We start from the raw sequence: 144,179 nt of genomic DNA, 5'->3' as shown, positions 1-144,179 counted from the left end.
CAAGAAACTAACCTAACCCCGTAACAACAAACAATCCTAACCTCCTAACAACAAACAACCTTAAACCCCTAACAACAAACAACCCTAAACCCCTAACAACAAACAATAATAACCCCCTAACAACCAACAACTCTCACCCCCTAACCACAAACAACACTAACACCCTAACCACAAACAACACTAACCCCGTAAGAACAAACAACACTAACCCCCTAACCACAAACAACACTAACACCCTAACAACAAAAACTACTAAACCCCAAAAAGAAACAACCCTAAACCCCTAACAACAAACACTAACCCCCTAACAACAAACAACACTAAACCCCTAACAAGAAACTAACCTAACCCCGTAACAACAAACAACCCTAACCTCCTAACAACAAACAACCTTAAACCCCTAAAAACAAACAACCCTAAACCCCTAACAACAAACAACACTAACACCCTAACAACAAAAAACACTAAACCCCAACAAGAAACAACACTAAACCCCTAACAACAAACACTAACCCCCTAACAACAAACAACACTAAACCGTTAACAAGAAACTAACCTAACCCTGTAACAAAAAACAGCCCTAACCTCCTAACAACAAACAACCTTAACCCCCTAACAACAAACAATCCTAACCCTCTAACAAGCAACAACGCTCACCCCCTAACCACAAACAACACTAACACCCTAACCACAAACAACACTAACCCAGTAAGAACAAACAACACTAACCCCCTAACAACAAACAACACTAACACCCTAACAACAAAAACTACTAAACCCCAACAAGAAACAACCCTAAACCCCTAACAACAAACACTAACCCCCTAACAACAAGCAACACTAAACCCCTAACAAGAAACTAACCTAACCCCGTAACAACAAACAACCCTAACCTCCTAACAGCAAACAACCTTAAACCCCTAACAACAAACAACCCTAAACCCCTAACAACAAACAACACTAACACCCTAACAACAAAAAGCACTAAACCCCAACAAGAAACAACACTAAACCCCTAACAACAAACACTAACCCCCTAACAACAAACAACACTAAACCCCTAACAAGAAACTAACCTAACCCTGTAACAACAAACAGCCCTAATCTCATAACAACAAACCACCTTAACCCCCTAACAACAAACAACCCTAAACCCCTAACAACAAACAATCCTAACCCTCTAACAACCAACAACTCTCACCCCGTAACCACAAACAACACTAACACCCTAACCACAAACAACACTAACCCCGTAAGAACAAACAACACTAACCCCCTAACAACAAGCAAAACTAACACCCTAACAACAAAAACTACTAAACCCCAAAAAGAAACAACCCTAAACCCCTAACAACAAACACTAACCCCCTAACAACAAACAACACTAAACCCCTAACAAGAAACTAACCTAACCCTGTAACAACAAACAACCCTAACCTCCTAACAACAAACCACCTTAACCCCCTAACAACAAACAACCCTAAACCCCTAACAACAAACAATAATAACCCCCTAACAACCAACAACTCTAACCTCCTAACCACAAACATCACTATCACCCTAACCACAAACAACACTAACACCCTAACAACAAAAACTACTAACCCCCAAAAAGAAACAACCCTAAACCCCTAACAACAAACACTAACCCCCTAGCAACAAACCACACTAAACCCCTAAGAAGAAACTAACCTAACCCCGTAACAACAAACAACCCTAACCTCCTAACAACAAACAACCTTAAACCCCTAACAACAAACAACCCTAAACCTCTAACAACAAACAACACTAACACCCTAACAACAAAAAACACTAAACCTCAACAAGAAACAAGACTAAACCCCTAACAACAAACACTAACCCCCTAACAACAAACAACACTAAACCCCTAACAAGAAACTAACCTAACCCTGTAACAACAAACAACCCTAAACCCCTAACAACAAACAACCCTAACCCCCTAACAAACAACAACACTAACCCCCTAACCACAAACAACACTAATACCCTAACAACAAAAACTACTAAACCCCAACAAGAAACAACCCTAAACCCCTAACAACAAACACTAACCCCCTAACAACAAACAACACTAAACCCCTAACAAGAAACTAACCTAACCCCGTAACAACAAACAACCCTAACCTCCTAACAACAAACAACCTTAAACCCCTAACAACAAACAACCCTAAACCCCTAACAACAAACAACACTAACACCCTAACAACAAAAACCACTAAACCCCAACAAGAAACAACACTAAACCCCTAACAACAAACACTAACCCCCTAACAACAAACAACACTAAACCCCTAACAAGAAACTAACCTAACCCTGTAACAACAAACAGCCTTAACCTCCTAACAACAAACCACCTTAACCCCCTGACAACAAACAACCCTAAACCCCTAACAACAAACAATCCTAACCCCCTAACAACCAACAACTCTCACCCCCTAACCACAAACAACACTAACACCCTAACCACAAACAACACTAACCCCGTAAGAACAAACAACACTAACCCCCTAACCACAAACAACACTAACACCCTAACAAAAAAAACTACTAAACCCCAAAAAGAAACAACCCTAAACCCCTAACAACAAACACTAACCCCCTAACAACAAACAACACTAAACCCCTAACAAGAAACTAACCTAACCCCGTAACAACAAACAACCCTAACCTCCTAACAACAAACAACCTTAAACCCCTAACAACAAACAACCCTAAACCCTTAACAACAAACAACACTAACACCCTAACAACAAAAAACACTAAACCCCAACAAGAAACAACACTAAACCCCTAACAACAAACACTAACCCCCTAACAACAAACAACACTAAACCGTTAACAAGAAACTAACCTAACCCTGTAACAAAAAACAGCCCTAACCTCCTAACAACAAACAACCTTAACCCCCTAACAACAAACAATCCTAACCCTCTAACAACCAACAACGCTCACCCCCTAACCACAAACAACACTAACACCCTAACCACAAACAACACTTACCCCGTAAGAACAAACAACACTAACCCCCTAACAACAAACAACACTAACACCCTAACAACAAAAACTTCTAAACCCGAACAAGAAACAACCCTAAACCCCTAACAACAAACACTAACCCCCTAACAACAAGCAACACTAAACCCCTAACAAGAAACTAACCTAACCCCGTAACAACAAACAACCCTAACCTCCTAACAGCAAACAACCTTAAACTCCTAACAAGAAACAACCCTAAACCCCTAACAACAAACAACACTAACACCCTAACAACAAAAAGCACTAAACCCCAACAAGAAACAACACTAAACCCCTAACAACAAACACTAACCCCCTAACAACAAACAACACTAAACCCCTAACAAGAAACTAACCTAACCCTGTAACAACAAACAGCCCTAATCTCATAACAACAAACCACCTTAACCCCCTAACAACAAACAACCCTAAACCCCTAACAACAAACAATCCTAACCCTCTAACAACCAACAACTCTCACCCCCTAACCACAAACAACACTAACACCCTAACCACAAACAACACTAACCCCGTAAGAACAAACAACACTAACCCCCTAACAACAAGCAAAACTAACACCCTAACAACAAAAACTACTAAACCCCAAAAAGAAACAACCCTAAAACCCTAACAACAAACACTAACCCCCTAACAACAAACAACACTAAACCCCTAACAAGAAACTAACCTAACCCTGTAACAACAAACAACCCTAACCTCCTAACAACAAACCACCTTAACCCCCTAACAACAAACAACCCTAAACCCCTAACAACAAACAATAATAACCCCCTAACAACCAACAACTCTAACCTCCTAACCAAAAACAACACTATCACCCTAACCACAAACAACACTAACACCCTAACAACAAAAACTACTAAACCCCAAAAAGAAACAACCCTAAACCCCTAACAACAAACACTAACCCCCTAACAGCAAACAACACTAAACCCCTAACAAGAAACTAACCTAACCCCGTAACAACAAACAACCCTAACCTCCTAACAACAAACAACCTTAAACCCCTAACAACAAACAACCCTAAACCTCTAACAACAAACAACACTAACACCCTAACAACAAAAAACACTAAACCCCAACAAGAAACAAGACTAAACCCCTAACAACAAACACTAACCCCCTAACAACAAACAACACTAAACCCCTAACAAGAAACTAACCTAACCCTGTAACAACAAACAACCCTAACCTCCTAACAACAAACAACCCTAACCCCCTAACAAACAACAACACTAACCCCTTAACCACAAACAACACTAATACCCTAACAACAAAAACTACTAAACCCCAACAAGAAACAACCCTAAACCCCTAACAACAAACACTAACCCCCTAACAACAAACAACACTAAACCCCTAACAAGAAACTAACCTAACCCCGTAACAACAAACAACCCTAACCTCCTAACAACAAACAACCTTAAAACCCTAACAACAAACAACCCTAAACCCCTAACAACAAACAACACTAACACCCTAACAACAAAAACCACTAAACCCCAACAAGAAACAACACTAAACCCCTAACAACAAACACTAACCCCATAACAACAAACAACACTAAACCCCTAACAAGAAACTAACCTAACCCTGTAACAACAAACAACCCTAACCTCCTAACAACAAACCACCTTAACCCCCTAACAACAAACAACCCTAAACCCCTAACAACAAACAATCCTAACCCCCTAACAACCAACAACTCTCACCCCCTAACCACAAACAACACTAACACCCTAACCACAAACAACACTAACACCCTAACAACAAAAACTACTAAACCCCAAAAAGAAACAACCCTAAACCCCTAACAACAAACACTAACCCCCTAGCAACAAACCACACTAAACCCCTAACAAGAAACTAACCTAACCCCGTAACAACAAACAATCCTAACCTCCTAACAACAAACAACCTTAAACCCCTAACAACAAACAACCCTAAACCTCTAACAACAAACAACACTAACACCCTAACAACAAAAAACACTAAACCCCAATAAGAAACAAGACTAAACCCCTAAAAACAAACACTAACCCCCTAACAACAAACAACACTAAACCCCTAACAAGAAACTAACCTAACCCTGTAACAACAAACAACCCTAACCTCCTAACAACAAACAACCCTAACCCCCTAACAAACAACAACACTAACCCCCTAACCACAAACAACACTAATACCCTAACAACAAAAACTACTAAACCCCAACAAGAAACAACCCTAAACCCCTAACAACAAACACTAACCCCCTAACAACGAACAACACTAAACCCCTAACAAGAAAATAACCTAACCCAGTAACAACAAACATCCCTAACCTCCTAACAACAAACAACCTTAAACCCCTAACAACAAACAACCCTAAACCCCTAACAACAAACAATCCTAACCCTCTAACAACCAACAACTCTCACCCCCTAACCACAAACAACACTAACACCCTAACCACAAACAACACTAACCCCGTAAGAACAAACAACACTAACCCCCTAACAACAAGCAACACTAACACCCTAACAACAAAAACTACTAAACCCCAAAAAGAAACAACCCTAAACCCCTAACAACAAACACTAACCCCCTAACAACAAACAACACTAAACCCCTAACAAGAAACTAACCTAACCCTGTAACAACAAACAACCCTAACCTCCTAACAACAAACCACCTTAACCCCCTAACAACAAACAACCCTAAACCCCTAACAACAAACAATAATAACCCCCTAACAACCAACAACTCTAACCTCCTAACCACAAACAACACTATCACCCTAACCACAAACAACACTAACACCCTAACAACAAAAACTACTAAACCCCAAAAAGAAACAACCCTAAACCCCTAACAACAAACACTAACCCCCTAGCAACAAACCACACTAAACACCTAAGAAGAAACTAACCTAACCCCGTAACAACAAACAACCCTAACCTCCTAACAACAAACAACCTTAAACCCCTAACAACAAACAACCCTAAACCTCTAACAACAAACAACACTAACACCCTAACAACAAAAAACACTAAACCCCAACAAGAAACAAGACTAAACCCCTAACAACAAACACTAACCCCCTAACAACAAACAACACTAAACCGTTAACAAGAAACTAACCTAACCCTGTAACAACAAACAACCCTAACCTCCTAACAACAAACAACCCTAACCCCCTAACAAACAACAACACTAACCCCCTAACCACAAACAACACTAATACCCTAACAACAAAAACTACTAAACCCCAACAAGAAACAACCCTAAACCCCTAACAACAAACACTAACCCCCTAACAACAAACAACACTAAACCCCTAACAAGAAACTAACCTAACCCCGTAACAACAAACAACCCTAACCTCCTAACAACAAACAACCTTAAACCCCTAACAACAAACAACCCTAAACCCCTAACAACAAACAACACTAACACCCTAACAACAAAAACCACTAAACCCCAACAAGAAACAACACTAAACCCCTAACAACAAACACTAACCCCCTAACAACAAACAACACTAAACCCCTAACAAGAAACTAACCTAACCCTGTAACAACAAACAACCCTAACCTCCTAACAACAAACCACCTTAACCCCCTAACAACAAACAACCCTAAACCCCTAACAACAAACAATCCTAACCCCCTAACAACCAACAACTCTCACCCCCTAACCACAAACAATACTAACACCCTAACCACAAACAACACTAACACCCTAACAATAAAAACTACTAAACCCCAAAAAGAAACAACCCTAAACCCCTAACAACAAACACTAACCCCCTAGCAACAAACCACACTAAACCCCTAACAAGAAACTAACCTAACCCCGTAACAACAAACAACCCTAACCTCCTAACAACAAACAACCTTAAACCCCTAACAACAAACAACCCTAAACCTCTAACAACAAACAACACTAACACCCTAACAACAAAAAACACTAAACCCCAATAAGAAACAAGACTAAACCCCTAACAACAAACACTAACCCCCTAACAACAAACAACACTAAACCCCTAACAAGAAACTAACCTAACCCTGTAACAACAAACAACCCTAACCTCCTAACAACAAACAACCCTAACCCCCTAACAAACAACAACACTAACCCCCTAACCACAAACAACACTAATACCCTAACAACAAAACTACTAAACCCCAACAAGAAACAACCCTAAACCCCTAACAACAAACACTAACCCCCTAACAACAAACAACATTAAACCCCTAACAAGAAACTAACCTAACCCCGTAACAACATACAACCCTAACCTCCTAACAACAAACAACCTTAAACCCCTAACAACAAACAACCCTAAACCCCTAACAACAAACAACACTAACACCCTAACAACAAAAACCACTAAACCCCAACAAGAAACAACACTAAACCCCTAACAACAAACACTAACCCCCTAACAACAAACAACACTAAACCCCTAACAAGAAAATAACCTAACCCAGTAACAACAAACATCCCTAACCTCCTAACAACAAACAACCTTAAACCCCTAACAACAAACAACCCTAAACCCCTAACAACAAACAATCCTAACCCTCTAACAACCAACAACTCTCACCCCCTAACCACAAACAACACTAACACCCTAACCACAAACAACACTAACCCCGTAAGAACAAACAACACTAACCCCCTAACAACAAGCAACACTAACACCCTAACAACAAAAACTACTAAACCCCAAAAAGAAACAACCCTAAACCCTAACAACAAACACTAACCCCCAACAACAAACAACACTAAACCCCTAACAAGAAACTAACCTAACCCCGTAACAACAAACAACCCTACCCTCCTAACAACAAACAACCTTAAACCCCTAACAACAAACAACCCTAAACCCCTAACAACAAACAACACTAACACCTAACAACAAAAACCACTAAACCCCAACAAGAAACAACCCTAAACCCCTAACAACAAACACGAACCCCCTAACAACAAACAACACTAAACCCCTAACAAGAAACTAACCTAAACCTGTAACAACAAACAACCCTAACCTCCTAACAACAAACAACCTTAACCCCCTAACAACAAACAACCCTAAACCCCTAACAACAAACAATCCTAACCCCCTAACAACCAACAACGCACACCCCCTAACCACAAACAACACTAACACCCTAACCACAAACAACACTAACCCCGTAAGAACAAACAACACTAACCCCCTAACAACAAACAACACTAACACCCTAACAACAAAAACTACTAAACCCCAACAAGAAACAACCCTAAACCCCTAACAACAAACACTAACCCCCTAACAACAAACAACACTAAACCTCTAACAAGAAACTAACCTAACCCCGTAACAACAAAAAACCCTAACCTCCTAGCAACAAACAACCTTAAACCCCTAAAAACAAACAACCCTAAACGCCTAACAACAAACAACACTAACACCCTAACAACAAAAACCACTAAACCCCAACAAGAAACAACACTAAACCCCTAACAACAAACACTAACCCCCTAACAACAAACAACACTAAACCCCTAACAAGAAACTAACCTAACCCTGTAACAACAAAGAACACTAACCTCCTTACGACAAACAATCCTAACCCCCTAACAAACAACAACACTAACCCCCTAAGAACAAACAACACTAACACCCTAACAACAAAAACTACTAAACCCCAACAAGAAACAACCCTAAACCCCTAACAACAAACACTAACCCCCTAACAACAAACAACACTAAACCCCTAACAAGAAACTAACCTAACCCCGTAACAACAAACAACCCTAACCTCCTAACAACAAGCAACCTTAAACCCATAACAACAAACAACCCTAAACCCCTAAAAACAAACAACACTAACACCCTAACAACAAAAACCACTAAACCCCTACAAGAAACAACACTAAACCCCTAACAACAAACACTAACCCCCTAACAACAAACAACACCAAACCCCTAACAAGAAACTAACCTATCCCTGTCAAAACAAACCTCCCTAACCTCCTAACAACAAACAACCTTAACCCCCTAACAACAAACAACCCTAAACCCCTAACAACAAACAACACTAACACCCTAACAACAAAAACCACTAAACCCCAACAAGAAACAACACTAAACCCCTAACAACAAACACTAACCCCCTAACAACAAACAACACCAAACCCCTAACAAGAAACTAACCTAACCCCGTAACAACAAACAATCCTAACGTCCTATCAACAAACAACCTTAAACCCCTAACAACAAACAACCCTAAACCCCTAACAACAAACAATAATAACCCCCTAACAACCAACAACTCTCACCCCCTAACCACAAACAACACTAACACCCTAACCACAAACAACACTAACACCCTAACAACAAAACTACTAAACCCCAACAAGAAACAACTCTAAACCCCTAACAACAAACACTAACCCCCTAACAACAAGCAACACTAAACCCCTAACAAGAAGCTAACCTAACCCCGTAACAACAAACAACCCTAACCTCCTAACAACAAACAACCTTAAACCCCTAACAACAAACAACCCTAAACCTCTAACAACAAACAACACTAACACCCTAACAACAAGAACGACTAAACCCCAACAAGAAACAAGACTAAACCCCTAACAACAAACACTAACCCCCTAACAACAAACAACACTAAACCCCTAACAAGAAACTAACCTAACCCTGTAACAACAAACAACCCTAACCTCCTAACAACAAACAACCCTAACCCCCTAACAAACAACAACACTAACCCCCTAACCACAAACAACACTAATACCCTAACAACAAAAACTACTAAACCCCAACAAGAAACAACCCTAAACCCCTAACAACAAACACTAACCCCCTAACAACAAACAACACTAAACCCCTAACAAGAAACTAACCTAATCCCGTAACAACAAACAACCCTAACCTCCTAACAACAAACAACCTTAAACCCCTAACAACAAACAACCCTAAACCCCTAACAACAAACAATCCTAACCCCCTAACAACCAACAACTCTCACCCCCTAACCACAAACAACACTAACCCTAACCACAAACAACACTAACCCCGTAAGAACAAACAACACTAACCCCCTAACCACAAACAACACTAACACCCTAACAACAAAAACTACTAAACCCCAAAAAGAAACAACCCTAAACCCCTAACAACAAACACTAACCCCCTAACAACAAACAACACTAAACCCCTAACAAGAAACTAACCTAACCCCGTAACAACAAACAACCCTAACCTCCTAACAACAAACAACCTTAAACCCCTAACAACAAACAACCCTAAACCCCTAACAACAAACAACACTAACACCCTAACAACAAAAAACACTAAACCCCAACAAGAAACAACACTAAACCCCTAACAACAAACACTAACCCCCTAACAACAAACAACACTAAACCGTTAACAAGAAACTAACCTAACCCTGTAACAAAAAACAGCCCTAACCTCCTAACAACAAACAACCTTAACCCCCTAACAACAAACAATCCTAACCCTCTAACAACCAACAACGCTCACCCCCTAACCACAAACAACACTAACACCCTAACCACAAACAACACTAACCCAGTAAGAACAAACAACACTAACCCCCTAACAACAAACAACACTAACACCCTAACAACAAAAACTACTAAACCCCAACAAGAAACAACCCTAAACCCCTAACAACAAACACTAACCCCCTAACAACAAGCAACACTAAACCCCTAACAAGAAACTAACCTAACCCCGTAACAACAAACAACCCTAACCTCCTAACAGCAAACAACCTTAAACCCCTAACAACAAACAACCCTAAACCCCTAACAACAAACAACACTAACACCCTAACAACAAAAAGCACAAAACCCCAACAAGAAACAACACTAAACCCCTAACAACAAACACTAACCCCCTAACAACAAACAACACTAAACCCCTAACAAGAAACTAACCTAACCCTGTAACAACAAACAGCAGTAATCTCATAACAACAAACCACCTTAACCCCCTAACAACAAACAACCCTAAACCCCTAACAACAAACAATCCTAACCCTCTAACAACCAACAACTCTCACCCCGTAACCACAAACAACACTAACACCCTAACCACAAACAACACTAACCCCGTAAGAACAAACAACACTAACCCCCTAACAACAAGCAAAACTAACACCCTAACAACAAAAACTACTAAACCCCAAAAAGAAATAACCCTAAACCCCTAACAACAAACACTAACCCCCTAACAACAAACAACACTAAACCCCTAACAAGAAACTAACCTAACCCTGTAACAACAAACAACCCTAACCTCCTAACAACAAACCACCTTAACCCCCTAACAACAAACAACCCTAAACCCCTAACAACAAACAATAATAACCCCCTAACAACCAACAACTCTAACCTCCTAACCACAAACATCACTATCACCCTAACCACAAACAACACTAACACCCTAACAACAAAAACTACTAAACCCCAAGAAGAAACAACCCTAAACCCCTAACAACAAACACTAACCCCCTAGCAACAAACCACACTAAACCCCTAAGAAGAAACTAACCTAACCCCGTAACAACAAACAACCCTAACCTCCTAACAACAAACAACCTTAAACCCCTAACAACAAACAACCCTAAACCTCTAACAACAAACAACACTAACACCCTAACAACAAAAAACACTAAACCTCAACAAGAAACAAGACTAAACCCCTAACAACAAACACTAACCCCCTAACAACAAACAACACTAAACCCCTAACAAGAAACTAACCTAACCCTGTAACAACAAACAACCCTAAACCCCTAACAACAAACAACCCTAACCCCCTAACAAACAACAACACTAACCCCCTAACCACAAACAACACTAATACCCTAACAACAAAAACTACTAAACCCCAACAAGAAACAACCCTAAACCCCTAACAACAAACACTAACCCCCTAACAACAAACAACACTAAACCCCTAACAAGAAACTAACCTAACCCCGTAACAACAAACAACCCTAACCTCCTAACAACAAACAACCTTAAACCCCTAACAACAAACAACCCTAAACCCCTAACAACAAACAACACTAACACCCTAACAACAAAAACCACTAAACCCCAACAAGAAACAACACTAAACCCCTAACAACAAACACTAACCCCCTAACAACAAACAACACTAAACCCCTAACAAGAAACTAACCTAACCCTGTAACAACAAACAGCCTTAACCTCCTAACAACAAACCACCTTAACCCCCTGACAACAAACAACCCTAAACCCCTAACAACAAACAATCCTAACCCCCTAACAACCAACAACTCTCACCCCCTAACCACAAACAACACTAACACCCTAACCACAAACAACACTAACCCCGTAAGAACAAACAACACTAACCCCCTAACCACAAACAACATTAACACCCTAACAAAAAAAACTACTAAACCCCAAAAAGAAACAACCCTAAACCCCTAACAACAAACACTAACCCCCTAACAACAAACAACACTAAACCCCTAACAAGAAACTAACCTAACCCCGTAACAACAAACAACCCTAACCTCCTAACAACAAACAACCTTAAACCCCTAACAACAAACAACCCTAAACCCCTAACAACAAACAACACTAACACCCTAACAACAAAAAACACTAAACCCCAACAAGAAACAACACTAAACCCCTAACAACAAACACTAACCCCCTAACAACAAACAACACTAAACCGTTAACAAGAAACTAACCTAACCCTGTAACAAAAAACAGCCCTAAACTCCTAACAACAAACAACCTTAACCCCCTAACAACAAACAATCCTAACCCTCTAACAACCAACAACGCTCACCCCCTAACCACAAACAACACTAACACCCTAACCACAAACAACACTAACCCCGTAAGAACAAACAACACTAACCCCCTAACAACAAACAACACTAACACCCTAACAACAAAAACTTCTAAACCCGAACAAGAAACAACCCTAAACCCCTAACAACAAACACTAACCCCCTAACAACAAGCAACACTAAACCCCTAACAAGAAACTAACCTAACCCCGTAACAACAAACAACCCTAACCTCCTAACAGCAAACAACCTTAAACCCCTAACAACAAACAACCCTAAACCCCTAACAACAAACAACACTAACACCCTAACAACAAAAAGCACTAAACCCCAACAAGAAACAACACTAAACCCCTAACAACAAACACTAACCCCCTAACAACAAACAACACTAAACCCCTAACAAGAAACTAACCTAACCCTGTAACAACAAACAGCCCTAATCTCATAACAACAAACCACCTTAACCCCCTAACAACAAACAACCCTAAACCCCTAACAACAAACAATCCTAACCCTCTAACAACCAACAACTCTCACCCCCTAACCACAAACAACACTAACACCCTAACCACAAACAACACTAACCCCGTAAGAACAAACAACACTAACCCCCTAACAACAAGCAAAACTAACACCCTAACAACAAAAACTACTAAACCCCAAAAAGAAACAACCCTAAACCCCTAACAACAAACACTAACCCCCTAACAACAAACAACACTAAACCCCTAACAAGAAACTAACCTAACCCTGTAACAACAAACAACCCTAACCTCCTAACAACAAACCACCTTAACCCCCTAACAACAAACAACCCTAAACCCCTAACAACAAACAATAATAACCCCCTAACAACCAACAACTCTAACCTCCTAACCACAAACAACACTATCACCCTAACCACAAACAACACTAACACCCTAACAACAAAAACTACTAAACCCCAAAAAGAAACAACCCTAAACCCCTAACAACAAACACTAACCCCCTAACAGCAAACAACACTAAACCCCTAACAAGAAACTAACCTAACCCCGTAACAACAAACAACCCTAACCTCCTAACAACATACAACCTTAAACCCCTAACAACAAACAACCCTAAACCTCTAACAACAAACAACACTAACACCCTAACAACAAAAAACACTAAACCCCAACAAGAAACAAGACTAAACCCCTAACAACAAACACTAACCCCCTAACAACAAACAACACTAAACCCCTAACAAGAAACTAACCTAACCCTGTAACAACAAACAACCCTAACCTCCTAACAACAAACAACCCTAACCCCCTAACAAACAACAACACTAACCCCCTAACCACAAACAACACTAATACCCTAACAACAAAAACTACTAAACCCCAACAAGAAACAACCCTAAACCCCTAACAACAAACACTAACCCCCTAACAACAAACAACACTAAACCCCTAACAAGAAACTAACCTAACCCCGTAACAACAAACAACCCTAACCTCCTAACAACAAACAACCTTAAAACCCTAACAACAAACAACCCTAAACCCCTAACAACAAACAACACTAACACCCTAACAACAAAAACCACTAAACCCCAACAAGAAACAACACTAAACCCCTAACAACAAACACTAACCCCATAACAACAAACAACACTAAACCCCTAACAAGAAACTAACCTAACCCTGTAACAACAAACAGCCCTAACCTCCTAACAACAAACCACCTTAACCCCCTAACAACAAACAACCCTAAACCCCTAACAACAAACAATCCTAACCCCCTAACAACCAACAACTCTCACCCCCTAACCACAAACAACACTAACACCCTAACCACAAACAACACTAACACCCTAACAACAAAAACTACTAAACCCCAAAAAGAAACAACCCTAAACCCCTAACAACAAACACTAACCCCCTAGCAACAAACCACACTAAACCCCTAACAAGAAACTAACCTAACCCCGTAACAACAAACAACCCTAACCTCCTAACAACAAACAACCTTAAACCCCTAACAACAAACAACCCTAAACCTCTAACAACAAACAACACTAACACCCTAACAACAAAAAACACTAAACCCCAATAAGAAACAAGACTAAACCCCTAACAACAAACACTAACCCCCTAACAACAAACAACACTAAACCCCTAACAAGAAACTAACCTAACCCTGTAACAACAAACAACCCTAACCTCCTAACAACAAACAACCCTAACCCCCTAACAAACAACAACACTAACCCCCTAACCACAAACAACACTAATACCCTAACAACAAAAACTACTAAACCCCAACAAGAAACAACCCTAAACCCCTAACAACAAACACTAACCCCCTAACAACAAACAACACTAAACCCCTAACAAGAAACTAACCTAACCCCGTAACAACAAACAACCCTAACCTCCTAACAACAAACAACCTTAAACCCCTAACAACAAACAACCCTAAACCCCTAACAACAAACAACACTAACACCCTAACAACAAAAACCACTAAACCCCAACAAGAAACAACACTAAACCCCTAACAACAAACACTAACCCCCTAACAACAAACAACACTAAACCCCTAACAAGAAAATAACCTAACCCAGTAACAACAAACATCCCTAACCTCCTAACAACAAACAACCTTAAACCCCTAACAACAAACAACCCTAAACCCCTAACAACAAACAATCCTAACCCCCTAACAACCAACAACTCTCACCCCCTAACCACAAACAACACTAACACCCTAACCACAAACAACACTAACCCCGTAAGAACAAAAAACACTAACCCCCTAACCACAAACAACATTAACACCCTAAAAAAAAAACTACTAAACCCCAAAAAGAAACAACCCTAAACCCCTAACAACAAACACTAACCCCCTAACAACAAACAACCCTAAACCCCTAACAAGAAACTAACCTAACCCCGTAACAACAAACAACCCTAACCTCCTAACAACAAACAACCTTAAACCCCTAACAACAAACAACCCTAAACCCCTAACAACAAACAACACTAACACCCTAACAACAAAAAACACTAAACCCCAACAAGAAACAACACTAAACCCCTAACAACAAACACTAACCCCCTAACAACAAACAACACTAAACCGTTAACAAGAAACTAACCTAACCCTGTAACAAAAAACAGCCCTAAACTCCTAACAACAAACAACCTTAACCCCCTAACAACAAACAATCCTAACCCTCTAACAACCAACAACGCTCACCCCCTAACCACAAACAACACTAACACCCTAACCACAAACAACACTAACCCCGTAAGAACAAACAACACTAACCCCCTAACAACAAACAACACTAACACCCTAACAACAAAAACTTCTAAACCCGAACAAGAAACAACCCTAAACCCCTAACAACAAACACTAACCCCCTAACAACAAGCAACACTAAACCCCTAACAAGAAACTAACCTAACCCCGTAACAACAAACAACCCTAACCTCCTAACAGCAAACAACCTTAAACCCCTAACAACAAACAACCCTAAACCCCTAACAACAAACAACACTAACACCCTAACAACAAAAAGCACTAAACCCCAACAAGAAACAACACTAAACCCCTAACAACAAACACTAACCCCCTAACAACAAACAACACTAAGCCCCTAACAAGAAACTAACCTAACCCTGTAACAACAAACAGCCCTAATCTCATAACAACAAACCACCTTAACCCCCTAACAACAAACAACCCTAAACCCCTAACAACAAACAATCCTAACCCTCTAACAACCAACAACTCTCACCCCCTAACCACAAACAACACTAACACCCTAACCACAAACAACACTAACCCCGTAAGAACAAACAACACTAACCCCCTAACAACAAGCAAAACTAACACCCTAACAACAAAAACTACTAAACCCCAAAAAGAAACAACCCTAAACCCCTAACAACAAACACTAACCCCCTAACAACAAACAACACTAAACCCCTAACAAGAAACTAACCTAACCCTGTAACAACAAACAACCCTAACCTCCTAACAACAAACCACCTTAACCCCCTAACAACAAACAACCCTAAACCCCTAACAACAAACAATAATAACCCCCTAACAACCAACAACTCTAACCTCCTAACCACAAACAACACTATCACCCTAACCACAAACAACACTAACACCCTAACAACAAAAACTACTAAACCCCAAAAAGAAACAACCCTAAACCCCTAACAACAAACACTAACCCCCTAACAGCAAACAACACTAAACCCCTAACAAGAAACTAACCTAACCCCGTAACAACAAACAACCCTAACCTCCTAACAACAAACAACCTTAAACCCCTAACAACAAACAACCCTAAACCTCTAACAACAAACAACACTAACACCCTAACAACAAAAAACACTAAACCCCAACAAGAAACAAGACTAAACCCCTAACAACAAACACTAACCCCCTAACAACAAACAACACTAAACCCCTAACAAGAAACTAACCTAACCCTGTAACAACAAACAACCCTAACCTCCTAACAACAAACAACCCTAACCCCCTAACAAACAACAACACTAACCCCCTAACCACAAACAACACTAATACCCTAACAACAAAAACTACTAAACCCCAACAAGAAACAACCCTAAACCCCTAACAACAAACACTAACCCCCTAACAACAAACAACACTAAACCCCTAACAAGAAACTAACCTAACCCCGTAACAACAAACAACCCTAACCTCCTAACAACAAACAACCTTAAAACCCTAACAACAAACAACCCTAAACCCCTAACAACAAACAACACTAACACCCTAACAACAAAAACCACTAAACCCCAACAAGAAACAACACTAAACCCCTAACAACAAACACTAACCCCATAACAACAAACAACACTAAACCCCTAACAAGAAACTAACCTAACCCTGTAACAACAAACAACCCTAACCTCCTAACAACAAACCACCTTAACCCCCTAACAACAAACAACCCTAAACCCCTAACAACAAACAATCCTAACCCCCTAACAACCAACAACTCTCACCCCCTAACCACAAACAACACTAACACCCTAACCACAAACAACACTAACACCCTAACAACAAAAACTACTAAACCCCAAAAAGAAACAACCCTAAACCCCTAACAACAAACACTAACCCCCTAGCAACAAACCACACTAAACCCCTAACAAGAAACTAACCTAACCCCGTAACAACAAACAACCCTAACCTCCTAACAACAAACAACCTTAAACCCCTAACAACAAACAACCCTAAACCTCTAACAACAAACAACACTAACACCCTAACAACAAAAAACACTAAACCCCAATAAGAAACAAGACTAAACCCCTAACAACAAACACTAACCCCCTAACAACAAACAACACTAAACCCCTAACAAGAAACTAACCTAACCCTGTAACAACAAACAACCCTAACCTCCTAACAACAAACAACCCTAACCCCCTAACAAACAACAACCCTAACACCCTAACCACAAACAACACTAACCCCGTAAGAACAAACAACACTAACCCCCTAACAACAAGCAACACTAATACCCTAACAACAAAAACTACTAAACCCAAAAAAGAAACAACCCTAAACCCTAACAACAAACACTAACCCCCTAACAACAAACAACACTAAACCCCTAACAAGAAACTAACCTAACCCCGTAACAACAAACAACCCTACCCTCCTAACAACAAACAACCTTAAACCCTTAACAACAAACAACCCTAAACCCCTAACAACAAACAACACTAACACCTAACAACAAAAACCACTAAACCCCAACAAGAAACAACCCTAAACCCCTAACAACAAACACTAACCCCCTAACAACAAACAACACTAAACCCCTAACAAGAAACTAACCTAACCCTGTAACAACAAACAACCCTAACCTCCTAACAACAAACAACCTTAACCCCCTAACAACAAACAACCCTAAACCCCTAACAACAAACAATCCTAACCCCCTAACAACCAACAACGCACACCCCCTAACCACAAACAACACTAACACCCTAACCACAAACAACACTAACCCCGTAAGAACAAACAACACTAACCCCCTAACAACAAACAACACTAACACCCTAACAACAAAAACTACTAAACCCCAACAAGAAACAACACTAAACCCCTAACAACAAACACTAACCCCCTAACAACAAACAACACTAAACCCCTAACAAGAAACTAACCTAACCCCGTAACAACAAAAAACCCTAACCTCCTAGCAACAAACAACCTTAAACCCCTAAAAACAAACAACCCTAAACGCCTAACAACAAACAACACTAACACCCTAACAACAAAAACCACTAAACCCCAACAAGAAACAACACTAAACCCCTAACAACAAACACTAACCCCCTAACAACAAACAACACTAAACCCCTAACAAGAAACTAACCTAACCCTGTAACAACAAAGAACACTAACCTCCTTACGACAAACAATAATAACACCCTAACAAACAACAACACTAACCCCCTAAGAACAAACAACACTAACACCCTAACAACAAAAACTACTAAACCCCAACAAGAAACAACCCTAAACCCCTAACAACAAACACTAACCCCCTAACAACAAACAACACTAAACCCCTAACAAGAAACTAACCTAACCCTGTAACAACAAACAACCCTAACCTCCTAACAACAAACAACCTTAAACCCCTAAAAACAAACAACCCTAAACGCCTAACAACAAACAACACTAACACCCTAACAACAAAAACCACTAAACCCCTACAAGAAACAACACTAAACCCCTAACAACAAACACTAACCCCCTAACAACAAACAACACCAAACCCCTAACAAGAAACTAACCTAACCCTGTAACAACAAACCTCCCTAACCTCCTAACAACAACCAACCTTAACCCCCTAACAACAAACAACCCTAAAATCCTAACAACAAACAACACTAACACCCTAACAACAAAAACCACTAAACCCCAACAAGAAACAACACTAAACCCCTAACAACAAACACTAACCCCCTAACAACAAACAACACCAAACCCCTAACAAGAAACTAACCTAACCCCGTAACAACAAACAATCCTAACCTCCTAACAACAAACAACCTTAAACCCCTAACAACAAACAACCCTAAACCCCTAACAACAAACAATAATAACCCCCTAACAACCAACAACTCTCACCCCCTAACCACAAACAACACTAACACCCTAACCACAAACAACACTAACACCCTAACAACAAAACTACTAAACCCCAACAAGAAACAACTCTAAACCCCTAACAACAAACACTAACCCCCTAACAACAAGCAACACTAAACCCCTAACAAGAAACTAACCTAACCCCGTAACAACAAACAACCCTAACCTCCTAACAACAAACAACCTTAAACCCCTAACAACAAACAACCCTAAACCTCTAACAACAAACAACACTAACACCCTAACAACAAAAACGACTAAACCCCAACAAGAAACAAGACTAAACCCCTAACAACAAACACTAACCCCCTAACAACAAACAACACTAAACCCCTAACAAGAAACTAACCTAACCCTGTAACAACAAACAACCCTAACCTCCTAACAACAAACAACCTTAAACCCCTAACAAACAACCCTAAACCCCTAACAACAAACAACACTAACACCCTAACAACAAAAACCACTAAACCCCAACAAGAAACAAGACTAAACCCCTAACAACAAACACTAACCCCCTAACAACAAACAACACTAAACCCCTAACAAGAAACTAACCTAACCCCGTAACAACAAACAACCCTAACCTCCTAACAACAAACAACCTTAAACCCCTAACAAACAACCCTAAACCCCTAACAACAAACAACACTAACACCCTAACAACAAAAACCACTAAACCCCAACAAGAAACAACACTAAACCCCTAACAACAAACACTAACCCCCTAACAACAAACAACACTAAACCCTTAACAAGAAACTAACCTAACCCTGTAACAACAAACAACCCTAACCTCCTAACAACAAACCACCTTAACCCCCTAACAACAAACAACCCTAAACCCCTAACAACAAACAATCCTAACCCCCTAACAACCAACAACTCTCACCCCCTAACCACAAACAACACTAACACCCTAACCACAAACAACACTAACACCCTAACAACAAAAACTACTAAACCCCAAAAAGAAACAACCCTAAACCCCTAACAACAAACACTAACCCCCTAGCAACAAACCACACTAAACCCCTAACAAGAAACTAACCTAACCCCGTAACAACAAACAACCTTAACCTCCTAACAACAAACAACCTTAAACCCCTAACAACAAACAACCCTAAACCTCTAACAACAAACTACACTAACACCCTAACAACAAAAAACACTAAACCCCAATAAGAAACAAGACTAAACCCCTAACAACAAACACTAACCCCCTAACAACAAACAACACTAAACCCCTAACAAGAAACTAACCTAACCCTGTAACAACAAACAACCCTAACCTCCTAACAACAAACAACCCTAACCCCCTAACAAACAACAACACTAACCCCCTAACCACAAACAACACTAATACCCTAACAACAAAAACTACTAAACCCCAACAAGAAACAACCCTAAACCCCTAACAACAAACACTAACCCCCTAACAACAAACAACACTAAACCCCTAACAAGAAACTAACCTAACCCCGTAACAACAAACAACCCTAACCTCCTAACAACAAACAACCTTAAACCCCTAACAACACACAACCCTAAACCCCTAACAACAAACAACACTAACACCCTAACAACAAAAACCACTAAACCCCAACAAGAAACAGCACTAAACCCCTAACAACAAACACTAACCCCCTAACAACAAACAACACTAAACCCCTAACAAGAAAATAACCTAACCCAGTAACAACAAACATCCCTAACCTCCTAACAACAAACAACCTTAAACCCCTAACAACAAACAACCCTAAACCCCTAACAACAAACAATCCTAACCCTCTAACAACCAACAACTCTCACCCCCTAACCACAAACAACACTAACACCCTAACCACAAACAACACTAACCCCCTAACAACAAGCAACACTAACACCCTAACAACAAAAACTACTAAACCCCAAAAAGAAACAACCCTAAACCCCTAACAACAAACACTAACCCCCTAACAACAAACAACACTAAACCCCTAACAAGAAACTAACCTAACCCCGTAACAACAAACAACCCTACCCTCCTAACAACAAACAACCTTAAACCCCTAACAACAAACAACCCTAAACCCCTAACAACAAACAACACTAACACCTAACAACAAAAATCACTAAACACCAACAAGAAACAACCCTAAACCCCTAACAACAAACACTAACCCCCTAACAACAAACAACACTAAACCCCTAACAAGAAACTAACCTAACCCTGTAACAACAAACAACCCTAACCTCCTAGCAACAAACAACCTTAAACCCCTAAAAACAAACAACCCTAAACGCCTAACAACAAACAACACTAACACCCTAACAACAAAAACCACTAAACCCCAACAAGAAACAACACTAAACCCCTAACAACAAACACTAACCCCCTAACAACAAACAACACTAAACCCCTAACAAGAAACTAACCTAACCCTGTAACAACAAAGAACACTAACCTCCTAACGACAAACAATCCTAACCCCTTAACAAACAACAACACTAACCCCCTAAGAACAAACAACACTAACACCCTAACAACAAAAACTACTAAACCCCAACAAGAAACAACCCTAAACCCCTAACAACAAACACTAAGCCCCTAACAACAAACAACACTAAACCCCTAACAAGAAACTAACCTAACCCCGTAACAACAAACAACCCTAACCTCCTAACAACAAGCAACCTTAAACCCCTAACAACAAACAACCCTAAACCCCTAACAACAAACAACACTAACACCCTAACAACAAAAACCACTAAACCCCTACAAGAAACAACACTAAACCCCTAACAACAAACACTAACCCCCTAACAACAAACAACACCAAACCCCTAACAAGAAACTAACCTAACCCTGTAACAACAAACCTCCCTAAACTCCTAACAACAAACAACCTTAACCCCCTAACAACAAACAACCCTAAACCCCTAACAACAAACAACACTAACACCCTAACAACAAAAACCACTAAACCCCAACAAGAAACAACATTAAACCCCTAACAACAAACTCTAACCCCCTAACAACAAACAACACCAAACCCCTAACAAGAAACTAACCTAACCCCGTAACAACAAACAATCCTAACCTCCTAACAACAACCTTAAACCCCTAACAACAAACAACCCTAAACCCCTAACAACAAACAACACTAACACCCTAACAATAAAAACCACTAAACCCCAACAAGAAACAACACTAAACCCCTAACAACAAACACTAACCCCCTAACAACAAACAACACTAAACCCCTAACAAGAAACTAACCTAACCCTGTAAAAACAAACAACCCTAACCTCCTAACAACAAACAACCCTAACCCCCTAACAAACAACAACACTAACCCCCTATCCACAAACAACACTAACACCCTAACAACAAAAACTACTAAACCCGAACAAGAAACAACCCTAAACCCCTAACAACAAACACTAACCCCCTAACAACAAACAACACTAAACCTCTAACAAGAAACTAACCTAACCCTGTAACAACAAACCTCCCTAACCTCCTAACAACAAACAACCTTAACCCCCTAACAACAAACGACCCTAAACCCCTAACAAAAAACAACACTAACACCCTAACAACAAAAACCACTAAACCCCAACAAGAAACAACACTAAACCCCTAACAACAAACACTAACCCCCTAACAACAAACAACACTAAACCCCTAACAAGAAACTAACCTAACCCTGTAACAACAAACAACCCTAACCTCCTAGCAACAAACCACCTTAACCCCCTAACAACAAACAACCCTAAACCCCTAACAACAAACAATAATAACCCCCTAACAACCAACAACTCTCACCCCCTAACCACAAACAACACTAACACCCTAACCACAAACAACACTAACACCCTAACAACAAAACTACTAAACCCCAACAAGAAACAACTCTAAACCCCTAACAACAAACACTAACCCCCTAACAACAAACAACACTAAACCCCTAACAAGAAACTAACCTAACCCCGTAACAACAAACAACCCTAACCTCCTAACAACAAACAACCTTAAACCCCTAACAACAAACAACCCTAAACCCCTAACAACAAACAACACTAACACCCTAACAACAAAAACCACTAAACCCCAACAAGAAACAACACTAAACCCCTAACAACAAACACTAACCCCCTAACAACAAACAACACTAAACCCCTAACAAGAAACTAACCTAACCCAGTAACAACAAACATCCCTAACCTCCTAACAACAAACAACCTTAAACCCCTAACAACAAACAACCCTAAACCCCTAACAACAAACAATCCTAACCCTCTAACAACCAACAACTCTCACCCCCTAACCACAAACAACACTAACACCCTAACCACAAACAACACTAACCACGTAAGAACAAACAACACTAACCCCCTAACAACAAGCAACACTAACACCCTAACAACAAAAACTACTAAACCCCAAAAAGAAACAACCCTAAACCCCTAACAACAAACACTAACCCCCTAACAACAAACAACACTAAACCCCTAAGAAGAAACTAACCTAACCCCGTAACAACAAACAACCCTACCCTCCTAACAACAAACAACCTTAAACCCCTAACAACAAACAACCCTAAACCCCTAACAACAAACAACACTAACACCTAACAACAAAAACCACTAAACCCCAACAAGAAACAACCCTAAACCCCTAACAACAAACACTAACCCCCTAACAACAAACAACACTAAACCCCTAACAAGAAACTAACCTAACCCTGTAACAACAAACAACCCTAACCTCCTAACAACAAACAACCTTAACCCCCTAACAACAAACAACCCTAAACCCCTAACAACAAACAATCCTAACCCCCTAACAACCAACAACGCACACCCCCTAACCACAAACAACACTAACACCCTAAACACAAACAACACTAACCCCGTAAGAACAAACAACACTAACCCCCTAACAACAAACAACACTAACACCCTAACAAGAAAAACTACTAAACCCCAAAAAGAAACAACACTAAACCCCTAACAACAAACACTAACCCCCTAACAACAAACAACACCAAACCCCTAACAAGAAACTAACCTAACCCCATAACAACAAACAAGCCTAACCTCCTAGCAACAAACAACCTTAAACCCCTAAAAACAAACAACCCTAAACGCCTAACAACAAACAACACTAACACCCTAACAACAAAAACCACTAAACCCCAACAAGAAACAACACTAAACCCCTAACAACAAACACTAACCCCCTAACAACAAACAACACTAAACCCCTAACAAGAAACTAACCTAACCCTGTAACAACAAAGAACACTAACCTCCTAACGACAAACAATCCTAACCCCCTAACAAACAACAACACTAACCCCCTAAGAACAAACAACACTAACACCCTAACAACAAAAACTACTAAACCCCAACAAGAAACAACCCTAAACCCCTAACAACAAACACTAACCCCCTAACAACAAACAACACTAAACCCCTAACAAGAAACTAACCTAACCCCGTAACAACAAATACCCCTAACCTCCTAACAACAAGCAACCTTAAACCCCTAACAACAAACAACCCTAAACCCCTAACAACAAACAACACTAACACCCTAACAACCAAAACCAGTAAACCCCTACAAGAAACAACACTAAACCCCTAACAACAAACGCTAACCCCCTAACAACAAACAACACCAAACCCCTAACAAGAAACTAACCTAACCCTGTAACAACAAACCTCCCTAACCTCCTAACAACAAACAACCTTAACCCCCTAACAACAAACAACCCTAAACCCCTAACAACAAACAACACTAACACCCTAACAACAAAAACCACTAAACCCCAACAAGAAACAACACTAAACCCCTAACAACAAACACTAACCCCCTAACAACAAACAACACCAAACCCCTAACAAGAAACTAACCTAACCCCGTAACAACAAACAATCCTAACCTCCTAACAACAAACAACCTTAAACCCCTAACAACAAACAACACTAAACCCCTAACAACAAACAACACTAACACCCTAACAATAAAAACCACTAAACCCCAACAAGAAACAACAGTAAACCCCTAACAACAAACACTAACCCACTAGCAACAAACAACACTAAACCCCTAACAAGAAACTAACCTAACCCTGTAAAAACAAACAACCCTAACCTCCTAACAACAAACAACCCTAACCCCCTAACAAACAACAAAACTAACCCCCTATCCACAAACAACACTAACACCCTAACAACAAAAACTACTAAACCCCAACAAGAAACAACCCTAAACCCCTAACAACAAACACTAACCCCCTAACAACAAACAACACTAACACCCTAACAACAAAAACTACTAAACCCCAACAAGAAAGAACACTAAACCCCTAACAACAAACACTAACCCCCTAACAACAAACAACACTAACACCCTAACAACAAAAACTACTAAACCCCAACAAGAAACAACCCTAAACCCCTAACAACAAACACTGACCCCCTAACAACAAGCAACACTAAACCCCTAACAAGAAACTAACCTAACCCCGTAACAACAAACAACCCTAACCTCCTAACAGCAAACCACCTTAAACCCCTAACAACAAACAACCCTAAACCCCTAACAACAAACAACACTAACACCCTAACAACAAAAAGCACTAAACCCCAACAAGAAACAACACTAAACCCCTAACAACAAACACTAACCCCCTAACAACAAACAACACTAAACCCCTATCAAGAAACTAACGTAACCCTGTAACAACAAACAGCCCTAATCTCATAACAACAAACCACCTTAAGCCCCTAACAACAAACAACCCTAAACCCCTAACAACAAACAATCCTAACCCTCTAACAACCAACAACTCTCACCCCCTAACCACAAACAACACTAACACCCTAACCACAAACAACACTAACCCCGTAAGAACAAACAACACTAACCCCCTAACAACAAGCAAAACTAACACCCTAACAACAAAAACTACTAAACCCCAAAAAGAAACAACCCTAAACCCCTAACAACAAACACTAACCCCCTAACAACAAACAACACTAAACCCCTAACAAGAAACTAACCTAACCCTGTAACAACAAACAACCCTAACCTCCTAACAACAAACCACCTTAACCCCCTAACAACAAACAACCCTAAACCCCTAACAACAAACAATAATAACCCCCTAACAACCAACAACTCTAACCTCCTAACCACAAACAACACTATCACCCTAACCACAAACAACACTAACACCCTAACAACGAAAACTACTAAACCCCAAAAAGAAACAACCCTAAACCCCTAACAACAAACACTAACCCCCTAGCAACAAACAACACTAAACCCCTAACAAGAAACTAACCTAACCCTGTAACAACAAAGAACACTAACCTCCTTACCACAAACAATCCTAACCCCCTAACAAACAACAACACTAACCCCCTAAGAACAAACAACACTAACACCCTAACAAAAAAAACTACTAAACCCCAACAAGAAACAACCCTAAACCCCTAACAACAAACACTAACCCCCTAACAACAAACAACACTAAACCCCTAACAAGAAACTAACCTAACCCCGTAACAACAAACAACCCTAACCTCCTAACAACAAGCAACCTTAAACCCGTAACAACAAACAACCCTAAACCCCTAACAACAAACAACACTAACACCCTAACAACAAAAACCACTGAACCCCTACAAGAAACAACACTAAACCCCTAACAACAAACACTAACCCCCTAACAACAAACAACACCAAACCCCTAACAAGAAACTAACCTAACCCTGTAACAACAAACCTCCCTAACCTCCTAACAACAAACAACCTTAACCCCCTAACAACAAACAACCCTAAACCCCTAACAACAAACAACACTAACACCCTAACAACAAAAACCACTAAACCCCAACAAGAAACAACACTAAACCCCTAACAACAAACACTAACCCCCTAACAACAAACAACACCAAACCCCTAACAAGAAACTAACCTAACTCCGTAACAACAAACAATCCTAACCTCCTAACAACAAACAACCTTAAACCCCTAACAACAAACAACCCTAAACCCCTAACAACAAACAATAATAACCCCCTAACAACCAACAACTCTCACCCCCTAACCACAAACAACACTAACACCCTAACCACAAACAACACTAACACCCTAACAACAAAACTACTAAACCCCAACAAGAAACAACTCTAAACCCCTAACAACAAACACTAACCCCCTAACAACAAACAACATTAAACCCCTAACAAGAAACTAACCTAACCCTGTAACAACAAACAACCCTAACCTCCTAACAACAAACAACCCTAACCCCCTAACAAACAACAACACTAACCCCCTAACCACAAACAACACTAATTCCCTAATAACAAAAACTACTAAACCCCAACAAGAAACAACCCTAAACCCCTAACAACAAACACTAACCCCCTAACAACAAACAACACTAAACCCCTAACAAGAAACTAACCTAACCCCGTAACAACAAACAACCCTAACCTCCTAACAACAAACAACCTTAAACCCCTAACAAACAACCCAAAACCCCTAACAACAAACAACACTAACACCCTAACAACAAAAACCACTAAACCCCAACAAGAAACAACACTAAACCCCTAACAACAAACACTAACCCCCTAACAACAAACAACACTAAACCCCTAACAAGAAACTAACCTAACCCTGTAAAAACAAACAACCCTAACCTCCTAACAACAAACAACCCTAACCCCCTAACAAACAACAAAACTAACCCCCTATCCACAAACAACACTAACACCCTAACAACAAAAACTACTAAACCCCAACAAGAAACAACCCTAAACCCCTAACAACAAACACTAACCCCCTAACAACAAACAACACTAACACCCTAACAACAAAAACTACTAAACCCCAACAAGAAACAACACTAAACCCCTAACAACAAACACTAACCCCCTAACAACAAACAACACTAACACCCTAACAACAAAAACTACTAAACCCCAACAAGAAACAACCCTAAACCCCTAACAACAAACACTGACCCCCTAACAACAAGCAACACTAAACCCCTAACAAGAAACTAACCTAACCCCGTAACAACAAACAACCCTAACCTCCTAACAGCAAACCACCTTAAACCCCTAACAACAAACAACCCTAAACCCCTAACAACAAACAACACTAACACCCTAACAACAAAAACCACTAAACCCCAACAAGAAACAAGACTAAACCCCTAACAACAAACACTAACCCCCTAACAACAAACAACACTAAACCCCTAACAAGAAACTAACCTAACCCTGTAACAACAAAGAACACTAACCTCCTAACGACAAACAATCCTAACCCCTTAACAAACAACAACACTAACCCCCTAAGAACAAACAACACTAACACCCTAACAACAAAAACTACTAAACCCCAACAAGAAACAACCCTAAACCCCTAACAACAAACACTAAGCCCCTAACAACAAACAACACTAAACCCCTAACAAGAAACTAACCTAACCCCGTAACAACAAACAACCCTAACCTCCTAACAACAAGCAACCTTAAACCCCTAACAACAAACAACCCTAAACCCCTAACAACAAACAACACTAACACCCTAACAACAAAAACCACTAAACCCCTACAAGAAACAACACTAAACCCCTAACAACAAACACTAACCCCCTAACAACAAACAACACCAAACCCCTAACAAGAAACTAACCTAACCCTGTAACAACAAACCTCCCTAAACTCCTAACAACAAACAACCTTAACCCCCTAACAACAAACAACCCTAAACCCCTAACAACAAACAACACTAATACCCTAACAACAAAAACCACTAAACCCCAACAAGAAACAACATTAAACCCCTAACAACAAACTCTAACCCCCTAACAACAAACAACACCAAACCCCTAACAAGAAACTAACCTAACCCCGTAACAACAAACAATCCTAACCTCCTAACAACAACCTTAAACCCCTAACAACAAACAACCCTAAACCCCTAACAACAAACAACACTAACACCCTAACAATAAAAACCACTAAACCCCAACAAGAAACAACACTAAACCCCTAACAACAAACACTAACCCCCTAACAACAAACAACACTAAACCCCTAACAAGAAACTAACCTAACCCTGTAAAAACAAACAACCCTAACCTCCTAACAACAAACAACCCTAACCCCCTAACAAACAACAACACTAACCCCCTATCCACAAACAACACTAACACCCTAACAACAAAAACTACTAAACCCGAACAAGAAACAACCCTAAACCCCTAACAACAAACACTAACCCCCTAACAACAAACAACACTAAACCTCTAACAAGAAACTAACCTAACCCTGTAACAACAAACCTCCCTAACCTCCTAACAACAAACAACCTTAACCCCCTAACAACAAACGACCCTAAACCCCTAACAACAAACAACACTAACACCCTAACAACAAAAACCACTAAACCCCAACAAGAAACAACACTAAACCCCTAACAACAAACACTAACCCCCTAACAACAAACAACACTAAACCCCTAACAAGAAACTAACCTAACCCTGTAACAACAAACAACCCTAACCTCCTAGCAACAAACCACCTTGACCCCCTAACAACAAACAACCCTAAACCCCTAACAACAAACAATAATAACTCCGTAACAACCAACAACTCTCACCCCCTAACCACAAACAACACTAACACCCTAACCACAAACAACACTAACACCCTAACAACAAAACTACTAAACCCCAACAAGAAACAACTCTAAACCCCTAACAACAAACACTAACCCCCTAACAACAAGCAACACTAAACCCCTAACAAGAAACTAACCTAACCCCGTAACAACAAACAACCCTAACCTCCTAACAACATACAACCTTAAACCCCTAACAACAAACAACCCTAAACCTCTAACAACAAACAACACTAACACCCTAACAACAAAAACCACTAAACCCCAACAAGAAACAACACTAAACCCCTAACAACAAACACTAACCCCCTAACAACAAACAACACTAAACCCCTAACAAGAAACTAACCTAACCCTGTAACAACAAACAGCCTTAACCTCCTAACAACAAACCACCTTAACCCCCTAACAACAAACAACCCTAAACCCCTAACAACAAACAATCCTAACCCCCTAACAACCAACAACTCTCACCCCCTAACCACAAACAACACTAACACCCTAACCACAAACAACACTAACCCCGGAAGAACAAACAACACTAACACCCTAACCACAAACAACACTAACAGCCTAACCACAAACAACACTAACACCCTAACAACAAAAACTACTAAACCCCAAGAAGAAACAACCCTAAACCCCTAACAACAAACACTAACCCCCTAGCAACAAACCACACTAAACCCCTAACAAGAAACTAACCTAACCCCGTAACAACAAACAACCCTAACCTCCTAACAACAAACAACCTTAAACCCCTAACAACAAACAACCCTAAACCCCTAACAACAAACACTAACCCCCTAACAACAAGCAACACTAAACCCCTAACAAGAAACTAACCTAACCCTGTAACAACAAAGAACACTAACCTCCTAACGACAAACAATCCTAACCCCCTAACAAACAACAACACTAACCCCCTAAGAACAAACAACACTAACACCCTAACAACAAAAACCACTAAACCCCAACAAGAAACAACACTAAACCCCTAACAACAAACACTAACCCCCTAACAACAAACAACACTAAACCCCTAACAAGAAACTAACCTAACCCTGTAACAACAAAGAACACTAACCTCCTAACGACAAACAATCCTAACCCCCTAACAAACAACAACACTAACCCCTAAGAACAAACAACACTAACACCCTAACAAGAAAAACTACTAAACCCCAACAAGAAACAACCCTAAACCCCTAACAACAAACACTAACCCCCTAACAAGAAACAACACTAAACCCCTAACAAGAAACTAACCTAACCCCGTAACAACAAACAACCCTAACCTCCTAACAACAAACAACCTTAAACCCCTAACAACAAACAACCCTAAACCCCTAACAACAAACAACACTAACACCCTAACAACAAAAACCACTAAACCCCAACAAGAAACAACACTAAACCCCTAACAACAAACACTAACCCCCTAACAACAAACAACACTAAACCCTTAACAAGAAACTAACCTAACCCTGTAACAACAAACAACCCTAACCTCCTAACAACAAACCACCTTAACCCCCTAACAACAAACAACCCTAAACCCCTAACAACAAACAATCCTAACCCCCTAACAACCAACAACTCTCACCCCCTAACCACAAACAACACTAACACCCTAACCACAAACAACACTAACACCCTAACAACAAAAACTACTAAACCCCAAAAAGAAACAACCCTAAACCCCTAACAACAAACACTAACCCCCTAGCAACAAACCACACTAAACCCCTAACAAGAAACTAACCTAACCCCGTAACAACAAACAACCCTAACCTCCTAACAACAAACAACCTTAAACCCCTAACAACAAACAACCCTAAACCTCTAACAACAAACAACACTAACACCCTAACAACAAAAAACACTGAACCCCAATAAGAAACAAGACTAAACCCCTAACAACAAACACTAACCCCCTAACAACAAACAACACTAAACCCCTAACAAGAAACTAACCTAACCCTGTAACAACAAACAACCCTAACCTCCTAACAACAAACAACCCTAACCCCCTAACAAACAACAACACTAACCCCCTAACCACAAACAACACTAATACCCTAACAACAAGAACTACTAAACCCCAACAAGAAACAACCCTAAACCCCTAACAACAAACACTAACCCCCTAACAACAAACAACACTAAACCCCTAACAAGAAACTAACCTAACCCCGTAACAACAAACAACCCTAACCTCCTAACAACAAACAACCTTAAACCCCTAACAACAAACAACCCTAAACCCCTAACAACGAACAACACTAACACCCTAACAACAAAAACAACTAAACCCCAACAAGAAACAACACTAAACCCCTAACAACAAACACTAACCCCCTAACAACAAACAACACTAAACCCCTAACAAGAAAATAACCTAACCCAGTAACAACAAACATCCCTAACCTCCTAACAACAAACAACCTTAAACCCCTAACAACAAACAACCCTAAACCCCTAACAACAAACAATCCTAACCCTCTAACAACCAACAACTCTCACCCCCTAACCACAAACAACACTAACACCCTAACCACAAACAACACTAACCCCGTAAGAACAAACAACACTAACCCCCTAACAACAAGCAACACTAACACCCTAACAACAAAAACTACTAAACCCCAAAAAGAAACAACCCTAAACCCCTAACAACAAACACTAACCCCCTAACAACAAACAACACTAAACCCCTAACAAGAAACTAACCTAACCCCGTAACAACAAACAACCCTACCCTCCTAACAACAAACAACCTTAAACCCCTAAGAACAAACAACCCTAAACCCCTAACAACAAACAACACTAACACCTAACAACAAAAACCACTAAACCCCAACAAGAAACAACCCTAAACCCCTAACAACAAACACTAACCCCCTAACAACAAACAACACTAAACCCCTAACAAGAAACTAACCTAACCCTGTAACAACAAACAACCCTAACCTCCTAACAACAAACAACCTTAACCCCCTAACAACAAACAACCCTAAACCCCTAACAACAAACAATCCTAACCCCCTAACAACCAACAACGCACACCCCCTAACCACAAACAACACTAACACCCTAACCACAAACAACACTAACCCCGTAAGAACAAACAACACTAACCCCCTAACAACAAACAACACTAACACCCTAACAACAAAAACTACTAAACCCCAACAAGAAACAACACTAAACCCCTAACAACAAACACTAACCCCCTAACAACAAAAAACACTAAACCGCTAACAAGAAACTAACCTAACCCCGTAACAACAAAAAACCCTAACCTCCTAGCAACAAACAACCTTAAACCCCTAAAAACAAACAACCCTAAACGCCTAACAACAAACAACACTAACACCCTAACAACAAAAACCACTAAACCCCAACAAGAAACAACACTAAACCCCTAAAAACAAACACTAACCCCCTAACAACAAACAACACTAAACCCCTAACAAGAAACTAACCTAACCCTGTAACAACAAAGAACACTAACCTCCTAACGACAAACAATCCTAACCCCTTAACAAACAACAACACTAACCCCCTAAGAACAAACAACACTAACACCCTAACAACAAAAACTACTAAACCCCAACAAGAAACAACCCTAAACCCCTAACAACAAACACTAACCCCCTAACAACAAACAACACTAAACCCCTAACAAGAAACTAACCTAACCCCGTAACAACAAACAACCCTAACCTCCTAACAACAAGCAACCTTAAACCCCTAACAACAAACAACCCTAAACCCCTAACAACAAACAACACTAACACCCTAAGAACAAAAACCACTAAACCCCTACAAGAAACAACACTAAACCCCTAACAACAAACACTAACCCCCTAACAACAAACAACACCAAACCCCTAACAAGAAACTAACCTAACCCTGTAACAACAAACCTCCCTAAACTCCTAACAACAAACAACCTTAACCCCCTAACAACAAACAACCCTAAACCCCTAACAACAAACAACACTAACACCCTAACAACAAAAACCACTAAACCCCAACAAGAAACAACATTAAACCCCTAAGAACAAACACTAACCCCCTAACAACAAACAACACCAAACCCCTAACAAGAAACTTACCTAACCCCGTAACAACAAACAATCCTAACCTCCTAACAACAACCTTAAACTCCTAACAACAAACAACCCTAAACCCCTAACAACAAACAACACTAACACCCTAACAATAAAAACCACTATACCCCAACAAGAAACAACACTAAACCCCTAACAACAAACACTAACCCCCAACAACAAACAACACTAAACCCCTAACAAGAAACTAACCTAACCCTGTAAAAACAAACAACCCTAACCTCCTAACAACAAACAACCCTAAACCCTAACAAACAACAACACTAACCCCCTATCCACAAACAACACTAACACCCTAACAACAAAAACTACTAAACCCCAACAAGAAACAACCCTAAACCCCTAACAACAAACTCTAACCCCCTAACAACAAACAACACTAAACCTCTAACAAGAAACTAACCTAACCCTGTAACAACAAACCTCCCTAACCTCCTAACAACAAACAACCTTAACCCCCTAACAACAAACGACCCTAAACCCCTAACAACAAACAACACTAACACCCTAACAACAAAAACCACTAAACCCTAACAAGAAACAACACTAAACCCCTAACAACAAACACTAACCCCCTAACAACAAACAACACTAAACCCCTAACAAGAAACTAACCTAACCCTGTAACAACAAACAACCCTATCCTCCTAGCAACAAACCACCTTAACCCCCTAACAACAAACAACCCTAAAACCCTAACAACAAACAATAATAACCCCCTAACAACCAACAACTCTCACCCCCTAACCACAAACAACACTAACACCCTAACCACAAACAACACTAACCCCGTAAGAACAAACAACACTAACCCCCTAACAACAAACAACACTAACACCCTAACAACAAAAAACACTAAACCCAACAAGAAACAACCCTAAACACCTAACAACAAACACTAACCCCCTAGCAACAAACAACACTAAACCCCTAACAAGAAACTAACCTAACCCTGTAACAACAAACCACCCTAACCTCCTAACAACAACCCTAACCGCCTAACAAACAACAACACTAACTCCCTAACCACAAACAACACTAACACCCTAGCAACAAAAACTACTAAACCCCCACAAGAAACAACACTAAACCCCTAACTGCAAACACTAACCCCCTAACAACAAACAACACTAAACCCCTAACAAGAAACTAACCTAACCCCGTAACAACAAACAACCCTAACCTCCTAACAACAAACAACCTTAAACCCCTAACAACAAACAACCCTAAACCTCTAACAACAAACAACACTAACACCCTAACAACAAAAACCACTAAACCCCAACAAGAAACAACACTAAACCCCTAACAACAAACACTAACCCCCTAACAACAAACAACACTAAACCCTTAACAAGAAACTAACCTAACCCTGTAACAACAAACAACCCTAACCTCCTAACAACAAACAACCCCAACCACCTAACAAACAAAAACACTAACCCCCTAACCACAAACAACACTAATACCCTAACAACAAAAACTACTAAACCCCAACAAGAAACAACCCTAAACCCCTAACAACAAACACTAACCCCCTAACAACAAACAACACTAAACCCCTAACAAGAAACTAACCTAACCCCGTAACAACAAACAACCCTAACCTCCTAACAACAAACAACCTTAAACCCCTAACAACAAACAACCCTAAACCCCTAACAACAAACAACACTAACACCCTAACAACAAAAACCACTAAACCCCAACAAGAAACAACACTAAACCCCTAACAACAAACACTAACCCCCTAACAACAAACAACACTAAACCCCTAACAAGAAACTAACCTAACCCTGTAACAACAAACAGCCTTAACCTCCTAACAACAAACCACCTTAACCCCCTAACAATAAACAACCCTAAACCCCTAACAACAAACAATCCTAACCCCCTAACAACCAACAACTCTCACCCCCTAACCACAAACAACACTAACACCCTAACCACAAACAACACTAACCCCGTAAGAACAAACAACACTAACACCCTAACCACAAACAACACTAACACCCTAACCACAAACAACACTAACACCCTAACAACAAAAACTACTAAACCCCAAAAAGAAACAACCCTAAACCCCTAACAACAAACACTAACCCCCTAGCAACAAACCACACTAAAACCCTAACAAGAAACTAACCTAACCCCGTAACAACAAACAACCCTAACCTCCTAACAACAAACAACCTTAAACCCCTAACAACAAACAACCCTAAACCTCTAACAACAAACAACACTAACACCCTAACAACAAAAAACACTAAACCCGAATAAGAAACAAGACTAAACCCCTAACAACAAACACTAACCCCCTAACAACAAACAACACTAAACCCCTAACAAGAAACTAACCTAACCCTGTAACAACAAACAACCCTAACCTCCTAACAACAAACAACCCTAACCCCCTAACAAACAACAACACTAACCCCCTAACCACAAACAACACTAATACCCTAACAACAAAAACTACTAAACCCCAAAAAGAAACAACCCTAAACCCCTAACAACAAACACTAACCCCCTAACAACAAACAACACTAAACCCCTAACAAGAAACTAACCTAACCCCGTAACAACAAACAACCCTAACCTCCTAACAACAAACAACCTTAAACCCCTAACAACAAACAACCCTAAACCCCTAACAACAAACAACACTAACACCCTAACAACAAAAACCACTAAACCCCAACAAGAAACAACACTAAACCCCTAACAACAAACACTAACCCCCTAACAACAAACAACACTAAACCCCTAACAAGAAAATAACCTAACCCAGTAACAACAAACATCCCTAACCTCCTAACAACAAACAACCTTAAACCCCTAACAACAAAGAACCCTAAACCCCTAACAACAAACAATCCTAACCCTCTAACAACCAACAACTCTCACCCCCTAACCACAAACAACACTAACACCCTAACCACAAACAACACTAACCCCGTAAGAACAAACAACACTAACCCCCTAACAACAAGCAACACTAACACCCTAAGAACAAAAACTACTAAACCCCAAAAAGAAACAACCCTAAACCCCTAACAACAAACACTAACCCCCTAACAACAAACAACACTAAACCCCTAACAAGAAACTAACCTAACCCCGTAACAACAAACAACCCTACCCTCCTAACAACAAACAACCTTAAACCCCTAACAACAAACAACCCTAAACCCCTAACAACAAACAACACTAACACCTAACAACAAAAACCACTAAACCCAAACAAGAAACAACCCTAAACCCCTAACAACAAACACTAACCCCCTAACAACAAACAACACTAAACCCCTAACAAGAAACTAACCTAACCCTGTAACAACAAACAACCCGAACCTCCTAACAACAAACAACCTTAACCCCCTAACAACAAACAACCCTAAACCCCTAACAACAAACAATCCTAACCCCCTAACAACCAACAACGCACACCCCCTAACCACAAACAACACTAACCCCGTAAGAACAAACAACACTAACCCCCTAACAACAAACAACACTAACACCCTAACAACAAAAACTACTAAACCCCAACAAGAAACAACACTAAACCCCTAACAACAAACACTAACCCCCTAACAACAAACAACACTAAACCCCTAACAAGAAACTAACCTAACCCCGTAACAACAAAAAACCCTAACCTCCTAGAAACAAACAACCTTAAACCCCTAAAAACAAACAACCCTAAACGCCTAACAACAAACAACACTAACACCCTAACAACAAAAACCACTAAACCCCAACAAGAAACAACACTAAACCCCTAACAGCAAACACTAACCCCCTAACAACAAACAACACTAAACCCCTAACAAGAAACTAACCTAACCCTGTAACAACAAAGAACACTAACCTCCTAACGACAAACAATCCTAACCCCTTAACAAACAACAACACTAACCCCCTAAGAACAAAGAACACTAACACCCTAACAACAAAAACTACTAAACCCCAACAAGAAACAACCCTAAACCCCTAACAACAAACACTAACCCCCTCGCAACAAACCACACTAAACCCTTAACAAGAAACTAACCTAACCCTGTAACAACAAACAACCCTAACCTCCTAACAACAAACCACCTTAACCCCCTAACAACAAACAACCCTAAACCCCTAACAACAAACAATCCTAACCCCCTAACAACCAACAACTCTCACCCCCTAACCACAAACAACACTAACACCCTAACCACAAACAACACTAACACCCTAACAACAAAAACTACTAAACCCCAAAAAGAAACAACCCTAAACCCCTAACAACAAACACTAACCCCCTCGCAACAAACCACACTAAACCCCTAACAAGAAACTAACCTAACCCCGTAACAACAAACAACCCTAACCTCCTAACAACAAACAACCTTAAACCCCTAACAACAAACAACCCTAAACCTCTAACAACAAACAACACTAACACCCTAACAACAAAAAACACTAAACCCCAATAAGAAACAAGACTAAACCCCTAACAACAAACACTAACCCCCTAACAACAAACAACACTAAACCCCTAACAAGAAACTAACCTAACCCTGTAACAACAAACAACCCTAACCTCCTAACAACAAACAACCCTAACCCCCTAACAAACAACAACACTAACCCCCTAACCGCAAACAACACTAATACCCTAACAACAAAAACTACTAAACCCCAACAAGAAACAACCCTAAACCCCTAACAACAAACACTAACCCCCTAACAACAAACAATACTAAACCCCTAACAAGAAACTAACCTAACCCCGTAACAACAAACAACCCTAACCTCCTAACAACAAACAACCTTAAACCCCTAACAACAAACAACCCTAAACCCCTAACAACAAACAATCCTAACCCTCTAACAACCAACAACTCTCACCCCCTAACCACAAAAAACACTAACACCCTAACCACAAACAACACTAACCCCGTAAGAACAAACAACACTAACCCCCTAACAACAAGCAACACTAACACCCTAACAACAAAAACTACTAAACCCCAAAAAGAAACAACCCTAAACCCCTAACAACAAACACTAAACCCCTAACAACAAACAACACTAAACCCCTAACAAGAAACTAACCTAACCCCGTAACAACAAACAACCCTACCCTCCTAACAACAAACAACCTTAAACCCCTAACAACAAACAACCCTAAACCCCTAACAACAAACAACACTCACACCTAACAACAAAAACCACTAAACCCCAACAAGAAACAACCCTAAACCCCTAACAACAAACACTAACCCCCTAACAACAAACAACACTAAACCCCTAACAAGAAACTAACCTAACCCTGTAACAACAAACAACCCTAACCTCCTAACAACAAACAACCTTAACCCCCTAACAACAAACAACCCTAAACCCCTAACAACAAACAATCCTAACCCCCTAACAACCAACAACGCACACCCCCTAACCACAAACAACACTAACACCCTAACCACAAACAACACTAACCCCGTAAGAACAAACAACACTAACCCCCTAACAACAAACAACACTAACACCCTAACAACAAAAACTACTAAACCCCAACAAGAAACAACCCTAAACCCCTAACAACAAACACTAACCCCCTAACAACAAACAACACTAAACCCCTAACAAGAAACTAACCTAACCCCGTAACAACAAACAACCCTAACCTCCTAACAACAAGCAACCTTAAACCCCTAACAACAAACAACCCTAAACCTCTAACAACAAACAACACTAACACCCTAACAACAAAAACCACTAAACCCCTACAAGAAACAACACTAAACCCCTAACAACAAACACTAACCCCCTAACAACAAACAACACCAAACCCCTAACAAGAAACTAACCTAACCCTGTAACAACAAACCTCCCTAAACTCCTAACAACAAACAACCTTAACCCCCTAACAACAAACAACCCTAAACCCCTAACAACAAACAATCCTAAACCCCTAACAACCAACAACTCTCACCCCCTAACCACAAACAACACTAACACCCTAACCACAAACAACACTAACCCCGTAAGAACAAACAACACTAACACCCTAACCACAAACAACACTAACACCCTAACCACAAACAACACTAACACCCTAACAACAAACAACCCTAAACCCCTAACAACAAACACTAACCCCCTAACAACAAGCAACACTAAACCCCTAACAAGAAACTAACCTAACCCTGTAACAACAAAGAACACTAACCTCCTAACGACAAACAATCCTAACCCCCTAACAAACAACAACACTAACCCCCTAAGAACAAACAACACTAACACCCTAACAACAAAAACCACTAAACCCCAACAAGAAACAACACTAAACCCCTAACAACAAACACTAACCCCCTAACAACAAACAACACTAAACCCCTAAAAAGAAACTAACCTAACCCTGTAACAACAAAGAACACTAACCTCCTAACGACAAACAATCCTAACCCCCTAACAAACAACAACACTAACCCCCTAAGAACAAACAACACTAACACCCTAACAACAAAAACTACTAAACCCCAACAAAAATCAACCCTAAACCCCTAACAACAAAGACTAACCCCCTAACAACAAACAACACTAAACCCCTAACAAGAAACTAACCTAACCCCGTAACAACAAACAACCCTAACCTCCTAACAACAAACAACCTTAAACCCCTAACAACAAACAACCCTAAACCCCTAACAACAAACAACACTAACACCCTAACAACATAAACCACTAAACCCCAACAAGAAACAACACTAAACCCCTAACAACAAACACTAACCCCCTAACAACAAACAACACTAAACCCTTAACAAGAAACTAACCTAACCATGTAACAACAAACAACCCTAACCTCCTAACAACAAACCACCTTAACCCCCTAACAACAAACAACCCTAAACCCCTAACAACAAACAATCCTAACCCCCTAACAACCAACAACTCTCACCCCCTAACCACAAACAACACTAACACCCTAACCACAAACAACACTAACACCCTAACAACAAAAACTACTAAACCCCAAAAAGAAACAACCCTAAACCCCTAACAACAAACACTAACCCCCTAGCAACAAACCACACTAAACCCCTAACAAGAAACTAACCTAACCCCGTAACAACAAACAACCCTAAGCTCCTAACAACAAACAACCTTAAACCCCTAACAACAAACAACCCTAAACCTCTAACAACAAACAACACTAACACCCTAACAACAAAAAACACTAAACCCCAATAAGAAACAAGACTAAACCCCTAACAACAAACACTAATCCCCTAACAACAAACAACACTAAACCCCTAACAAGAAACTAACCTAACCCCGTAACAACAAACAACCCTAACCTCCTAACAACAAACAACCTTAAACCCCTAACAACAACAAACCCTAAACCCCTAACAACAAACAACACTAACACCCTAACAACAAAAACCACTAAACCCCAACAAGAAACAACACTAAACCCCTAACAACAAACACTAACCCCCTAACAACAAACAACACTAAACCCCTAACAAGAAAATAACCTAACCCAGTAACAACAAACATCCCTAACCTCCTAACAACAAACAACCTTAAACCCCTAACAACAAACAACCCTAAACCCCTAACAACAAACAATCCTAACCCTCTAACAACCAACAACTCTCACCCCCTAACCACAAACAACACTAACACCCTAACCACAAACAACACTAACCCCGTAAGAACAAACAACACTAACCCCCTAACAACAAACAACACTAACACCCTAACAACAAAAACTACTAAACCCCAACAAGAAACAACACTAAAAACCTAACAACAAACACTAACCCCCTAACAACAAACAACACTAAACCCCTAACAAGAAACTAACCTAACCCCGTAACAACAAAAAACCCTAACCTCCTAGCAACAAACAACCTTAAACCCCTAAAAACAAACAACCCTAAACGCCTAACAACAAACAACACTAACACGCTAACAACAAAAACCACTAAACCCCAACAAGAAACAACACTAAACCCCTAACAACAAACACTAACCCCCAACAACAAACAACACTAAACCCCTAACAAGAAACTAACCTAACCCTGTAACAACAAAGAACACTAACCTCCTAACGACAAACAATCCTAACCCCTTAACAAACAACAACACTAACACCCTAACCACAAACAACACTAACACCCTAACAACAAAAACTACTAAACCCCAACAAGAAACAACCCTAAACCCCTAACAACAAACACTAACCCCCTAGCAACAAACCACACTAAACCCCTAACAAGAAACTAACCTAACCCCGTAACAACAAACAACCCTAACCTCCTAACAACAAACAACCTTAAACCCCTAACAACAAACAACCCTAAACCTCTAACAACAAACAACACTAACACCCTAACAACAAAAAACACTAAACCCCAATAAGAAACAAGACTAAACCCCTAATAACAAACACTAACCCCCTAACAACAAACAACACTAAACCCCTAATAAGAAACTAACCTAACCCTGTAACAACAAACATCCCTAACCTCCTAACAACAAACAAACCTAACCCCCTAACAAACAACAACACTAACCCCCTAACCACAAACAACACTAATACCCTAACAACAAAAACTACTAAACCCCAACAAGAAACAACCCTAAACCCCTAACAACAAACACTAAACCCCTAACAACAAACAACACAAAACCCCTAACAAGAAACTAACCTAACCCCGTAACAACAAACAACCCTAACCTCCTAACAACAAACAACCTTAAACCCCTAACAACAAACAACCCTAAACCCCTAACAACAAACAACACTAACACCCTAACAACAAAAAACACTAAACCCCAACAAGAAACAACACTAAACCCCTAACAACAAACACTAACCCCCTAACAACAAACAACACTAAACCCTTAACAAGAAACTAACCTAACCCTGTAACAAAAAACAACCCTAACCTCCTAACAACGAACAACCTTAACCCCCTAACAACAAACAATCCTAACCCTCTAACAACCAACAACGCTCACCCCCTAACCACAAACAACACTAACACCCTAACCACAAACAACACTAACCCCGTAAGAACAAACAACACTAACCCCCTAACAACAAACAACACTAACACCCTAACAACAAAAACTACTAAACCCCAACAAGAAACAACCCTAAACCCCTAACAACAAACACTAACCCCCTAACAACAAGCAACACTAAACCCCTAACAAGAAACTAACCTAACCCTGTAACAACAAAGAACACTAACCTCCTAACGACAAACAATCCTAACCCCCTAACAAACAACAACACTAACCCCCTGACCACAAACAACACTAATACCCTAACAACAAAAACTACTAAACCCCAACAAGAAACAACCCTAAACCCCTAACAACAAACACTAACCCCCTAACAACAAACAACACTAAACCCCTAACAAGAAACTAACCTAACCCCGTAACAACAAACAACCCTAACCTCCTAACAACAAACAACCGTAAACCCCTAACATCACACAACCCTAAACCCCTAACAACAAACAACACTAACACCCTAACAACAAAAAACACTAAACCCCAACAAGAAACAACACTAAACCCCTAACAACAAACACTAACCCCCTAACAACAAACAACACTAAACCCCTAACAACAAACTAACCTAACCCTGTAACAACAAACAGCCTTAACCTCCTAACAACAAACCACCTTAACCCCCTAACAACAAACAACCCTAAACCCCGAACAACATACAATCCTAACCCCCTAACAACCAACAACTCTCACCCCCCAACCACAAACAACACTAACACCCTAACCACAAACAACACTAACCCCGTAAGAACAAACAACACTAACCCCCTAACCACAAACAACACTAACACCCTAACCACAAACAACACTAACACCCTAACAACAAAAACTACTAAACCCCAAGAAGAAACAACCCTAAACCCCTAACAACAAACACTAACCCCCTAACAACAAACAACACTAAACCCCTAACAAGAAACTAACCTAACCCCGTAACAACAAACAACCCTAACCTCCTAACAACAAACAACCTTAAACCCCTAACAACAAACAACCCTAAACCCCTAACAACAAACAACACTAACACCCTAACAACAAAAAACACTAAACCCCCACAAGAAACAACACTAAACCCCTAACAACAAACACTAACCCCCTAACAACAAACAACACTAAACCCTTAACAAGAAACTAACCTAACCCTGTAACAAAAAACAACAATAACCTCCTAACAACAAACAACCTTAACCCCCTAACAACAAACAATCCTAACCCTCTAACAACCAACAACGCTCACCCCCTAACCACAAACAACACTAACACCCTAACCACAAACAACACTAACCCCGTAAGAACAAACAACACTAACCCCCTAACAACAAACAACACTAACACCCTAACAACAAAAACTACTAAACACCAACAAGAAACAACCCTAAACCCCTAACAACAAACACTAACCCCCTAACAACAAGCAACACTAAACCCCTAACAAGAAACTAACCTAACCCTGTAACAACAAAGAACACTAACCTCCTAACGACAAACAATCCTAACCCCCTAACAAACAACAACACTAACCCCCTAAGAACAAACAACACTCACACCCTAACAACAAAAACGACTAATCCCCAACAAGAAACAACACTAAACCCCTAACAACAAACACTAACCCCCTAACAACAAACAACACTAAACCCCTAACAAGAAACTAACCTAACCCTGTAACAACAAAGAACACTAACCTCCTAATGACAAACAATCCTAACCCCCTAACAAACAACAACACTTACCCCCTAAGAACAAACAACACTAACACCCTAACAACAAAAACTACTAAACCCCAACAAGAAACAACCCTAAACCCCTAACAACAAACACTAACCCCCTAACAACAAACAACACTAAACCCCTAACAAGAAACTAACCTAACCCCGTAACAACAAACAACCCTAACCACCTAACAACAAACAACCTTAAACCCCTAACAACAAACAACCCTAAACCCCTAACAACAAACAACACTAACACCCTAACAACAAAAACCACTAAACCCCAACAAGAAACAACACTAAACCCCTAACAACAAACACTAACCCCCTAACAACAAACAACACTAAACCCCTATCAAGAAACTAACCTAACCCTGTAACAATAAACAACCCTAACCTCCTAACAACAAACCACCTTAACCCCCTAACAACAAACAACCCTAAACCCCTAAGAACAAACAATCCTAACACCCTAACAAACAACAACTCTCACCCCCTAACCACAAACAACACTAACACCCTAACCACAAACAACACTAACACCCTAACAACAAACAACACTAACACCCTAACAACAAAAAACACTAAACCCCAACAAGAAACAAGACTAAACCCCTAACAACAAACACTAACCCCCTAACAACAAACAACACTAAACCCCTAACAAGAAACTAACCTAACCCTGTAACAACAAAAAACCCTAACCTCCTAACAACAAACAACCTTAAACCCCTAACAACAAACAACCCTAAACCCCTAACAACAAACAACACTAACACCCTAACAACAAAAACTACTAAACCCCAACAAGAAACAACACTAAACTCCTAACAAAAAACACTAACCCCCTAACAACAAACAACACTAAACCCCTAACAGGAAACTAACCTAACCCAGTAACAACAAACATCCCTAACCTCCTAACAACAAACAACCCTAAACCCCTAACAACAAACAATCCTAACCCTCTAACAACCAACAACTCTCACCCCCTAACCACAAACAACACTAACACCCTAACCACAAACAACACTAACCCGGTAAGAACAAACAACACTAACCCCCTAACAACAAGCAACACTACCCTCCTAACAACAAACAACCTTAAACCCCTAACAACAAACAACCCTAAACCCCTAACAACAAACAACACTAACACCTAACAACAAAAACCACTAAACCCCAACAAGAAACAACCGTAAACCCCTAACAACAAACACTAACCCCCTAACAACAAACAACACTAAACCCCTAACAAGAAACTAACCTAACCCTGTAACAACAAACAACCCTAACCTCCTAACAACAAACAACCTTAACCCCGTAACAACAAACAACCCTAAACCCCTAATAACAATCCTAACCCCCTAACAAGCAACAACGCACACCCCCTAACCACAAAGAACACTAACACCCTAACCACAAACAACACTAACACCCTAACAACAAAAACTACTAAACCCCAAAAAGAAACAACCCTAAACCCCTAACAACAAACACTAACCCGCTAGCAACAAACCACACTAAACCCCTAACAAGAAACTAACCTAACCCCGTAACAACAAACAACCCTAACCTCCTAACAACAAATAACCTTAAACTCCTAACAACAAACAACCCTAAACCTCTAACAACAAACAACACTAACACCCTAACAACAAAAAACACTAAACCCCAACAAGAAACAAGACTAAACCCCTAACAACAAACACTAACCCCCTAACAACAAACAACACTAAACCCCTAACAAGAAACTAACCTAACCCTGTAACAACAAACAACCCTAACCTCCTAACAACAAACAACCCTAACCCCCTAACAAACAACAACACTAACCCCCTAACCACAAACAACACTAATACCCTAACAACAAAAACTACTAAACCCCAACAAGAAACAACCCTAAACCCCTAACAACAAACACTAACCCCCTAACAACAAACAACACTAAACCCCTAACAAGAAACTAACCTAAACCCGTAACAACAAACAACCCTAACCTCCTAACAACAAACAACCTTAAACCCCTAACAACAAACAACCCTAAACCCCTAACAACAAACAACACTAACACCCTAACAACAAAAACCACTAAACCCCAACAAGAAACAACACTAAACCCCTAACAACAAACACTAACCCCCTAACAACAAACAACACTAAACCCTTATCAAGAAACTAACCTAACCCTGTAACAACAAACAACCCTAACCTCCTAACAACAAACCACCTTAACCCCCTAACAAGAAACAACCCTAAACCCCTAACAACAAACAACACTAACACCCTAACAAACAACTCTCACCCCCTAACCACAAACAACACTAACACCCTAACCACAAACAACACTAACACCCTAACAACAAAAACTACTAAACCCCAAAAAGAAACAACCCTAAACCCCTAACAACAAACACTAACCCCCTAGCAACAATCCACACTAAACCCCTAACAAGAAACTAACCTAACCCCGTAACAACAAACAACCCTAACCTCCTAACAACAAACAACCTTAAACCCCTAACAACAAACAACCCTAAACATCTAACAACAAACAACAGTAACACCCTAAAAACAAAAAACACTAAACCCCAACAAGAAACAAGACTAAATCCCTAACAACAAACACTAACCCCCTAACAACAAACAACACTAAACCCCTAACAAGAAACTAACCTAACCCTGTAACAACAAACAACCCTAACATCCTAACAACAAACAACCCTAACCCCCTAACAAACAACAACACTAACCCCCTAACCACAAACAACACTAATACCCTAACAACAAAAACTACTAAACCCCAACAAGAAACAACCCTAAACCCCTAACAACAAACACTAACCCCCTAACAACAAACAACACTAAACCCCTAACAAGAAACTAACCTAACCCCGTAACAACAAACAACCCTAACCTCCTAACAACAAACAACCATAAACCCCTAACAACAAACAACCCTAAACCCCTAACAACAAACAACACTAACACCCTAACAACAAAAACCACTAAACCCCAACAAGAAACAACACTAAACCCCTAACAACAAACACTAACCCCCTAACAACAAACAACACTAAACCCCTAACAAGAAACTAACCTAACCCTGTAACAACAAAGAGCCTTAACCTCCTAACAACAAACCACCTTAACCCTCTAACAACAAACAACCCTAAACCCCTAACAACAAACAATCCTAACCCCCTAACAACCAACAACTCTCACCCCCTAACCACAAACAACACTAACACCCTAATCACAAACAACACTAACACCGTAAGAACAAACAACACTAACCCCCTAACCACAAACAACACTAACACCCTAACCACAAACAACACTAACACCCTAACAACAAAAACTACTAAACCCCAAAAAGAAACAACCCTAAACCCCTAACAACAAACACTAACCCCCTAACAACAAACAACACTAAACCCCTAACAAGAAACTAACCTAACCCCGTAACAACAAACAACCCTAACCTCCTAACAACAAACAACCTTAAACCCCTAACAACAAACAACCCTAAACCCCTAACAACAAACAACACTAACACCCTAACAACAAAAACCACTAAACCCCAACAAGAAACAACACTAAACCCCTAACAAAAAACACTAACCCCCTAACAACAAACAACACTAAACCCCTAACAAGAAACTAACCTAACCCAGTAACAACAAACATCCCTAACCTCCTAACAACAAACAACCCTAAACCCCTAACAACAAACAATCCTAACCCTCTAACAACCAACAACTCTCACCCCCTAACCACAAACAACACTAACACCCTAACCACAAACAACACTAACCCCCTAAAAACAAAAAACACTAACACCCTAACAACAAAAACTACTAAACCCCAAAAAGAAGCAACCCTAAACCCCTAACAACAAACACTAACCCCCTAACAACAAACAACACTAAACCCCTAACAAGAAACTAACCTAACCCCGTAACAACAAACAACCCTACCCTCCTAACAACAAACAACTTTAAATCGCTAACAACAAACAACCCTAAACCCCTAACAACAAACAACACTAACACCTAACAACAAAAACCACTAAACCCCAACAAGAAACAACCCTATACCCCTAACAACAAACACTAACCCCCTAACAACAAACAACACTAAACCCCTAACAAGAAACTAACCTAACCCTGTAACAACAAACAACCCTAACCTCCTAACAACAAACAACCTTAACCCCCTAACAACAAACAACCCTAAACCCCTAACAACAAACAATCCTAACCCCGTAACAACCAACAACGCACACCCCCTAACCACAAACAACACTAACCCCGTAAGAACAAACAACACTAACCCCCTAACAACAAACAACACTAACACCCTAACAACAAAAAACACTAAACCCAACAAAAAACAACCCTAAACACCTAAAAACAAACACTAACCCCCTAGCAACAAACAACACTAAACCCCTAACAAGAAACTACCCTAGCCCTGTAACAACAAACCACCCTAACCTCCTAACAACAACCCTAACCGCCTAACAAACAACAACACTAACTCCCTAACCACAAACAACACTAACACCCTAGCAACAAAAACTACTAAACCCCCACAAGAAACAACACTAAACCCCTAACAGCAAACACTAACCCCCTAACAACAAACAACACTAAACCCCTAAGAAGAAACTAACCTAACCCCGTAACAACAAACAACCCTAACCTCCTAACAACAAACAACCTTAAACCCCTAACAACAAACAACCCTAAACCCCTAACAACAAACAACACTAACACCCTAACAACAAAAAACACTAAACTTCAATAAGAAACAACATTAAACCCCTAACAACAAACACTAACCCCCTAACAACAAACAACACTAAACCCCTAACAAGAAACTAACCTAACCCTGTAACAACAAACAACCCTAACCTCCTAACAACAAACCACCTTAACCCCCTAAAAACAAACAACCCTAAACCCCTAACAACAAACAATCCTAACCCCCTAACAACCAACAACTCTCACCCCCTAACCACAAACAACACTAACACCCTAACCACAAACAACACTAACACCCTAACAACAAAAACTACTAAACCCCAAAAAGAAACAACCCTAATCCCCTAACAACAAACACTAACCCCCTAGCAACAAAACACACTAAATCCCTAACAAGAAACTAACCTAACCCCGTAACAACAAACAACCCTAACCTCCTAACAACAAACAACCTTAAACCCCTAACAACAAACAACCCTAAACCTCTAACAACAAACAACACTAACACCCTAACAACAAAAAACACTAAACCCCAATAAGAAACAAGACTAAACCCCTAACAACAAGCACTAACCCCCTAACAACAAACAACACTAAACCCCTAACAAGAAACTAACCTAACCCTGTAACAACAAACAACCCTAACCTCCTAACAACAAACAACCCTAACCCCCTAACAAACAACAACACTAACCCCCTAACCACAAACAACACTAATACCCTAACCCCAAAAACTACTAAACCCGAACAAGAAACAACCCTAAACCCCTAACAACAAACACTAACCCCCTAACAACAAACAACACTAAACCCCTAACAAGAAACTAACCTAACCCCGTAACAACAAACAACCCTAACCTCCTAACAACAAACAACCTTAAACCCCTAACAACAAACAACCCTAAACCCCTAACAACAAACAACACTAACACCCTAATAACAAAAACCACTAAACCCCAACAAGAAACAACACTAAACCCCTAACAACAAACACTAACCCCCTAACAACAAACAACACTAAACCCCTAACAACAAACAATCCTAACCCTCTAACAACCAACAACTCTCACCCCCTAACCACAAACAACACTAACACCCTAACCACAAACAACACTAACCCCGTAAGAACAAACAACACTAACCCCATAACAACAAGCAACACTAACACCCTAACAACAAAAACTACTAAACCCAAAAAGAAACAACCCTAAACCCCTAACAACAAACACTAACCCCCTAACAACAAACAACACTAAACCCCTAACAAGAAACTAACCTAACCCCGTAACAACAAACAACCCTACCCTCCTAACAACAAACAACCTTAAACCCCTAACAACAAACAACTCTAAACCCCTAACAACAAACAACACTAACACCTAACAACAAAAACCACTAAACCCCAACAAGAAACAACCCTAAACCCCTAACAACAAACACTAACCCCCTAACAAACAACACTAAACCCCTAACAAGAAACTAACCTAACCCTGTAACAACAAACAACCCTAACCTCCTAACAACAAACAACATTAACCCCCTAACAACAAACAACCCTAAACCCCTAACAACAAACAATCCTAACCCCCTAACAACCAACAACGCACACCCCCTAACCACAAACAACACTAACACCCTAACCACAAACAACACTAACCCCGTAAGAACAAACAACACTAACCCCCTAACAACAAACAACACTAACACCCTAACAACAAAAACTACTAAACCCCAAAAAGAAACAACACTAAACCCCTAACAACAAACACTAACCCCCTAACAACAAACAACACCAAACCCCTAACAAGAAACTAACCTAACCCCGTAACAACAAACAACCCTAACCTCCTAACAACAAACAACCTTAAACCCCTAACAACAAACAACCCTAAACCCCTAACAACAAACAACACTAACACCCTAACAATAAAAACCACTAAACCCCAACAAGAAACAACACTAAACCCCTAACAACAAACACTAACCCCCTAACAACAAACAACACTAAACCCCTAACAAGAAACTAACCTAACCCTGTAAAAACAAACAACCCTAACCTCCTAACAACAAACAACCCTAACCCCCTAACAAACAACAACACTAACCCCCTATCCACAAACAACACTAACACCCTAACAACAAAAACTACTAAACCCCAACAAGAAACAACCCTAAACCCATAACAACAAACACTAACCCCCTAACAACAAACAACACTAAACCTCTAACAAGAAACTAACCTAACCCTGTAACAACAAACCTCCCTAACCTCCTAACAACAAACAACCTTAACCCCCTAACAACAAACAACCCTAAACCCCTAACAACAAACAACACTAACACCCTAACCACAAAAAACACTAAACCCCAACAAGAAACAACACTAAACCCCTAACAACAAACACTAACCCCCAACAACAAACAACACTAAAACCCTAACAAGAAACTAACCTAACCCTGTAACAACAAACAACCCTAACCTCCTAACAACAAACCACCTTAACCCCCTAACAACAAACAACCCTAAACCCCTAACAACAAACAATCCTAACCCCCTAACAACCAGCAACTCTCACCCCCTAACCACAAACAACACTAACACCCTAACCACAAACAACACTAACACCCTAACAACAAAAACTACTAAACCCCAAAAAGAAACAACCCTAAACCCCTAACAACAAACACTATCCCCCTAGCAACAAACCACACTAAACCCCTAACAAGAAACTAACCTAACCCCGTAACAACAAACAACCCTAACCTCCTAACAACAGACAACCTTAAACCCCTAACAACAAACAACCCTAAACCCCTAACAACAAACAATCCTAACCTCCTAACAACCAACAACTCTCAACCCCTAACCACAAACTACACTAACACCCTAACCACAAACAACACTAACCCCGTAAGAACAAACAACACTAACCCCCTAACGACAAACAACACAAACACCCTAACAACAAAAACTACTATACCCCAACAAGAAACAACCCTAAACCTCTAACAACAAACTCTAACCCCCTAACAACAAAAAACACTAAACCCCTAACAAGAAACTAACCTAACCCCGTAACAACAAATAACCCTAACCTCCTAAAAAGGAACAACCATAAACCCCTAACAACAAACTACCCTAAACCCCTAACAACAAACAACACTAACACCCTAACAACAAAAACCACTAAACCCAAACAAGAAACAACACTAAACCCCTAACAACAAACACTAACCCCCTAACAACAAACAACACTAACACCCTAACAACAAAAACTACTAAACCCCTAACAAGAAACTAACCTAACCCTGTAACAACAAACAACCCTAACCTCCTAACAACAAACAACCTTAACCCCCTAACAACAAACAAACCTAAACCCCTAACAACAAACAATCCTAACCGCCTAACAACCAACAACGCTCACCCCCTAACCACAAACATCACTAACACCCTAACCACAAACAACACTAACCCCGTAAGAACAAACAACACTAACCCCCTAACAACAAACAACACTAACACCCTAACAACAAAAACTACTAAACCCCAACAAGAAACAACCCTAAACCCCTAACAACAAACACTAACTCCCTAACAACAAACAACACTAAACCCCTAACAAGAAACTAACCTAACTCCGTAACAACAAATAACCGTAACCTCCTAACAACAAACAACCTTAAACCCCTAAAAACAAACAACCCTAAACCCCTAACAACAAACAACACTAACACCCTAAGAACAAAAACCACTAAACCCCAACAAGAAACAACACTAAACCCCTAACAACAAACACTAACCCCCTAACAACAAACAACACTAAACCCCTAACAAGAAACTAACCTAACCCTGTAACAACAAAGAACACTAACCTCCTAACAACAAACAATCCTAACGCCCTAAGAAACAACAACACTAATCCCCTAGGAACAAACAACACTAACACCCTAACAACAAAAACTACTAAACCCCAACAAGAAACAACCCTAAACCCCTAACAACAAACACTAACCCCCTAACAACAAACAACACTAAACCCCTAACAAGAAACTAACCTAACACCGTAACAACAAACAACCCTAACCTCCTAACAACAAACAACCTTAAACCCCTAACAACAAACAACCCTAAACCCCTAACAACAAACAACACTAACACCCTAACAATAAAAACCACTAAACCCCAACAAGAAACAACACTAAACCCCTAACAACAAACACTAACCCCCTAACAACAAACAACACTAAACCCCTAACAAGAAACTAACCTAACCCTGTAAAAACAAACAACCCTAACCTCCTAACAACAAACAACCCTAACCCCCTAACAAACAACACTAACCCCCTATCCACAAACAACACTAACACCCTAACAACAAAAACTACTAAACCCCAACAAGAAACAACCCTAATCCCGTAACAACAAACACTAACCCCCTAACAACAAACAACACTAAACCTCTAACAAGAAACTAACCTAACCCTGTAACAACAAACCTCCCTAATCTCCTAACAACAAACAACCTTAAACCCCTAACAACAAACAACCCTAAACCTCTAACAACAAACAACACTAACACCCTAACAACAACAAACACTAAACCCCAACAAGAAACAAGACTAAACCCCTAACAACAAACACTAACCCCCTAACAACAAACAACACTAAACCCCTAACAAGAAACTAACCTAACCCTGTAACAACAAACAACCCTAAACTCCTAACAACAAACAACCCTAACCCCCTAACAAACAACAACACTAACCCCCTAACCACAAACAACACTAATACCCTAACAACAAAAACTACTAAACCCCAACAAGAAACAACCCTAAACCCCTAACAACAAACACTAACCCCTAACAACAAACAACACTAAACCCCTAACAAGAAAGTAACCTAACCCCGTAACAACAAACAACCCTAACCTCCTAACAACAAACAACCTTAAACCCCTAACAACAAACAACCCTAAACCCCTAACAACAAACAACACTAACACCCTAACAACAAAAACCACTAAACCCCAACAAGAAACAACACTAAACGCCTAACAACAAACAACACTAAACCCCTAACAAGAAACTAACCTAACCCTGTAACAACAAACAGCCCTAACCTCATAACAACAAACAACCTTAAACCCCTAACAACAAACAACCCTAAACCCCTAACAACAAACAACACTAAACCCCTAACAAGAAACTAACCTAACCCTGTAACAACAAACAGCCCTAACCTCCTAACAACAAACCACCTTAACCCCCTAACAACAAACAACCCTAAACCCCTAACAACAAACAATCCTAACCCCCTAACAACCAACAACGCTCACCCCCTAACCACAAACAACACTAACACCCTAACCACAAACAACAGTAACCCCGTAAGAACAAACAACACTAACCCCCTAAAAACACACAACACTAACACCCTAACAACAAAAACTACTAAACCCCAACAAGAAACAACCCTAAACCCCTAACAACAAACACTAACCCCCTAACAACAAGCAACACTAAACCCCTAACAAGAAACTAACCTAACCCCGTAACAACAAACAACCCTAACCTCCTAACAACAAACAACCTTAAACCCCTAACAACAAACAACCCTAAACCCCTAACAACAAACAACACTAACACCCTAACAACAAAAACCACTAAACCCCAACAAGAAACAACACTAAACCCCTAACAACAAACACTAACCAACTAACAACAAACAACACTAAACCCCTAACAAGAAACTAACCTAACCCTGTAACAGCAAACAACCCTAACATCCTAACAACAAACATCCTTAACCCCCTAACAACAAACAACCCTAAACCCCTAACAACAAACAATCCTAACCCCCTAACAACCAACAACGCACACCCCCTAACCACAAACAACACTAACACCCTAACGACAATCAACACCAACCCCGTAAGAACAAACTACACTAACCCCCTAACAACAAACAACACTAACACCCTAACAACAAAAACTACTAAACCCCTAACAAGAAACTAACCTAACCCTGTAACAACAAACAACCCTAACCTCCTAACAACAAACAACCTTAACCCCCTAACAACAAACAACCCTAAACCCCTAACAACAAACAATCCTAACCCCCTAACAACCAACAACGCTCACCCCCTAACCACAAACATCACTAACACCCTAACCACAAACAACACTAACCCCGTAAGAACAAACAACACAAACCCCCTAACAACAAACAACACTAACACCCTAACAACAAAAACTACTAAACCCCAACAAGAAACAACCCTAAACCCCTAACAACAAACACTAACCCCCTAACAACAAACAACACTAAACCCCTAACAAGAAACTAACCTAACCCCGTAACAACAAACAACCCTAACCTCCTAAAAACAAACAACCTTAAACCCCTAACAACAAACAACCCTAAACCCCTTACAACAAACAACACTAACACCCTAACAACAAAAACCACTAAACCCCAACAAGAAACAACACTAAACCCCTAACAACAAACACTAACCCCCTAACAACAAACAACACCAAACCCCTAACAAGAAACTAACCTAACCCCGTAACAACAAACAACCCTAACCTCCTAACAACAACCTTAAACCCCTAACAACAAACAACCCTAAACCACTAACAACAAACAACACTAACACCCTAACAATAAAAACCACTAAACCCCAACAAGAAACAACACTAAACCCCTAACAACAAACACTAACCCCCTAACAACAAACAACACTAAACCCCTAACAAGAAACTAACCTAACCCTGTAAAAACAAACAACCCTAACCTCCTAACAACAAACAACCCTAACCCCCTAACAAACAACAACACTAACCCCCTATCCACAAACAACACTAACACCCTAACAACAAAAACTACTAAACCCCAACAAGAAACAACCCTAAACCCGTAACAACAAACACTAACCCCCTAACAACAAACAACACTAAACCTCTAACAAGAAACTAACCTAACCCTGTAACAACAAACCTCCCTAACGTCCTAACAACAAACAACCTTAACCCCCTAACAACAAACAACCCTAAACCCCTAACAACAAACAACACTAACACCCTAACCACAAAAAACACTAAACCCCAACAAGAAACAACACTAAACCCCTAACAACAAACACTAACCCCCAACAACAAACAACACTAAAACCCTAACAAGAAACTAACCTAACCCTGTAACAACAAACAACCCTAACCTCCTAACAACAAACCACCTTAACCCCCTAACAACAAACAACCCTAAACCCCTAACAACAAACAATCCTAACCCCCTAACAACCTAAAACTCTCACCCCTAACCACAAACAACACTAACACCCTAACCACAAACAACACTAACATCCTAACAACAAAAACTACTAAACCCCAAAAAGAAACAACCCTAAACCCCTAACAACAAACACTAACCCCCTAGCAACAAACCACACTAAACCCCTAACAAGAAACTAACCTAACCCCGTAACAACAAACAACCCTAACCTCCTAACAACAGACAACCTTAAACCCCTAACAACAAACAACCCTAAACCTCTAACAACAAACAACGCTAACACCCTAACAACAAAAAACACTAAACCCCAACAAGAAACAAGACTAAACCCCTAACAACAAACACTAACCCCCTAACAACAAACAACACTAAACCCCTAACAAGAAACTAACCTAACCCTGTAACAACAAACAACCCTAACCTCCTAACAACAAACAACCTTAACCCCCTAACAAACAACAACACTAACCCCCTAACCACAAACAACACTAATACCCTAACAACAAAAACTACTAAACCCCAACAAGAAACAACCCTAAACCCCTAACAACAAACACTAACCCCCTAACAACAAACAAAACTAAACCCCTAACAAGAAACTAACCTAACCCCGTAACAGCAAACAACCCTAACCTCCTAACAACAAACAACCTTAAACCCCTAACAACAAACAACCCTAAACCCCTAACAACAAACAACACTAACACCCTAACAACAAAAACCACTAAACCCCAACAAGAAACAACACTAAACCCCTAACAACAAACACTAACCCCCTAACAACAAACAACACTAAACCCCTAACAAGAAACTAACCTAACCCTGTAACAACAAACAGCCCTAACCTCCTAACAACAAACCACCTTAACCCCCTAACAACAAACAACCCTAAACCCCTAACAATAAACAATCCTAACCCCCTAACAACCAACAACTCTCACCCCCTAACCACAAACAACACTAACACCCTAACCACAAACAACACTAACACCCTAACAACAAAAACTACTAAACCCCAAAAAGAAACAACCCTAAACCCCTAACAACAAACACTAACCCCCTAACAACAAACAACACTAAACCCCTAACAAGAAACTAACCTAACCCCGTAACAACAAACAACCCTAACCTCCTAACAACAAACAACCTTAAACCCCTAACAACAATCAACACTAAACCCCTAACAACAAACAACACTAACACCCTAACAACAAAAAACACTAAACCCCAACAAGAAACAACACTAAACCCCTAACAACAAACACTAACCCCATAACAACAAACAACACTAAACCCTTAACAAGAAACTAACCTGACCCTGTAACAAAAAACAACCCTAACCTCCTAACAACAAACAACCTTAAACCCCTAACAACAAACAACCCTAAACCCCTAACAACAAACAACACTAACACCCTAACAACAAAAACCACTAAACCCCAACAAGAAACAACACTAAACGCCTAACAACAAACAACACTAAACCCCTAACAAGAAACTAACCTAACCCTGTAACAACAAACAGCCCTAACCTCATAACAACAAACAACCTTAAACCCCTAACAACAAACAACCCTAAACCCCTAACAAGAAACAACACTAAACCCCTAACAAGAAACTAACCTAACCCTGTAACAACAAACAGCCCTAACCTCCTAACAACAAACCACCTTAACCCCCTAACAACAAACAACCCTAAACCCCTAACAACAAACAATCCTAACCCCCTAACAACCAACAACGCTCACCCCCTAACCACAAACAACACTAACACCCTAACCACAAACAACAGTAACCCCGTAAGAACAAACAACACTAACCCCCTAAAAACACACAACACTAACACCCTAACAACAAAAACTACTAAACCCCAACAAGAAACAACCCTAAACCCCTAACAACAAACACTAACCCCCTAACAACAAGCAACACTAAACCCCTAACAAGAAACTAACCTAACCCCGTAACAACAAACAACCCTAACCTCCTAACAACAAACAACCTTAAACCCCTAACAACAAACAACCCTAAACCCCTAACAACAAACAACACTAACACCCTAACAACAAAAACCACTAAACCCCAACAAGAAACAACACTAAACCCCTAACAACAAACACTAACCAACTAACAACAAACAACACTAAACCCCTAACAAGAAACTAACCTAACCCTGTAACAACAAACAACCCTAACATCCTAACAACAAACATCCTTAACCCCCTAACAACAAACAACCCTAAACCCCTAACAACAAACAATCCTAACCCCCTAACAACCAACAACGCACACCCCCTAACCACAAACAACACTAACACCCTAACGACAATCAACACCAACCCCGTAAGAACAAACTACACTAACCCCCTAACAACAAACAACACTAACACCCTAACAACAAAAACTACTAAACCCCTAACAAGAAACTAACCTAACCCTGTAACAACAAACAACCCTAACCTCCTAACAACAAACAACCTTAACCCCCTAACAACAAACAACCCTAAACCCCTAACAACAAACAATCCTAACCCCCTAACAACCAACAACGCTCACCCCCTAACCACAAACATCACTAACACCCTAACCACAAACAACACTAACCCCGTAAGAACAAACAACACAAACCCCCTAAAAACAAACAACACTAACACCCTAACAACAAAAACTACTAAACCCCAACAAGAAACAACCCTAAACCCCTAACAACAAACACTAACCCCCTAACAACAAACAACACTAAACCCCTAACAAGAAACTAACCTAACCCCGTAACAACAAACAACCCTAACCTCCTAACAACAAACAACCTTAAACCCCTAACAACAAACAACCCTAAACCCCTTACAACAAACAACACTAACACCCTAACAACAAAAACCACTAAACCCCAACAAGAAACAACACTAAACCCCTAACAACAAACACTAACCCCCTAACAACAAACAACACCAAACCCCTAACAAGAAACTAACCTAACCCCGTAACAACAAACAACCCTAACCTCCTAACAACAACCTTAAACCCCTAACAACAAACAACCCTAAACCCCTAACAACAAACAACACTAACACCCTAACAATAAAAACCACTAAACCCCAACAAGAAACAACACTAAACCCCTAACAACAAACACTAACCCCCTAACAACAAACAACACTAAACCCCTAACAAGAAACTAACCTAACCCTGTAAAAACAAACAACCCTAACCTCCTAACAACAAACAACCCTAACCCCCTAACAAACAACAACACTAACCCCCTATCCACAAACAACACTAACACCCTAACAACAAAAACTACTAAACCCCAACAAGAAACAACCCTAAACCCGTAACAACAAACACTAACCCCCTAACAACAAACAACACTAAACCTCTAACAAGAAACTAACCTAACCCTGTAACAACAAACCTCCCTAACGTCCTAACAACAAACAACGTTAACCCCCTAACAACAAACAACCCTAAACCCCTAACAACAAACAACACTAACACCCTAACCACAAAAAACACTAAACCCCAACAAGAAACAACACTAAACCCCTAACAACAAACACTAACCCCCAACAACAAACAACACTAAAACCCTAACAAGAAACTAACCTAACCCTGTAACAACAAACAACCCTAACCTCCTAACAACAAACCACCTTAACCCCCTAACAACAAACAACCCTAAACCCCTAACAACAAACAATCCTAACCCCCTAACAACCAAAAACTCTCACCCCTAACCACAAACAACACTAACACCCTAACCACAAACAACACTAACATCCTAACAACAAAAACTACTAAACCCCAAAAAGAAACACCCCTAAACCCCTAACAACAAACACTAACCCCCTAGCAACAAACCACACTAAACCCCTAACAAGAAACTAACCTAACCCCGTAACAACAAACAACCCTAACCTCCTAACAACAGACAACCTTAAACCCCTAACAACAAACAACCCTAAACCTCTAACAACAAACAACGCTAACACCCTAACAACAAAAAACACTAAACCCCAACAAGAAACAAGACTAAACCCCTAACAACGAACACTAACCCCCTAACAACAAACAACACTAAACCCCTAACAAGAAACTAACCTAACCCTGTAACAACAAACAACCCTAACCTCCTAACAACAAACAACCTTAACCCCCTAACAAACAACAACACTAACCCCCTAACCACAAACAACACTAATACCCTAACAACAAAAACTACTAAACCCCAACAAGAAACAACCCTAAACCCCTAACAACAAACACTAACCCCCTAACAACAAACAAAACTAAACCCCTAACAAGAAACTAACCTAACCCCGTAACAGCAAACAACCCTAACCTCCTAACAACAAACAACCTTAAACCCCTAACAACAAACAACCCTAAACCCCTAACAACAAACAACACTAACACCCTAACAACAAAAACCACTAAACCCCAACAAGAAACAACACTAAACCCCTAACAACAAACACTAACCCCCTAACAACAAACAACACTAAACCCCTAACAAGAAACTAACCTAACCCTGTAACAACAAACAGCCCTAACCTCCTAACAACAAACCACCTTAACCCCCTAACAACAAACAACCCTAAACCCCTAACAATAAACAATCCTAACCCCCTAACAACCAACAACTCTCACCCCCTAACCACAAACAACACTAACACCCTAACCACAAACAACACTAACACCCTAACAACAAAAACTACTAAACCCCAAAAAGAAACAACCCTAAACCCCTAACAACAAACACTAACCCCCTAACAACAAACAACACTAAACCCCTAACAAGAAACTAACCTAACCCCGTAACAACAAACAACCCTAACCTCCTAACAACAAACAACCTTAAACCCCTAACAACAATCAACAGTAAACCCCTAACAACAAACAACACTAACACCCTAACAACAAAAAACACTAAACCCCAACAAGAAACAACACTAAACCCCTAACAACAAACACTAACCCCATAACAACAAACAACACTAAACCCTTAACAAGAAACTAACCTGACCCTGTAACAACAAACAACCCTAACCTCCTAACAACAAACAACCTTAACCCCCTAACAACAAACAATCCTAACCCTCTAACAACCAACAACGCTCACCCCCTAACCACAAACAACGCTAACACCCTAACCACAAAGAACACTAACCCCGTAAGAACAAACAACACTAACCCCCTAACAACAAACAACACTAACACCCTAACAACAAAAACTACTAAACCCCAACAAGAAACAACCCTAAACCCCTAACAACAAACACTAACCCCCTAACAACAAGCAACACTAAACCCCTAACAAGAAACTAACCTAACCCCGTAACAACAAACAACCCTAACCTCCTAACAGCAAACAACCTTAAACCCCTAACAACAAACAACCCTAAACCCCTAACAACAAACAACACTAACACCCTAACAACAAAAACCACTAAACCCCAACAAGAAACAACACTAAACCCCTAACAACAAACACTAACCCCCTAACAACAAACAACACTAAACCCCTAACAATAAACTAACCTAACCCTGTAAAAACAAACAACCCTAACCTCCTAACAACAAACAACCGTAAGCCCCTAACAAACAACAACACTAACCCCCTAACCACAAACAACACTAACACCCTAACAACAAAAACTACTAAACCCCAACAAGAAACAACCCTAAACCCCTAACAACAAACACTAACCCCCTAACAACAAACAACACTAAACCCCTAACAAGAAACTAACCTAACCCCGTTACAACAAACAACCCTAACCTCCTAACAGCAAACAACCTTAAACCCCTAACAACAAACAACCCTAAACCACTAACAACAAACAACACTAACACCCTAACAACAAAAACCACTAAACCCCAACAAGAAACAACACTAAACCCCTAACAACAAACACTAACCCCCTAACAACAAACAACACTAAACCCCTAACAAGAAACTAACCTAACCCCGTAACAACAAACAACCCTAACCTCCTAACAACAAAGAACCTTAAACCCCTAACAACAAACAACCCTAAACACCTAACAACAAACAACACTAAGACCCTAACAACAAAAACCACTAAACCCCAACAAGAAACAAGACTAAACCCCTAACAACAAACACTAACCCCCTAACAACAAACAACACTAAACCCCTAACAAGAAACTAACCTAACCCTGTAACAACAAACAACCCTAACCTCCTAACAACAAACAACCCTAACCCCCTAACAAACAACAACACTAACCCCCTAACCACAAACAACACTAATACCCTAACCCCAAAAACTACTAAACCCGAACAAGAAACAACCCTAAACCCCTAACAACAAACACAAACCCCCTAACAACAAACAACACTAAACCCCTAACAAGAAACTAACCTAACCCCGTAACAACAAACAACCCTAACCTCCTAACAACAAACAACCTTAAACCCCTAACAACAAACAACCCTAAACCCCTAACAACAAACAACACTAACACCCTAATAACAAAAACCACTAAACCCCAACAAGAAACAACACTAAACCCCTAACAACAAACACTAACCCCCTAACAACAAACAACACTAAACCCCTAACAAGAAACTAACCTAACCCTGTAAAAACAAACAACCCTAACCTCCTAACAACAAACAACCCTAAGCCCCTAACAAACAACAACACTAACCCCCTAACCACAAACAACACTAAACCCCTAACAAGAAACTAACCTAACCCCGTAACAACAAACAACCCTAACCTCCTAACAAGAAACAACCTTAAACCCCTAACAACAAACAACACTAAACCCCTAACAACAAACACTAACCCCCTAACAACAAACAACACTAAACCCCTTACAAGAAACTAACCTAACCCTGTAACAACAAACAGCCTTAACATCCTAACAACAAACCACCTTAACCCCCTAACAACAAACAACCCTAAACCCCTAACAACAAACAATCCTAACCCCCTAACAACCAACAACTCTCACCCCCTAACCACAAACAACACTAACACCCTAACCACAAACAACACTAACCCCGTAAGAACAAACAACACTAACCCCCTAACCACAAACAACACTAACACCCTAACAACAAAAACTACTAAACCCCAAAAAGAAACAACCCTAAACCCCTAACAACAAACACTAACCCCCTAACAACAAACAACACTAAACCCCTAACAAGAAACTAACCTAACCCCGTAACAACAAACAACCGTAACCTCCTAACAACAAACAACCTTAAACCCCTAACAACAAACAACCCTAAACCCCTAACAACAAACAACACTAACACCCTAACAACAAAAAACACTAAACCCCAACAAGAAACAACACTAAACCCCTAACAACAAACACTAACCCCCTAACAATAAACAACACTAAACCCTTAACAAGAAACTAACCTAACCCTGTAACAAAAAACAACCCTAACCTCCTAACAACAAACAACCTTAACCCCCTAACAACAAACAATCCTAACCCTCTAACAACCAACAACGCTCGCCCCCTAACCACAAACAACACTAACACCCTAACCACAAACAACACTAACCCCGTAAGAACAAACAACACTAACCCCCTAACAACAAACAACACTAACACCCTAAGAACAAAAACTACTAAACCCCAACAAGAAACAACCCTAAACCCCTAACAACAAACACTAACCCCCTAACAACAAACAACACTAAACCCCTAACAAGAAACTAACCTAACCCCGTAACAACAAACAACCCTAACCTCCTAACAACAAACAACCTTAAACCCCTAACAACAAACAACCCTAAACCCCTAACAACAAACAACACTAACACCCTAACAACAAAAACCACTAAAACCCAACAAGAAACAACAATAAACCCCTAACAACAAACACTAACCCCCTAACAACAAACAACACTAAACCCCTAACAAGAAACTAACCTAACCCTGTAACAACAAACAACCCTAACCTCCTAACAACAAACCACCTTAACCCCCTAACAACAAACAACCCTAAACCCCTAACAACAAACAATCCTAACCCCCTAACAACCAACAACTCTCACCCCCTAACCACAAACAACACTAACACCCTAACCACAAACAACACTAACACCCTAACAACAAAAACTACTAAACCCCAAAAAGAAACAACCCTAATCCCCTAACAACAAACACTAACCCCCTAGCAACAAACCACACTAAATCCCTAACAAGAAACTAACCTAACCCCGTAACAACAAACAACCCTAACCTCCTAACAACAAACAACCTTAAACCCCTAACAACAAACAACCCTAAACCTCTAACAACAAACAACACTAACACCCTAACAACAAAAAACACTAAACCCCAATAAGAAACAAGACTAAACCCCTAACAACAAACACTAACCCCCTAACAACAAACAACACTAAACCCCTAACAAGAAACTAACCTAACCCTGTAACAACAAACAACCCTAACCTCCTAACAACAAACAACCCTAACCCCCTAACAAACAACAACACTAACCCCCTAACCACAAACAACACTAATACCCTAACCCCAAAAACTACTAAACCCGAACAAGAAACAACCCTAAACCCCTAACAACAAACACTAACCCCCTAACAACAAACAACACTAAACCCCTAACAAGAAACTAACCTAACCCCGTAACAACAAACAACCCTAACCTCCTAACAACAAACAACCTTAAACCCCTAACAACAAACAACCCTAAACCCCTAACAACAAACAACACTAACACCCTAATAACAAAAACCACTAAACCCCAACAAGAAACAACACTAAACCCCTAACAACAAACACTAACCCCCTAACAACAAACAACACTAAACCCCTAACAACAAACAATCCTAACCCTCTAACAACCAACAACTCTCACCCCCTAACCACAAACAACACTAACACCCTAACCACAAACAACACTAACCCCGTAAGAACAAACAACACTAACCCCATAACAACAAGCAACACTAACACCCTAACAACAAAAACTACTAAACCCAAAAAGAAACAACCCTAAACCCCTAACAACAAACACTAACCCCCTAACAACAAACAACACTAAACCCCTAACAAGAAACTAACCTAACCCCGTAACAACAAACAACCCTACCCTCCTAACAACAAACAACCTTAAACCCCTAACAACAAACAACTCTAAACCCCTAACAACAAACAACACTAACACCTAACAACAAAAACCACTAAACCCCAACAAGAAACAACCCTAAACCCCTAACAACAAACACTAACCCCCTAACAACAAACAACACTAAACCCCTAACAAGAAACTAACCTAACCCTGTAACAACAAACAACCCTAACCTCCTAACAACAAACAACATTAACCCCCTAACAACAAACAACCCTAAACCCCTAACAACAAACAATCATAACCCCCTAACAACCAACAACGCACACCCCCTAACCACAAACAACACTAACACCCTAACCACAAACAACACTAACCCCGTAAGAACAAACAACACTAACCCCCTAACAACAAACAACACTAACACCCTAACAACAAAAACTACTAAACCCCAAAAAGAAACAACACTAAACCCCTAACAACAAACACTAACCCCCTAACAACAAACAACACCAAACCCCTAACAAGAAACTAACCTAACCCCGTAACAACAAACAACCCTAACCTCCTAACAACAAACAACCTTAAACCCCTAACAACAAACAACCCTAAACCCCTAACAACAAACAACACTAACACCCTAACAATAAAAACCACTAAACCCCAACAAGAAACAACACTAAACCCCTAACAACAAACACTAACCCCTTAACAACAAACAACACTAAACCCCTAACAAGAAACTAACCTAACCCTGTAAAAACAAACAACCCTAACCTCCTAACAACAAACAACCCTAACCCCCTAACAAACAACAACACTAACACCCTATCCACAAACAACACTAACACCCTAACAACAAAAACTACTAAACCCCAAAAAGAAACAACCCTAAACCCCTAACAACAAACACTAACCCCCTAACAACAAACAACACTAAACCCCTAACAAGAAACTAACCTAACCCCGTAACAACAAACAACCCTAACCTCCTAACAACAAACAACCTTAAACCCCTAACAACAAACAACCCTAAACCCCTAACAACAAACAACACTAACACCCTAACCACAAAAACCACTAAACCCCAACAAGAAACAACACTAAACCCCTAACAACAAACACTAACCCCCTAACAACAAACAACACTAAACCCCTAACAAGAAACTAACCTAACCCTGTAACAACAAACATCCCTAACCTCCTAACAACAAACCACCTTAACCCCCTAACAACAAACAACCCTAAACCCCTAACAACAAACAATCCTAACCCCCTAACAACCAACAACTCTCACCCCCTAACCACAAACAACACTAACACCCTAACCACAAACAACACTAACACCCTAACAACAAAAACTACTAAACCCCAAAAAGAAACAACCCTAAACCCCTAACAACAAACACTAACCCCCTAACAACAAACAACACTAAACCCCTAACAAGAAACTAACCTAACCCCGTAACAACAAACAACCCTAACCTCCTAACAACAAACAACCTTAAACCCCTAACAACAAACAACACTAAACCCCTAACAACAAACAACACTAACACCCTAACAACAAAAAACACTAAACCCCAACAAGAAACAACACTAAACCCCTAACAACAAACACTAACCCCATAACAACAAACAACACTAAACCCTTAACAAGAAACTAACCTGACCCTGTAACAAAAAACAACCCTAACCTCCTAACAACAAACAACCTTAACCCCCTAACAACAAACAATCCTAACCCTCTAACAACCAACAACGCTCACCCCCTAACCACAAACAACACTAACACCCTAACCACAAACAACACTAACCCCGTAAGAACAAACAACACTAACCCCCTAACAACAAACAACACTAACACCCTAAGAACAAAAACTACTAAACCCCAACAAGAAACAACCCTAAACCCCTAACAACAAACACTAACCCCCTAACAACAAGCAACACTAAACCCCTAACAAGAAACTAACCTAACCCCGTAACAACAAACAACCCTAACCTCCTAACAGCAAACAACCTTAAACCCCTAACAACAAACAACCCTAAACCCCTAACAACAAACAACACTAACACCCTAACAACAAAAACCACTAAACCCCAATAAGAAACAACACGAAACCCCTAACAACAAACACTAACCCCCTAACAACAAACAACACTAAACCCCTAACAATAAACTAACCTAACCCTGTAAAAACAAACAACCCTAACCTCCTAACAACAAACAACCCTAAGCCCCTAACAAACAACAACACTAACCCCCTAACCACAAACAACACTAACACCCTAACAACAAAAACTACTAAACCCCAACAAGAAACAACCCTAAACCCCTAACAACAAACACTAACCCCCTAACAACAAACAACACTAAACCCCTAACAAGAAACTAACCTAACCCCGTAACAACAAACAACCCTAACCTCCTAACAGCAAACAACCTTAAACCCCTAACAACAAACAACCCTAAACCCCTAACAACAAACAACACTAACACCCTAACAACAAAAACCACTAAACCCCAACAAGAAACAACACTAAACCCCTAACAACAAACACTAACCCCCTAACAACAAACAACACTAAACCCCTAACAAGAAACTAACCTAACCCCGTAACAACAAACAACCCTAACCTCCTAACAACAAACAACCTTAAACCCCTAACAACAAACAACCCTAAACCCCTAACAACAAACAACACTAAGAGCCTAACAACAAAAACCACTAAACCCCAACAAGAAACAACACTAAACCCCTAACAACAAACACTAACCCCCTAACAACAAACAACACTAAATCCCTAACAAGAAACTAACCTAACCCTGTAACAACAAACAACCCTAACCTCCTAACAACAAACAACCTTAAAAACCTAACAACAAACAACCCTAAACCCCTAACAACAAACAATCCTAACCCCCTAACAACCAACAACTCTCACCCCCTAACCACAAAAAACACTAACACCCTAACCACAAACAACACTAACACCCTAACAACAAAAACTACTAAACCCCTAAAAGAAACAACCCTAAACCCCTAACAACAAACACTAACCCCCTAGCAACAAACAACACTAAACCCCTAACAAGAAACTAACCTAACCCCGTAACAACAAACAACCCTAACCTCCTAACAACAAACAACCTTAAACCCCTAACAACAAACAACCCTAAACATCTAACAACAAACAACACTAACACCCTAACAACAAAAAACACTAAACCCCAACAAGAAACAAGACTAAACCCCTAACAACAAACACTAACCCCCTAACAACAAACAACACTAAACCCCTAACAAGAAACTAACCTAACCCTGTAACAACAAACAACCCTAACCTCCTAACAACAAACAACCCTAACCCCCTAACAAACAACAACACTAACCCCCTAACCACAAACAACACTAATACCGTAACAACAAAAACTACTAAACCCCAACAAGAAACAACCCTAAACCCCTAACAACAAACACTAACCCCCTAACAACAAACAACACTAAACCCCTAACAAGAAACTAACCTAACCCCGTAACAACAAACAACCCTAACCTCCTAACAACAAACAACCTTAAACCCCTAACAACAAAACAAAAAGTACTAAACCCCTAACAAGAAACTAACCTAACCCTGTAACAACAAACAACCCTAACCTCCTAACAACAAACAACCTTAACCCCCTAACAACAAACAACCCTAAACCCCTAACAACAAACAATCCTAACCCCCTAACAACCAACAACGCTCACCCCCTAACCACAAACAACACTAACACCCTAACCTAAAACAACACTAACCCCGTAAGAACAAACAACACTAACCCCCTAAGAACAAACAACACTAACACCCTAACAACAAAACCACTAAAGCCCAACAAGGAGCAACCCTAAACCCCTAAATACAAACAACACTAACCCCCTAACCACAAACAACACTAACACCCTAACAACAAAAACCACTAAACCTCAACAAGAAACAACCCGAAACCCCTAAATAGAAACAACACTAACCACCTAACAACAATCCTAATCCGCTAACAACAAACAACCCTAACCCCCAACAACAAACTACTCTAACCCCCTAACAACAAAAAACACTAACCCCCTAACAACAATCAACACTAAACCCCTAACAAGAAACTAACCTAACTCTGTAACAACAAACAACCCTAATCTCCTAACAACAAACAACCTTAAACCCCTAACAACAAACAACCCTAAGCCCCTAACCACAAAGAACACTAATACCCTAACAACAAAAAACATTACCCCCAACAAGAAACAACAATAAACCCCTAACAACAAACACTAAACCGCTAACAACAAACAACCCTAAACCCCTAACAACAAACAATCCTAACCCCCTAACAACAAACAACCCTAAACCCCTAACAACAAACAACCCTAACCTTCTAACAACAAACAACCCTAACCCCCTAACAAACAACAACACTAACCCCCTAACCACAAACAACACTAACACCCTAACAAAAAAACCACTAAACCCCAACAAGAAACAACACTAAACCCCTCACAACAAACACTAACCCCCTAACAACAAACAACACTAAACCCCTAACAAGAAACTAACCTAACCCTGTAACAACAAACAACCCTAACCTCCTAACAACAAACAACCCTAACCCCCTAACAAACAACAACACTAACCCCCAAACCACAAACAACACTAACACCCTAACAACAAAAACTACTAAACCTCAACAAGAAACAACCCTAAACCCCTAAGAACAAACACTAACCCCCTAACAACAAACAACACTAAACCCCTAACAAGAAACTAATGTAACCCCGTAACAACAAACAACCCTAACCTCCTAACAACACACAACCTTAAACCCCTAACAACAAACAATCCTAACCCCCAACAACCAACAAAGCTCACCCCCTAACCACAAACAACACTAACACCCTAACCACAAACAACACTAACCCCGTAAGAACAAACAACACTAACCCCCTAACCACAAACAACACTAACACCCTAACAACAAAAACTACTAAACCCCAACAAGAAACAACCCTAAACCCCTAACAACAAACACTAACGCCCTAACAACAAACAACACTATACCCCTAACAAGAAACTAACCTAACCCCGTAACAACAAACAACCCTAACCTCCTAACAACAAACAACCTTAAACCCCTAACAACAAACAACCCTAAACCCCTAACAACAAAAATTAACACCCTAACAACAAAAACCAGTAAACCCCAACAAGAAACAACACTAAACCCCTAACAACAAACACTAACCCCTAACAACAAACAACACTAAACCCCTAACAAGAAACTAACCTAACCCTGTAACAACAAACAACCCTAACCTCCTAACAACAAACAACCTTAACCCCCTAACAACAAACAACCCTAAACCCCTAACAACAAACAATCCTAACCCCCTAACAACCAACAACGCACACCCCCTATCCACAAACAACACTAACACCCTAACCACACACAACACTAACCCCGTAAGAACAAACAACACTAAGCCCCTAACCAGAAACAACACTAACACCCTAACAACAAAAACTACTAAACCCCAACAAGAAACAACCCTAAACCCCTAACAACAAACACTAACCCCCTAACAACAAACAACACTAAACCCCTAAAAAGAAACTAACCTAACCCCGTAACAACAAACAACCCTAACCTCCTAACAACAAACAAACTTAAACCCCTATCAACAAACAACCATAAACCCCTAACAACAAACAACACTAACACCCTAACAACAAAAACCACTAAAACCCAACAAGAAACACAATAAACCCCTAACAACAAACACTAAACCCCTAACAACAAACAACACTAAACCCCTAACAAGAAACTAACCTAACCCTGTAACAACAAACAACCCTAACCTCCTAACAACAAACGACCTTTACCCCCTAACAACAAACAACCTTAAAACCCTAACAACAAACAATCCTAACACCCTAACAACCAACAATGCTCACCCCCTAACCACAAACAACAGTAACACCCTAACCACACACAACACTAACCCCGTAAGAACAAACAACACTAAGCCCCTAACCACAAACAACACTAACACCCTAACAACAAAAACTACTAAACCCCAACAAGAAACAACCCTAAACCCCTAACAACAAACACTAACCCCCTAACAACAAACAACACTAAACCCCTAAAAAGAAACTAACCTAACCCCGTAACAACAAACAACCCTAACCTCCTAAGAACAAACAAACTTAAACCCCTGTCAACAAACAACCCTAAACCCCTAACAACAAACAACACTAACACCCTAAGAACAAAAACCACTAAAACCCAACAAGAAACAACACTAAACCCCTAACAACAAACACTAAACCCCTAACAACAAACAACACTAAACCCCTAACAAGAAACTAACCTAACCCTGTAACAACAAACAACCCTAACGTCCTAACAACAAACAAACTTGACCCCCTAACAACAAACAACCTTAAACCCCTAACAACAAACAATCCTAACCCCCTAACAACCAACAACGCTCACCCCCTAACCACAAACAACACTAACCCCGTAAGAACAAACAACACTAACCCCCTAACAACAAACAACACTAACACCCTAAGAACAAAAACTACTAAACCCCAACAAGAAACAACCCTAAACCCCTAACAACAAACACTAACCCCCTAACAACAAACAACACTAAACACCTAACAAGAAACTAACCTAACCCCGTAACAACAAACAACCCTGGCCTCCTAACAACAAACAACCTTAAACCCCTAACAACAAACAACCCTAAACCCCTAACAACAAACAACACTAACACCCTAACAACAAAAACCACTAAACCCCAACAAGAAACAGCACTAAACCCCTAACAACAAACACTAACCCCCTGACAACAAACAACACTAAACCCCTAACAAGAAACTAACCTAACCCTGTAACAACAAACAACCCTAACCTCCTAACAACAAACAACCCTAACCCCCTAACAAACAACAACACTAAGCCCCTAACCACAAACAGCACTAACACCCTAACAACAAAAACAAATAAAACCCAACAAGAAACAACCCTAAACCCCTAACAACAAGCAATACTAAACCCCTAACAAGAAACTAACCTAACCCCGTAACAACAAAAAACAATAACATCCTAACAGCAAACAACCTTAAACCCCTAACAACAAACAGCCCTAAACCCCTAAAAACAAACAACACTAACACCCTAACAACAAAAACCACTAAACCCCAACAAGAAACAACTCTAAACCCCTAACAACAAACACTAACCCCCTAACAACAAACAACACTAAACCCCTAACAAGAAACTAACCTAACCCTGTAACAACAAACAACCCTAACCTCCTAACAACAAACAACCTTAACCCCCTAACAACAAACAACCCTAAACCCCTAACAACAAACAATCCTAACCTCCTAACAACCAACAACGCATACCCCTAACCACAAACAACACTAACACCCTAACCACAAACAACACTAACCCCGTAAGAACAAACAACACTAACCCCCTAATAACAAACAACACTAACACCCTAACAACAAAAACTACTAAACCCCAACAAGAAACAACCCTAAACACCTAACACCAAACACTAACCCCCTAACAACAAACAACACTAAACCCCTAACAAGAAACTAACCTAACCCCGTAACAACAAACAACCCTAACCTCCTAACATCAAACAACCATAAAACCCTAACAACAAACAACCCTAAGCCCCTAACCACAAACAGCACTAACACCCTAACAACAAAAACTACTAAACCCCAACAAGAAACAACCCTAAACCCCTAACAACAAACACTAACCCCCTAACAACAAACAACACTAAACCACTAACAAGAAACTAACCTAACCCCGTAACAACAAACAACCCTAAACCCCTAACAACAAACAATCCTAACCCCCTAATAACCAACAACGCTCACCCCAACCACAAAAAAACTAACACCCTAACCACAAACAACAGTAACCCCGTTAGAACAAACTACACTAACACCTAACAACAAACAACACTAACACCCTAACAACAAAAACTACTAAACCCCAACAAGAAACAACCCTAAACCCCTAACAACAAACACTAACCCCCTAACAACAAACAACACTAAACCCCTAACAAGAAACTAACCTAACCCCGTAACAACAAACAACTCTAACCTCCTAAAAACAAACAACATTAAACCCCTAACAACAAACAACCCTAAACCCCTAACAACAATCAACACTAACACCCTAACAAAAAAAACCACTAAAGCCCAAAAAGAAACAACACTAAACCCCTAACAACAAACACTAACCCCCTAACAACAAAAAGTACTAAACCCCTAACAAGAAACTAACCTAACCCTGTAACAACAAACAACCCTAACCTCCTAACAACAAACAACCTTAACCCCCTAACAACAAACAACCCTAAACCCCTAACAACAAACAATCCTAACCCCCTAACAACCAACAACGCTCACCCCCTAACCACAAACAACACTAACACCCTAACCTAAAACAACACTAACCCCGTAAGAACAAACAACACTAACCCCCTAAGAACAAACAACACTAACACCCTAACAACAAAACCACTAAAGCCCAACAAGGAGCAACCCTAAACCCCTAAATACAAACAACACTAACCCCCTAACCACAAACAACACTAACACCCTAACAACAAAAACCACTAAACCTCAACAAGAAACAACCCGAAACCCCTAAATAGAAACAACACTAACCACCTAACAACAATCCTAATCCGCTAACAACAAACAACCCTAACCCCCAACAACAAACTACTCTAACCCACTAACAACAAACAAGCCTAATCCCCTAACAACAAACAACCCTAACCCCCAACAACAAACTACTCTAACCCCCTAACAACAAAAAACACTAACCCCTTAACAACAAACACCACTAACCCGCTAACAACAATCCTAACAACCTAACAACAAACAACACTAACCCCCTAAAAATAAACTACTCTAAACCCCTAACAACAAACAACCCTAACCCCCTAACAACAAACAACCCTAAACCCCTAACAACAAACAACCCTAACCTTCTAACAACAAACAACCCTAACCCCCTAACAAACAACAACACTAACCCCCTAACCACAAACAACGCTAACACCCTAACAAAAAAACCACTAAACCCCAACAAGAAACAACACTAAACCCCTCACAACAAACACTAACCCCCTAACAACAAACAACACTAAACCCCTAAGAAGAAACTAACCTAACCCTGTAACAACAAACAACCCTAACCTCCTAACAACAAACAAGCTTAAACCCCTAACAACAAACAACCCTAAACCCCTAACAACAAAGAACACTAACACGCTAACAACAAAAAGCACTAAACCCCAACAAGAAACAACACTAAACCCCTAACAACAAACACTAACCCCCTAACAACAAACAACACTAAACTCCTAACAAGAAACTAACCTAACCCTGTAACAACAAACAACCCTAACCTCCTAACAACAATCAACCTTAACCCCTAACAACAAACAACCTTAAATCCCTAACAACAAAGAATCCTAACCCCCTAACAACCAACAACGCTCACCCCCTAACCACAAACAGCACTAACACCCTAACCACAAACAAAACTAACCCCGTAAGAACAAACAACACTAACCCCCTAACCACAAACAACACTAACACCCTAACAAGAAAAACTACTAAACCCCAACAAGAAACAACCCTAAACCCCTAACAACAAACACTAACCCCCTAACAACAAACAACACTAAACCCCTAACAAGAAACTAACCTAACCCCGTAACAACAAACAACCCTAACCTCCTAACAACAAACAACCTTAAACCCCTAACAACAAACAACCCTAAAGCCCTAACAACAATCAACAATAACACCCTAACAACAAAAACCACTAAACCCCAACAAGAAACAACACTAAACCCCTAACAACAAACACTAACCCCCTGACAACAAACAACACTAAACCCCTAACAAGAAACTAACCTAACCCTGTAACAACAAACAACCCTAACCTCCTAACAACAAACAACCTTAACCCCCTAACAAGAAACAACCCTAAACCCCTAACAACAAACAATCCTAACCCCCTAACAACCAACAACGCTCACCCCCTAACCACAAACAACGCTAACACCCTAACCACAAACAACACTAACCCCGTAAGAACAAACAACACTAACCCCCTAATCACAAACAACACTAACACCCTAACAACAAAAACTACTAAACCCCAACAAGAAACAACCCTAAAGCCCTAACAACAAACACTAACCCCCTAACAACAAACAACACTAAACCCCTAACAAGAAACTAACCTAACCCCGTAACAACAAACAACCCTAACCTCCTAACAACAAACAACCTTAAACCCCTAACAACAAACAAACCTAAACCCCTAACAACAAACAACACTAACACCCTAACAACAAAAACCACTAAACCCCAACAAGAAACAACACTAAACCCCTAACAAAAAACACTAACCCCCTAACAACAATCAACACTAAACCCCTAACAAGAAACTAACCTAACTCTGTAACAACAAACAACCCTAATCTCCTAACAACAAACAACCTTAAACCCCTAACAACAAACAACCCTAAGCCCCTAACCACAAAGAACACTAATACCCTAACAACAAAAAACATTACCCCCAACAAGAAACAACAATAAACCCCTAACAACAAACACTAAACCGCTAACAACAAACAAACCTAAACCCCTAACAACAAACAATCCTAACCCCCTAACAACAAACAACCCTAAACCCCTAACAACAAACAACCCTAACCTTCTAACAACAAACAACCCTAACCCCCTAACAAACAACACTAACCCCCAAACCACAAACAACACTAACACCCTAACAACAAAAACTACTAAACCTCAACAAGAAACAACCCTAAACCCCTAAGAACAAACACTAACCCCCTAACAACAAACAACACTAAACCCCTAACAAGAAACTAATGTAACCCCGTAACAACAAACAACCCTAACCTCCTAACAACACACAACCTTAAACCCCTAACAACAAACAATCCTAACCCCCAACAACCAACAAAGCTCACCCCCTAACCACAAACAACACTAACACCCTAACCACAAACAACACTAACCCCGTAAGAACAAACAACACTAACCCCCTAACCACAAACAACACTAACACCCTAACAACAAAAACTACTAAACCCCAACAAGAAACAACCCTAAACCCCTAACAACAAACACTAACGCCCTAACAACAAACAACACTATACCCCTAACAAGAAACTAACCTAACCCCGTAACAACAAACAACCCTAACCTCCTAACAACAAACAACCTTAAACCCCTAACAACAAACAACCCTAAACCCCTAACAACAAAAATTAACACCCTAACAACAAAAACCAGTAAACCCCAACAAGAAACAACACTAAACCCCTAACAACAAACACTAACCCCTAACAACAAACAACACTAAACCCCTAACAAGAAACTAACCTAACCCTGTAACAACAAACAACCCTAACCTCCTAACAACAAACAACCTTAACCCCCTAACAACAAACAACCCTAAACCCCTAACAACAAACAATCCTAACCCCCTAACAACCAACAACGCACACCCCCTATCCACAAACAACACTAACACCCTAACCACACACAACACTAACCCCGTAAGAACAAACAACACTAAGCCCCTAACCAGAAACAACACTAACACCCTAACAACAAAAACTACTAAACCCCAACAAGAAACAACCCTAAACCCCTAACAACAAACACTAACCCCCTAACAACAAACAACACTAAACCCCTAAAAAGAAACTAACCTAACCCCGTAACAACAAACAACCCTAACCTCCTAACAACAAACAAACTTAAACCCCTATCAACAAACAACCATAAACCCCTAACAACAAACAACACTAACACCCTAACAACAAAAACCACTAAAACCCAACAAGAAACAACACTAAACCCCTAACAACAAACACTAAACCCCTAACAACAAACAACACTAAACCCCTAACAAGAAACTAACCTAACCCTGTAACAACAAACAACCCTAACCTCCTAACAACAAACGACCTTTACCCCCTAACAACAAACAACCTTAAAACCCTAACAACAAACAATCCTAACACCCTAACAACCAACAATGCTCACCCCCTAACCACAAACAACAGTAACACCCTAACCACACACAACACTAACCCCGTAAGAACAAACAACACTAAGCCCCTAACCACAAACAACACTAACACCCTAACAACAAAAACTACTAAACCCCAACAAGAAACAACCCTAAACCCCTAACAACAAACACTAACCCCCTAACAACAAACAACACTAAACCCCTAAAAAGAAACTAACCTAACCCCGTAACAACAAACAACCCTAACCTCCTAAGAACAAACAAACTTAAACCCCTGTCAACAAACAACCCTAAACCCCTAACAACAAACAACACTAACACCCTAAGAACAAAAACCACTAAAACCCAACAAGAAACAACACTAAACCCCTAACAACAAACACTAAACCCCTAACAACAAACAACACTAAACCCCTAACAAGAAACTAACCTAACCCTGTAACAACAAACAACCCTAACGTCCTAACAACAAACAAACTTGACCCCCTAACAACAAACAACCTTAAACCCCTAACAACAAACAATCCTAACCCCCTAACAACCAACAACGCTCACCCCCTAACCACAAACAACACTAACCCCGTAAGAACAAACAACACTAACCCCCTAACAACAAACAACACTAACACCCTAAGAACAAAAACTACTAAACCCCAACAAGAAACAACCCTAAACCCCTAACAACAAACACTAACCCCCTAACAACAAACAACACTAAACACCTAACAAGAAACTAACCTAACCCCGTAACAACAAACAACCCTGGCCTCCTAACAACAAACAACCTTAAACCCCTAACAACAAACAACCCTAAACCCCTAACAACAAACAACACTAACACCCTAACAACAAAAACCACTAAACCCCAACAAGAAACAGCACTAAACCCCTAACAACAAAAACTAACCCCCTAACAACAAACAACACTAAACCCCTAACAAGAAACTAACCTAACCCCGTAACAACAAACAACCCTAACCTCCTAACAACAAACAACCTTAAACCCCTAACAACAAACAACCCTAAACCCCTAACAACAAAAATTAACACCCTAGCAACAAAAACCAGTAAACCCCAACAAGAAACAACCCTAAACCCCTAACAACAAACACTAACCCCCTAACAACAAACAACACTAAACCCCTAACAACAAACAATCCTAACCGCCTAACAACCAACAACGCTCACCCGCTAACCACAAACAACACTAACACCATAACCACAAACAACACTAACCCCGTAAGAACAAACAACACTAACCCCCTAACAACAAACAACACTAACACCCTAACAACAAAAACTACTAAACCCCAACAAGAAACAACCCTAAACCCCTAGCAACAAACACTAACCCTCTAACAACAAACAACACTAAACCCCTAACAAGAAACTAACCTAACCCCGTAACAACAAACAACCCTAACCTCCTAACAACAAACAACCTTAAACCCCTAACAACAAACAACCCTAAACCCCTAACAACAAAAATTAACACCCTAGCAACAAAAACCAGTAAACCCCAACAAGAAACAACCCTAAACCCCTAACAACAAACACTAACCCCCTAACAACAAACAACACTAAACCCCTAACAACAAACAATCCTAACCGCCTAACAACCAACAACGCTCACCCGCTAACCACAAACAACACTAACACCATAACCACAAACAACACTAACCCCGTAAGAACAAACAACACTAACCCCCTAACAACAAACAACACTAACACCCTAACAACAAAAACTACTAAACCCCAACAAGAAACAACCCTAAACCCCTAACAACAAACACTAACCCTCTAACAACAAACAACACTAAACCCCTAAGAAGAAACTAACCTAACCCCGTAACAACAAACAACGCACACCCCCTAACTACAAACAACACTAACACCCTAACCACAAACAACACTAACCCCGTAAGAACAAACAACACTAACCCCCTAAGAACAAACAACACTAACACCCTAACAACAAAAACCACTAAAGCCCAACAAGGAGCAACCCTAAACCCCTAAATACAAACAACACTAACCCCCTAACCACAAACAACACTAACACCCTAACAACAAAAACCACTAAACCTCAACAAGAAACAACCCGAAACCCCTAAGTAGAAACAATACTAACCACCTAACAACAATCCTAATCCCCTAACAACAAACAACCCTAACCCCCAACAACAAACTACTCTAACCCACTAACAACAAACAAGCCTAATCCCCTAACAACAAACAACCCTAACCCCCAACAACAAACTACTCTAACCCCCTAACAACAAAAAACACTAACCCCCTAACAACAAACACCACTAACCCCCTAACAACAATCCTAACAACCTAACAACAAACAACACTAACCTCCTAAAAATAAACTACTCTAAACCCCTAACAACAAAAAACCCTAACCCCCTAACAACAAACAACCCTAAACCCCTAACAACAAACAACCCTAACCTTCTAACAACAAACAACCCTAACCCCCTAACAAACAACAACACTAACCCCCTAACCACAAACAACACTAACACCCTAACAAAAAAACCACTAAACCCCAACAAGAAACAACACTAAACCCCTCACAACAAACACTAACCCCCTAACAACAAACAACACTAAACTCCTAACAAGAAACTAACCTAACCCTGTAACAACAAACAACCCTAACCTCCTAACAACAAACAACCTTAAACCCCTAACAACAAACAACCCTAAACCCCTAACAACAAAGAACACTAACACGCTAACAACAAAAAGCACTAAACCCCAACAAGAAACAACACTAAACCCCTAACCACAAACACTAACCCCCTAACAACAAACAACACTAAACTCCTAACAAGAAACTAACCTAACCCTGTAACAACAAACAACTCTAACCTCCTAACAACAATCAACCTTAACCCCTAACAACAAACAACCTTAAACCCCTAACAACAAAGAATCCTAACCCCCTAACAAACAACAACGCTCACCCCCTAACCACAAACAGCACTAACACCCTAACCACAAACAACACTAACCCCGTAAGAACAAACAACACTAACCCCCTAACCACAAACAACACTAACACCCGAAAAACAAAAACCACTAAACCCCAACAAGAAACAACCCTAAACCCCTAACAACAAACAACACTAACCCCCGAACAACACACACCCCTAACCAAACAACAAACAACCCTAACCCACCAACAACAAACAACACTAACCCCCTAACAAGAACCTACCCTAACCCCGTAACAACAAACAACCCTAACCCCTAACAACAAACAACCGTAACCCCCTAACAACAAACAACCCTAAACCCCTAAAATCAAAGAACACTAACACCCTAACAAAAAACACCCCTAACCCCTAACAACAAACAACACTAACCCCCAAACAACAAACAACCCTAACCCCTAAAAACCATAAACACTAACCCACTAACAACAAACAACCCTAACACCCTAACAACAAACAACACTAACCCCCGAACAACAAACAACCCTAACCCCTAACATCAAACAGCACTAACCCCGTAACAGCAAACAACCCTAACCCCCAAGCAACAAACAACCCTAACCCCCTACCAACAAACAATCCTATCCCCCAACAACCAACAACACTAACCCCCTAACCACAAACAACACTAACACCCTAACAACAAAAACCACTAAACCCCTACAAGAAATAACCCTAAACCCCTAACAACAAACAACACTAACCCCCTAACAACACACAACCCTAACCAAACAACAAACAACCCTAATCCACTAACAACAAACAACCCTAACACCCTAACAACAAACAACACTAAACCCCTAACAACAAACAACCCTAAACCCCTAACATCAAACAACACTAACCCCGTAACAAAAAACAACCCTAACCCCCAAACAACAAACAACCCTAACCCCCTAACAACATAGAACCCTAACTCTGTAACAAGAAACAACACTTACGCCAACAACAAAAAACACTAACCCCCTAACAACAAACACCACTAACCCCCTAACAACAATCCTAAAAACCTAACAACAAACAACACTAACCCCCTAAAAATAAACTACACTAAACCCCTAACAACGAACAAACCTAACCCCCTAACAACAAACAACCCTAAACCCCTAAGAACAAACAACCCTAACCTTCCAACAACAAACAACCCTAACCCCCAATCAACCAACAACACTAACCCCCTAACCACAAACAACACTAACACCCTAACAACAAAAACTACTAAACCCCAACAAGAAACAACCCTAAACCCCTAAAAACAAACACTAACTCCCTAACAATAAACAACACTAAACCCCTAACAAGAAACTAACCTAACCCCGTAACAACAAACAACCCTAACCTCCTAACAACAAACAACCTTAAACCCCTAACAACAAACAAACCTAAACCCCTAACAACAAACAACACTAACACCCTAACAACAAAAAACACAAAACCCCAACAAGAAACAACACTAAACCCCTAACACCAAACACTAACCCCCTAACAACAAACAACCCTAACCTTCTAACAACAATCAACCCTGACCCCCTAACAACCAACAACACTAACCCCCTAACCACAAACAACACTAACACCCTAACAAGAGAAACCACTAAACCCCAACAGGAAACAACACTAAACGCCTAAGAAAAAACAACAATAATCCCCTAACAACAAACAACACGAAACCAATAACAAGAAACTACACTAAACCCGTAACAACAAACAACACTAACCCCGTAACAACAAACATCCCTAACCCCCAAACAACAAACAACCCTAACCACCTAACAACAAAGAATCCTTACCCCCTAACAACCAACAACACTAACACCCTAACCAAAAACAACACTAACACCCGAAAAACAAAAACCACTAAACCCCAACAAGAAACAACCCTAAACCCCTAACAAACAACACTAACCCCCTAACAACACACAACCCTAACCAAACAACAAACAACCCTAACCCACTAACAACAAACAACACTAACCCCCTAAAAAGAACCTACCCTAACCCCGTAACAACAAACAACCCTAACCCCTAACAACAAACAACCCTAACCCCCTAACAACAAACAACCCTAAACCGCTAACATCAAAGAACACTAACACCCTACCAAAAAATAACCCTAACCTCCTAACAACAAACAACACTAACCCCCAAACAACAAACACCCTAACCCCTAAAAACCAAAAACACTAACCCACTAACAGCAAACAACTCTATCCAACTAACAACAAACAACCCTAACACCCTAACAACAAACAACACTAACCCTCTAACAACAAACAACTCTAACCCCTAACATCAAACAACACTAACCCCGTAACAACAAACAACCCTAACCCCCTAACAACAAACATTCCTATCCCCCTAACAACCAACAACACTAACCCCATAACCACAAACACCACTAACACCCTAACAACAAAAACCACTCAACTCCAACAAGAAACAACCCTAAAGCCCTAACAACAAACAATACTAACCCCCTAACAACACACATCCCTAACCAAACAACAAACAACCCTATCCCACTAACAACAAACAACCCTAACACCCTAACAACAAACACTAACCCCCTAACAACAAACAACCCTAAACCCCTAACATCAAACAACACTAACCCCGTAACAACAAACAACCCTAACCCCCAAACAACAAAGAGCCCTAACCCCCTAAAAACAAACAATCCTATCCCCCTAACAACCAACAACACTAACCCCCTAACCACAAACAACACTAACACCCTAACAACAAGAACCACTAAACTCGAACAAGAAGCAACCCTAAACCCCTAACAACAAACAACACTAACCCCCTAAAAACACACAACCCTAACCAGACAACAAACAACACTAACCCACTAACAACAAACAACACTAACCCCCTAACAAGTAACTACCCTAACCCCGTAACAACAAACAACCCTAACCCCTAACAACAAAGAACCCTAACCCCCTAACAACCAACAGTACTAACCCCCTAAGCAAAAACACTAACACCCTAACAACAAAAAAAACTAACCCCCTAACAACAAAAAACACTAACCCCCTAACAACAAACACCACTAACCCCCTAACAACAATCCTAACAAACTAACAACAAACAACACTAACCCCCTAAAAATAAACTACACTAAACCCCTAACAACAAACAACCTTAAACCCCTAACAACAAACAACACTAAACCCATAACAACAAACAACCCTATCCTTCTAACAACAAACAACCCTAACCCCCTAACAAACAACAACACTAACCCCCTAACCACAAACAACACTAACACCCTAACAACAAAAACATCTAAACCCCAACAAGAAACAACACTAAACCGCTAACAACAAACAACAATAATACCCTAACAACAAAAACCACTAAACCCCTAACAAGAAACTACCCTAACCCCGTAACAACAAACGAAACTAAACCTGCAACAAGAAACAACCCTAACCCCCAAACAACAAACAACCCAAACCCCTAACATCAAACAACACTAACCCCATAACAACAAACAACCCTAACTCACTAACAACAAACAACCCTCTCCCCCTAACAACCAACAACAATAACCCCCTAACCACAAACAGCACTAACACCCTAACAACAAAAACCACTAAACCCCAACAAGAAACAACCCTAAACCCCTAACAACAAACAACACTAACCCCCTAACAACACACAACCCTATCCAAACAACAAACTACCCAAACCCACCAACAAGAAACAACACTAACCCCCTAACAAGAACCTACCCTAACCCCGTAACAACAAACAACCCTAACCCCTAAAAACAAACAACACTAACCCCCTAACAACAAACAACCCTAACCCCCTAACAACAAACACTAACCCCCAAACAACAATCAACCCTAACCCCTAAAAACCAAAAACACTAACCCACTAACAACAAAGAACCCTAACCCACTAACAACAAACAACCCTAACACCCTAACAACAAACAACACTAACCCCCTAACAACAAACAACCCTAACCCCTATCATCAAACAACACTAACCCCGTAACAACAAACAACCCTAACCCCCAAACAACAAACAACCCTAACCCCCTAAGAACAAACAATCCTATCCCCCTAACAACCAACAACACTAACCCCCTAACCACAAACAACACTAACACCCTAACAACAAAAACCACTAAACCCCAACAAGAAACAACCCTAAACTGCTAACAACAAACAACACTAACCCCCTAACAACACACAACTCTAACCAAACAGCAAACAACCCTAACCCACCAACAACAAACAACACAAACCCCCTAACAAGAACCTACCCTAACCCCGTAACAACAAACAACCCTAACCCCTAACAACAAACAACCCTAACCCCCTAACAACAAACAAACCTAAACCCCTAACATCAAAGAACACTAACACCCTAACAACAAACAACCCTAACACCCTAACAACAAACAACACTAGCCCCCAAACAACAAACAACCCTAACCCCTAAAAACCAAAAACACTAACCCACTAACAGCAAACTAAACTAACCAACTAACAACAAACAAACCTCACACCCTAACAACAAACAACAGTAACCCCCTAACAACAAACAACCCTAACCCCTAACATCAAACAACACTAACCCAGTAACAACAAACAACCCTAACCCCCTAACAACAAACATTCCTATCCCCCTAACAACCAACAACACTAACCCCCTAACCACAAACAACACTAACACCCTAACAACAAAAACCACTAAACCCCAACAAGAAACAACCCTAAACCCCTAACAACAAACAACACTAACCCCCTAACAACACACAACCCTAACCAAACAACAAACAACCCTAACCCACCAACAACAAACAACACTAACCCCCTAACAAGAACCAACCCTAACCCCGTAACAACAAAAAACCCTAACCCCTAACAACAAACAACCCTAACCCCCAACAACAAACAACCCTAAACCCCTAACATCAAAGAACACTAACACCCTAACAACAAACGACCCTAACCCCCTAACAACAAACAACACTAACCCCCAAACAACAAACAACCCTAACCCCTAAAAACCAAAAACACTAACCCACTAACAACAAACAACCCTAACCCACTAACAACAAACAACCCTAACACCCTAACAGCAAACAACACTAACCCCCTTACAACAAAAAACCCTAACCCCTAACATCAAACAACACTAACCCCGTAACAACAAACAACCCTAACCCCCAAACAACAAACACTAACCCCCTAACAACAAACAACACTAAACCCCTAACAAGAAACTAACCTAACCCCGTAACAACAAACAACCCTGACCTCCTAACAACAAACAACCTTAACCCCCTAACAACAAACACCCCTAAACCCCTAACAACAAACAATCCTAACCCCCTGACAACCAACAACACTAACCCCCTAACCACAAACAACACTAACACCCTAACCACAAACAACACTAACCCCGTAAGAACAAACAACACTAACCCCCTAACAACAAACAACACTAACACCCTAACAACAAAAACCACTAAACCCCAACAAGAAACAACCCGAAACCCCTAAATACAAAAAGCACTAACCCCCTAACAACAACCCTAACCCCCTAACAACAAACAACCCTAACCCCCAACAACAAACAACTCTAACCCACTAACTACATACAACCCTAATCCCCTAACAACAAAGAAAACTAACTCTCTAACAAGAAACAACACTAACCCCCTAACAACAAAAAACACTAACCCCCTAACAACAAACACCACTAACACCCTAACAACAATCCTAACAACCTAACAACAAACAACACTAACCCCTTAAAACAAACTACCCTAAACCCCTAACAACAAACAACCCTAACCCCCTAACAACCAACAACAGTAAACCCCTAACCACAAACAACACTAACATCCTAACAACAAAAACCACTAAAGTACAACAAGAAACAACCCTAACCCCCTAACAACAAACAACCCTAACCCCCTATACAACCAACAACACTAACCCCGTAACCACCAACAGCACTAACCCAGTAAAAATAAAAAAAAATACTAACCCCCTAACAACAACCAACACTTATCCCCTAAAAACAAACAACACTAACCCCCAACAAGAAAGAACCCAAATCCTCTAACAACAAACAACTCTAACCCCCTAACAACAAAAAACTCTGAACCCCTAACAACAAACAACACTAACCCACTAACAACAAACAACACTAACCCCCTAACAACAAACAACCCTAAGTCTCTAACAACAAACAACCTTCAACCCCTAAAATCCAACAACCCAAAACCCCTAACAACAAAAGTAACCACCTATCAACAAACAACCCTAACCCCATAACAACCAACAACACTAACCCCCATCCACAAACAACACTAACCCCCTAACAACACACAACACTAACCCTCTTACAAAAAAAAATCCTAACCCCCTAACAACAAACAACACTAACCCCTTAACAACAAACATCCCTAACCCACTAACAACAAACAAAACTAACGCCCTAACAAACATTAACCCCCGACCAGAAACAACACTAACCCCCTAACAAAAATCAACCCTAACTCCCTAACAACAAACAACCCTAACCCACTAACAACAAACAACCCTAACACCCTAACAACAAACAACACTAACCCCCTAACAACAAACAACCCTGAACCCCTAACAACAAACAACACTATACCCTTAACAACAAACAACCTTAACCCCCTAACAACAATCAAACCTAACCCCCAAACAACAAACAACCCTAACCCCCAAACAACGAACAACCCTAACCCCCTCACGAAAACAACCCTAAGCCCCTAACAAGCACAACTCTAAACCCCGAAAATACAATCGTAACCCCGTAACAAACACAACCCTAACCCCCTAACAAAGCCTAACAATAACTTTAAACCTGACCATAAGCATAACCCCAAACCCTAGCACTAACTCTAACTCTAAACCTAACACTAACTTAGCCCTGCCCTTTATCGTAAACCTAGCCTTAACCCTAACCTTACCCCTACCCGAACCCTAACTCCATACCTAACCCGAACACTAAACTTGACCCTACTCTAACTTTAACTCTAACGTGACTATTAACTGAAACATCACCCTAACCCTACGCCTAAATCTAACTCGAGCCCTAACCATAACAATTACCCTAAACCCTCGCCTTAACTGTAAACCTAACCCTAACCCTCACCCTAATCCTTAACCGTATCCCCAACCCTAAACCTGACGCTATCCCCAAACTTATCCCTAACCCTAACCCTAATACGAACAGTAACCCAAATCTAACCCTAACCCTAATATTAAACCTAAACTTAAATCTACCCTAACCATAAACCTAACCCTAACACCCTAAACCTAACGTCTAACACCGTCTATAATCCTAACCCTTATCATAACCCTCACCCTTAACCTAAACTTCACACTAACCCTAAACCTAACCTAACGCTGACCCTAGACATAACGCCTAACCCTAACCGAACCCTAAACCTATCCTTAACACTAACCTGAACACAAACCCAAACCCTAGCCCTCACCATAAAAACAACCCTCACCCTATCCTGAACTTCATCCAAACACTAACCATAACCTTAACCCTAAACCTAGACCTAACCCAAACCCTAACCTCAAACCTAACTCTAAGAATAACGCTAGTCCATCTGTAACCCTAAACTGAACACTTACAATAGCCCTGAACCTAACCCTAAACTTAATCCTAATCCTAAACCTAGACCTAATCCTAACCCTAACCCTAACTCTAACCTTGACCCTAAATAGAACACTAAGTCTAACCCTCAACTTGGACCTAAACCTAAATCTTACCCTACACTTAACCCTAACCCTAAACCTAACCCTCACTCTAACTCTAACCCTAATCATAACACTTACCCTAAACCCTCACCTTAACTGTAAAACTAACCGTAACCCTCACCCTAACCCCTAACCGTATCCCACAACGCTAACCCTAATGCTATCCCTAACCCTAACCCTAACACTAACCTGAAACCCCTGAGCCCTAATGATAAACCTAACCCTAACACAAACCCTAACCCTAACACCAAAGCCTAGCAAAAACCTTAACCCTAACTCTCACCCTAACTCTAACACTAACCCGAAACCTAATCATGAACCTAACCCTAACCCTAAACCAAACCTAACCATGACCAGAAACACAACGTCTAACCGGAACCCTCACCCAAAACCTAATCCTAAACTACACCTCTAACTCTAACACTTTACCATAACCATAATCCAAACCCTACCCAACCCTAACCCTAAACCTAACCCTCACCCCAACCACAACGCCTAACACAACCATAACCCTTACCCTAACCGTAACACTAAACTTAACCCTAACCTTAAATCTAACCCTAACCCTAAAACTAAACACAACCCATGAACTTAACCCTAACCCTGAACATAACCTTAACACTAACCTGAAAACAAGCCCAAACCTTAGCCATAACCCTAACCCTCACCCTGTCTTAAACTTCACCCTATCCCTAACCTAAAACTCACCCTGACTTTAACCCTAACCCTACCCCTAAACCTAACCCTCACCTTAACCTTGGCCCACCTGTAACCCTAAACCTAACCCTTACAATAACTCTGACCCTAATCCTCGCCCTAAACCTAATTCTAATCCTAACCCTGACCCTAACCCTAACCTAACCTTAACCCTATCTTTAAGCCTACCATAATCTTAAACCTAACCCTAACCCTTAACCCTAACTCTAACCCTAACCCTAGCCCTAACCCTAATCTTAACTGTAACACTTTCCCAAAATCCTCATCTTAACTGTAAATGTAACTCTAACTCTTACCCTAACCCTAAACTTAACCCTAATTATAACCCTAACCTAAACCTAACTGAAATGCTAACCCTTAACCGTAACTCTAACGCTAATCCTTAGCCTAAACCTAACCTTAACCCTAAACCTAACCCTAACCACTGACCCTAACTCTAACCCTAAGCCTAAGCCGAACCCGAACCCTTAACCAAAATTTCACCCTAAGCATAACACTAAGCCTACCCTAACTTCATTCAAACCCTAACCCTAAGCAAAACTAACACTAACACTAAACCTAACCCTAACCCTAAACCTAACCCTAACCCTGACTCTAACCTGAACCCAAACCCCTAACCCTAACCCTCTCGCAGAACATAAATTCACTGTAACCCTAAACACTAAATCTCCCCAACCCTGACCCTAACCATAAACATAATCCCAACACTAAACTTAAACCTAACCCTGACTCTAACTCTAACTTTAACCCTAAAACTTACCCTACACACGCAGTTTGAATGGAAACCTAGCACTATCCCTCACCCTAACATCTAAACCTAACCCCAACCCTGAACCCAACCCTATCTCTAACTAAAAACTAGTCCTAAACCTAACTATGACTTAACCCTAACACTTACCCTAACTCTAAACCTGACCTTAACCCTAAACTTAATTCTAACCTTAACCCTAACCCTAACCCCAACACTAACCCTAAGCTCAACACTCACCCTTAACTTAAACTTCACCCTAACCCTAACCCTAAACCAAACACTAACCCTAACCCTAAACCTAACCTTAAACCTGACCCTAACATTAACCCAAACACTTAACGCTAAACCTAACACTAAGCCTAACCCTAAACATAACCCTAACCTTAACGTAAACACCAAAGCCTAATCCTAACCCTCATCCTTAACCTAAACTTCACCCTAAACCTAAGCCTAACCCTAACCCTAAAATTACACCTAACCCTAAACTATCCTCTAACTCTCGCCCTAACCCTAACTCTAACCCTAACCCTGGTAAACCCTGGTAGTAACACCCTAAAACATCAGCTTAACTGTAAATGTAACACTAAGCCTCACACAAACCCCTAACCCTTTCCCTAACCCTATCACTCATCCTAACCCTAACCCTGACCTAAACTTAATCCTTACCCTAACCCTAAACTTAACGCTAACCTTAACTCTACCCTAAACCTAACAATAACTCTAAACCGGACCCTAACCCTAACCCTAAACCCTAGATCTAACTCGAACTCTAAACCTAACCCTAACCCTAACCTGGCCCCACCCTTTACAGTAAAGCTAGCCTTAACCCTAACCTTACCCCTACCCTAACCCTAAACCTAACCCTTACAATATCAATAACCCCTAGCAGGGTCCTGCCTAGTCTCTCCCACCTCATCACTCCTTACAAAGAGCCCTGCTTTGTCTCTCCCACATCCTCACTCCCTAAGCAGGGCTCTGCCTGTCCTCTCCCACCTCCTCACTCTCTATGCAGGACTCTGCCTTGTTCTCCCACCTCTTCACTCCCTACACAGGGCCCTGGCTAGTGTCTCCCATCTTCTCACTCCATACACAGCTTTCTGCCTGTTCTTTCCCACTTCCTCACTTCCTACACGGAGCCCTGCCTGGTCTCTCCCACCTCCTCACTCCCTACACCAGTCCCTGCCTGATCTCTCCTACCTCCTCACTCCCTGCACAGGGCCCTGCCTGGTCTCTCCCACATCCTTACTCCATACAAAGGGACTTGCCTGATCTCTGGCCTCCTCACTCCCTGCACAGAGCCCTGCCTGGTCTCTCCCAACTCCTCACTCCCTATTCAGGTCTCTGAATGTTTCTCCCACCTCTTCACTCCCTACACAGGGCCCTGCCTGCTGTCTTCCATCTTCTCACTCCCTACACAAGTTTCTGCCTATTCTCTCTCACCCCCTCACTTGCTAAACACAGTCCTGCCTGTTCTTTCCCACCTCCTGACTCAGTACACAGGTCTCTGCCTGGTCTCTTCCAACTCCTCACTCCCTAGACAGGGCCCTGCCTGGTCTCTGCCACCTCCTCACTCCCTACACAGGTCTCTGACTGCTCCCTGCCACCTCCTCACTCCCTACACAGGGCCCTGCCTGGTATCTCCCACCTCCTCACTCCCTACACAGGGCTCTGTCTTTTCTCTCCCACCTCCTCAGTCCCTACACAGGTATCTGGGTGGTCTCTCCCACCTCCTCACTCCCTTTACAGGGCCCTGATGATCTCTCCCACCTCCTCACTCCCTAAACAGGACCCTGCCTGGTCTCTCCACCTCCTTACTCCCTGCACAGGGCTCTGGCTAGTCTCTCCTACATCCTCACTCTTTATACAGCATCCTACCTGGTCTCTCTCACCTCCTCACTCCCTATGCAGGTCTCTGCCTGGTCTCTCCCACCTCCTCACTCCCTACACAGGTCCCTGACTGGCCTCTCTCACCTCCTCACTCCCTTTACAGGGCCCTGATGATCTCTCCCACCTCCTCACTCCCTAAACAGGGCCCTGCCTGGCCTCTCCCACATCCTCAATTCACACAGGGCCCTGCCTCCTCTCTCTCACATCCTGACTGCACACACAGGGCCCTAACTGGTCCCTCCCACCTTCTCCATCCCTACACAGGTCTCTGCATGGTTCTCCCACCTCCCCATTCCCTACAAGGGTCTCTGCCTGTTCTCTCCCACCTCTTCAATCCCTAGACAGGGCCCTGCCTCTTCTCTCCCACTTCCTCACTCCCTACTCAGGGCCCTGCCTGGTATTTCTAACCTCCTCAGGCCATACACAGGGCCCTGCCTGGTCTCTCCCAAATCCTCACTCCCTACACAGGACTCTGCCTGGTCTCTCCCAACACCTCACTCCCTACAAAGGGCCCTGCCTGGAATCTCCCACCTCCTCACACCCTACCCAGGGTCCTGCCTAGTCAATCCCACCTCCTCACTCCCTACGCAGGGCTCTGCCTGTCCTCTCTCGCCTTCTCACTCCCTACGCAGGACTCTGCCTGGTTCTCCACCTCTTCGCTCCCTACACAGGGCCTTGCCTGGTCTCTCCTACCTCCTCACTCCCTACACAGTTCTCTGCCTGTTCCCTCCCATTCCTCAATCCCTACACAGGTCTCTGGGTGGTCTTTCCCACCTCCTTACTACATACACAGGTGTTAGCCTGTTTTCTCCCTCCTCCTCACTCCCTACACAGGGCCCTGATGTTCTCTCGCACCTGCTCACTCCCTAAACAAGCCACTGCCTGGTCTCTCCACCTCCTTACTCCCTCCACAGGGCCCTGCCTGGTCTCTCTCATCTCCTCACTCCCTACACAGGGCCATGCCTGGCCTCTCCCACCTCCTCACTCCCTACACAGGGCTCTGCCTGGTCTCTATCACCCCCTCACTCCCTACACAGGGTCCTGCCTTACCTCTCCCACCTCCTCAGTCCCTGCACTGTGTTTCTGGCTGTTATCTCCCTTCTTCTCACTCCCTACACAGGGCTGTGCTTGTTCTCTCCCATCTCCTCACTCCCTATACAGGGCCCTGCCTGGTGTATCCCATCTGCTCACTTCCTGCACAGGGCCCTGATGATCTCTCCTACATCCTCACTCCCTACACAGGGCCCTGCCTGGCATCTCCACCTCCTTACTCCCTACACACAGACCTGCCTGGTCTCTTCCACATCCTCACTCTGTACACAGGGTCCTACCTGGTCTCTCCCACCTCCTCACTCCCTACACAGGGCCCTGCCTGGTCTCTCCTAACACCTCACTTCCTACACAGGGCTCTGCCTGATCTCTCCCACATCCTGACTCCCTACTCAGGTATCTGGGTGGTCTCTCCCAACTCCTCACTGTGTATGCAGGGCCTTACCTGTTCTCTATCACCTCCTCACTCCCTACACAGGGCCCTGATGGTCTCTCCCACCTCCTCACTCCCTACACAGGGTCCTGCCTGGTCTCTCCCACTTCCTCAATCCCTACACAGGTCCCTGACTGGTATCTCCACCACCTTACTTCCTACACACAGCCTTGCCTGTTCTCTTCCACATCCTCACTCTGTACACAGGGTCCTACCTGGTCTCTCCCACCTCCTCACTCCCTACACAGGGCCCTGCCTGGTCTCTCCTAACACCTCACTTCCTACACAGGGCTCTGCCTGATCTCTCCCACATCCTGACTCCCTACTCAGGTATCTGGGTGGTCTCTCCCAACTCCTCACTGTGTATGCAGGGCCTTACCTGTTCTCTATCACCTCCTCACTCCCTACACAGGGCCCTGATGGTCTCTCCCACCTCCTCACTCCCTACACAGGGTCCTGCCTGGTCTCTCCCACTTCCTCAATCCCTACACAGGTCCCTGACTGGTATCTCCACCACCTTACTTCCTACACACAGCCTTGCCTGTTCTCTTCCACATCCTCACTCTGTACACAGGGTCCTACCTGGTCTCTCTCACCTCATCACTCCCTACACAGGGCCCTGCCTGGTCTCTCCTAACACCTCACTCCCTACACAGGGCTCTGCCTGGCCTCTCCCACCTCCTCACTCCCTACACAGGGCCCGGCCTGGTCTCTCCTTCTTCTCAATCCCTACACAGGTCTCTGCCTCTTCTCTCCAAGATACTCACTCCGTACACTGGGCCCTGCCAGGTCTCTCCCACCTCCTCAGTCCCTTCACAGGTCTTTGCCTGGTCTCTCCCACATCTCTGCCTCTTCTCTCCTGCATCCTCACTCCCAACATAGGGCCCTGCCTGGTCTCTCCCACCTTCTCACTCCCTACACAGGACGCTGCCTGGCCTCTCCCACCTCCTCAGGACCTACACAGGTCCCTGCCTGGTCTCTTCCAGCTCCTCACTCCCTACACAGGTGTCTGCCTGGATTCTCCCACCTCCTCACTCCTTACACAGGGCCCTGCCTGGTATGTCCCTCCTCCTCACTCCCTACAGAGGGCCCTGCCTGGTGTCTCCCTTCTGCTTACTCCCTACATATGTCTCTGTCTCTTCTCTGCCACCTCCTCACTCTCTACACAGGGCCCTGCCTGATCTCTGGCACATTCTCACTCCCTACACAGGACCTGTGTGGTCTCTCCCAACACCTCACTCCCTCCACAGGGCCCTGCCTGGATGCTCCCTCCCCCTCACACCCTGCACAGGGTCCTGCTTGGTCTCTCCCACCTCATCACTCCTTACACAGGGCCTGCCTGGTCTCTCCCATCTCCTCACTCCCTATACTTGGCTCTGCCTGGTCTCTCCCATCTCCTCACTCCCTAAGCAGGACTCTGCCTGGGTCTCCCTCTTCTTCACTCCCTACACAGGGCCCTGTCTGGTGTCTCCCATCTTCTCTATGCACAGAGCCCTGCCTGGTCTGTCCCACCTCCTCACTCCCTACACTCTTCTCTGCCTGTTCTCTCCCACCTCCTAACTCCCTGCACAGGGCCCTGCCTGGTCTCTCCCATATCCTTACTCCATACAGGGACATGCCTGATCTCTGGCCAACTCACTCCCTACAGAGGGCCCTTCCTGGTCTCTCCCATCTCCTCACTCCCTATGCAGGTCTCTGAATGGTTCTCCCACCTCTTCACTCCCTACACAGGGCCCTGCCTGCTCTCTACCATCTTCTCAATCCCTACACAGGTTTCTGCCTATTCTCTCCCACCTCCTCACTCCCTACACAGGTCCCTGCTTCGTCTCTCCCACCTCATCACTCCTTACACAGGGCCCTGCCTGGTCTCTCCTACATCCTCACTCTTTACACAGCATCCTACCTGGTCTCTCTCACCTCCTCACTCCCTATGCAGGTCTCTGCCTGGTCTCTCCTAAGGCCTAACTCCCTGCTCAGGTCCCTGCCTGACCTCTCCCACCTCCTCACTCCCTAGACATGGCCGTGCCTGGTTGCTCCCAGCCCCTCACTCCCTACTCAGGGCCCCGCCTTTTCTCTCCCACCTCCTCCATCCCTGTAAAGGTCTCTGCCTGCTCTGTCCCACCTCCTTACTCCCTACAGAGTTCTCTGCCTGTTCTCTTCCACATCCTCACTCCTTACACAGGGCCCTTCCTGGTCCCTCCCACCTCCTCACTTCCTACACCTGTCCCTGCCTGGTCTCTTCCATCTCCTCTCTCCCTACTCAGGGCCCTGCCTGGTCTCACCCACCTCCTCACTCCCTACAAAGGTCTCTGTCTGGTCTCTCAGCTCTTCACTCCCTACACAGGTTTCTGTCTCTTTTGTCCCACCATCTTACTCCCTATACAGTGCCCTGCCTGGTCTCTCACTCTCTATACAGGGCCCTGCATGGTCTCTCCCACCTCCTGACTCCCTTCACAGTGCCCAGCCTAGTCCCTCCCACCTCCTCACTCCCTACACAGGTTAGGGTTTAGGGTTTAGTTTAGTGTTAGGGTTATGGTTCGGGATCGGGTTTAGGGGTTAAGGTTAGGTTTTAGGGTTTAGTGTTCGAGTTTAGGGTCAGGGTCAGTTTTTAGTGTCAGGGTCAGGGTTTATGGTCAGGGTTTAGGGTCAGGGTCAGGGTCAGGGTTAGGGGTTAGGGTCAGGGTTAGGTTTAGGGTTTGTTTTTATGGTTAGGGTTTAGGGTTTAGGATTAGGGTTGGGGTAAGGTTAGGGCTATGTGTTAGGGCTAGGGGTTAGGGTTTAGTGTTTAGTGATAGAGTTTAGGGTCAGGGTCAGAGTCAGTGTTTAGTGTCAGGGTCAGAGTTTAGGGTCAGGGTTAGGGTCACGGTCAGGATTAGGGTCATGGTCAGGGTTTAGGGTCATTGTCACGGTTTAGGGTCAGGGTCTGGGTCAGGGTTAGGGGTTAGAGTCAGGGTTAGGTTTAGGGTTTGGGTTTAGGGTTAGGATTTAGGGTTTAGGGTTAGGGCTAGGGTTAGTTTTAGAGGTTAGAGGTTAGGGTTAGGGTTAGGGCTAGGGCTAGGGCTTGGTGTTAGGGCTAGGTCTAGGGCTAGGGTTTTAGGGCTAGAGTTTAGGGTTAGGGTTAGGGTTTTGGGTTAGGCTGATGGTTAGAGTTTAGGGTTAGGGTTCATGGTTAGTGCTAGGGTTAGTGTTAGGGTTTAGGGTTAGGGTTAGGGTTTAGGGTTAGCAGTTAGTGTTAGGGTTAGTGTTCAGGGTTAGGGTTTGGGTTTAGGGTTAGCGGTTAGTGTTAGGGTTAGTGTTCAGGGTTAGGGTTAATGTTTAGGGTTAGGTTTTAGGGTTCGAGTTAGTGTTAGGGTTAGGGCTAGGGCTAGGGCTAGGACTTGGGCTAGGGCCTAGGGCTAGGGCTAGTGATATGGTTTGTGTTTAGGGTTCGGGTTTGGGTTCACGTTAGGCTTCGGTTTAGGATTTGGGTTAGGGTTTTGGGTAAGGGTTATTGTTAGGTTCAGGGCTATTGTAAGGGTTAGGTTTAGGGTTACAGGTGGACTAGCGTTATGATTAAAGTTTAAGTTTAGGGTTTGGGTTAGGTTTAGATTTAGGGTTAGGGTTTGGATGAAGTTTACGATATGGTGAGTGTTATTTTTAAGGTTAGGTCTAGAGTTTGGGTTCGTGTTCAGGTTAGTGTTAAGGTTAGGTTTAGCGTTTGGATTAGGGTTAGGGGTTATGTTTGGGGGTAGGGTTATGTTTAGATTTAGGGTTAGTGTGAAGTTTAGGTTAAGGGTGAGGGTTACAGTTAGGGTTAGGGTAAGGGTGAGGGTTAGGGTCAGAGTTATTGTAAGGGTTAGGTTTAGGGTACTACAGGTGGGCCAAGGTTAAGTTTAGGGTTTGATTTAGGGGTAGGGTTAGGGTTAAAGTTAGGGTGAGCTTTAGCTTAGGGATAGGGTGAAGTTTAAGATAGGCTGAGGGTTAGTTTTAGGGTTATGGTTAAGGTTTGAGTTTGGTTTCAGGTTAGTGTTAAGGTTATGTTTAGGGTTAGGGTTAAGTTTACGGGTTCTTTTTAGTTTTAGGGTTAGGGTTAAATTTTAGGTTAGGGTTAAGTTTAGTGTTATGGTTAGGATTAGGGTCACGGTTTGTGTTAGTCTTTGTCGTTTGGGTGAGGGTTAGGTTTAGGGTTCGGGTTGGGTAGGGTTAGGATTCTGGTTATGGTAAGGTGTTAAGGGTTAGAGTTTTAGTTTAGGGTTAGGGTTTGGGTGAGGGTTCCGGTTAGTCATTGTGGTTCTGGTCATGGTTAGGTTTGGTTTAGGGTTAGGGTTAGGTTTATTATTAGGTTTCAGGTTAATGTTAGAGTTAGAGTTAGGGTGAGACTTAGGGTTAAGGTTTGGGTTAGGCTTTGGTGTTAGGGGTTAGGGTTTGGGTTAGGGGTTAGGGTTATCGTTAGGGCTTAGGGGTTCAGGTTAGTGTTAGGGTTAGGAATAGCATTAGGGTTAGGGTTGGGGGATACGGTTAGGGGTTAGGGTGAGGGTTGCGGTTAGTTTTACAGTTAAGGTGAGGGTTTAGGGTAAGTGTTATTCTTAGGGTTAGAGTTAGGGTTAGGTTCAGGGTTAGGGTTAGGTGTAGGGTAAGATTTCGGTTTAGGTTCAGGTTTAGAATTAGAGTTAGTGTTCTATTTAGGATCAAGCTTAGAGTTAGGGTTAGGGTTAGGATTAGGGTTAGGTCTAGGGTTAGGTTCAGGGCTAATGTAAGGCTTAGTTTTAGGGTTACAGGTGGAGTAGTGTTATGGTTAGAGTTTGGTTTAAGGTTAGGGTTTGGGTTAGGTTTAGGTTTAGGGTGAAGGTTAGGGTTAGTGTTGGATGAACCTTAGGACGGGGTGAGGGTTATTCTTATGATTAGGGCTGAAGTTTGATTTTGTGTTCAGGTTAGTGTTAAGGTTAGTTTTAGGGTTCGGGTTAGTGTTAGGAGTTACGTTTAGGGTTAGTGTTAGGTTTAGGTTCAGGGTTAGAGTGATGTTTAGGTTCATAGTGAGGGTCAAGGTAAGGGTTAGGATTACGGTGAGGATTATACTTAGTGTTAGAGTTTACGTTTAGGGTGTTAGGGTTAGGTTTATGGTTAGGGTAGGGTTAAGTTTAGGGTTAATGTAACGGTTAGTATTAGATTAGTGTTACTGTTCGTGTTTGGGTTAGGGTTAGGGATAAGTTTAGGGATAGCGGCAGGTTTAGGGTTGGGGATTCGGTTAGGGGTTCGGGTGAGGTTTAGTGTTAGGTTTACAGTTAAGGTGAGGGTTTAGGGTAAGTGTTATGGTTAGGGTTAGAGTTAGAGTTAGGGTTAGGGTTAGGGTGAATTTTCAGTTAATAGTGAGGGTTAGGTAAGGGTTAGGGTTAAGGTTAGAGTTAGGATTAAGATTAGTGTTAGGGTTAGGTTTAGGGTTAGGGATAGGATAGGGGTAAGGTTAGGGTTAAGGCTAGGTTTACGGTCAAGGGTACGTCTAGGTTAGGGTTAGGATTAGGTGTAGAGTTAGAGTTAGTGCTAGGGTTTAGGGGTAGGGTTCGGGTCAGGTTTAGAGTTTTTGTTAGTGTTAGGGTTAGGGTAGAGTTAAGGTTAGGGTTAAGTTTAGGGTTAGGGTAAGGGTTATGTTTAGGTCAGGGTTAGGGTTAGGGTTAGGGATAGGGTTAGGTTTAGGGAAAGGGTTAGGGTTCGTGTGAGGGTTAGTGTTAGATTTACAGTTAAGCTGATGTTTTACAGTGTTACGGTTAGGGTCAGGGTTAGAGTTAGAGTTAGGGTTAGGGCTAGACTGAGGGGATATTTAGGGTTAGGTTTAATTTTAGGGTTCTGCTTATGTATAGGGTGAAAGTTAAGATTAGCGTTAGGGTAAATATTAGAGTTAGGTGTTTGGGTTAAGGTTAGGATCAGGTTAGGGTTAAGTTTAGGGTTAGTGTTAGTGTCAGGGTTAGGTTTTGGTGTTTGGGTTAATGTTAGGGTTAGCTTTAGGGTTAGGGTTTAGTTTAAGGTTAGGGTCAGGGTGCAGTTTAAGTTAAGTGTGAGGGTTGAGCTTAGGGTTAGTGTTAGGGGTTAGGGTTAGGGTTAAGGTTAGGATTAGGATTAGGGTTAAGATTAGTTTTAGGGTTAGGGTAAGTGTTACGGTTAAGTCATGGTTAGGTTTAGGGCTAGGTAAAGGTTAGAGATAAGATTAGGTTAAGGGTAGGGTTTAGGTTTAGATGTTAGTGTGAGGGTTAGTGCTAGGTTTCCATTTAAGCTGAGTGTGTAGGGTAAGTTTTAGAGTTAGGATTAGGGTTAGAGATAGATTTAGGGTCAGGGTTAGGATTATGTTTAAGGTTAGGGTTAGGTATATGGTTAGGATTAGGGTTAGGGTCAGGGTTGGGGAGATTTAGTATTATGTTTAGTTTTAGGGCTAGGGTTAGGGTGAAGTTTATGTTAAGCGTGAGGGTTAGGGTTAGGGTTAGGGGTAAGGGTTCAGGTTAGGGTCAGGGTTAGGGTTTGCGTTAGGTTTAGGGTTAGCTTTAGTTTTGGTTAGGGTTAGGATTTGAATGAAGTTAGGGTAGGTTTAGGGTTATGGGTAGGGTGAAATTTTGGTTAGAGTTATTGTTCGGGGTTAGGGTTAGGTTTGAGTTTATCGTAGGGTTAAAGTTAGGGTTAAGGTTAGGTTAGGGTTATGGTCAGGGTTAAGATTAGGATTAGGTTTAGGGTGAGGGTTCGGGTCCGAGTTATTGTAAGGGTTAGTTTTAGGGTTACAGGTGGGCCAAGGTTAAGGTTAGGGTTAGGTTTAGGGGTAGGGATAGGGATAGGTTTAGAATTAGGTTAACATAAACTTCACCCTAACCCTAGCCCTAAAACTAAACAGAATTAGGGTGAGCTTTAGGTTAGGGATAGGGTGAAGTTTAAGTTAGGGTGAGGGTTAGGGTTAAGGTTATGGCTAAGGTTTGGGTTAGTTTTCAGGTTCGTGTTAAGGTTGTGTTTCGTGTTAGGGTTAAGTTTACGGGTTCTGTTTAGTTTTAGGGTTAGGGTTATGTTTAAGGTTAGGGTTAAGTTTAGTGTTACAGTTAGGGTTAGGGTTACGTTTTGTGTTAGGCGTTGTGGTTGGGGTGAGGTTTAGGTTTAGGGTTAGGGTTGGGTAGGGTTAGGATTATGGTTAAGGTAAGGTGTTAGGTGTTAGAGGTGTAGTTTAGGGTTAGGGTTTGGGTGAGGGTTCCGGTTAGGCATTGTGGTTCTGGTCATGGTTAGGATTGGTTTAGGGTTAGGGTTAGGTTTATGATTAGGTTTCGGGTTAGTGTTAGAGTTAGAGTTAGGGTGAGAGCTACCTTTAAGGTTAGGGTTAGGTTTTGGTGTTATGGGTTAGGTTTGGGGTTAGGGTTAGGGTTATCATTAGGGCTTAGGTGTTCAGGTTAGTGTTAGGGTTAGGGATAGCATTAGGGTAAGGGTTGTGGGATACCGTTAGGGGTTAGAGTGAGTGTTACGGTTAGTTTTACATTTAAGGCGAGGGTTTAGGATAAGTGTCCCGATTATCGTTAGACATAGAGTTAGGGGTAGGTTTACGTTTAGGGTTAGGTGTAGGGTAAGATTTAGCTTTAGTTTCAGGTTTAGGGGTAGAGTTAGTGTTCTATTTAGGGTCAAGGTTAGAGTTCGGGTTAGGGTTAGGATTAGGTCTAGGGTTAGGATTAGGTTTAGGGTTAGGTTGAGGGGTATTTTAAGGGTTAGGTTTAGGGTTACAGGTGGACTAGCATTATGGTTAGAGTTATATTTAATGTTAGGGGTTGGGTTAGGTTTAGGTTTAGGTTTAGGACTAAGGTTAGCGTTAGGGTTTGGATGAAGTTTAGGATAGGGTGAGGGTTATTTTTAGGGTTAGGGCTAGACTTTGGGTTTGTGTTCATGTTAGTGCTAAGGTTAGGTTTAGGGTTCAGGTTAGGGTTAGTGGTTATGTTCAGATTAGGTTTAGGTTTAGGGTTAGTGTGAAGTTTAGGTTAAGGGTGAGGGTTAGGATAAGGGTTTGCATTAGGGTTTGGATTCTAGTTAGGGTTAGAGTTTAGGTTTAGGGTGTTAGGGTTAGGTTTATGGTTAGGGAAGGGTTAAGTTTAGGGTTAACGTTAGGGTTAGCGTTAGATTAGGGTTACTGTTCGTCTTCGGGTTAGGGTTAGGGATAATGTGAGGGATAGATAGCATTAGGTTTAGGGTTGGGGATACGGTTAAGGGTTAGGTTTAGGTTTACATTGAAGGTGAAGGTTTAGGGTAATTGTTATGGTTAGGGTTAGAGTTAGAGTTAGGCTTATGGTTAGGGTGAAGTTTCAGTTAATAGTCAGGGTTAGGGTTAAGGTTAGAGTTATGCTTAAGGTTAGTGTCAGGGTTAGGTTGAAGGTAGGGGTAAGGTTAGGGTTTAGGCTAGGTTTACGGTAAAGGGTAGGGCTAGGTTAGGGTTAGGGTTAGAGTTAGAGTTAGTGCTAGGGTTTAGGCTTAGGGTTAGGGTCAGGTTTAGAGTTATTGTGAGGGTTAGGGTTAAGTTCGAGTTAAGGTTAGTGTTAAGTTTAGGGTTAGGGTAAGGGTTAGGATTAGGTCAAGGTTAAGGTTAGCATTAGGGATAGGGGTAGGATTAGGGAAAGGGTTAGCGATTCATGTGATGGTTAGTGTTAGGTTTACAGTTTAGCTGATGTTTTAGAGTGTTATGGTTAGGGGTATGGTTAGAGTTAGGGTTAGGGTTAGGTTTAGGGTTAGGGCTAGACTGAGGGGATAGTTTAGGGTTAGGTTTAGTTTCAGGTTAGGCTTAGGCTTACGTTTAGGGTGAAGCATACTTTAAGGATGAGGGTTAGGACTAGTGTTAGCGTTACGTGTTTGCGTTAAGGTTAGGGTTAGATTTAGGGTTAGTATTAGGGTCAGGTTTACGTGTTTGGGTTAATGCTAGGGTCAGGTTTAGGCTTAGGTTTAGGGTTAGGGTTAGGGTTCAGTTTAGGGTTAGTGTTAGGGTGCATTTAAAGTTAAGGGCGAGTGTTGAGCTCAGGTTAGCGTTAGGTGTTAGGGTTAGGGTTAAGGTTAGGATTAGGTTTAGGGTTAAGTTTAGGTTTATGCTTAGGTTTAGAGTACATGTTAGGGTTAAGTCATTGTTAGGTTTAGGGCTAGGTTAAGGTTAGAGATAGGGTTAGGTTAAGGGTTGGGGTTAGGTTTAGATGTTAGGGTGAGGGTTAGTTCTAGGTTTCCATTTAAGCTGAGTGTGTAGGGTAAGTTTTAGGGTTAGGATTAGGGTTAGGGTTAGAGTTAGGTTCAGGTTTGGGTTAGGTTTATGGTTAGGATTAGGGTTAGGGTCAGGGTTAGGCGGAGATTTAGTGTTATATTTAGTTTTAGGGTTAGAGTTAGGGTGAAGTTTATGTTAAGCGTGAGGGTTAGGGTTAGGGGTTAGGGTTCAGGTTATGGTCCGGGTTAGGGTTAGGTTTACATTTAGGGTTAGGTTTAAGTTTAGTTTTATTTTTGGTTAAGGTTAGGGTTTGGATGAAGTTAGGGGAGGTTTAGGGTCATGGTTAGGGTGAATTTTGGTTAAGAGTGAGGGTTCAGTTTAGGGTTAGGTTTACGGTTTGTGTTAGGCATTGTGGTTGGTGTGAGGATTAGGTTTAGGATTAGGGTTGGGTAGGGTTAGGATTATGGTTATGGTAAGGTGTTAGGGATTAGAGGAGTAGTTTTGGGTTAGGGCTTGGGTGAGGGTTCCGGTTAGGCATTGTGGTTCTGGTCATGGTTAGGTTTGGTTTAGGGTTAGGGTTAGTTTTATGATTAGGTTTCGGGTTAGTGTTAGAGTTAGGGTTAGGCTTTGGTGCTAGGGGTTAGGTTTTGGGTTAGGGTTAGGGTTATCGTTAGGGCTTAGGTTTTCAGGTGAGTGTTAGGGTTAGGGTTAGGGATAGCATTAGGGTTAGCTTTTGGGGGTACGGTTAGGGGTTAGATGAGGGTTACAGTTAGTATTGCAGTTAAGGTTAGGTTTTAGGACAAGTGTTAGGATTAGGGTTAGAGTTAGAGTTAGGGTTAGGTGCAGGGTTAGGTGCAGGGTAAGTTTTAGGTTTAAGTCCTGGTTTAGGGTTAGAGTTAGTGTTCTCTTTAGGGTCAAGTTTAGAGTTCGGGTTAGGTTTAGGATTAGGTCTATTGTTGGGCTTAGGATTAGGGTTAGGTTCAGAACTATTGTAAGGCTTAGGTTTAGGGTTACAGATGGACTAGCTTTACGGTTAGAGTTAGGTTTAAGGTTAGGGTTTGGGCTAGGTTTACGTTTACGGTTATGGTTAGGGTTAGGATTTGGTTGAAGTTTAGCATAGGCTGAGGGTTACTTTTAGGGTTAGGGCTAGAGTTTGGGTTTGTGTTCAGGTTAGTGTTATGGTTAGATTTAGGGTCCAGTTTAGGGTTAGGGGTTATGTTTAGTGTTAGGGTTAGTTTTAGGTTTAGGGTTAGTGTGAAGTTTAGGTTAAGGGTGAGAGTTAGGGTTAGGGTTAGGGTTAGGATTAGGGTTAGTGTTAGACGTTAGGTTTAGGCTGCTAGTTTTAGGTTTATGGTTAGGGTAGGTTTAAGTTTAGGGTTAATGTTAGGGTTAGTGTTAGATTAGGGTTACTGTTCGTGTTAGGGGTACAGTTAGGGTTAGGGATAGCATTAGGTTTAGGGTTAGGAATATAGTTAGGGGTTAGGGTGAGGGTTGGGGATATGGTGAGGGTTAGGTTTAGGTTTACAGTTAAGGTGAGGGTTTAGGGTAATTGTTATGGTTAGGGTTAGAGTTAGGGTCATGGTGAAGTTTCAGTTAATAGTGGGGTTCAGGGTTAATGTTAGATTTAGGGTTAAGGTTAGTGTTAGGGTTAGGTTTAGGTTAGGGTTAAGGTAGCGGTCAGGTTAGGGTTAAGACTAGGTTTACGGTAAAGTGTAAGGCTAGGTTAGGGTTAGGTTTAGAGTTAGTGCTAGGGTTTAGGGTTAGGGTTAAGGTCAGGTTTAGAGTTATTGTTAGGTTTACGGTTAAGGTTAGGGTAGAGTTCAGGTTAAGTTGAAGGTTAGGGTAAGAGTTAGGTTTATGTCAGGTTTAGGGTTAGGATGAGGGATAGGGTTAGGGTTAGGGAAAGGGTTAGGGTTTCGTGTGAGGATTAGTGTTATGTTTACATTAAGCTGATGTTTTTGGGTGTTACAGTAATGTTTAGGGTTAGAGTTAGGTTAGGTTTAGAGTTAGGGCTAGAGTATGGTGATAGTGCTTTAGGTTTAGGTTTAGGGTGGAATTTAGGTTAAGGATGAGGGTTAGGGTTGGGGTAGGTGTTTGGATTAAGGTTAGGGTCAGGTTTAGGGTTTTTGGTTTAGAGTTCAGGTTAGATTCAGGGTTAGGGTTAGATTTAGGTTTAGGGTTAGGGTTAGGTTTAGTGTTAGTTTAGCTTAGGGTTAGGGTTTGAATGAAGTTAGGGTAGGTTTAGGGTTATGGTTAGGTTGAAATTTTGGTTAAGTGTGAGGGTTTGGTTTCGGGTTAGGATTAGAGTTAGGGTTAGTGGTTAAGGTTAGGTTTAGGGTTAAGGTTAGGTTTAGGCTAAGCATTAGGGTTAGAGTTAGGGTTAGTGGTTAGTGTTTCAGTTAGGTTTAGGATAGGGTTATAATTAGGGTTAAGTTTAGGGTTACGGTAAGAATTAGATTTACGTTTACAGTTAAGGTGAGGGTTTTGCGTAACTGTTACGGTTAGGGTTAGGGCTAGGTTTAGGGTTCGAGTTGGGTTAGGGGTTAGGTTTAGGTTAAGTTTATGGTAGGCTTAAAGTTAGGGTTAAGGTTAGGTTAGGGTTAGGGTCAGGGTTAGGATTAGAATTAGGTTTTGGGCAAGGGTTAGTGTCAGAGTTATTATAAGGGTTAGGTTTAGGGTTACAGATGGGCCAAGGTTAAGGTTAGGGTTAGGTTTAGGGGTTGGATTAGGGTTAAAGTTAGGGTTAGCTTTAGGTTAGGGATAGGGTGAAGTAAAGTAGGGTGAGGGTTAGGGATATGGCTAAGGTTTGGGTTCGTTTTCAGGTTAGTGTTAAGTTTAAGTTTAGGGTTAGGGATATGGCTAAGGTTTGGGTTCGTTTTCAGGTTAGTGTTAAGTTTAAGTTTAGGGTTAGCGTTAAGTTTATGGGTTCTGTTTAGTTTTAGGGTTAGGGTTAGATTTTAGGTTAGGGTTAAGTGTAACAGTTAGGGTAACGATTTGTGTTAGGCATTGTGGTTGGGGTGAGTGTTAGGTTTATGGTTAGGGTTGGGTAGAGTTAGGATTATGGTTATGGTAAGGTGTTAGGGTTTAGAGGTGTAGTTTAGGGTTAGGGTTTGGGTGAGGGTTTCGGTTAGGCATTGTGGTTCTGGTCATGGTTAAGTTTGGTTCAGAGTTAGGGTTAGGTTTATGATTAGGTTTCGGGTTAGTGTTAGAGTTAGGGTGAGGGATAGTGTTAAGGTTTAGGTTAGGTTTTGGTGTTATGGGTTAGGGTTTGCGTTAGGGTTTGCGTTAGAAAGAAAAGAGAATAGCAAGAGGCCTTTTCTCCCCGGCTGCTTTCCCAAGCCCTTCCAGCTAAAACTATGTCGTTGCTCCTCTGGAAGGATCCCTGCACCGCGAAGTAGGTTTTCAGAAGAAGCCCTGCGTTTGCAAGAGCAAAGGAGCAATTCGTTGCAGGAAAGAGGAAGGAAAGAAAGTTTCTCTCCCTCTGCCTGCTTTGCTCAGAGGACTGGATGAAGTCAGGGAGTTCTCCCTTTCACTGAGAAACGTGTAGGCTGCTGTTGCCTGTGCGCTCTCTTCTTTGCAAAAGGGTCTGCAGTTCCACGCTTTGAACCGTGGAAAGGCGCTGGGCTCTGCTAAGACTTCCCCCGGCACTTCGTTTGCAATGGGCCAAAGCGAGCCTTCACAATAGCTGAACGCTAACACTGCATACTCGTTCCACTTCCAGAACAGGACTACCGCGAGGCAGTTCTCCGGGGGAAAACGGCCCTTCGCGAAGGGCAGATCTGCCGAGCTCATTGCGGAAAAGCGAAAGCAAAGGACGCTTTTCTCCCTCTAACCGCCTTCGTCAGAGGAACGGGGGAAGTCACAGTGTTCTTTCTCTCACTGAGATACACACAATCTGACGTTGCCTCTGAGCTCCGTTGCTGGCAAAGAACTGAAACTGACATACATTCCCGGGGAGAAACACAGGGCTTTGCTAGGATTTCTCTAGGCAGTGTGTTTTCACTGGGCCTCACTGTAGCAACACTATCTCGCCAGGGCAACACTGCGTGGGATTTCCTCTGCCAGGAGAGAGCTGCTGCTTTGTAGTTTGTGCTGGGAAACCTTGCTTTGGCAAGTGCCAATTGACCGCATTCAGGCAGAAAGAAAAGAGAATAGCAAGAGGCCTTTTCTCCCCGGCTGCTTTCCCAAGCCCTTCCAGCTAAAACTATGTCGTTGCTCCTCTGGAAGGATCCCTGCACCGCGACGTAGTTTCTCAGAAGAAGCCCTGCGTTTGCAAGAGCAAATGAGGAATTCGTTGCAGGAAAGAGGAAGGAAAGAAAGTTTCTCTCCCTCTGCCTGCTTTGCTCAGAGGACTGGATGAAGTCAGGGAGTTCTCCCTTTCACTGAGAAACGTGCAGGCTGCTGTTGCCTGTGCGCTCTCTTCTTTGCAAAAGGGTCTGCAGTTCCACGCTTTGAACCGTGGAAAGGCCCTGGGTTCTGCTAAGACTTCCCCCAGCGCTTCGTTTGCCCTGGGCCAAAGCGAGCCTTCACAATAGCTGAACGCTAACACTGCATACTCGTTCCACTTCCAGAACAGGGCTACCGCGAGGCAGTTCTCCGGGGAAAAACGGCCCTTCGCGAAGGGCAGATCTGTGGAGCTCATTGCGGGAAAGCGAAAGCAAAGGACGCTTTTCTCCCTCTAACTGCTTTCGTCAGAGGAACGGGGGAAGTCACAGTGTTCTTTCTCTCACTGAGATACACACAATCTGACGTTGCCTCTGAGCTCCGTTGCTGGCAAAGAACTGAAACTGACATACATTTCTGTGGAGAAACACAGGGCTTTGCTAGGATTCCTCTAGGCAGTGTGTTTTCCCTGGGTCTCACTGTATCAACACTATCTCGCAAGGGCAGCACTGCATGGGATTTCCTCTGCCAGGAGAGAGCTGCCGCTTTGTAGTTTGTGCTGGGAGACCTTGCTTTGGCAAGTGCGAATTGACTGCTTTCAGGCAGAAAGAAAAGAAAATAGCAACAGGTTTTTTCTCCCCGGCTGCTCTGCCAAGCCCTTCCACCTAAAACTATGTCGTTGCTCCTCTGGAAGGATCCCTGCACTGCGAAGTAGGTTTACAGAAGAATCCCTGCGTTTGCAAGAGCAAATGAGGAATTCGTTGCAGGAAAGAGGAAGGAAAGAAAGTTTCTCTCCCTCTGCCTGCTTTGCTCAGAGGACTGGATGAAGTAAGGGAGATCTCCCTTTCACTGAGAAACGTGCAGGCTGCTGTTGCCTGTGCGCTCTCTTCTTTGCACAAGAGTCTGCAGTTCCACGCTTTGAACCGTGGAAAGGCGCCGGGCTCTGCTAAGACTTCCCCGGGCCCTTCGTTTGCCCTGGGACAAAGCGAGCCTTCACAATAGCTGAACGCTAACACTGCATACTCGTTCCACTTCCAGAACAGGGCTACCGCGAAGCAGTTCTCCGGGGGAAAACGGCCCTTCGCGAAGGGCAGATCTGTGGAGCTCATTGCGGGAAAGCGAAAGCAAAGGACGCTTTTCTCCCTCTAACTGCTTTCGTCAGAGGAACGGGGGAAGTCACAGTGTTCTTTCTCTCACTGAGATACACACAATCTGACGTTGCTTCTTTGCTCCGTTGCTGGCGAAGAACTGAAACGGACATACATTCCTGTGGCGAAACACAGGGCTTTGCTAGGATTTCTCTAGGCAGTGTGTTTTCCCTGGGCCTCACTGTAGCAACACTATCTCGCAAGGGCAACACTGAATGGGATTTCCTCTTCATGACAGAGCTGCTGCTTTGTAGTTTGTGCTGGGAAACCTTGCCTTGGCAGGTGCCAATTGACCGCATTCGGGCAGAAAGAAAAGAAAATAGCAAGAGGCCTTTTCTCCCCGGCTGCTCAGCCAAGCCCTTCCAGCTAAAACTATGTCGTTGCTCCTCTGGAAGGATCCCTGCACCGTGACGTAGTTTTTCAGAAGAAGCCTTGCGTTTGCAAGAGCAAATGAGAAATTCGTTGCAGGAAAGAGGAAGGAAAGAAAGTTTCTCTCCTTCTGCCTGCTTTGCTCAGAGGACTGGATGAAGTCAGGGAGTTCTCCCTTTCACTGAGAAACGTGCGGGCTGCTGTTGCCTGTGCGCTCTCTTCTTTGCAAAAGAGTCTGCAGTTCCACGCTTTGAACCGTGGAAAGGCGCCGGGCTCTGCTAAGATTTCCCCCGGCGCTTCGTTTGCCCTGGGTCAAAGCGAGCCTTCACATTAGCCGAACGCTAACACTGCATACTCGTTCCACTTCCAGAACAGGGCTACCGCGAAGCAGTTCTCCGGGGGAAAACGGCCCTTCGCGAAGGGCAGATCTGTGGAGCTCATTGCGGGAAAGCGAAAGCAAAGGACGCTTTTCTCCCTCTAACTGCTTTCGTCAGAGGAACGGGGGAAGTCACAGTGTTCTTTCTCTCACTGAGATACACACAATCTGACGTTGCTTCTTTGCTCCGTTGCTGGCGAAGAACTGAAACGGACATACATTCCTGTGGCGAAACACAGGGCTTTGCTAGGATTTCTCTAGGCAGTTTGTTTTCCCTGGGCCTCACTGTATCAACACTATCTCGCAAGGGCAGCACTGCATGGGATTTCCTCTTCATGAGAGAGCTGCTGCTTTGTAGTTTGTGCTGGGAAACCTTGCCTTGGCAGGTGCCAATTGACCGCATTCAGGCAGAAAGAAAAGAGAACAGCAAGCGGCCTTTTCTCCCCGGCTGCTCTGCCAAGCCCTTCCAGCTAAAACTATGTCGTTGCTCCTCTGGAAGGATCTCTGCACCGTGACGTAGTTTTTTAGAAGAAACCTTACGTTTGCAACAGCAAATGAGGAATTCGTTGCAGGAAAGAGGAAGGAAAGAAAGTTTCTCTCCTTCTGCCTGCTTTGCTCAGAGGACTGGATGAAGTCAGGGAGTTCTCCCTTTCACTGAGAAACGTGCGGGCTGCTGTTGCCTGTGCGCTCTCTTCTTTGCAAAAGAGTCTGCAGTTCCACGCTTTGAACCGTGGAAAGGCGCCGGGCTCTGCTAAGATTTCCCCCGGCGCTTCGTTTGCCCTGGGTCAAAGCGAGCCTTCACATTAGCCGAACGCTAACACTGCATACTCGTTCCACTTCCAGAACAGGGCTACCGCGAGGCAGTTCTCCGGGGAAAAACGGCCCTTCGCGAAGGGCAGATCTGTGGAGCTCATTGCGGGAAAGCGAAAGCAAAGGACGCTTTTCTCCCTCTAACTGCTTTCGTCAGAGGAACGGGGGAAGTCACAGTGTTCTTTCTCTCACTGAGATACACACAATCTGACGTTGCCTCTGAGCTCCGTTGCTGGCAAAGAACTGAAACTGACATACATTCCTGTGGGGAAACACAGGGCTTTGCTAGGATTTCTCTAGGCAGTGTGTTTTCCCTGGGCCTCACTGTACCAACACTGTCTCGCCAGGTCAACACTGCATGGGATTTCCTCTGCCAGGAGAGAGCTGCTGCTTTGTAGTTTGTGCTGGGAAACCTCTCTTTGGCAAGTGCGAATTGACTGCATTCAGGCAGAAAGAAAAGAGAATAGCAAGAGGCCTTTTGTCCCCGGCTGCTTTCCCAAGCCCTTCCAGCTAAAACTATGTCGTTGCTCTTCTGGAAGGATCCCTGCACCGCGACGTATGTTTTCAGAAGAAGCCCTGCGTTTGTGAGAGCAAATGAGGAATTCTTTGCAGGAAAGAGGAAGGAAAGAAAGTTTCTCTCCTTCTGCCTGCTTTGCTCAGAGGACTGGATGAAGTCAGGGAGTTCTCCCTTTCACTGAGAAACGTGCGGGCTGCTGTTGCCTGTGCGCTCTCTTCCTTGCAAAAGAGTCTGCAGTTCCACGTTTTGAACCGTGGAAAGGCGCCGGGCTCTGCTAAGATTTCCCCCGGCGCTTCGTTTGCATGGGCCAAAGCGAGCCTTCACATTAGCCGAACGCTAACACTGCATACTCGTTCCACTTCCAGAACAGGGCTACCGCGAGGCAGTTCTCCGGGGAAAAACGGCCCTTCGCGAAGGGCAGATCTGTGGAGCTCACTGCGGGAAAGCGAAAGCAAAGGACGCTTTTCTCCCTCTAACCGCTTTCGTCAGAGGAACGGGGGAAGTCACAGTGTTCTTTCTCTCACTGAGATACACACAATCTGACGTTGCCTCTGAGCTCCGTTGCTGGCAAAGAACTGAAACTGACATACATTTCTGTGGGGAAACACAGGGCTTTGCTATGATTTCTCTAGGCAGTGTGCTTTCCCTGGGTCTCACTCTATCAACACTATCTCACAAGGACAGCACTGCATGGGATTTCCTCTGCCAGGAGAGAGCTGCTGCTTTGTAGCTTGTGCTGGGAAACCTTGCTTTGGCAAGTGCGAATTGACTGCATTCAGGCAGAAAGAAAAGAGAATAGCAAGAGGCCTTTTCTCCCCGGCTGCTTTCCCAAGCCCTTCCAGCTAAAACTATGTCGTTGCTCCTCTGGAGGGATCCCTGCACCGCGACGTAGTTTCTCAGAAGAAGCCCTGCGTTTGAAAGAGCAAATGAGGAATTCGTTGCAGAAAAGAGGAAGGAAAGAAAGTTTCTCTCCCTCTGCCTGCTTTGCTCAGAGGACTGGATGAAGTCAGGGAGTTCTCCCTTTCACTGAGAAATTGCCGGGTGCTGTTGCCTGTGCGCTCTCTTCTTTGCAAAAGAGTCTGCAGTTCCACGCTTTGAACCGTGGAAAGGCGCCGGGCTCTGCTAAGACTTCCCCGGGCCCTTCGTTTGCCCTGGGACAAAGCGAGCCTTCACAATAGCTGAACGCTAACACTGCATACTCGTTCCACTTCCAGAACAGGGCTACCGCGAAGCAGTGCTCCGGGGGAAAACGGCCCTTCGCGAAGGGCAGATCTGTGGAGCTCATTGCGGGAAAGCGAAAGCAAAGGACGCTTTTCTCCCTCTAACTGCTTTCGTCAGAGGAACGGGGGAAGTCACAGTGTTCTTTCTCTCACAGAGATACACACAATCTGACGTTGCTTCTTTGCTCCGTTGCTGGCGAAGAACTGAAACGGACATACATTCCTGTGGCGAAACACAGGGCTTTGCTAGGATTTCTCTAGGCAGTTTGTTTTCCCTGGGCCTCACTGTATCAACACTATCTCGCAAGGGCAGCACTGCATGGGATTTCCTCTTCATGAGAGAGCTGCTGCTTTGTAGTTTGTGCTGGGAAACCTTGCCTTGGCAGGTGCCAATTGACCGCATTCAGGCAGAAAGAAAAGAGAACAGCAAGCGGCCTTTTCTCCCCGGCTGCTCTGCCAAGCCCTTCCAGCTAAAACTATTTCGTTGCTCCTCTGGAAGGATCTCTGCACCGTGACGTAGTTTTTTAGAAGAAACCTTACGTTTGCAACAGCAAATGAGGAATTCGTTGCAGGAAAGAGGAAGGAAAGAAAGTTTCTCTCCTTCTGCCTGCTTTGCTCAGAGGACTGGATGAAGTCAGGGAGTTCTCCCTTTCACTGAGAAACGTGCGGGCTGCTGTTGCCTGTGCGCTCTCTTCTTTGCAAAAGAGTCTGCAGTTCCACGCTTTGAACCGTGGAAAGGCGCCGGGCTCTGCTAAGATTTCCCCCGGCGCTTCGTTTGCCCTGGGTCAAAGCGAGCCTTCACATTAGCCGAACGCTAACACTGCATACTCGTTCCACTTCCAGAACAGGGCTACCGCGAGGCAGTTCTCCGGGGAAAAACGGCCCTTCGCGAAGGGCAGATCTGTGGAGCTCATTGCGGGAAAGCGAAAGCAAAGGACGCTTTTCTCCCTCTAACTGCTTTCGTCAGAGGAACGGGGGAAGTCACAGTGTTCTTTCTCTCACTGAGATACACACAATCTGACGTTGCCTCTGAGCTCCGTTGCTGGCAAAGAACTGAAACTGACATACATTCCTGTGGGGAAACACAGGGCTTTGCTAGGATTTCTCTAGGCAGTGTGTTTTCCCTGGGCCTCACTGTACCAACACTGTCTCGCCAGGGCAACACTGCATGGGATTTCCTCTGCCAGGAGAGAGCTGCTGCTTTGTAGTTTGTGCTGGGAAACCTCTCTTTGGCAAGTGCGAATTGACTGCATTCAGGCAGAAAGAAAAGAGAATAGCAAGAGGCCTTTTGTCCCCGGCTGCTTTCCCAAGCCCTTCCAGCTAAAACTATGTCGTTGCTCTTCTGGAAGGATCCCTGCACCGCGACGTATGTTTTCAGAAGAAGCCCTGCGTTTGCGAGAGCAAATGAGGAATTCTTTGCAGGAAAGAGGAAGGAAAGAAAGTTTCTCTCCCTCTGCCTGCTTTGCTCAGAGGACTGGATGAAGTCAGGGAGTTCTCCCTTTCACTGAGAAATTGCCGGGTGCTGTTGCCTGTGCGCTCTCTTCTTTGCAAAAGAGTCTGCAGTTCCAAGCTTTGAACCGTGGAAAGGCGCCGGTTTCTGCTAAGACTTCCCCGGGCGATTCGTTTGCCGTGGGCAAAAGCTAGCCTTCACAATAGCTGAACGCCAACACTGCATACTCGTTCCACTTCCAGAACAGGGCTACCGCGAGGCAGTTCTCCGGGGGAAAACGGCCCTTCGCGAAGGGCAGATCTGCCGAGCTCACTGCGGGAAAGCGAAAGCAAAGGACGCTTTTCTCCCTCTAACCGCTTTCGTCAGAGGAACGGGGGAAGTCACAGTGTTCTTTCTCTCACTGAGATACACACAATCTGACGTTGCCTCTGAGCTCCGTTGGTGGCAAAGAACTGAAACTGACATACATTCCCGGGGAGAAACACAGGGCTTTTCTAGGATTTCTCTAGGCAGTGTGTTTTCCCTGGGCCTCACTGTAGCAACACTATCTCGCAAGGGCAACACTGAATGGGATTTCCTCTTCATGAGAGAGCTGCTGCTTTGTAGTTTGTGCTGGGAAACCTTGCCTTGGCAGGTGCCAATTGACCGCATTCGGGCAGAAAGAAAAGAAAATAGCAAGAGGCCTTTTCTCCCCGACTTCTCAGCCAAGCCCTTCCAGCTAAAACTATGTCGTTGCTCCTCTGGAAGGATCCCTGCACCGTGACGTAGTTTTTCAGAAGAAGCCTTGCGTTTGCAAGAGCAAAGGAGGAATTCGTTGCAGGAAAGAGGAAGGAAAGAAAGTTTCTCTCCTTCTGCCTGCTTTGCTCAGAGGACTGGATGAAGTCAGGGAGTTCTCCCTTTCACTGAGAAACGTGCGGGCTGCTGTTGCCTGTGCGCTCTCTTCTTTGCAAAAGAGTCTGCAGTTCCACGCTTTGAACCGTGGAAAGGCGCCGGGCTCTGCTAAGATTTCCCCCGGCGCTTCGTTTGCCCTGGGTCAAAGCGAGCCTTCACATTAGCCGAACGCTAACACTGCATACTCGTTCCACTTCCAGAACAGGGCTACCGCGAGGCAGTTCTCCGGGGAAAAACGGCCCTTCGCGAAGGGCAGATCTGTGGAGCTCATTGCGGGAAAGCGAAAGCAAAGGACGCTTTTCTCCCTCTAACCGCTTTCGTCAGAGGAACGGGGGAAGTCACAGTGTTCTTTCTCTCACTGAGATACACACAATCTGACGTTGCCTCTGAGCTCCGTTGCTGGCAAAGAACTGAAACTGACATACATTCCTGTGGGGAAACACAGGGCTTTGCTAGGATTTCTCTAGGCAGTGTGTTTTCACTGGGCCTCACTGTAGCAACACTATCTCGCCAGGGCAACACTGCATGGGATTTCCTCTGCCAGGAGAGAGCTGCTGCTTTGTAGTTTGTGCTGGGAAACCTCTCTTTGGCAAGTGCGAATTGACTGCATTCAGGCAGAAAGAAAAGAGAATAGCAAGAGGCCTTTTGTCCCCGGCTGCTTTCCCAAGCCCTTCCAGCTAAAACTATGTCGTTGCTCTTCTGGAAGGATCCCTGCACCGCGACGTATGTTTTCAGAAGAAGCCCTGCGTTTGCGAGAGCAAATGAGGAATTCTTTGCAGGAAAGAGGAAGGAAAGAAAGTTTCTCTCCTTCTGCCTGCTTTGCTCAGAGGACTGGATGAAGTCAGGGAGTTCTCCCTTTCACTGAGAAACGTGCGGGCTGCTGTTGCCTGTGCGCTCTCTTCCTTGCAAAAGAGTCTGCAGTTCCACGTTTTGAACCGTGGAAAGGCGCCGGGCTCTGCTAAGATTTCCCCCGGCGCTTCGTTTGCATGGGCCAAAGCGAGCCTTCACATTAGCCGAACGCTAACACTGCATACTCGTTCCACTTCCAGAACAGGGCTACCGCGAGGCAGTTCTCCGGGGAAAAACGGCCCTTCGCGAAGGGCAGATCTGTGGAGCTCACTGCGGGAAAGCGAAAGCAAAGGACGCTTTTCTCCCTCTAACCGCCTTCGTCAGAGGAACGGGGGAAGTCACAGTGTTCTTTCTCTCACTGAGATACACACAATCTGACGTTGCCTCTGAGCTCCGTTGCTGGCAAAGAACTGAAACTGACATACATTTCTGTGGGGAAACACAGGGCTTTGCTACGATTTCTCTAGGCAGTGTGCTTTCCCTGGGTCTCACTCTATCAACACTATCTCGCAAGGACAGCACTGCATGGGATTTCCTCTGCCAGGAGAGAGCTGCTGCTTTGTAGCTTGTGCTGGGAAACCTTGCTTTGGCAAGTGCGAATTGACTGCATTCAGGCAGAAAGAAAAGAGAATAGCAAGAGGCCTTTTCTCCCCGGCTGCTTTCCCAAGCCCTTCCAGCTAAAACTATGTCGTTGCTCCTCTGGAGGGATCCCTGCACCGCGACGTAGTTTCTCAGAAGAAACCCTGCGTTTGAAAGAGCAAATGAGGAATTCGTTGCAGAAAAGAGGAAGGAAAGAAAGTTTCTCTCCCTCTGCCTGCTTTGCTCAGAGGACTGGATGAAGTCAGGGAGTTCTCCCTTTCACTGAGAAACGTGCGGGCTGCTGTTGCCTGTGCGCTCTCTTCTTTGCAAAAGAGTCTGCAGTTCCACGCTTTGAACCGTGGAAAGGCGCCGGGCTCTGCTAAGATTTCCCCCGGCGCTTCGTTTGCCCTGGGCCAAAGCGAGCCTTCACATTAGCTGAACGCTAACACTGCATACTCGTTCCACTTCCAGAACAGGGCTACCGCGAGGCAGTTCTCCGGGGAAAAACGGCCCTTCGCGAAGGGCAGATCTGTGGAGCTCATTGCGGGAAAGCGAAAGCAAAGGACGCTTTTCTCCCTCTAACCGCTTTCGTCAGAGGAACGGGGGAAGTCACAGTGTTCTTTCTCTCACTGAGATACACACAATCTGACGTTGCCTCTGAGCTCCGTTGCTGGCAAAGAACTGAAACTGACATACATTTCTGTGGGGAAACACAGGGCTTTGCTACGATTTCTCTAGGCAGTGTGCTTTCCCTGGGTCTCACTCTATCAACACTATCTCGCAAGGACAGCACTGCATGGGATTTCCTCTGCCAGGAGAGAGCTGCTGCTTTGTAGCTTGTGCTGGGAAACCTTGCTTTGGCAAGTGCGAATTGACTGCATTCAGGCAGAAAGAAAAGAGAATAGCAAGAGGCCTTTTCTCCCCGGCTGCTTTCCCAAGCCCTTCCAGCTAAAACTATGTCGTTGCTCCTCTGGAGGGATCCCTGCACCGCGACGTAGTTTCTCAGAAGAAGCCCTGCGTTTGAAAGAGCAAATGAGGAATTCGTTGCAGGAAAGAGGAAGGAAAGAAAGTTTCTCTCCCTCTGCCTGCTTTGCTCAGAGGACTGGATGAAGTCAGGGAGTTCTCCCTTTCACTGAGAAATTGCCGGGTGCTGTTGCCTGTGCGCTCTCTTCTTTGCAAAAGAGTCTGCAGTTCCACGCTTTGAACCGTGGAAAGGCGCCGGGATCTGCTAAGACTTCCCCCGGCGCTTCGTTTGCCCTGGGCCAAAGCGAGCCTTCACATTAGCTGAACGCTAACACTGCATACTCGTTCCACTTCCAGAACAGGGCTACTGCCAGGCAGTTCTCCGGGGGAAAACGGCCCTTCGCGAAGGGCAGATCTGTGGAGCTCATTGCGGGAAAGCGAAAGCAAAGGACGCTTTTCTCCCTCTAACTGCTTTCGTCAGAGGAACGGGGGAAGTCACAGTGTTCTTTCTCTCACTGAGATACACACAATCTGACGTTGCCTCTTTGCTCCGTTGGTGGCGAAGAACTGAAACGGACATACATTCCTGTGGGGAAACACAGGGCTTTGCTAGGATTTCTCTAGGCAGTGTGTTTTCCCTGGGCCTCACTGTACCAACACTATCTCGCCAGGGCAACACTGCATGGGATTTCCTCTGCCAGGAGAGAGCTGCTGCTTTCTAGTTTGTGCTGGGAAACGTTGCTTTGGCAAGTGCCAATTGACCGCATTCGGGCAGAAAGAAAAGAGAACAGCAAGCGGCCTTTTCTCCCCGGCTGCTCTGCCAAGCCCTTCCAGCTAAAACTATTTCGTTGCTCCTCTGGAAGGATCTCTGCACCGTGACGTAGTTTTTTAGGAGAAGCCTTACGTTTGCAAGAGCAAATGAGGAATTCTTTGCAGGAAAGAGGAAGGAAAGAAAGTTTCTCTCCTTCTGCCTGCTTTGCTCAGAGGACTGGATGAAGTCAGGGAGTTCTCCCTTTCACTGAGAAACGTGCGGGCTGCTGTTGCCTGTGCGCTCTCTTCCTTGCAAAAGAGTCTGCAGTTCCACGTTTTGAACCGTGGAAAGGCGCCGGGCTCTGCTAAGATTTCCCCCGGCGCTTCGTTTGCATGGGCCAAAGCGAGCCTTCACATTAGCCGAACGCTAACACTGCATACTCGTTCCACTTCCAGAACAGGGCTACCGCGAGGCAGTTCTCCGGGGAAAAACGGCCCTTCGCGAAGGGCAGATCTGTGGAGAACATTGCGGGAAAGCGAAAGCAAAGGACGCTTTTCTCCCTCTAACTGCTATCGTCAGAGGAATGGGGGAAGTCACAGTGTTCTTTCTCTCACTGAGATACACACAATCTGACGTTGCCTCTGAGCTCCGTTGCTGGCAAAGAACTGAAACGGACATACATTCCTGTGGGGAAACACAGGGCTTTGCTAGGATTTCTCTAGGCAGTGTGTTTTCCCTGGGCCTCACTGTAGCAACACTATCTCGCAAGGGCAACACTGAATGGGATTTCCTCTTCATGAGAGAGCTGCTGCTTTGTAGTTTGTGCTGGGAAACCTTGCCTTGGCAGGTGCCAATTGACCGCATTTGGGCAGAAAGAAAAGAAAATAGCAAGAGGCCTTTTCTCCCCGGCTGCTCAGCCAAGCCCTTCCAGCTAAAACTATGTCGTTGCTCCTCTGGAAGGATCCCTGCCCCGTGACGTAGTTTTTCAGAAGAAGCCTTGCGTTTGCAAGAGCAAATGAGGAATTCGTTGCAGGAAAGAGGAAGGAAAGAAAGTTTCTCTCCTTCTGCCTGCTTTGCTCAGAGGACTGGATGAAGTCAGGGAGTTCTCCCTTTCACTGAGAAACGTGCGGGCTGCTGTTGCCTGTGCGCTCTCTTCTTTGCAAAAGAGTCTGCAGTTCCACGTTTTGAACCGTGGAAAGGCGCCGGGCTCTGCTAAGATTTCCCCCGGCGCTTCGTTTGCATGGGCCAAAGCGAGCCTTCACATTAGCCGAACGCTAACACTGCATACTCGTTCCACTTCCAGAACAGGGCTACCGCGAGGCAGTTCTCCGGGGGAAAACGGCCCTTCGCGAAGGGCAGATCTGTGGAGCTCATTGCGGAAAAGCGAAAGCAAAGGACGCTTTTCTCCCTCTAACTGCTTTCGTCAGAGGAACGGGGGAAGTCACAGTGTTCTTTCTCTCACTGAGATACACACAATCTGACGTTGCCTCTGAGCTCCGTTGCTGGCAAAGAACTGAAACGGACATACATTCCTGTGGGAAAACACAGGGCTTTGCTAGGATTTCTCTAGGCAGTGTGTTTTCCCTGGGCCTCACTGTAGCAACACTATCTTGCCAGGGCAACACTGAATGGGATTTCCTCTTCATGAGAGAGCTGCTGCTTTGTAGTTTGTGCTGGGAAACCTTGCCTTGGCAGGTGCCAATTGACCGCATTCGGGCAGAAAGAAAAGAAAATAGCAAGAGGCCTTTTCTCCCCGGCTTCTGAGCCAAGCCCTTCCAGCTAAAACTATGTCGTTGCTCCTCTGGAAGGATCCCTGCACCTTGACGTAGTTTTTCAGAAGAAGCCTTGCGTTTCCAGAGCAAATGAGAAATTCGTTGCAGGAAAGAGGAAGGAAAGAAAGTTTCTCTCCTTCTGCCTGCTTTGCTCAGAGGACTGGATGAAGTCAGGGAGTTCTCCCTTTCACTGAGAAACGAGCGGGCTGCTGTTGCCTGTGCGCTCTCTTCTTTGCAAAAGAGTCTGCAGTTCCACGCTTTGAACCGTGGAAAGGCGCCGGGCTCTGCTAAGATTTCCCCCGGCGCTTCGTTTGCCCTGGGCCAAAGCGAGCCTTCACATTAGCTGAACGCTAACACTGCATACTCGTTCCACTTCCAGAACAGGGCTACCGCGAGGCAGTTCTCCGGGGAAAAACGGCCCTTTGCGAAGGGCAGATCTGTGGAGAACATTGCGGGAAAGCGAAAGCAAAGGACGCTTTTCTCCCTCTAACCGCTTTCGTCAGAGGAACGGGGGAAGTCACAGTGTTCTTTCTCTCACTGAGATACACACAATCTGACGTTGCCTCTGAGCTCCGTTGCTGGCAAAGAACTGAAACTGACATACATTCCTGTGGGGAAACACAGGGCTTTGCTAGGATTTCTCTAGGCAGTCTGTTTTCCCTGGGCCTCACTGTACCAACACTATCTCGAAAGGGCAGCACTGCATGGGATTTCCTCTGCCAGGAGAGAGCTGCTGCTTTGTAGTTTGTGCTGGGAAACCTTGCTTTGGCAAGTGCCAATTGACCGCAGTGAGGCAGAAAGAAAAGAGAATAGCAATAGGCCTTTTCTCCCCGGCTGCTTTCCCAAGCCCTTCCAGCTAAAACTATGTCGTTGCTCCTCTGGAAAGATCCCTGCACCGCGACGCAGGTTTTCAGAAGAAGCCCTGCGTTTGCAAGAGCAAATGAGGAATTCGTTGCAGGAAAGAGGAAGGAAAGAAAGTTTCTCTCCTTCTGCCTGCTTTGCTCAGAGGACTGGATGAAGTCAGGGAGTTCTCCCTTTCACTGAGAAAGGTGCGGGCTGCTGTTGCCTGTGTGCTCTCTTCTTTGCAAATGAGTCTGCAGTTCCACGCTTTGAACCGTGGAAAGGCGCTGGGCTCTGCTAAGATTTCCCCCGGCGCTTCGTTTGCCCTGGGCCAAAGCGAGCCTTCACAATAGCTGAACGCTATCACTGCATACTCGTTCCACTTCCAGAACAGGGCTACCGCGAGGCAGTTCTCCGGGGGAAAACGGCCCTTCGCGAAGGGCAGATCTGCCGAGCTCATTGCGGGAAAGCGAAAGCAAAGGACGCTTTTCTCCCTCTAACCGCTTTCGTCAGAGGAACGGGGGAAGTCACAGTGTTCTTTCTCTCACTGAGATACACACAATCTGACGTTGCCTCTTTGCTCCGTTGCTGGCGAAGAACTGAAATGGACATACATTTCTTTGGGGAAACATAGGGCTTTGCTAGGATTTCTCTAGGCAGTGTGTTTTAAACCCCTAACAACAAACAACACTAACCCTCTAACAACAACAAACACTAACCTCCTGAATAAAAGCAACACTAACCCCCTAACAACAACCAACACTAACCCCCTAACAACAAACAACACGAAAACCCTAACAACAAACTCCACTAAACCCCAAGAAACAACTCTAAACGCCTAAAAACAAAGAATACTAAACACTTAACAACAAACAACACTAACACCCTAACCACAACCAACCCTAACATCATAACAACAAAGAACACTAACACCCTAAGAACAAACAACACTAACCCGCAACAAAAAACAACAGTAACCCCCTTAGAACAAGAACCCTAACCCCCTAACAACAAACAACCCTAAACCATTAATAACAAACAAAACTAACCCCGGAACAACAAACAACACTAACCCCCTAACAACAAACAACACTAAGCCCTTAACAACAAACAACCCTAACCCCGAACAAGAAACATCCCTAGCGCCTTAACAACGAACAACATAACCAAACAGCAAACAACACTAACCCACTAAGAACAAACACTAACCCCGTAACAACAAACTACCCTAACCCCGTAACAACAAACAACCCTAACTTACTAACAACAAACAACATTAACCAGCTAACAACAAACAACACTAACCCCCTAACAACTAATAACCCTAAATCCCTAATAACAAACAACACTAACCCCTAACAACAAAAAACCCTAATACACTAACAACAAACAACCCTAACACGCTAAAAACCAACAACACTAACCCCCAACCACAAACAGCACTAACCCAATCAAAACAAAAATCACTAACCCCCTAACAACAACCAACACTTTCCCCGTAACAACAAACAACACTAACCCCCTAGCAAGAACCAACACTAACCCCCTAACAAGAAAGAACCCTAATCCCCTAACAACAAACCACCCTAAGCCCCTAACAACAAACAACACTAAACCCCTAACAACAAACAACACTAACCCCCTAACATCAAACTAACCTAACCCCCTAACAACAAACAACCCTAAGCCACTAAAAACAAACAACACTAACCCCCTAACAGGAAACTACCCTAACCTCGTAACCAAAAATACCCTAACCCCGTAAGAACAAACACCCCTAAGCCCCTAACAACAAACAACACTAACACACTAACAACCAACAACCCTAAACCTCTAAAAGCAAACAAAACTAACCCCCTAACAACTATCAACACCAACACTGTAACAACAAACACTAACCCCCTAACAACAAACAACCCTAACTCCCTAACAACCAACTACACTAACCTCCTAACTACAAACAGCAATAACCCAGTAAAAACAAAGAACACTAACCCCCTAACAGCAACCAACACTTACCCCCTAAAAACAAACAACACTAACCCCCTAACAGGAAACAACCCTAATCCCCTAACAACAAACAACCCTAAGCCCCTAAGAACAAAAAACTCTAAACACCGAACAACAAACAACACTAAACCCCTAACCACAAACAACACTAACCCCCTAACAACCAACAACACTAACCCCCTAACGACAAACTACACTAACACCCTAACAACAAACAACACTAAACCCCAACAAGAAACAAACCTAAACCCCTAACAACAAACAACACTAACCCCTAACAACCAGCAACACTAACTCCCTAACCCCAAACAGCACTAACCCACTAAGAACAAAAAACACTAACCTACTAACAACAACCAACACTAACGCCCTAAGAACAAACAACACTAACCCCCTAACAACAAACAACCCTAACACGCTAAAAACCAACAACACTAACCCCCAACCACAAACAGCACTAACCCAATCAAAACAAAAAACACTAACCCCCTAACAACAACCAACACTTTCCCCGTAACAACAAACAACACTAACCCCCTAGCAAGAACCAACACTAACCCCCTAACAAGAAAGAACCCTAATCCCCTAACAACAAACCACCCTAAGCCCCTAACAACAAACAACACTAAACCCCTAACAACAAACAACACTAACCCCCTAACATCAAACTAACCTAACCCCCTAACAACAAACAACCCTAAGCCACTAAAAACAAACAACACTAACCCCCTAACAGGAAACTACCCTAACCTCGTAACCAAAAATACCCTAACCCCGTAAGAACAAACACCCCTAAGCCCCTAACAACAAACAACACTAACACACTAACAACCAACAACCCTAAACCTCTAAAAGCAAACAAAACTAACCCCCTAACAACTATCAACACCAACACTGTAACAACAAACACTAACCCCCTAACAACAAACAACCCTAACTCCCTAACAACCAACTACACTAACCTCCTAACCACAAACAGCAATAACCCAGTAAAAACAAAGAACACTAACCCCCTAACAGCAACCAACACTTACCCCCTAAAAACAAACAACACTAACCCCCTAACAGGAAACAACCCTAATCCCCTAACAACAAACAACCCTAAGCCCCTAAGAACAAAAAACTCTAAACACCGAACAACAAACAACACTAAACCCCTAACCACAAACAACACTAACCCCCTAACAACCAACAACACTAACCCCCTAACCACAAACTACACTAACACCCTAACAACAAACAACACTAAACCCCAACAAGAAACAAACCTAAACCCCTAACAACAAACAACACTAACCCCTAACAACCAGCAACACTAACTCCCTAACCCCAAACAGCACTAACCCACTAAGAACAAAAAACACTAACCTACTAACAACAACCAACACTAACGCCCTAAGAACAAACAACACTAACCCCCTAACAACAAACAACCCTAACCCCCTAACAACAAACAACCGTAACCAAACAACAAAGAACCCTAACCCACTAACAACAAACAACACTAACTCTATAACAAGAAACTACACTAACCCCGTAACAACAAAAAATCCTATCCCCGTAATAACAAAGAACACTAACCCCGTAACAACAAACAACCCTAACCCCCTAACAGCAAACAACCCTAACCCCCTAACAACCAATAACCCTAACCGCCTAACAAAAACCAACACTTTCCCCCTAAAAACAAACAACACTAACCCCCTAACAACAAACAACCCTAACCCCCTAAACAACCAGCAACACTAACCCCCTAACCACCAACACCACTAAGCCAGTAAAAACAAAAAAAACTAACCCCCTAGCAACAACCAACACTTATCCCCTAAAAACAAACAACACTAACCCCCAACAAGAAAGAACCCAAATCCTTTAACAGCAAACAACTCTAACCCCCTAACAGCAAAAAACTCTGAACCCCTAACAACAAACAACACTAACCCACTAACAACAAACAACCCTAACCCCCTAACAACAAAGAACCCTGACCCCCTAACAACCAGCAACACTAACCCCCAACCACAAACACTAATACCCTAAGAACAAAAACCACAAAACCCCAACAAGAAACAACCCTAAACAGCTAACAATAAACAACACTAACCTCCTAACAACAACTATCACTAACACCCTAACAACAACCATCCCTAAACCCCCAACAGCAAACACCACTATCCCCCAACAAGAAACAACCCTAAACCCCTAAAAAGAAACATTAACCCCGTAACAACAAACAACACTAACGCTCTAACCACAAAAAACACTAACACCCTAAGAACAAACAACACGAACCCCCTAACAACAAACAACACTAACACCCTAACAACAACAAACCCAAAACCCTTAATAACAAACGCTGACCCCGAACAAGAAACATTAACCCCCAACAAAAAAAAGCACAAACCCCCTAACAACAACAACACTAATCCCCTAACAACAAACAACCCTAACCCACTAACAACAAACAACCTTAACCCCCCAAAACAAACAACCCTAACCCCCTAAAAACCAACAACACTAACCCCCTAACAACAAACAACACTTACCCCCTAACAACAAACAATCCTAACACCCTAAAAACAAACAATGCAAACCCCCTAAAAACAAACAACCCTAAAACCCTAAAAACAAACAACACTGAACCCCTAAAAACAAACAACACTAAGCCACTAACAACACACAGCACTAACCCACTAACAACAAAAAACACTAACGCCCTAATGACAAGCAACACTAACACCTAACAACAAACAACACTAAACACCTAACAACCATCGACCCTAATCTCCTAACAAGAAACAACCCTAACGCCCTGACAACAAACAACACTCACCCCCTAACAACAAACAACACTGAACCCCTAACAAAAAACCAAATTAACCCCTAATAACAAACAACCCTAACCCCTAACAACAAACAACCCTAACACCCTAACAAAAAGCAACACTCAGCCCCTAACAACAAACAACACTAACCCCCAAAAACAAACAACAATAACCAACTAAAAAAACACAATCCTAACCCCCTAACAACAAAAAACACTAATACCCTAAAAACAAACAACTCTAAACAGCTAAAAACAAACAACACTGAACCCCTGATAACAAACAACACTAATCCCCTAACAACAAAGAACCCTAACCCACTAAAAACAAACAACATTGATCCCCTAACAAACAACACTAACCTCCAACAACAAACAACACTAACTCCCTAACATAAAACAACACTAAGCCCCGAACAACAAAAAACTCTAACACACTGACAAACACTCCTAACAGCCTAACAACAAGCAACACTAACGCCCTAAGAACAACAAACCTAAACCCCTAACAACAAACAACACTAACCCACAAACAACAAACAACAATAAACCCCTAACAACAAACAACACTAACCTCCTAACAACAAACAGCCCTAACCCCGTAACAACAAACAAACCTAACCACCTAACAACAAACAACCCTAACAAAATAACAACAAACTACCCTAACCCCCAAAAAACAAACAACCCTAACCCGCAACCACAAAAAGCACTAACACCCTAACCACAAACAACACTAACACCCTAACCACAAACAACACTAACCCCGTAAGAACAAACAACACTAACCCCCTAACAACAAACAACACTAACATCCTAACAACAAAAACTACTAAACCCCAACAAGAAATAACCCTAAACCCCTAACAACAAGCACTAACCCCCTAACAACAAACAACACGAAACCCCTAACAAGAAACTAACCTAACCCTGTAACAACAAACAACCCTAACCTCCTAACAACAAACAATCCTAACCCCCTAATAAACAACAACACTAACCCCCTAACCAAAAACAACACTAACACCCTAACAACAAAAACTACTAAACCCCAACAAGAAACAACCCTAAACCCCTAACAACAAACGCTAACCCCCTAACAACAAACACCACTAACCCCCTAACAACAATCTTAACAACCTAACAACAAACAACACTAACCCCCTAAAAATAAACTACTCTAAACCCCTAACAACAAACAACCCTAACCCCCTAACAACAAACAACCCTAAACCCGTAACAAGAAACTAACCTAACCCTGTAACAACAAACAACCCTAACCTCCTAACAACAAGGAACCTTAACCCCCTAGCAGCAAACAACCCTAAATCCCTACCAACAAACAATCCTAACCCCCTAACAACCAACAACGCTCACCCACTAACCACAAACAGCACTAAAACCCTAACCACAAAAAACACTAACCCCGTAAGAACAAACAACACTAACCCCCTAACAACAAACAAGACTAACACCCTAACAACAAAAACTACTAAACCGCAACAAGAAACACCCCTAAACCCCTAACAACAAACACTAACCCCCTAACAACAAACAACACTAAACCCCTAACAAGAAATTAACCTAACCCCGTAACAAAAAACAACCCTAATCTCCTAACAACAAACAACCTTAAACACCTAACAACAAACAACCCTAAACCCCTAACAACAAACAACACTAACACCCTAACAACAAAAACCACTAAACTCCAACAGGAAACAACACTGAACCCCTAACAACAAACACTAACCCCCTAACAACAAACAACTCTAAACCCCTAACAAGAAACTAACCTAACCCTGTAAGAACAAACAACCCTAACCTCCTAACAACAAACAACCCTAACCCCCTAACAAAAAACAACACTAATCCCCTAACCACAAACAACACTAACACCCTAACAACAAAAACTACTAAACCCCAACAAGAAACAACCCTAAACCCCTAACAACAAACACTAACCCCCTAACAACAAACAACACTAAACCCCTAACAAGAAACTAACCTAACCCCGTAACAACAAACAACCCTAACCTCCTAACAACAAACAACCTTAAACCCCTAACAACAAACAACCCTAAACCCCTAACAACAAACAACACTAACACCCTAACAACAAAAACCACTAAACCCCAACAAGAAACAACACTAAACCCCTAACAACAAACATTAACCCCCTAACAACAAACAACAATAAACCCCTAACAAAAAACTAACCTAACCCTGTAACAACAAACAACCCTAACCTAACAACAAACAACATTAACCCCCTAACAACAAACAACACTAACACCCTAACAACAAAAACCACTAAACCCCAACAAGAAACAACCCTAAACCCCTAAATACAAACAACACTAACCCCCTAACAACCAACAACGCTCACCCAATAACCACAAACAACACTAACACCCTAACCAAAAACAACACTAACCCCGTAAGAACAAACAACACTAACCCCCTAACAACAAACAACACTAACACCCTAACAACAAAAACCACTAAAGCCTAACAAGGAGCAACCCTAAACCCCTAAATACAAACAACACTAACCCCCTAACCACAAACAACACTAACACCCTAACAACAAAAACCACTAAACCTCAACAAGAAACAACCCGAAACCCCTAAATAGAAACAACACTAACCACCTAACAACAATCCTAATCCCCTAACAACAAACAACCCTAACCCCCAACAACAAACTACTCTAACCCACTAACAACAAACAAGCCTAAGCCCCTAACAACAAAGAACCCTAACTCTATAAAAAGAAACAACACTAACCCCCTAACAACAAAAAACACTAACCCCCTAACAACAAACACCACTAACCCCCTAACAACAATCCTAACAACCTAACAACAAACAACACTAACCCCCTAAAAATAAACTACTCTAAACCCCTAACAACAAACAACCCTAACCCCCTAACAACAAACAACCCTAAACCCCTAACAACAAACAACCCTAACCTTCTAACAACAAACAACCCTAACCCCCTAACAAACAACAACACTAACCCCCTAACCACAAACACCACTAACACCCTAACAACAAAAACCACTAAACCCCAACAAGAAACAACACTAAACCCCTCACAACAAACACTAACCCCCTAAAAACAAACAACACTAAATCCCTAACAAGAAACTAACCTAACCCTGTAACAACAAACAACCCTAACCTTCTAACAACAAACAACCTTAAACCCCTAACAACAAACAACACTAAACCCCTAACAACAAACAATCCTAACCCCCTAACAACCAACAACGCTCACCCCCTAACCACAAACAACACTAACACCCTAACCACAAACAACACTAACCCCGTAAGAACAAAGAACACTAATCCCCCTAACCACAAACAACACTAACACCCTAACAACAAAAACTACTAAACCCCAACAAGAAACAACACTAAACCCCTAACAACAAACACTAACCCCCTAACAACAAACAACACTAAACCCCTAACAAGAAACTAACCTAACCCCGTAACAAGAAAAAACCCTAACCTGCTAACACCAAACAACCTTAAACCCCTAACAACAAACAACCCTAAACCCCTAACAACAAACAACACTAACCCCCTAACAACCAACAACGCTCACCCCCTAACCACAAACAACACTAACACCCTAACCACAAACAACACTAACCCCGTAAGAACAAACAACACTAACCCCCTAACAACAAAAACCACTAAAGGCCAACAAGAAACAACCCTAAACCCCTAAATACAAACAACACTAACCCCCTAACCACAAACAACACTAACACCCTAACAACAAAAACCACTAAACCTCAACAAGAAACAACCCGAAACCCCTAAATAGAAACAACACTAACCACCTAACAACAACCCGAACACCCTAAAAAGAAACAACCCTAACCCCCAACAACAAACCACTCTAACCCACTAACAACAAACAACCCTAAGCCCCTAACAACAAAGAACCCTAACTCTCTAACAAGAAACAACACTAACCCCCCAACAACAAAAAACACTAACACCCTAACAACAAACACCACTAACCCCCTAACAACAATCCTAACAACCTAACAACAAACAACACTAACCCCCTAAAAATAAACTACTCTAAACCCCTAACAACAAACAACCCTAACCCCCTAACAAACAACAACACTAACCCCCTAACCACAAACAGCACTAACACCCTAACAACAAAAACTACTAAACCCCAAGAAGAAACAACCCTAAACCCCTAACAACAAACACTAACCCCCTAACAACAAACAACACTAAACCCCAACAAGAAACTAACCTAACCCCGTAACAACAAACAACCCTAACCTCCTAACAACAAACAACCTTAAACGCCTAACAACAAACAACCCTAAACCCCTAACAACAAACAACACTGACACCCTAACAACAAAAAACACTAAACCCCAACAAGAAACAACCCTAAACCCGTAACAACAAACACTAACCCCCTAACAACAAACAACACTAAACCCCTAACAAGAAACTTACCTAACCCCGTAACAACAAACAACCCTAACCTACTAACAACAAACAACCTTTAAACCCCTAACAACAAACAACCCTAAACCCCTAACAACAAACAACACTAACACCCTAACAACAAAAACCACTAAACCCCAACAAGAAACACCACTAAACCCCTATCAAGAAACACTAACCCCCTAACAACAAACAACACTAAACCCCTAACAAGAAACTAACCTAACCCTGTAAAAACAAACAACCCTAACCTCCTAACAACAAACAACCCTAACCCCCTAACAAACAACAACACTAACCCCCTAACCACAAACAACACTAACACCCTAACAACAAAAACTACTAAACCCCAACAAAAAACAACCCTAAACCCCTAACAACAAACACTAACCCCCTAACAACAAAAAACACTAAACCCCTAACAAGAAACTAACCTAACCCCGTAAAAACAAACAACCCTAACCTCCTAACAGCAAACAACCTTAAACCCCTAACAACAAACAACCCTAAACCCCTAACAACAAACAACACTAACACCTTAACAACAAAAACCACTAAACCCCAACAAGAAACAACACTAAACCCCTAACAACAAACACTAACACCCTAACAACAAACAACACTAAACCCCTAACAAGAACCTAACCTAACCCTGTAACAACAAATAGCCCTAACCTCCTAACAACAAACCACCTTAACCCCCTAACAACAAACAACCCTAAACCCCTAAAAACAAACAATCCTAACCCCCTAACAACCAACAACTCTCACCCCCTAACCACAAACAACACTAACACCCTAACCACAAACAACACTAACCCCGTAAGAACAAACAACACTAACCCCCTAACCACAAACAACACTAACACCCTAACAACAAAAACTACTAAACCCCAAAAAGAAACAACCCTAAACCCCTAACAACAAACACTAACCCCCTAACAACAAACAACACTAAACCCCTAACAAGAAACTAACCTAACCCTGTAACAACAAACAACCCTAACCTCCTAACAACAAACAACCTTAAACCCCTAACAACAAACAACCCTAAACCCCTAACAACAAAAAGCACTAACACCCTAACAACAAAAAACACTAAACCTCAACAAGAAACAGCACTAAACCCCTAACAACAAACACTAACCCCCTAACAACAAACAACACTAAACCCCTAACAAGAAACTAACCTAACCCTGTAACAACAAACAACCCTAACCTCCTAACAACAAACAACACTAACCCCCTAACAACCAACAACGCACACCCCCTAACCACAAACAACACTAACACCCTAACCACAAACAACACTAACCCCGTAAGAACAAACAACACTAACCCCCTAACAACAAACAACACTAACACCCTAACAAGAAAAACCACTAAACCCAACAAGAAACAACCCTAAACCCCTAACAACAAACACTAACCCCCTAACAAAACAACACTAAACCCCTAACAAGAAACTAACCTAACCCCATAACAACAAACAACCCTAACCTCCTAACAACAAACAACCTTAAACTCCTAACAACAAACAACCCTAAACCCCTAACAACAAACAACACTAACACCCTAACAACAAAAACCACTAAACCCCAACAAGAAACAACACTAAACCCCTAACAACAAATACTAACCCCCAACAACAAACAACACTAAACCCCTAACAAGAAACTAACCTAACCCTGTAACAACAAACAACCCTAACCTCCTAACAACAAACAACCCTTACCCCCTAACAAACAACAACACTAACTCCCTAAACACAAACAATACTAACACCCTAGCAACAAAAACTACTAAACCCCAACAAGAAACAACCCTAAACCCCTAACAACAAACACTAACCCCCTAACAACAAACAACACTAAACCCCTAACAAGAAACTAACCTAACCCCGTAACAACAAACAACCCTAACCTACTAACAACAAACAACCTTAAACCCCTAACAACAAACAACCCTAAACCCCTAACAACAAACAACACTAACACCCTAACAACAAAAAACACTAAACCCCAACAAGAAACAACCCTAAACCCCTAACAACAAACACTAACCCCCTAACAACAAACAACACTAAACCCCTAACAAGAAACTTACCTAACCCCGTAACAACAAACAACCCTAACCTCCTAACAACAAACAACCTTTAAACCACTAACAACAAACAACCCTAAACCCCTAACAACAAACAACACTAACACCCTAACAACAAAAACCACTAAACCCCAACAAGAAACACCACTAAACCCCTAACAACAAACACTAACCCCCTAACAACAAACAACACTAAACCCCTAACAAGAAACTAACCTAACCCTGTAAAAACAAACAACCCTAACCTCCTAACAACAAACAACCCTAACCCCCTAACAAACAACAACACTAACCCCCTAACCACAAACAACACTAACACCCTAACAACAAAAACTACTAAACCCCAACAAGAAACAACCCTAAACCCCTAACAACAAACACTAACCCCCTAACAACAAACAACACTAAACCCCTAACAAGAAACTAACCTAACCCCGTAAAAACAAACAACCCTAACCTCCTAAGAGCAAACAACCTTAAACCCCTAACAACAAACAACCCTAAACCCCTAACAACAAACAACACTAACACCTTAACAACAAAAACCACTAAACCCCAACAAGAAACAACACTAAACCCCTAACAACAAACACTAACCCCCTAACAACAAACAACACTAAACCCCTAACAAGAAACTAACCTAACCCTGTAACAACAAACAGCCCTAACCTCCTAACAACAAACCACCTTAACCCCCTAACAACAAACAACCCTAAACACCTAACAACAAACAATCCTAACCCCCTAACAACCAACAACTCTCACCCCCTAACCACAAACAACACTAACACCCTAACCACAAACAACACTAACCCCGTAAGAACAAACAACACTAACCCCCTAACCACAAACAACACTAACACCCTAACAACAAAAATTACTAAACCCCAACAAGAAACAACACTAAACCCCTAACAACAAACACTAACCCCCTAACAACAAACAACACTAAACCCCTTACAAGAAACTAACCTAACCCTGTAACAACAAAGATCCCTAACCTCCTAACAACAAACAACCTTAACCCCCTAACAACAAACAACCCTAAACCCCTAACAACAAACAATCCTAACCCCCTAACAAACAACAACGCTCACCCCCTAACCACAAACAACACTAACCCCCTAACCACAAACAACACTAACACCCTAACAACAAAAACTACTAAACCCCAACAGGAAACAACCCTAAACCGCTAACAGCAAACAACACTAAACCCCTAACAAGAAACTAACCTAACCCCGTAACAACAAACAACCCTAACCTCTTAACAACAAACAACCTTAAACCCCTAACAACAAACAACCTTAAACCCCTAACAGCAAACAATTCTAACCCCCTAACAACAAACAACACCAACACCCTAACAACAAAAACTACTTAACCCCAACAAGAAACAACCCTAAAGCCCTAACAACAAACACTAACCCCTAACAACAAACAACACTAAACCCCTAACAAGAAACTAACCTAACCCCGTAACAACAAACAACCCTAACCTCCTAACAACAAACAACCTTAAAACCCTAACAACAAACAACCCTAAACCCCTAACAACAAACAACACTAACACCCTAACAACAAAAACCACTAAACCCCAACAGGAAACAACACTAAACCCCTAACAACAAACACTAACCCCCTAACAACAAACAACACTAAACCCCTAACAAGAAACTAACCTAACCCTGTAACAACAAACAACCCTAACCTCCTAACAACAAACAACACTAACCCCCTAACAAACAACAACACTAACCCCGTAACCACAAACAACACTAACACCCTAACAACAAAAACTACTAAACCCCAAGAAGAAACAATCCTAAACCCCTAACAACAAACACTAACTCCCTAACAGCAAACAACACTAAACCCCTAACAAGAAACTAACCTAACCCCGTAACAACAAACAACCCTAACCTCCTAACAAGAAACAACCTTAAACCCCTAACAACAAACAACCCTAAACCCCTAACAACAAACAACACTAACACCCTAACAGCAAAAAACACTAAACCCCAACAGGAAACAACACTAAACCCCTAACAACAAACACTAACCTCCTAACAACAAACAACACTAAACCCCTAACAAGAAACAACCCTAACCTTCTAACAACAAACAACCCTAACCCCCTAACAAACAACAACACTAACCCCCTAACCACAAACAACACTAACACCCTAACAACAAAAACGACTAAACTCCAACAAGAAACAACCTTAAAGCCCTAACAACAAACACTAACCCCCTAACAACAAACAACCCTAAACCCCTAACAACAAACAACACTAACACCCTAACAATAAAAACCACTAAACCCCAACAAGAAACAACACTAAACCCGTAACAACAAACACTAACCCCCTAACAACAAACAACACTAAACCCCTAACAAGAAACTAACCTAACCAAGTAACAACAAACAACTCTAACATCCTAACAACAAACATCCTTAACCCCCTAACAACAAACAACCCTAAACCCCTAACAACAAACAATCCTAACCCCCAAAAACCAACAACGCACACCTCCTAACCACAAACAACACTAACACCCTAACCACAAACAACACTAACCCCGTAAGAACAAACTACACTAACGCCCTAACAACAAACAACACTAACACCCTAACGACAAAAACTACTAAACCCCAACAAGAAACAATCCTAAACCACTAGCAACAAACACTAACCCCCTAACAACAAACAACACTAAACCCCTAACAAGAAACTAACCTAACCCCGTAACAACAAACAACCCTAACCTCCTAACAACAAACAACCTTAAACCCCTAACAACAAACAATCCTAACCCCCTAACAACCAACAACGCTCACCCCCTAACCACAAACAACACTAACACCCTAACCACAAACAACACTAACCCCGTAAGAACAAACAACACTAACCCCCTAACAACAAACAACACTAACACCCTAACAACAAAAACTACTAAACCCCAACAAGAAACAACCCTAAACCTCTAACAACAAACACTAACCCCCAACAACAAACAACACTAAACCGCTAACAAGAAACTACCCTAACCCCGTAACAACAAACAACCCTAACCTCCTAACAACAAACAACCTTAAACCCCTAACAACAAACAACCCTAAACCCCTAACAACAAACAACACTGACACCCTAACAACAAAAACCACTAAACCCCAACAAGAAACAACAATAAACCCCTAACAACAAACACTAACCCCCTAACAACAAACAACACTAAACCTCTAACAAGAAACTAACCTAACCCTGTAACAACAAACAACCCTAACCTCCTAACAACAAACCCTAACCCCCTAACAAACAACAACACTAAGCCCCTAACCACAAACAACACTAACACCCTAACCACAAACAACACTAACCCCGTAAGAACAAACTACACTAACCCCCTAACAACAAACAACACTAACACCCTAACAACAAAAACTACTAAACCCAACAAGAAACAACCCTAAACCCCTAACAACAAACACTAACCCCCTAACAACAAACAACACTAAACCCCTAACAAGAAACTAACCTAACCCCGTAACAACAAACAACCCTAACCTCCTAACAACAAACAACCTTAAACCCCTAACAGCAAACAATCCTAAACCCCTAACAACAAACAACACTAACACCCTAACAACAAAAACCACTAAACCCCAACAAGAAAAAACACTAAACCCCTAACAACAAACACTAACCCCCTAACAACAAACATCACTGAACCCCTAACAAGAAACTAACCTAACCCTGTAAAAACAAACAAACCTAACCTCCTAACAACAAACAACCCTAACCCCCTAACAAACAACAACACTAACCCCCTAACCACAAACAACACTAACACCCTAACAACAAAAACTACTAAACCCCAACAAGAAACAACCCTAAACCCCTAAAAACAAACACTAACCCCCTAACAACAAACAACACTAAACCCCTAACAAGAAACTAACCTAACCCCGTAACAACAAACAACCCTAACCTCCTAACAGCAAACAACCTTAAACCCCTAACAACAAACAACACTAAACCCCTAACAACAAACAAAACTAACACCCTAACAACAAAAACCACTAAACCCCAACAAGAAACAACACTGAACCCCTAACAACAAACACTAACTCCCTAACAACAAACAACACTAAACCCCTAACAAGAAACTAACCTAACCCTGTAACAACAAACAGCCCTAACCTCCTAACAACAAACCACCTTAACCCCCTAACAACAAACAACCCTAAACCCCTAACAACAAACAATCCTAACCCCCTAACAACCAACAACTCTCACCCCCTAACCACAAACAACACTAACCCCCTAACCACAAACAACACTAACACCCTAACAACAAAAACTACTAAACCCGAACAAGAAACAGCCCTAAACCCCTAACAACAAACACTAACCCCCTAACAACAAAAAACACTAAACCCCTAACAAGAAACTAACCTAACCCCGTAACAACAAACAACCCTAACCTCCTAACAACAATCTTAAACCCCTAACAACAAACAACCCTAAACCCCTAACAACAAAGAACACTAACACCCTAACAACAAAAACCACTAAACCCCAACAAGAAACAACACTAAACCCCTAACAACAAACACTAACCCCCTAACAACAAACAACACTAAACCCCTAACAAGAAACTAACCTAACCCTGTAACAACAAACAGCCCTAACCTCGTAACAACAAACAACCTTAACCCCCTAACAACAAACAACCCTAAACCCCTAACAACAAACAATCCTAACCCCCTAACAACCAACAACGCACTCCCCCTAACCACAAACAACACTAACACCCTAACCACAAACAACACTAACCCCGTAAGAACAAACAACACTAACCCCCAACCACAAACAACACTAACACCCTAACCACAAACAACACTAACCCCGTAAGAACAAACAACACTAACCCCCTAACAACAAACAACACTAACACCCTAACAACAAAAACTACTAAACCCCAACAACAAACAACCCTAAACCCCTAACAACAAACACTAACCCCCTAACAACAAACAACACTAATCCCCTAACAAGAAACTAACCTAACCCCGTAACAACAAACAACCCTAACCTCCTAACAACAAACAACCTTAAACCCCTAACAACAAACAACCCTAAACCCCTAACAACAAACAACACTAACACACTAACAACAAAAAACACTAAACCCCAACAAGAAACAACACTAAACCCCTAACAACAAACACTAACGCCCTAACAACAAACAACACTAAACCCCTAACAAGAAACTAACCTAACCCTGTAAAAACAAACAACCCTAACCTCCTAACAACAAATAACCCTAACCCCCTAACAAACAACAACACTAACCCCCTAACCACAAACAACACTAACACCCTAAGAAAAACTACTAAACCCCAACAAGAAACACCCCTAAACCCCTAACAACAAACACTAACCCCCTAACAGCAAACAACACTAAACCCCTAACAAGAAACTAACGTAACCCCCTAACAACCAACAACGCACACCCCCTAACCACAAACAACACTAACACCCTAACCACAAACAACACTAACCCCGTAAGAACAAACTACACTAACCCCCTAACAACAAACAACACTAACACCCTAACAACAAAAACTACTAAACCCAACAAGAAACAACCCTAAACCCCTAACAACAAACACTAACCCCCTAACAACAAACAACACTAAACCCCTAACAAGCAACTTACCTAACCCCGTAACAACAAACAACCCTAACCTCCTAACAACAAACAACCTTAAACCCCTAACAACAAACAACCCTAAACCCCTAACAACAAACAACACTAACGCCCTAACAACAAAAACCACTAAACCCCAACAAGAAACAACACTAAACCCCTAACAACAAACACTAACCCCCTAACAACAAACATCACTAAACCCCTAACAAGAAACTAACCTAACCCTGTAAAAACAAACAACCCTAACCTCCTAACAACAAACAACCCTAACCCCCTAACAAACAACAACACTAACCCCCTAACCACAAACAACACTAACACCCTAACAACAAAAACTACTAAACCCCAACAAGAAACAACCCTAAACCCCTAACAACAAACACTAACCCCCTAACAACAAACAACACTAAACCCCTAACAATAAACTAACCTAACCCCGTAACAACAAACAACCCTAACCTCCTAACAGCAAACAACCTTAAACCCCTAACAACAAACAACCCTAAACCCCTAACAACAAACAACACTAACACCCTAACAACAAAAACCACTAAACCCCAACAAGAAACAACCCTAAACCCCTAACAAAAAACACTAACCCCCTAACAACAAACAACACTAAACCCCTTACAAGAAAATAACCTAACCCCGTAACAACAAACAACCCTAACCTCCTAACAACAAACAACCTTAAACCCCTAACAACAAACAATCCTAACCCCCTAACAACCAACAACGCTCACCCCCTAACCAAAAACAACACTAACACCCTAACCACAAACAACACTAACCCCGTAAGAACAAACAACACTAACCCCCTAACAACAAACAACACTAACACCCTAACAACAAAAACTACTAAACCCCAACAAGAAACAACCCTAAACCTCTAACAACAAACACTAACCCCCTAACAACAAACAACACTAAACCGCTAACAAGAAACTACCCTAACCCCGTAACAACAAACAACCCTAACCTCCTAACAACAAACAACCTTAAACCCCTAACAACAAACAACCCTAAACCCCTAACAACAAACAACACTGACACCCTAACAACAAAAACCACTAAACCCCAACAAGAAACAACAATAAACCCCTAACAACAAACACTAACCCCCTAACAACAAACAACACTAAACCTCTAACAAGAAACTAACCTAACCCTGTAACAACAAACAACCCTAACCTCCTAACAACAAACCCTAACCCCCTAACAAACAACAACACTAAGCCCCTAACCACAAACAACACTAACACCCTAACCACAAACAACACTAACCCCGTAAGAACAAACTACACTAACCCCCTAACAACAAACAACACTAACACCCTAACAACAAAAACTACTAAACCCAACAAGAAACAACCCTAAACCCCTAACAACAAACACTAACCCCCTAACAACAAACAACACTAAACCCCTAACAAGAAACTTACCTAACCCCGTAACAACAAACAACCCTAACCTCCTAACAACAAACAACCTTAAACCCCTAACAGCAAACAATCCTAAACCCCTAACAACAAACAACACTAACACCCTAACAACAAAAACCACTAAACCCCAACAAGAAAAAACACTAAACCCCTAACAACAAACACTAACCCCCTAACAACAAACATCACTGAACCCCTAACAAGAAACTAACCTAACCCTGTAAAAACAAACAAACCTAACCTCCTAACAACAAACAACCCTAACCCCCTAACAAACAACAACACTAACCCCCTAACCACAAACAACACTAACACCCTAACAACAAAAACTACTAAACCCCAACAAGAAACAACCCTAAACCCCTAAAAACAAACACTAACCCCCTAACAACAAACAACACTAAACCCCTAACAAGAAACTAACCTAACCCCGTAACAACAAACAACCCTAACCTCCTAACAGCAAACAACCTTAAACCCCTAACAACAAACAACACTAAACCCCTAACAACAAACAAAACTAACACCCTAACAACAAAAACCACTAAACCCCAACAAGAAACAACACTGAACCCCTAACAACAAACACTAACTCCCTAACAACAAACAACACTAAACCCCTAACAAGAAACTAACCTAACCCTGTAACAACAAACAGCCCTAACCTCCTAACAACAAACCACCTTAACCCCCTAACAACAAACAACCCTAAACCCCTAACAACAAACAATCCTAACCCCCTAACAACCAACAACTCTCACCCCCTAACCACAAACAACACTAACCCCCTAACCACAAACAACACTAACACCCTAACAACAAAAACTACTAAACCCGAACAAGAAACAGCCCTAAACCCCTAACAACAAACACTAACCCCCTAACAACAAAAAACACTAAACCCCTAACAAGAAACTAACCTAACCCCGTAACAACAAACAACCCTAACCTCCTAACAACAATCTTAAACCCCTAACAACAAACAACCCTAAACCCCTAACAACAAAGAACACTAACACCCTAACAACAAAAACCACTAAACCCCAACAAGAAACAACACTAAACCCCTAACAACAAACACTAACCCCCTAACAACAAACAACACTAAACCCCTAACAAGAAACTAACCTAACCCTGTAACAACAAACAGCCCTAACCTCCTAACAACAAACAACCTTAACCCCCTAACAACAAACAACCCTAAACCCCTAACAACAAACAATCCTAACCCCCTAACAATCAACAACGCACTCCCCCTAACCACAAACAACACTAACACCCTAACCACAAACAACACTAACCCCGTAAGAACAAACAACACTAACCCCCTAACCACAAACAACACTAACACCCTAACCACAAACAACACTAACCCCGTAAGAACAAACAACACTAACCCCCTAACAACAAACAACACTAACACCCTAACAACAAAAACTACTAAACCCCAACAACAAACAACCCTAAACCCCTAACAACAAACACTAACCCCCTAACAACAAACAACACTAATCCCCTAACAAGAAACTAACCTAACCCCGTAACAACAAACAACCCTAACCTCCTAACAACAAACAACCTTAAACCCCTAACAACAAACAACCCTAAACCCCTAACAACAAACAACACTAACACACTAACAACAAAAAACACTAAACCCCAACAAGAAACAACACTAAACCCCTAACAACAAACACTAACGCCCTAACAACAAACAACACTAAACCCCTAACAAGAAACTAACCTAACCCTGTAAAAACAAACAACCCTAACCTCCTAACAACAAATAACCCTAACCCCCTAACAAACAACAACACTAACCCCCTAACCACAAACAACACTAACACCCTAAGAAAAACTACTAAACCCCAACAAGAAACACCCCTAAACCCCTAACAACAAACACTAACCCCCTAACAGCAAACAACACTAAACCCCTAACAAGAAACTAACGTAACCCCCTAACAACCAACAACGCACACCCCCTAACCACAAACAACACTAACACCCTAACCACAAACAACACTAACCCCGTAAGAACAAACTACACTAACCCCCTAACAACAAACAACACTAACACCCTAACAACAAAAACTACTAAACCCAACAAGAAACAACCCTAAACCCCTAACAACAAACACTAACCCCCTAACAACAAACAACACTAAACCCCTAACAAGCAACTTACCTAACCCCGTAACAACAAACAACCCTAACCTCCTAACAACAAACAACCTTAAACCCCTAACAACAAACAACCCTAAACCCCTAACAACAAACAACACTAACGCCCTAACAACAAAAACCACTAAACCCCAACAAGAAACAACACTAAACCCCTAACAACAAACACTAACCCCCTAACAACAAACATCACTAAACCCCTAACAAGAAACTAACCTAACCCTGTAAAAACAAACAACCCTAACCTCCTAACAACAAACAACCCTAACCCCCTAACAAACAACAACACTAACCCCCTAACCACAAACAACACTAACACCCTAACAACAAAAACTACTAAACCCCAACAAGAAACAACCCTAAACCCCTAACAACAAACACTAACCCCCTAACAACAAACAACACTAAACCCCTAACAATAAACTAACCTAACCCCGTAACAACAAACAACCCTAACCTCCTAACAGCAAACAACCTTAAACCCCTAACAACAAACAACCCTAAACCCCTAACAACAAACAACACTAACACCCTAACAACAAAAACCACTAAACCCCAACAAGAAACAACCCTAAACCCCTAACAAAAAACACTAACCCCCTAACAACAAACAACACTAAACCCCTTACAAGAAAATAACCTAACCCTGTAACAACAAACAACCCTAACCTCCTAACAACAAACAACCTTATACCCCTAACAACAAACAACCCTAAACCCCTAACAACAAAAAACACTAAACCCCAACAAGAAACAACACTAAACCCCTAACAACAAACACTAACCCCCTAACAACAAACAACACTAAACCCCTAACAAGAAACTAACCTAAACCCATAACAAAAAACAACCCTAACCTCCTAACAACAAACAACCTTAAGCCCCTAACAACAAACAACCCTAAACCCCTAACAACAAACAATCCTAACCCCCTAACAACCAACAACGCACACCCCCATCCACAAACAACACTAACACCCTAACCACAAACAACACTAACCCCCTAAGAACAAACAACACTAACCCCCTAACAACAAACAACACTAACACCCTAACAACAAAAACTACTAAACGCCAACAAGAAACAACCCTAAAACCCCTAACAACAAACACTAACCCCCTAATAACAAACAACACTAAACCCCTAACAAGAAACTAACCTAAACCCGTAACAACAAACAACCCTAACCTCCTAACAACAAACAACCTTAAACCCCTAACAACAAACAACCCTAAACCCCTAACAACAAACAACACTAACACCATAACAACAAAAACCACTAAACCCCAACAAGAAACAACACTAAACCCCTAACAACAAACACTAACCCCCTAACAACAAACAACACTAAACCCCTAACAATAAACTAACCTAACCCTGTAACAACAAACAACCCTAACCTCCTAACAACAAACAACCCTAACCCCCTAACAAACAACAACACTAAGCCCCTAACCACAAACAACACTAACACCCTAACAACTAAAACTACTAAACCCCAACAAGAATCAACCCTAAACCCCTAACAACAAACACTAACCCCCTAACAACAAACAACACTAAACCCCTAACAAGAAACTAACCTAACCCCGTAACAACAAACAACCCTAACCCCCTAACAACAAACAACCTTAAACCCCTAACAACAAACAACCCTAAACCCCTATCAAGAAACAACACTAACACCCTAACAACAAGAACCACTAAACCCCAACAAGAAACAACACTAAACCCCTAACAAAAAACACTAACCTCCTAACAACAAACAACACTAAACCCCTAACAAGAAACTAACCTAACTCTGTAACAACAAACAACCCTAACCTCCTAACAACAAACAACCTTAACCCCCTAACAGCAAACAACCCTAAACCCCTAACAACAAACAATCCTAACCCCCTAACAACCAACAACGCACACCCCCTAACCACAAACAACACTAACACCCTAACCACAAACGACACTAACCGCGTAAGAACAAACAACACTAACCCCCTAACAACAAACAACACTAACACCCTAACAACAAAAACTACTAAACCCCAACAAGAAACATTCCTAAACCCCTAACAACAAACACTAACACCCTAACAACAAACAACACTAAACCCCTTACAAGAAACTAACCTAACCCCGTAACAACAAACAACCCTAACCTCCTAACAACAAACAACCTTAAACCCCTAACAACAAACAACCCTAAACCCCTATCAACAAACAACACTAACACCCTAACAACAAAAACCACTAAACCCCAAAAAGAAACAACACTAAACCCCTAACAACAAACACTAACCCCCTAACAACAAACAACACTAAACCCCTAACAAGAAACTAACCTAAACCCATAACAAAAAACAACCCTAACCTCCTAACAACAAACAACCTTAAGCCCCTAACAACAAACAACCCTAAACCCCTAACAACAAACAATCCTAACCCCCTAACAACCAACAACGCACACCCCCATCCACAAACAACACTAACACCCTAACCACAAACAACACTAACCCCCTAAGAACAAACAACACTAACCCCCTAACAACAAACAACACTAACACCCTAACAACAAAAACTACTAAACGCCAACAAGAAACAACCCTAAAACC

At 42.2% G+C, this 144,179-nt stretch overlaps 1 long non-coding RNA gene across 1 annotated transcript; it reads right to left on the bottom strand.

Moving 5' to 3' along the window:
- Nucleotides 1-50,313: 50,313 nt before the first annotated feature.
- Nucleotides 50,314-133,990, bottom strand: LOC135228048 (uncharacterized). Its single transcript, XR_010318250.1, has 2 exons — nucleotides 127,872-133,990; nucleotides 50,314-67,138 (listed from the first exon to the last, which is right to left on the bottom strand). It is a non-coding gene; the product is annotated as an uncharacterized LOC135228048 (long non-coding RNA).
- Between the last annotated feature and the right edge of the window lie 10,189 nt (nucleotides 133,991-144,179).

The sequence above is a fragment of the Loxodonta africana genome, chromosome 18 (assembly GCF_030014295.1).
Source record: "Loxodonta africana isolate mLoxAfr1 chromosome 18, mLoxAfr1.hap2, whole genome shotgun sequence".
NCBI classification, from domain to species: domain Eukaryota; kingdom Metazoa; phylum Chordata; class Mammalia; order Proboscidea; family Elephantidae; genus Loxodonta; species Loxodonta africana.
Note: the sequence above shows the minus strand (reverse complement) of the source record. Positions and strands in the feature narration are given on the sequence as shown.